At 40.2% G+C, this 144,179-nt stretch overlaps 1 protein-coding gene across 1 annotated transcript; it reads right to left on the minus strand.

The window, feature by feature from the left end:
- Window positions 1-55,655: 55,655 nt before the first annotated feature.
- Window positions 55,656-114,352, minus strand: CEP120 (centrosomal protein 120). Its single transcript, XM_056124525.1, has 20 exons — window positions 114,022-114,352; window positions 109,955-110,111; window positions 108,092-108,206; window positions 106,403-106,544; window positions 103,917-104,065; window positions 101,327-101,524; window positions 96,202-96,436; window positions 93,492-93,701; window positions 92,460-92,622; window positions 90,201-90,350; window positions 89,088-89,270; window positions 87,703-87,799; window positions 87,464-87,616; window positions 86,512-86,601; window positions 82,951-83,043; window positions 82,108-82,269; window positions 79,106-79,228; window positions 70,720-70,818; window positions 61,806-61,951; window positions 55,656-57,457 (listed from the first exon to the last, which is right to left on the minus strand). The coding sequence occupies exons 1-20, from the start codon at window positions 114,263-114,265 to the stop codon at window positions 57,223-57,225; spliced, it is 3,144 nt and encodes a 1,047-aa protein (XP_055980500.1). The 5' UTR covers window positions 114,266-114,352; the 3' UTR covers window positions 55,656-57,222.
- Window positions 114,353-144,179: the final 29,827 nt, after the last annotated feature.

Below are 144,179 nucleotides of genomic sequence, written 5' to 3' on the forward strand. Positions count from 1 at the left end.
GCTCTGCCGTGCGGGCGAGATACTCTCGGTAGCTTGCCGGGCTCTCAGAGAGGGGCAGAGGAATCGAACTCGGGTCGGCCATGTTGGCTGCGTGTAAGGCAAATGCCCTACGGCTGTGCTATCGCTCATATCAGGGGCAGGGAATACCCTGGTGTCAGGATATTTAACTTTGTTCAGCTGATTGCAGTGAGCAATCCATTATGAAAACCATTGTTCTAGAACTTTGCTTCTTAAATTACTGCTGGTGACCCCTTTAAAAAAGTATTCTTAAATACATTAGAGATTGCCAATTTATGTTGGGTTTGTTTATATACCTGCAAACATGGGGTCATATGAAATTTTCTCAGGTGAAAGGTGGTAGAACATCTGGTCTAGAACATCTCACCGTTTGATTTCTGTGATGTTCCTGGTGCACGTGTTTGATCTGACCTAGGCTCACTATTTCAGGCAAGATGCTTTCACTGGGAATTTAAAAATGCTGCAGTGACCATTTCTTTTTGGTCTGGTTTACTCTGAGGAACACACGCAAACTGTGTTGGGAGATTCGTAGAGATGGTGGTTTTGCAGATTAATCGCCAAAGAGGTCTCCATAGAAAGGTCAAGACCATGGTTCTCACTTAAACAACTAGCAGTGGCACATTCTGACATAGGAGTGATTCCTATACACTTTTAAAATCACACAGATTAATTTCCTTATTTTTGTTATTTATTTGAAAACTACATTGGTGTAGTAGATGCACAGCTATACATCAGAAGTATTCAAAGTTGTGAGAAAGGATTGGGGTGGTGGAGCTTGGAGACATCACCCAAAGGGGTGGAAGGGCTTGCTCTGCCTCTGGGAGGCCAGGGTTCCATCTCTGCACCACGGAAGCCACTCATAGCCCAGAGCTGAGAGGAGCCCCTCCCCTTAGGACCACTGATGTGCCCCTCACCCAGAGTAAAAAGTAACAAACAAACAGAAATGAGTAAGCGTGGCTAGCCTGATGTTCTTCACCTTTCCAGGACTTTCTCTTCTCCGAGTTATGGCGGTATGTGAGCTCCGGGTTCACTTAGCTGTGTCCCTTCCAGGAAATAGACTTCATTGTGTCCAGTAGCAAAACCTGTAAATGAGCCCACCCTCATGAATAGGGGACCCACCAACTGTGCTGTGGAATACTAAGCAACCTTTCAAAATATTTCCGTAGACTGACTCTTCAAGCCTGTTTTCTCCCTTGAATGCATATGTATCTCTTTTGCTTGTTTCAGTGTCTCCTTGTGTACTCCCCCCCCCAACTCTGTAGAAGCCCATGTTCTCTCTTGAACGTTTTTTCCTCTCTTTCTCTCCCCTAATGTATTTCTAAGTAAGTTTCATGCAATAAAAACTACCTTGCTTCACTAAAACATAAATAAAAATAAAAGTATTCCATAGATCTATATGTGTTAATAATACCATCTGCCAAACTCACTGTACAGCAAAGAAAGCCTGCTCTGAAAATTCATCCAACAGGGTGTAGCCTATGGGTGGTTATTATGAGGGTTTAATACTGGGGTCAGGACACAAAGTAATAACTGGGGGAACCAAATGTAAAAGACAGCTCTGCTTCTGTCGAGAGACTCATTTATGCTGTTTGAATTGTTAGCTGCATGCATAAATGACTTTTCTGAACAGTGACTAATCCATTCAACTCCCTGGAAATTGGGGTGGACAGGGTTAGGGGTTGTCAGTGACACTAAACCTGAGCCCCAAAGCTTTCAGTTCTGATCCCGTTTCCCAAGCTTGAAAGATAGATGACAGGCAGTAGTAGGGTTTTTGTGAACCCCTTTTCAATTTGCACTTGACTAATTTTGCAGAGGAAGTCAAATAGACTTTTTGGAGTAGTTTTCAAGGATTGTGCATGTTCTGTGTTTCCAAGGATTTTAACTCACAAATAGAACTTTCTCTAGACTGACATTTCCCACTTTGAGAGACTAAAACAACTAGCTTGTCCCCTTCCCCCCTAAAAAAAAAAAGTATGACTTATGATTTCTTCTGATCAAACATGTAATGTCAAGTCTGGAAGAAAATAAAAAGAAACTTCCAAAATAGTCTGTTAGTGTTTCCATTAAGCATGCCTCACACTATACGTTGCAGGCCGCCGAAGAAGAAAATCTATTAATAGAACTGAGAAAACAATAATCGGGACCCTGAAGTCCTGGTAATTTTTAAAAGATATGAGCAGGGGCCCTTGGCTTTATGATTTTAGAGCTGTTAAAACACCTGCCAGCAGGACCTCTTATTTCTGGATTTTTTTTTCCATTACACTATGTGTGGAAAGACATTTTCAAACAAAGTGTAAAAACCATTGAAGAAAACTTAAATAAAGCCCCAGCTCTGAAGCTTGATAAAGTGGTCCAGAAAAACCATGTTTACAAATCTGCAAATGTCCTTGAGTGCTTTTATTAACCCTCAGTCTCCTAGGCTGTGCAGAAACCCAACTACAGAGCTCATTTCTACAAAGAACTGTGTGCAAGGACTGTGTAGGGAAGCAAGCACACACAAAATAGAATTAATATGCCATGGACTGAAGAGAGAGAGAGAGAGTTTGGAGGGGCAGGGATAAAGTTTTCTTTGCATGTGGCTGACTTCAGTTCAATCCCCAGGACCACATAATGTCCCCTGAGCACAGAGCGTGGAGTAAGCCTTGAACACCATTGGATGTGCCTCCTTCACTAAACAAACAAAAAAAAAATAAAAAATTAAAAAATAAAACTGCACCTATTAGACAAGGGCACAAAGGACTAACAGGGATGCCACCTGCTTTGAGGCTTCGGGAAACTGCTTATGGGATTACCTTGGAGAGATTGGCCTTCCTTGGTTTGTCCTTCTCTAACCCATGAGCTTTCCTAGACCCAGATCAGCTACAGGAACATCTGAGTGGTGGAACCTGGTAAACTTTTACAATTTTTTTCTTGACTAGCTGAACAAATTCCTCTTTTAAAAAAAATTTTTTTGAGGTAGCATTGGGTTACAAGAGTATAAATGTTTGTATTAATGGTATAATAGTTTATAAGCTTGAAGGCTATGTTATACCATGCCCACTGCTAGAGTGCCAGGATCCCTCCACCAGCCCATTGTACCCACCCACCCCTATGCCACCCTTTCTTTCTTCTTCCCACCTCTATGAGACCCTCAGTTCTGTGGTCAGAATCTAAGGATTTGTTTTCACTGAACACTGTGTTTTCTTTTGCTTTGTTTTGTTACATCCCATGTCTGAGTGAGAGGATCCAGTATTTTTCTTCCTCCTTCTGACTTTTTTACTTAGCACAATTCACAGTTCTGTCCATGTTGGAGTAAAAGACAAGATTTTATCCTAGTAGCTGAATTGTAGTCCATGGTGTATATTACATACTTTATCATCTCATCTGTCGTTGGATACTTGTACTGTTTCCAGATTCTGGCTGTTGTAAAAGGTGCTGCAGTGAAAATAGGTGTGCATATATATTTTTTGAATTAGTGGTTTTGTGTTCTTTGGATAGATACTTAGCGGTGGAATTTCTGGCTCTGGGAATTCTAATTTGTTTTTGTGACATACTCAGCTGTGCTCAGGGCTTACTCCTGGACTTACTTCTTAGCCCCTCACCTGATGTACTCTCCCACCTGGTACTTCTATTTTTTAACTTTTTGAGAAAACTTTATACTGTTTTCCATAAACACTTAACCCATTTACATTCCTACCAACAGTGATTCCTCATCCAACCTTTGGAATTAAGAGAGTAACACCAGCTATTTACCAAAGGTTCTAGAATGACAAGTGTAGCATGGAGGTTCAGGGTGTCACTGTGGAGTCAGAGGCCTGGGTGTCAATCTCAGTTTCACCCTCCTTTAGCTATAACCCACCTCCAAAGTTGGTGTGAAGGATGCAAAACCTTTCCTGGGCTCCAGAAACAAGCTGGACAGAGGTGTGGATTATTAACTATGGGTATGATCAGAAAGTAAGTGAAAAGGAGACCTCAAGCCCAAAAAGATCGTTGGTCGCTTGCTAGTGCCAGGAAGAAGGGGAGAAGCATCACGGAAGCAAACTGAGGGCTCACAACAGCAAGTGGTGTGTGTGGGTGTAGTTGTGGGTGTGGGTGTGTACGGGGGGAGAGGGACTGCGGGGGGAGGGGGAGGGGAGGAACACTGAACGCCTTGCTTGCTCCATCCCCATGACTCATCCATGCCCTAGCATGAGGCAGCTACTCTGGAGGGGCTTGGGCCCCCATCCCAGGAGAACAGTGCCAGCTACAGTGGTGGTAGCACAGCAGAGACTACTTGGTCTATTTTTTTTTTATCTCAAATCACCCTTTTCACATATATAACATTCCAACTCTATACTCTCGACCAGAAGTTCTGCTTCATGGCATCATTTTCTCATTTTCTCCTATTCTCCTTCCTAAATTAGTTCTTATTGATATTTTCAGTATAATAATATCCCTTGGGTTAAATATAAAATAATAAAAGAAGCAAGGAATAATATAAAAATGCTTATAATATGTATAAGATATATGAGTAGTAAAGTTGCTCGTTCTTAATTTTGATTCACATGAGATTTATGAAGAATTAGTCCTATGCACGGAATTCTCTTCAGAATTCAAGGGCTGGAGCGATAGCACAGCGGGTAGGGCGTTTGCCTTGCACGCAGCCAACATGACCGACCCGAGTTCGATTCCTCCACCCCTCTCGGAGAGCCCAGCAAGCTACCGAGAGTATCTCGCCCACACGGCAGAGCCTGGCAAGCTCCCCGTGACGTATTTGATATGCCAAACACAGTAACAACAAAGTCTCCAATGGAGACGTTACTGGGCCCGCTCGAGCAAATCGATGATCAACGGGAGGGCCTTTACTTTACTTTACTTTACTTTACTTGATATTTTATTGTAAAACGCCTCATTGCGTGTATCTTTAACCTCCCTGTCTGGGTTATAAGTCGTGAAGCATTCAGCTGTCCAGCTCTGCTCCCTCAGATTTCTTTCTGCCCTATAAAGATAAGTCATATAAATACTAATTAGAAAAGCCAAGAGATCAAGTACACTGTTTTATTTGCTTCTGTGTTCTGAAAACAGGATTTTACAGTGTTGGATTAGGTCACTCTATCTTAGACCACTCTATCATCAATAACTGATTTGAGCAGAATAAAATAATTGACTTTGAGAAGAACATCATCCTAATTTATCTGGATGAGAAACATACTCTCAGACACACAGGCAGGCTAGCCTGGGAACATTTAGAGAGCAAGTCCCACAGGGCTGAACCTGGTTTCCTGACCACGTAGCAGGATAATTCCAAAGAGCTATACTGGACAGCAGCAAGACTGAAGAAATGGCACCTCCTTGCAGTTGTGGGGAAGTTGTAGTAGTTACATGGCTCAAATGGAGCTGCCATTTGTGTTAACTAAGCCACATTCAAGTGTGAGCCATGGTAGTATGTGCTAGTATGTGGTAGGATCAACATGTTACCCCTACAAGCTGCAGAAGTTGAAATGATTTTTTTGCCCGATATTACATTACTATATTCTCCTTTTCCTTCTCAAGAGTCAGTTCTCACAACTACTTACAACTACAGCAATGCTGTCTTCCTCTGGATCAGATCTTGGAGTCAATGGATTATTCATATATTAAAATAAATAGCAATAAGATTATTCCTATTTAGGAGGAGGATACTGACCTTCCACCACCGCTGCACCTAACATACACACCCGCATGCACATTCAAAGCAATGAGGGGGTAAAGAGAAAATATTTCACGCCAGTAGTCAAGAGGATATAGTGAACTTCTGATGGAGCTTTTAAGCCCTTGATGCAGGTCAAATTGTGAGCTTATTCAAGTGGCAGTACCATCACTGAAAGAACTTTAGTTTTACCGGGAGTGTATGTGACAACACCACGGTGACCCATAGCTGGTTCAAAAAGCTCAAACTGATCTAGCCACTTCTCTGGAGTGCTAATAGGCAAAAGAACGAACATCCTCATAGAAAGCTGCAGACCAAGGAGTGCATGTCTCACATGCTCAAAGAGTTTGACCTCTGGCATGGTATGGCATACCCCTTCTCACCCGCTCTCACCTCAGAACATCAGCTGTAGCTCCTTCTCTCACCCCTTCCTCTAAGAAAGCTGATCTTCAAGGTTACAGAACAGAACAGTGTTTTTATCAACCCCAGTCCTTCGCCTCTTCCTAGTGAAATCACTCCAGAGGGTTTCTTGAGGTGTTGGAAGGGTTGACACCAGTAAACCCCCATGCTGGGGGTTCAATGCAAGGTCCCAAGGGTGTTACAGGTGCCGTGGTGTGGGGGCCCCCAGGGCTGCTCCCAGTGATCCCAGAGACCCTGTGGTACCAGGAGTCGAAGCTGGATCAGGCATGTGCTAGGCTATCTGCTTTCTAGTCTCCCAGTCCCGGAATCCCATAGAGGTTTTCTTCTTACTGTGTTAGAGACCTGTGAGAAGGGCTGTCCCATGGGAGGGCAGCACACTCTACACACCACTCTCAGTTTCAGCGTTCCCTGTTGAATCTCGGCAAGAAACCTTGGGGGTTTGTGCCTTTCTCAAATTCCTTTTTTATTTTTTTTTCCTTTTCTTTTTTAAATATAGGAGTACTGCTATTTATTCAGCCACGGATTAGCTGAATGAATTGGGCATGAACTCCACCTTACTTTTTAAAAATTTTTTATAATTTTATTTATTGAATCACCATGAGAGCAGTTACAAAGCTTTCAGGTTTAAGTCTCGGTCATACAATGAAATACCCATACCTTCACCAATGCCCATTCTCCACCACCCAAAACTCCAGTATACCCCCATGCCACGCCCTCCCCCTACCTGGGGCAGATGATATACACATTACTCTCTCTCTACTTTGGTTACATGCAATATTTTGACACCAGACCCACCATTATTATTTGGGATTTTACTCCAACACTCAGATCTGCTGAAAAGACAACAGTAGACAATTTGTTTTCTATTGCTGGTTATGAATGACATATGATGTCATGTGGCTGCAGTAGTGGCCGCACGATTTTGAAATTCCAAAATTTTAACACTTAAATCTGGAGGGATTTCTGCCAAAACCTGCAGGGTTCTGAGATTTGTTCCTGAGTCTCTGGGAACATGGCTGTTAAGCAGCTTGATCAGGAGCCAGAAAGGCCATTCATGGACTGCAACTCAGGATCTCGTTGGGACAGAGAGGAAAGGGCCGGCTCCACCCCCATCCCATGAGACCCTGCGTGTCTCGTCACTGCAGTCCCAAACCTGACTTTCCAGTGGCCTCTGCAGGATGGTGGACACTGGACTGCCAAGGGGAACAGACCAAGGCATGAAACCTATTCCCACCTAAGATGGCCCGGAGCCGGTAACCTACTGCAGGGACTGGACACATTTTTTTAAAAATTTTTATTAGTGAAACACCATGAGGTACAGTTGTAGACTTACAAATTTTTGTGCTTGGGTTTCAGTTATACAATGATCTAATACCCATCCCTCCACCAGTGTCCATTCTCCATCACCACTAATCCCAGTATCCTTCCCACCCCTCATCCCCCCATCCCACCCTGCCTCTGTGGCAGGGCACTCCCTTTTGTTCTCTCTCTCCTTTTGGGTGCTGTGGTTTGCAAAAGAGGAATTGAGTGACAATCATGTTCAGTCTATAGTCTACTTTCAGCATGCATCTCTCATCCTGGGCAGATCTTCCCAACACTCTTTATTTGGTGCTCCCTTCTCTATCTGAGCTGCCTTTACCCCTAGAATGTGCGGCTGGCCTCCAAGCCATGGAGTGAACCTACTGGTACTTATCTCAGCTATTCTTGGGTGTTAGTCTCCTATTTTGTTACTTTATGTTCCCCAGATGAATGTAATCTTTTTATGTCTGTCCCTCTCTTTCTGACTCATTTCACTTAGCATGATACTTTGCATGTAGTATCACTTGTATGTAAATTTCATGACTTCATCTTTTCTAAAAGCTGCATAGTACTCCATTGTGTAGATGTACCAAAGTTTCTTTAACCAGTCATCTGTTCTCGGCACTTGGGGGTTTTTTTCCAGATTTTTGGCTATTGTGAACAGTGTAGCAATGAACATAGAAGTGCAGATGTCATTTTGACTACTTTTTTTGCCTTACCGGGATATATTCCCAGGAGTGGTATTTTTGGGTCAAATGGGAGCTCAATTTCTAATTTTTGGAGAATCATCCATACTGTTTTCCAAAAGGGCTGAACCAGTCGGCATTCCCACCAGCAGTGAAGGAAAGTCCCTTTCTCGCCACATCGACGCCAACACTGGTTGCTTTTGTTCTTTTGGATGTGGGCCAGTCTCTGTGGTGTGAGATGATATCTCATTGTGATTTTGATCTGCATCTTCCTGATGATTAGTGATGTAGAGCATTTTCTCATGTGCCTTTTAGCCATTGAATTTCTTCTTTGACAGAGTTTCTGTTCATTTCATCCCCCCATTTTTTGATGGGGTTAGATGTTTTCTTCTTGTAGAGTTCAACCAGTGCTTTGTATGTCCTTGATATCAACCCTTTATCAGATGAGTATTGGGTAAATATCATTTCCCATTCTGTGGATTGTCTTTGCATTCTGGCTATTGTATCTTTTGAGGTGCAGAAGCTTCTTAATTTAAGATAGTCCCATTTGTTTATCTCCATTTCCACTTGGTTGGTCAGTGGAGGGTCCTCTTTGAAGATACCATTAGCCTCAATATCCTGGAGGGTTTTGCCAACTTTGTCTTCAGTATATCTTATGGATTTTGGCCTGATGTTGAGATCTTTAATCCATTTTGATCTGACTTTTGTGCATGGTGTTAGGTCGAGGTCTGAGCCCATTTTTTTGCATGTGGTTTTCCAGTTATGCCAGCACCATTTGTTGAAGAGGGTTCCTTTCTCACCACATCTGCACCAACACTGGTTGCTTTTGTTCTTTTGGATGTGGGCCAGTCTCTGTGGTGAGAAATGATATCTCATTGTTGTTTTGATCTGCATCTCCTTGATGATTAATGATGTAGAGCATTTTCTCATGTGCCTTTTAGCCATTCAGATTTCTTCTTCGAGAAAGTTTCTGTTCATTTATTCACCCCATTTTTTGATGGGGTTGGATGTTTTCTTCTTGTGGAGTTCAACCGGGACCGGATGCATTTCTGCCAAAAGTCATTGGGTTTCGAGATTTGTTTCTTGAGTCTCTGGGATCATGGCTGTTAAGCAGTTCGATCACGAACCAGAGAGGCCATGCCTCCAATTATATAGCTGAGCCGGAGGTGGTTTGTGGGTGTGTCTCCCACATATCTAACTTTTGGCCATTTACTTTCTTGGTAAACTTTGCCTCAAATAGTTGGGGTCTGGCCAAAGACACAGCAGCAATTTTGGGGTATTTGGAAGTCTGAAGGCGCCATCAGGCTGCTGATGCACTCGCCTCACAGGTACAGATTGACCTGCTGGCAGCATCGTACTCCCAACCATCCTGTTTTAGAGAAAAGATGGAAGGAAAGAGAATTCTCACCCAAACCAGAGTCTGAGAGGGACGAGTCAAAATTCAAACCCAGGGAGGTAGCTGGCAGCCCAATCCTGAGTCCCCGAACACAATTGAATCTTCTTCCTTCATAAATACCAACAGAGAAGAAGTGTACCCCAGACTCCTAGCCCTCTCCCCATTCCCAGCCTCACCACACCATTCTAATTTCCTCCTTCATAAACCAGCTAAGGGATAATCTAAACTTGGATGCTTCATTTCAACACAGGGGGAAAAATAGTAAGAAAAATTTCATCCTTTTACTGTCTTTAAACCCATCTGAGATGATATTAGTGTGTTCCAAGAACTTCATAAAAAAAATTGCTTTATTAAAAAAAAACCCACCCGAGCTGTGTGTTCCTGTTGCATTACCCTCTTGGATGCTTTGGGTCTACTTAAAAGCTTATCATTTTCCCCATAAGCCAGTTTGGGGGGTTGGAGGAAACCAGTATGTCTTTTTGGCCATGTACCACAACTCTCCTCCAAACCTCATTACCACAAGTCACTTTCCTGAAGCCAGCCACAGCTCTGGACAAATGATTGTATGAAGTTTTAAATAAACAGACAACATTTACGTTATACTCTTTCTTGAAATGATTTATCATCATTTTCTTCTTTCAATCCCACTCTCTGGACATGAAAGACAAGAGCTTTGGCTGTTTATACAAACCAAATCCTCTGTTTGCTCTCATTAAGCATGCATGGGTCTTTAATACAGCCCAGGCTGGAGATTTGGGATTATTCCCTTGGGGAGTAGTGGAATTAAATCCATTAGCCAACTCAGATAAGCAAGGGTACTGAAGTTTAATTGCCATTAAAATAGATATGGTGGGTAACAGAAATAGAAGGCAGGAAAACAATCTGAGTTTTCCTTTTCTGCCACAGTGGATGAAGTAATAGGATACAACCACTTGCAGCTTTGTGGGCTCTCAAGCTAGCAGCCATGAAGATGGAGAAAAAATGAAAAAAAAAATGGTGTGGGGGGGGTAGTGGGGAAGTCCATTCCTGAGCTTCCTGAAACACTGTCTAGAAATATATTGTCATTGGGGGCAAGATGGGGGGGGGGGGTCAGGGGCACGTGGGATGTTGGAGAAACAATATAGGATGTAAGACACTTCCCTTGCATGCAGCTGACCCTGGTTCAAATCCCTGAGCACTACTGGGAGTTATTCCTGGCTCCGTGCTCAGGATTGAGCACCATGAGGTGGACCCCACCTCTCCACCCCCAGAAAAGATATTGTGAATAGAAGGGACTCAGACACCCCTGGGGAGAAGACTTTTTTTCTGTCTGATGGGACTCATTTGGCAATTGGTGGTATACTAGTCAGTGTCCCAGTGCTCCTCTGTGTCTGTCAGAAGGCATTTTAGAAATGTGAAGAGGGCCATCTTCTCTGGTCCCCACAAGTGACTGAACAGAGAAGGGGGATTGCATAGGTAATTTTAATTGGCAAGTTTTTATTTCTCACTCCCTCTTCATTGGCTGTTGTGTTGACACTTTTGTTTTCTCTTTGTCCTGTTCATGAAGTTTGTAAATTAAAATGCCCACACCCCCCCCACCCCAAAAAGTCGAAGCTTGGAGTTAGCCATGGATAAAAGGATTGGGCAGCTCCTCCAATTAACAAATGTGGAGCAGGTAAGTGGTAGAGTTGAACCTCCCAAGTTGTTCTCACTTTCCTGAGGACATCTCCGACTTTTCTGGCTTCAAGTTTAAAACCAGCCCAGCAGTGCCAAGCAGCAGAGATACTATCACTGGCAAGACCAGGAAGTATGGAGAGGGATAGAATAAACTAGGGGCTTTCCCTTTTCAGCAGTAAGCATGGAAAGAAACACCTCCCCGAGATGGAAGTGTATCAGAATGGGAGAGACGTGGAATGTAGATGTATATGCTTGATTCCATTTATTTAAAATTCTAGGAAGGGCCAAACTAATCAGTAGTGACAGAAAGCAGATCAGAGATGGCCTGAGACCAGGGTTACAGGAGAAGGGGGACTGTGTTCTCAGAAGGAGCAGAGGAACTTCTGGGGGGTGAGTGATGCAAATCCATTATGATTATAGTATTTGTGCAAATTAAACGCATAAAACCAGACCCTTAAAACAGTGCATTTTATTGTATGTAAATTATACCTCGGTAAAGTTGACTTGAAAACGCATACTGGCATAACTTATAGAGTGCAGTGGCAAACCATGGGAAACCATTCTAAATCATCTTTTATTTTAAGAAGAAAGAAAATAGTTGAGCTAATACTCCAGGAGTCATTAGTGGAAGAATGGACATTTTCCCTCAAAAAAAAAAAAAAAACCAGAAATAATATATATCCATCAGCTTTAAGTGCCAGAGCTGACAGGCTGAACTGCTATTGCCAATTGCTCTCTGAGAAGTTGGGGCTTGGCGAGGCAGCGTGGGGCGGCTGCTCCCCTGCGTGGGATTGTTTTCTCGCTGGTTTCATCCCTCAGAGCGAGCAGGGAGGCGGCCGGGCCGGGTGAACTGCAAGATGTGCCTGCATCTCCTGCAGGAACATGGAAATAAAGCATCCATCAGCCTCAGTGCCAGAGTGAGCTCTGGAAAAGTGCGTATATTTCCATCGGCCCAGGCCAGAGAGTCGCGGGAGCAGGACGGTGCGACGTGGTCGGTCCCAGCTCCACCAGCCAAGCACAGGGCAGCTAGCTGCCAGCAGCTGCAGGACCCTGAACCCCAGGGGCTAAACTCGCGGGAGGGGTTGGGGGTGCTGACTGTGGGACACACACACCGCCGCCCCCGGGTCCACCCTTCTCTGCCGCCACAGCATGTTTTCTCCCACTGCAGGGCGGCCAGCCACCCACCTTTGATGGATGCTGAGGGTGTGGGTTTTGCGATTCCAAGCTGATATGAGCGGTCCGCCTAGAAGGGAACGGCCAGAGCCAGGCCATTTTTCTCTCTTTCTCTCTGTGGTCCCCAGGCCCTGCCGAGTGTTTACACTAAACTCCAGGCCCGGGAAGGGAATTTACAGCCTTATCATAGAACTCAAGCCGTGTTGGCCGGGGGTTGGGGGAGTTGGTCTCCCGCGCTCCTTTTCCAGGGAGTGGGGGGAGGAGGGGGAGAATGTATTTCCACCCTGCCCTCCTCCTCTGTCCCAGTACCTCTTTGAAGATTTTCTGTCATGCTTGTTGGGCTAATGAGGATTCCTTTTTAAAACTTCTATGTCATTATCACCGACAGGAAATGATTTCTAAAGGCAAGAATTCTTTAAAACAAAACAAAACAAAACTCACAAAATCAATTGGGTCAATATAAAGAGTGTTTCGGGTCAGGAATTCTTGTCTTAAAATTTTAACACCTATTAACCAAAGAATACTTCAAATCCATAAGGTGGAAATGATCATGATACAATGGATGCATTACTTAAGAATACAGCTGTTTGTTTTTTAAGTCTGTTAACTTCCCTCCTGACTCAGAGTCCCTTCCCATCCTGAATTTTCAAAACAATCTCTTACTAGTTTAACATGCAATTTTCCCATGTGTTTCTGGGAAACTTTAAAATTTCTGCATATTTCTGAACTTTATAGGCATAGAATCCTACTGAGCATATTGTTCGGGCCTGTATTCAAGTAACACTTTGTTCCTGAATCATTCATGATGTGTAGCACACTTTTTCTTCAGGTAGCATGGTAGAATTCAGTACTATTCATATCTATACTCATTTATTCTGTAGTGGTGGATATTTGCTTGACAAGTTCTTCTATTGCAAATACTGGTGTTTTATACATTTTAAATACTCAGAATAGTCTCGAATTCCTCTAAGTCCAGTATATGTGGCAGGAAGGGATATTATTGTGTCATAGAGATATGCATCTTTATTTACTGATAATGCCCAATTTTATGTGTGCTTATGTGTAGTGACTACCTTCACCAATATTTAATATTGTAATTTTTTGCCTATCTAGTGGCAAATAGATGCTCATAGTTTTTCACTTGCCTTTTTCTTAATTATTAATGAGGTCACACATCTTTTCACTGACCATCTGGTTTTCCTCTTCTGTGAAGGGCCTGGCTTCCATTGCCCATTTCCTTTTGTTAGATGTTTGGCAAATATCATCTCTTGATTTGTGGCTTATCCTTTAGTGAAAGGATAATGTTTTAATGTTGAGTTTTGATGAACTAAGTTTTTTGCTTTTAGCATGGCTTGATTTATCACTGTCTTTGTCTATGTGACTGTGTGTATGTCTTTTGAGTCCCTCCCCTAAGCCTCTGTTAGATTCTCTTCTATAGTGTCTTCTAGAAGTTTTATAATTTTATCTGATACAATTTAGTCTTGAATCTACCTGGCATTGATTTTTGTATATAATTTTAGGTTTGGACCCAGGTTCATTTATGATTTTGATATGCAATTTTCCCAGCATCATTTGCTGAAAAGTGCCTGAAATGTAACAACTTCTGTCAAATACTTATGTGCATGCATGTGTATTTGTGTGTGTGTGTGTACACTCATGCATCTGCATGTGTTCCCACACATGCTAACTCTTTTCCTTTGATCAATTTATCTATACCTAAATTAGTTTTATCCTGAATCCATTATTATAGTTTCACTATAAATGATTATATTTATTAAATTTACCTTTAAGATTTTCATTTTCTACATAAATATTAGAGTCAGCTGGTCAGTTTCATAGACCCCTGGCACCACATGTGGTATTTTTATTGGAATCATATCAAATGTCATTATAAGTTGAGGAAGACTGATCCATTAATAATGAACTTTCAATTCCAAGAACATAATTTAATTTTTAGCTTTCTCTAATATATTTCAGTGAACTTTTGTTTTTTGTCATAAAAATCTTCCAATTTTTTCTTAAAGTTTTTTCTAAAATCTTTAATTTGGGGGTGATACAACTTCTTTGGAAAACTTCATAAACTATATGCTGGAATGTAGAAATGCAATCAATTTATGTATCTGACAACTTATAATTCTGCTATTCTCTTAAACAACGTAGACTTGGATGTCAATACAGGTTTGTTACTTTCCAATTCTTATGCTATTTTAATGTAATACTTTACTTGACTCAATTGGAGAACAATTGACTAGAATTAATGGCAGTCAGCTTTGTCTTATTTCTAATTACAAAGGGCCTGTTCTCAATATTTCACTATTGAGTGTATTGTTCATGCCTTTTATCTCAGCATTTAGCCAGTATATTCGTATTTCCTGATAAGAGGTTTTTATTATAAATGTATATACATTGTTTGTGATTGATACCTTTTATCTCAGTCTTTAGCCAGCATATATCTATTTCTTGATAAGAAGTTTTATTATAAATGTATTTACAGTTTTCTAAAACATTTCTTCACTCTTATGATGACAAGGCTTCTCAATTACTGTGAGAACTTTCTGTAACTTATCTTCTCATGTCTAACTAACCTTGCAATGGAGAAAAAACTCAATCTGGAGCTAGAACCTTATTGTGTAGGGTGGAGTCAGTTTACTAGTATTTTTCTTAGGACTTCTCCATTTTATGTTTTAAGTATTTATCTCGTCGGAGTGAAATAAATTTACCTGCTTCTACCTAGCCTTGATGTTGCTAAACCTTCAAAGAGTTCTTGAAGCTGTTTTCCACTTTACTTGCTAGAAACATCTGCTTCCAAGTGAAAACCTCTCTGTGAACTAGATAGGAGATGAGACATTTGCTTTGCATTCCACTATGGCAGCTGCTACTCTGGTTCAGAGCCCTACAATGTGTCACTCATGAGCACAGAGCCAGGAAGAACTCCTGAGTTGCCATTGGGTGTCACCACAATTTCAAAATGAATACATAAATAAATACATAAATACACAAATAAATTATTACCCTAGTGAAGACCGCTCCTGAGTATCCGGAGCATTTCACTTTCCAAGTATATTCTGCATCCCTTGACTTTTAAACCTTGAGTTTATCATTAAATCAGCTTCTCAAATAGCATTTGGAAGACCTGAATTTCTGCATGAAAGTGATATATAAAGAGCATTTTTCAACACGTTGCTCAGTACCTTTTGACAAGAAAAAGAAACTCCCATATGAGAGCATCTGATACTTGGGTGTACAAATATCTATCTATTTTGTGCTTCTAATTTGTTTAGTAAGATGTTGCTATGTCTGCCTGGTTCTTTCTCACAGTAAAGCCATCAGCTTCTAGTGAGTTTCGGCTCTCATCAGTCCTTTGCTGGGTCTCAGATACATTTGCTGGAACACCAGATCTCAGACGTGAGTTCCTGAGGCAGGATGGCATTTGCGAAAGGCATGAATCTGACCTGGCCTCAATTTCTGTCAATGTAGACCTTTCAGCTGACCTGTTGGAGAAGTTTATCCTCTTGCTTTGTTGGAGGTCCCTTTGGGTCTGGGATCTCTTTTATGGCCACAGGATGGATACCCTGCTTTGGATTAGCAGTGGTTGGGGAGTGGGAATGATTGAACGATGCCATTATGGGGAAGAATTTTTGACAAGTGAGGCCATAGCAAAAACAAATGCTGTTTTTAAACCTGGATGTTTGATGGTGGTGGAGGGGAACAAGGACCATAAAAGCATCATTTACCCAGAAGTGTTTCACAGCTTGCCACTGTTCAGCCGAATGTGGGTGGTAAGACACAGCTCTCTGGGGGATCCCTAAATCTGCTTATCTGATGGGGAGGACCCTCTGCTCCCTGTCTCAGACCCAATTAGTCGGGGCTAGGTTTCTTACTGAAGAATACAAGAGAGGGGTGGGGGAAGGGGGGAATTTCTGGAGCTGAAGATCTCTTTCAGAGCTCTATGAGAAGTCCTAGAAATGAACTCACAAGTTGGGGGCTATGGAGCCCTCAAAGGCTAGGGACACATATAAGCACCCTAATTTATGCTGTATATCATCAACCATATGTGGTTATTATAATTTTTGAGCCTCTGTTACTATATTTTCTTCATTATGGAGGGGAATGTCTCCCATGCAGTGCTTCCAAGCAGGGGACTTGGAGGAGACCCATTCTGCATGAGACTTGGGGGCCACCAAGGCCAAACTTGGCAGCCACGCTTGGGTGCTCTGGGGAACCCAGGATTGAGCAAGGGTCTTGGAGATGCAAGGCACACATTCCAGCCCTTTGAGTTCTGAGCTTGCTTTCAAATACTTCCACAGGAGGGAAAATGTAGAGGTGGTGAATCCATGAAGCAAGAATGGCACAAAGTGGATCCATATTGCAGTCAGGCAGGGTGAGCGGAGGGGACTGATTTAATGGGTGTTCATTAGTTGGGTCTTTCTACTTTGATGATGGCTTGAAGTTTTCCATCCCATTTTTTTCCAGTTTGATTGCCAAAGTGGAAGGGAAAGCATCAACAGTATGTGATAGTTTCTTGGTAGGAACTCAACAAAGTACATTAGAGTCCCTACTGTGGTGGGTGCCTATTCCACAGTGGATGGGAGAGGGGATCATAGAAAGACTTGTCATCAGTCTCTTGTTTTTGCTAGAGAGAGACTCCAATTGCTGCATCCATCCCCTGGGCCCATGGGACTCACTGATGTAGGGTAGCACATCCATGGGGACTGTGCTGCAGCCCACCTCCTCTGGCTGGCCTGTCTCACCCACCGGTGATGTTCCCAGCAGCACTTTCTTATTCTCCTCCTCCAGCTTCTCTCTGGCTCATGGTCTCCTTCCTAGGGGAACCCAGCCCTTGACACTACCAAAAACACATATTATCAGTGATGATAGTATCATTGATGAAAGGATCTCATGTGTATTTCTCAATGCAAATCCCTCATTTTTCAGAGAAGAAAATAGCTTGCATGCCAAAGATACTGTGTGACTGACTCAGGACTAATAACTTATTGATGCCCGAACTAATATCAGGGATTTACAGCTTGTGAAACGCACAAAGCAGTCCATTGCCCTGTCCTAAATATCTCACTCATTCACAAGGACCACTTTCAAGGTATGTTTCTCAATTTATACTGTCTGTTTTTGTAGCATGATGCTAAGAGATAGTGATACATTGGTTTTGACTTCTCATGATAGAATATTCAACTAAAGATTATTAATGGATGTGCGTTTATTTTCTCATTCACTAGGAAAGTAAGTGTGGCAGCTAAAGATGTCAGAAGAAACCCAGATTCTTACTGTCTTTCTGCTATCATGTTATGTTAATATTGTGGGATTTAGTCCTCGGATCCCTAAAAGGCTGCGATAGCTCCAGCCATCGCAGTCACCTACAATATGAAAGCAGAGAAAATTGTGGTCATTATTATCTGTAGGAACAAAAATAATAGTAGGACCAGTAGTAGAGAAGGGCATTTTACAAAAGCTTTTCAGCAGATGTTTCATCCTTTCCGGGGTCTATCTTTGTGGTTCAGCTGGAAAAACAGATATCCAGCTGTTTGGTATCTGGGGTCTCTTGCAGAAGAATAAACTCTGACAACAAAGACAATAGTAGAGTGAAAGTTCACTAGTTGAGCAACACAGTTCACCCCATCAGGTTAATTTTCATCTTCTAAAACCACCTGCTTAACCAAGGAAAAGGCATTTATTAGATAAATTGTTCTCTAGCACTTTAAATCTAGTTCTTGGACCAGAGAGCACAATAGATAAGGCAGAGGCACTTGTCTTGCATGCAGCCAACTCAGATTTGGTCCCCAACACTGCATATAGTCACTGAGCTTGGAGTTAGTCTGTGCACAGCCAGATGTGGCCCAGAACCCAAAGATAAATGAAGTTCTTTTTTTAAAAAAAAATGTTGGGAGATTTAACGGCCACTCCAATAAAGTGACCTACATTTAAACCCAACAACATTTTTGTTGTCCCTTCCACGTGCTTTACTGCCCCCAGTCCTTTCTGGAAACCACCATCATTGTGTCCCTAGCTGGACCTTTTCTAGAATATACCTTGATTCATATTTCACTGAAACAAGAGCTCAGGTCATTTAATTTCACTTTTTTGTTTATTTCTTTTTATTGAATCACCGTGAGATACACAGTTACAAAGTTGTTCGTGATTGGGTTTAAGTCATAGAGTGCTCCAATACCTATCCCTTCACCAATTGCCCATTTCCTACCGCCAGTGAACCCAGTTTCCCTCTTGCCATCAACCCCCTTTCTCCCCCGACCCCCCTCCTTGTGCCTCCACTTTTCTTCTTTCTCTCACCCAGGTTGTTTTTAAAACCACATATAAATTTCACACAAGCAGGTTAAAATACAACTTTGACTTTCTTAATGTGAGCTTGTGTTATATTTTACAGTTAGGTAATGAAATTACAATTTTGTTATTTTATGACTAAGAAATTTGGTACTGTGAAAACAAGTTAACTTGCCGCCATCTGTAACACTTTAGAGTAAACCATTGGGGGAAAAGAGCAAATATGGGCTAGAAATGTCACTTCAGAGTCCCTTTGCCAATGAACAAAGTGACGGACTTGGTGGAGAAAGAATCAAACATGTATGACTGTAAGGTTTTTTTTAATTTTCATTGAACTCCCATCCCAGTTGGCCAAGAATTATTGTGAGGGGCCCTTGGGCTTCCTGAGCACTGCTTTAGAGAACACTAGCCTCCCAACCCCCCACCCCCCCAAAAAAAACAAAGTCCAGAGCCAAAATAATTACCCTGTGAGAACTCAAACAGTGTGTCCAGCACAGCAAAGGTCTGGGCCCCTTCACTTTATACCCTGAAGGGGTTACAGAGAAATAGCAAACGTTGCTACGAGAGAGTGACTGAAAAAGACTGACACTGGAGGGGAATCAAAGAATTTTGCACCTCCACCAGGAAATGAGTAAGGTTTCATATCCACTCACAGGAAGAAATATGGAAGAAAGTTCAGGGGTACATATCTTGCATATGTAAGGACCCAAGTTTAATCCCTGATATGGCATTCCCCCACCTCATGAGTGGTTCTAGAGTCCTGCTGGGCCACTGAGCACTGTATCACAGGACCTGAGCATTCAACAGTCCTGCCCAGATGGTAGGGGAGAAACAGAAGTGACCGTCTGGGCATTGCTTGGGATCCCTTCTCCCCTGTACCCCCAAAATTACAAAGCAGGAAACAAACAACTTTGTTTCTCTCCACTTCCAGGTGTAAAAATTTTACACCCACCTCACAAATAATTCTCCTTTTTCTGGTGAGAAAAGATATTCTCTAGCTGAGATCAGTACCAGGAGGATTACTCCATGCCTTAGAGCCAGCCTGGCATTCTAGGGGAAAGGACAGCTCAGATAGAGAAGGGAGCACCAAATGAAGGGGGTTTGGAGGATCCTCCCAGGAGGGGAGATACATGTTGGAAGTAGACTATGGACTAAACATGATTGCCACTCAATGCCTCTCTTGCAGACCACAACACCCAAAAGGAGAGAGAGAACAAAAGACAATGCCCTGCCACAGAGGCAGGGTGGGATGGGGGGATGGGTGTGGGCGGGATACTGGGATCCATGGTGGTGGAAAATGGGCACTGGTGGAGGGATGGGTACTTGATCATTGTATAATCAAAACCCAAGCACAAAAATTTGTAAATCTACAACTGTACCTCATGGTATTTCACTAATAAAAAATTTTAAAAAAGATATTCTCAGAACAATACCTTAAACAACCAAGATGAAACTATTTCTGCTGGGTTCTGGAATCCTACCACCCCTCCCCGCCCCCCCACCCCACCCCCAACACACATACAATGAAAGGGTGTGTCCGACATAGAGGTATAGAGAATAAAGTCAAGGAGGATAGTTGAAGGTAGTCAAACACTTTTACAGTCTCTAAAAAATGTTACTTCATGCTGTCCATCCCAGTAGCTGTCTGCTCAAGCAGAGAAGGTACCTAAACTTCAGAAGTTCATCACAGGAGGCACAGGAGGAATCATCACACTGTATGCTCCTTTCAGAGACTGTGACTCCCCGAAGACAGAGGCCGGTGCTCTCACCACTCGGCATCTAACCCAGTTGTGCCAGCATATCTGAGGCCAGCAAACATTGATTTGCAATGCTTTGCCTTTCCCTCCTGTCCCTTCCACCTTCCATTTAGGTTTCTTTTCCCTAGTGATCTCTCCATTGCTGCACAAATGTCCTCCTCCTCCTTCCTTCTCATCTTTAACAACAGCCCACCTACCCCTGGAGAGTAGAACTCCAGGCACCATTTAACCTTAGGCAATCAGAAATTGTTCAGCACTTTTAGGTTGTCACCTGACATGGGGGGATAAGAATCAAGAAACCTTTGAAGATAGAACATATAGAGCAGTTCGGGGCTCATGATCTATTTTAACATTTTTAGAACATGTACATATACATGCAGACAGACATGATTTCCTTGTAGCCATGATTCAGGTGTGTTCGCTGGACAAGATTTAGTCAGACTTGGAAGTACAAAGCAAAGATGCCTGATTACCCATAAGCACGCTCTAAAGAGAACTGCAGTGACCGTAGCCAAGTATTTCTGGTTTTTTAAATGTATCTGCTTCATAGCAAACCACTCACTCATTCTGTAGATGCCCAATTCAGTGCCAACTGACATTCTAAGGAGAGAAAACAAATGCCCCACTTCATAACAAAAGGAAGCTGGCATCGTTAAATAGGTGTGGAATGCATGGAAATGGTAGTTCTGATTGCATAGAGGGATGCTAGATTTTAGTTAAAATACATAATATTTGGGGGGTATGGTGCTGCCAGCAAGTCAATCTGTACCTGTGAGGTGAGTGCATCAGCAGCCTGATGGCGCCTTCAGACTTCCAGATACCCCAAAAATTGCTGCTGTGCCTTTGGCCAGACCCCAACAACTTGGGGCAAAGTTTACCAAGAAAGTAAATGACCAAAAGTTAGATATGTGGGAGACACACCAACAAACCACCTCTGGCTCAGCTATATAATTGGAGGCATGGCCTCTCTGGTTCCTGATCAAACTGCTTAACAGCCATGATCCCAGAGACTCAGAAACAAATCTCGAAGCCTAATGGCTTTTGGCAGAAATGCATCCGGTCCCTGCAGTTGGTTACCAGCACCAGGTCACCCCAGGTGGAAATAGGTTTCATGCCTTGGCCTGTTCCCTCTGGTGGCCCAATGGCCATCATCCTCCAGAGGCCACTGGACAGTAAGGTCTGGGCCCACAGTGATGAGACATGTGGAGCCTCATGGGATGAGTGTGGAGCTGGACCTTTCCTCCCTGTCCCAACGAGACCCCAGTTACCACCCATAAACGGCCTCTCTGGCGCCTGATCAAGCTGCTTAATGGTCATGATCCCAGAGACTCAGAAACAAATCTCGAAACCCAGTGACGTTTGGCAGAAATGTTTCCAGTCCCCACAGTAGGTTACTGTTGCCAGGCCACCCCAGGGGAGAAAGGGTGCTGTTCCTCTGCCTGCTCCCCCTTGGTGGGTCGGTGGCCACCATCTGCCAGAGACCATTGGATAGTCAGGTTTGGGCCCTCAGTGACAAGACACGAGGGGCCTCACGGGATGGGGGTGAAGCTGGCCCTTTCCTCCCCATCCCAACAAGATCCTGAGTCGCTGCCCATGAATGGCCTCTCTGGCTCCTAATCAAGTTGCTTAACAGCCATGATCCAAGAAACTCAGGAACAAATCTCAGAACCCAGCAGGTTTTGGAAGAAATCCCTCCAGATTTAATTGTTAAAATTTTGGAATTTCCAAATCGTGTGGCCACTACTGCAGCCACGTGACAGTGTATGTTTTTCATAACCAGCAATAGAAAACAAATTGTCTACTGTTGCCTTTTCAGCAGATCTGAGTGTTGGGGTAAAATCCCAAATAATAATGTTGGGTCTGATGTCAAAATATTGAGTGTAATCAAAGGAGAGAGAGTAATGTGGAAATCATCTGCCCCACAGGTAGGGGGAAGGTGTGGGACGAGGGTATACTGGGGTTTTTGGTGGTGGAGAATGGGCACTGGTGAAGGTATGGGTGTTCAATTGTATGACCGAGACTTAAACCCGAAAGCTTTGTAACTATTCTCACAGTGATCTAATAAATAAAATTATAAAAAATGAAACAAAAAAAGTAAGGTGGAGTTCATGCCCAATTCAATCAGCTAATCTAGTGGCTGAATAAATAGCAGTACTCCTACATAAAAAAAATAATAAAATACATATTATTCATTGTTGAAATTCAAGGAAAAACAAAAAATCAAATGAAAATGCAAAATACCCCCAAATCTAGTCATGCTTGTCAGCTCATAGGCCTAATGTTAAGGTCCTATTTAACAGATGGTTGTAACATAATTTCCATTTAATTTTATATGACCATTTTCTATGTTTAGGTATGTACACATTTATCTCTTCTAAGCATACCATTATTGAATTTTTTCATTCTAATGTTATACAAAATTGCATTATCCATTCTGGATCATTCTAAAAACTATTCCCATTTTATAAACTGGGTTGGCTAATCTGTCACTATTGTAAATCTTTGCTCCACAACCCTGATTTTTTTCTTCTGTAATAAAGACATAAATTTATCATATGTTACATCTTTTTTTTTGCTTTTTAGGTCACACCCGGCGATGCACAGGGGTTGCTCCTGGCTCATGCACTCAGGCATTACTCCTGGCAATACTCGGGGGACCATGTGGGATGCTGGGACTCGAACCCGGGTATGCCGCATGCAAGGCAAATGGCCTTACCTGCTGTGCTATCACTCCAGCCAAATATGTTACATCTTTTTACTCGGGTTTCTTGCTTTTGCTTTAGTTTTATTTATGGCGTTTTTGACTTAGAGAAATTAAATCCACCAATTCTTTCTTGTATATTAAAAAACCTTTAGCACCTGAGGGTTTTGTTTCTTGTTGGTTTTTTGGTTTTTTAAAAAATTTTAAAAATTCTTTTCCCTGGTGGGATTTCTTTTGGTCTGTGGTGTGATATTCAGTGAACAGCTTTTATTTCTTTTGGAACCATTGCGGCTTGGGTGCCCTTCAATAGGCCTTTCTTTTCTGTATTTTGTTATTCTGTCAGTGCTGATCAGACTGCTCCTTCAACCAAATGCAGCAGTAAAGGCGGTGCCATGTTAGCATTCCAAGGACTAACACTTGGGCATAGGAAACCAGCAGCTCAGAAAGGGCAAAAAATTGATTCAAGGAGAAAAATATAACTTCAGCAAGTTGGCAAATATCAATGAGATTTTTGGCAGAGATTTAAATGCATAATTCGGGGGGGGGGTTGGAAACGGTGGAAACAGCAACAATTCAACTAAATCCCTCAAATTTCATTTGCATTTTGCATTTTGGTCTCTCCTGAGTGGTGCAAACTAGATTTACAAGCACCAGAATTGGGATCCCCGTGAGAACTTAGCAGTCTCCAGGAGTATTCTCTCACTGCTCTGAGACTGTGAGGAAGGTAATCATAACAAGAGCTGCCACACAGTAGACAGCACATACAAGGCATCACGCCAGGAGTTTGCCATGTGATGTTTGGTTTCATCCTTGTAAGCCACTTAGAAGGGAGATTGGTATCGTGAACTTTCCTTTACAAAGGAGGAAGCAGAGGCTTGAGAGAGTGAAATAGAACTTCCCCCCATAGTTCCACAGCTAGCTGACCAGGTAGAGAGGATTCCTCAACTCTTGGACAACATTTAGTCAGTGGAAGAGCAAACATAATTAGCCATCATTTCAACAGTGAAAATAAGAATCATAGGAAAAGTCCTCCTTAGAGATACCTGCTGGTGTCTTCCACTTGCCTTCTCCAGAGCATACCTGGGGAGCTCCATCTAGCTTCTGTCACACTGGATTAGATGAGCAGCAGCAGGATTGTGGATGAATTGTAATTCACAACACACCTTCATCCAACTGAGTGGATTCTTGTGATTCCTGTTGTAGAGTCCTTCCTGGGGTTGGACTGTGATCCATGTCTGGACTTTGGACAGCAGAGAAAGTAGGGGTATAAAAAGGTTAAGTGTCAGGGCTTGTAGTTGCAGCCAGAACTTCTGATTCTGAACACAGGGCCTCCCCTGAGGGCCAAGAGGCAATTGGGAGTTTGCCCTTTGGGACTTTATTTCATTCTAATGGAAGGTCATCCTTGCTACTGTTGCTACTGCTAATATCTGGCCATCTCTGACCTCTTCAGCAGTTAGTAAGCTGGATTTGAAGTTATCCTTTCTGTCAGTATTCAAGCCTGCAAAATTTGACTACTCATTTTAAATATGAAATCCTAAAGATGTTCTTTCATAGAGCCATTTTTAGTTAAGGAGTTTTGAGATTAGCTCATTTTATTCTTCTTCTTTTCTTTCTTTTTTTGGGGGATTTGTTTAATGTGTCTCTTGAGAACACATAAAACTGTGTGATGTTAATAAATGAGTCATGACAGCTATGATGTCTTAGACTTCAAGAGAACGACTTAATTATTTTGGGAGTATGTGCCTTTCAGCAACAAAAACAAAATAATAGCTGAAGTCATCAAATAATGAATGAGTAGATAGAACTTAAAGACCTTGGATAATATTAATACTTAATACTTAGTATAATAATACTTTTAAATAATACTTATTGTATACCATTTAAAATCCTCTGATCCTGAGGTCTGTAACTATCTCCAAAACTTTAGAGCAGTAGCAATATAGCACATCTTCAGTGTCCTAACAACACACTAGGTAGTCCTAAATACTGATTAAAAGAACAATATATTCATTACAACTTTTCCATAAGGTAATTTAATAAAATGATACAATTAAAATATGTGTGATCTCAAATTTATGTCTTTAGATCTCAAAGCCATTTCTGAAAATTTGCATGATTTTACCATAGCACTTCATAACCTCAAAATCTCAAAACACTTATCTTGAATGTGTTATGTACTGGGTTTGATCCTCAGTACAGGGAAATAAAAAGACAAATTTATGGGACAAGGAGACTGGGAGCATGTGCTTTGCCTGAGGAAGCCCTGCCTGGCTTCAGTACCCAGGACCATGTGGTCTTGCTTGAAAGTCAAAGTAAACAAATTTCATATTATGTAAACTACTCATTTAATTAAATTATTTGTTAAATACCACTGAAAGAAAATATTGGATATTCTTTGAAAACTCTCTATACATAAGTCTATGTTTATTTGATAATTCCACTGAAAGTTAATGTAAAATTCTGATGCTTCAGCAAGGTAGCAAAAAAAAAAAAGTGTTGAAAGCAACAACATAGTGAGAGAACTGATCCACACGATGGAGATAAGGACTTGAGGGGGGCGGGTGTTGAAGGTCTTTGGGAGAAGGGGAGGAGGTACTGATGATGGGTGTGGTGTTAGAATTATGTGCACAAGAAATCATAATTAAAATTTTTTGTAAATCACAGTATCACAATAAATAAAGTAAAATTGTGATGCCTACAGTAAATTTTGGAGGTAATTTAGGGGAGTAAGGGTACCAAGGATTAAACCCAGAAACTCACGCATGCAAGAGAGTTGAGCTAATTCTACCATTGAACTAAGTCCCCAGTGCTAAGCTAACTTTTATTAATATGTAACTATTTCATTGTGGTTGTTAGTTGAGATATTTTCACCAACTGTAACTTATAGCTAAAATATAAGACTTCTCTTAAAGACAACACCTAGATTTAATGGTTTCAATCTTTTACTTTCTTTATATTTTTAAAATCTTTGCCCCCAAGAAAAAAGTAAGTGGGTGGGTGGGGTGTTGTAGGATAGAAAGGTGCCGCGAGAGGGTCTTTGGCATTCTTCTTGTTCCAGCCAGCCCGCTCCTTTCTCTTCAGACCATTCTCCTGAAATGTTTACTTGGCTGTTTACATTCCTGTCCTGCTTTTTCAAAAACCATTTTATTGCAGAAGTATGTTCCATAAGCAATCTAGGACCACTTTATGTGGAGGTTGAATGTCCCATAACAGAATTGTAACTGGTTTATTGAGCCGTCTGCGCAGTTAGATGTAAGCACAATTGTGTTTAGCTTTTCTTCACTCCTACACTCTGTAAAATCTCTTCTCTTTACTTAATTACCTCTTGTGTGGCTGTCAGAACTTTCCAGTCATGTCAAGTTATTAAAATTCCTGTCTAATATTCTAATTTTGTCATTGAATCCTTTATTTTCTGGCTCTTTCAAGATATTTGCCTACTGTAAGATCCCCAAATAGTAAGATTGTTGAGAATGCCCTGAAAACATGGAATATACAATATAATGTATAAATTGGATAAATGAATTTCTACATCTGTGTCCACCCTGTTCCCACAACTTGGATCAGAGCAGAATATTCTGAACAGTCCCAGAAAGTTTCCTTGGGCCCCTTCGTAGTAGTGTTTGCTGCTTCACTCCCACCCGCAATGTAAACACGTTCTGATTTCTATCACCATAGATTAGCTTGGCTTGTTGTATTTAATATAATGAGGATCATGCAGTATCATGCCTGGCTTCTTTCACCCACCTAATGTTTTGAAATTCATCCATTTGGAGTGCTATTCTGTTGCATGAACATTCACAGTTTGTCCATTGTCCTGTTAATGGGCATGTGGTATTTCTGATTTGGGTCTCTTATGAGGAGAGCTGCCACGAACAACTCCAGCAAATCTTTTTGTGGACATCTGTCTTCAATTTTCTTGGGTTGGTCCCCAGCAAGTGAAACTGCTGAGTCACAGGTTAGGACATGTTTAACTTTGGTACAAACTTCAGAACACTTTTGAAAGTAGTTGTCACATTTCACAATACCAGTCTGTGATATATTGAGGAGTCCAGATACCACATTTATGTCAACACTTTGTAGAGTCAAACAACTCCCCATCCCCCACCCCCTACCACCTATTCTAGTGGGTAGTGAGAAATATCTTAACTGTGGTCATTTCCTAGATGTTTGGATGGGAAACCAACAAGGTTGACAGTGGTGCTGGTACAGGCATGAAAGCAACTCCAGGAGTACTCCTGCTCAACAATCGGGACTTGCTGGCTCTCATTTGGTGAGAATTGGGCAGGGGCCCTGGAGTGAGAGGAAGACATTTTGTCTGGACGACAGTTCCTTCTGAACATTGAACCATGTCAATAAATTAGCTATTTAAAAAACAGAAAGTGAAATACTTTTTTTAAAAAAAACAAAAACTTTATTTAAACACTGACATTTATAGCCGCTCTCCATATGCTTGGCCGAGCCTCATGCATGAGTATTCCTGTATCGCCTCACGACATCTCATACCTCACACTACTCATATTCCAAGAGTCATGGTCACGGTCCTCCCGTTGTTCATCAATTAGCTCTAGCGGGCCTAGTAACGTCTCCATTGTGACACTTGTTACTGTGTTTGGCATATCGAATACATCATGGGGAGCTTGCCAGGCTCTGCCGAGCGGGCAAGATACTCTCGGTAGCTTGCCAGGCTCTCCGAGAGGGGCGGAGGAATCGAACTCAGGTCAGCCATATTGGCTGCATGCAAGGCAAACGCCCTCCCGCTGTGCTATCGCTCCAGCCCATTCCAAGAGTAGCGCACCACATTTGATGGGTTTTAAGGTAGACAGCAACCAATCTTAGAGGGAAATATATTTTTACAGATATATAGATATAGGTATATACCTATATCTATATATCTATAGAAGCATACAAGTACACAAGGCTCAACCTTTACCAACATTAGTAAACTCTTATAGAAGTGTTTAATGGTCCCTGGGTGAGACACAATCTTCACACACTTTCCCCTATGGAAAGTTTTTTGGAGCATTTTCAGCAGTTTATTCATAACAAAGAATAAAAAGGTAAAGGTAAAGGCCCTCCCGTTGATCGTCGATTTGCTCGAGCGGGCCCAGTAACGTCTCCAATGGAGACTTTGTTGTTACTGTGTCTGGCATATTGAATACTCTCGGTAGCTTGCCGGGCTCTCCGAGAGAGGCGGAGGAATCGAACTCGGGTCGGCCATGTTGGCCGCTTGTAAGGCGAACGCCCTACCCACTGTGCTATTGCTCCAACAAAGAATACAAAATAAATTATTTTGGTTCTTCTTTGGTGCAGGGGTTGGGGTTTGGGATGGAAATATCCAAAATGTGGTGGTGGCATGCTAGGGGATAAGGGAGCTCAGATAGAGAAGGGAACACCAAATAAAGGGCATTGGGAGGATTCTCTCAGGATGGGAGAAGCATGCTGAAAGTAGACTATAGACCAAACATGATTGTCACCCATTGCCTCTCTTGCAAACCACAACACCCAATAAGAGAGAGAGAACAAAAGGGAATGCCCTGCCACAGAGGCAGGGTGGGATGGGGGGGGATGGGGGTGGGAGGGATACTGGGACCCGTGGTGGTGGGAAATGGGCACTGGTGGAGGGATGGGTATTTGATCATTGTATAATTGAAACCCAAGCAAAAAATTTGTAAGTCTACAACTCTACCTCATGATGTCTCACTAATAAAAATTTTTTAAAAATATGGTAGTGGGAAGGTGTAACGGTGGTTGGATTGGTGTTCTCATATTAAATGTGAGGAAATATTGTGAACTGCTTTATAAAAATTAAATTAAAAAATAAACACTGTCATTTACAAAGTTGTTCATAATACAGTTGTTTGGGGCGGTCAGTGTTTCACCGCCCAATGTGACCTTTCTGCCATTAACTGTTCCAGTTTCCCACCTGCCCATCAAGACTGGCCCTGTGGCAGGCACAAACAAATTTGATATTGCTTATTCCAATGAAATGGTAAGTGGAATTAGCAAAAGGTAGTTCAGTAAAAGAAAGTTTGTGAAAATTGTTATATTTCACGGTTGGGCTATTAAGTCATTATCTATGGAGTTACTGAGCTGTTAGCTGCTAGTTGAATTGCTGTACCTGGGAGTTTAGTTGGCTGGCTTCTCTTTTCAGACATGAGTCGTGAAGCTGTGGAGCTGAGCTGTTTACATGGCTGCAGCTGTGGAACATGGGTCAGAAAGTGAAATCTTAAATCAGTATCCCACTTTATGGTGAACCTTGGTGCTCTCTGCAAATCCAAAGACACTTCTCTCCAGTTTTTCTTGCACATGTGAGTTCGACCATGACAGGAAAACCTGCCTCAGACAAGTGCTACAGCTTCACAATTATTCGGGGCTTCAGAACCGCAGGATAAACAAACCCAAGAAACACTGTATCCTCTGTTCTATCAGCCCGCTCAAGCTCTCTCTGCATTTTCCCTGTTCTATCAAGTTTGCTGATAAGGTAAATGCGTTAGTGCATAAAAATGAATAATTGTTACATCTTCTCTTACTGATCATAACTTATCATAACATGGTTTCTTTGTCTCTTTAATTGTCAGGTTTAAACTGTTTTGTCTGATTATTGCTATATAAGGGTAGGAGCGATAGCACAGTGGGTAGGGTGCTTGCCTTGCACGCAGCCAACTCCGGCTGACCCTGGTTCGATTCCTCCACCCCTCTCAGAGAGCCCGGCAAGCTACCGAGAGTATCGCACCCACACGGCAAAGCCTGGCAACCAGCGTTGGTATATTCGATATGCCAAAAACAGTAACAAATCTCACAATGGAGACATTACTGGTGCCCGCTCGAGAAAATCTATGAACAACGGGAGGACAGTGCTACAGTGCTATTGCTATATAACCATTCCTACCTACCTTTGGTGATTGTTTACAGACAGTCCTTTTCTGCCTTTCACTTTCAATTCATGTGTGTTCTTAGATCCATAAAATCTGTTAAACATAGTAAGATGTTGGTCCAATTTTTCTTTTCAAAACCTTTTCATCTTTGTCTTTTAATTGGAGGATTAATGCATTTGCATATAAAGTAATTTCTATTAAAGACCTAACACAATTTTATTATTTTCTGTTTATCTTAAAATTTTCTTCTATATCACCATTCTTTCTGTATGGTTGGTTTGTTACAGATGTGTAATTTGACTTCTTTTTCATTTTCTTTTGAGATATTTTCTTTGTGGCTGTAGTGGGGATATAATACCCTAAAGTTATAAAAATTTATCGTAAGCTGATAGCAATGTGTCTTCAATTGTGTATTATAACTTTTATTCCTTGGTAAATTATAACTCACTGAAACTGGGGGGAATCCTTTATAGCTCCCTTGGTCTGTATTATTGATGTCACAAATGTTTGTGTATTATTCATAAATATATACAGACATTTATGATTTTGTCTTTTAAAACCTGTGAATAAAAGTGTAGTTACAAAGTAAAATTACAGTACAGGTTTTTATCTTGGTCAAATATTTGGAGAATTTAATCTTTTCATACTGTTTAGCACTCTTTTATTTCAACTTGAATACATTGATTTTTAAGTTTTAGTCAAATTTTATTGATTTACACTTGATACACAATAACAGAAAATTTGGGGATTGTAACTCTGCATGTCTATCAGGGTATCAGTGCCAGCACACCTGACATCAAAGTTCTGTTGACATCACATTATCAGAATGACTCCTTGCTCCCCTAACCCCACTTTCTTTCCCTCTGGTAGCAGTATTTTTTATCTGAGTTATGTGTTATGTTTTTCAGTTTGTTTGCTTTCTTTATACTCCATATGTGCATGAAACCATCTGTAATTTTCTTTTACTTTGTAGCTTATTTCACTTACCAGTGATCACATTAAGTTCCATGTCATTGTAAAAAAGTATGATTTTTTTGTTGTTTTAAATCTCTGCATAGTAGCACACCTTCTTTATTCAGTCATTCATCAACAAACAGATTGATTCCTTCTTTGGCTATTATGATCATTAGTGCAATAAGCATGCATAGCAAATATCCTTTAAAATCCATGTTGATATTGTTTTATTCCAGTAAATGCCTAGGAGTGGTATTATTGGAGCATGTGACCAGTGATCTATGTGTCTATTTCTGTTCCTGTACCACAAATTTTTAGAATTATTTGTTCTAGTTTCTTGAAAAATGCTCCTGGAAATTTGATAGAGATTACCTTAAACCTGTAAGTTGTTTTATGCAATGATACTTTTTTCACCTTCCCCATCCTGAATTACCATATTAATTGTATTATTATAGCAATACTAATTCTTCCATCCAAGGAACAGGGGTGTATTTCTTTCTCCTATTTATTTTCACAATATCCTGTAGCTCTCCAAATAGTTTTTTTAATCACCTTTAAGTGTACTCGGTATTTTACCCTTTTTATATATATATGTCAGTGGGATTTTCTTAATTTCTTTTTCCTGTTGTAGTTCATTGTATATAGAAATGCAATTGATTTTTGTATGTTCATTTTGTATCCTTCCTCTTTACCATATTTATTTATATTTTCTGGCAGTTATTTGTTGGAATCATTAGGGTTTTCCAATACATTATCATGTCATCACAAAATAATGATAGTTTAATTTCTCATATCCAAATTAGGATCCTTTTATACATGCTCCCCTAATTGCTCTGAACAGGAATTCTGCAGTGCAATAGTAGAAATGAGAGTGGATATTCTTAGGAGGAAAGAAAGCTTTTAGTATTTCTCAATCAAGTGTAATGTTAGCTATGTCTTTATGTATGCGATCTTAATTATGTTCCTTCTATTCCCAATTTTCATTTGTTCTGGGGACAGTAATACCCTGTGTACTTGGGAAACCTTGTGGTGCTGGAGATTGAATTAGGAGCTAAAACATGCAGATCATGGACTCAAGCCCTTTGAATGATCTCCCTGGCCCCTATTTTCAATTTTTAAAGAGAATTTTAAAATCATAAGTGAGTATTGAATCCTGTCAAATGCTTTTCAATGTGTATTGATATACCTTAAATTTAGTTTTCACTTTCATTGACATATTGCATAGTTTTCATTGACATATTGGCATATTGCATATATTTTTGACATATAGAATATGTCAAAATCATTATTTATATGTATTGAAACATATTTACCATTGGAATAAATCTCAGTCGTGGTGTATGGTTCTCTTGATATATTGTTGGATTTCATACAGTACATTTGTTGTTATTGTTGTTGTTGTCATCTGATTTGGGGGCCCACACCTGGCTACTATCAAGACTTATACCTGGCTCGGGGTTCAGTGGACCATGCAAGGAGCTGGACTTCAACCTTGATTGACTATGTGTAAGAAAAGTGCCTTAACCACTGTACCTTCTCTCTAGGCTCAAGATTTATTTTTAAAATAATTTTGAATCTATATTTATCAGACATACTGGTCTGTCATTTTCATTTTTGTATGTATCCTGTCTTGCTTTGGGATCATTATAATTTTGGTCTCATAAATTTTGGGTTTGAGGAAATTTACCCCTTTTCATATTTTGGGAAAAGTTTGAGGAGGATAGAAATTATGTCTCATTTGAGATTTGGCAGAGTTAACTAGTGAAACCATCTGGTCCTGAACTTTTGTTTTTGTGGATGTTTGTAATTATGTATTGATTTCCTTGCTTGTGATTGACCTGCTCAGCTATCAATAATTTTAAGTCCCATTAGCATTTCCAATAGGGCAGGTTCAGTGGTAATGACCTCTTTCAACTTTTAGTTTATTGTAATATTTTTCAAGTTTTGATAGGATAGTTTTATTGCATATAAAATTACTGTGTGATGGGCCTGGAGTGATAACTCAGCGCGTAGGGTGTTTGCCTTGCACGCGGCCGACCTAGGTTCGATTCCCAGCATCCCATATGGTCCCCTGAGTACTGCCAGGGGTAATTCCTGAGTGCAGAGCCAGGAGTAACCCCTGTGCATTGCCGGGTGTGACCCAAAAAGAAAAAAAAAATTACTGTGTGCTTTTTTTTACCTTTAACATTTAAATTTCTCATCAAGCTGCCTTCTATCCTGCAAGATTCAGTTGGGTAGTTGTTGATAATCTTATAGGGATCTTTTATTCAGAGCTTATCTCTTTTATCTTGCTGCTTTGAATTTCACGTTTTACTATAACTGTTCTTATTCTAATGTCTTTTATTTTATTTGCATTTCTATGTGCTCATTCAATTTAGGATTTTTTTTGTATTTTGCTTTTTGGGTCACACCCAGCGATGCTCAGGGGTTACTCCTGGCTCATGCACTCAGGAATTACTCCTGGCGGTGCTCCAGGGACCATATGGGATGCTGGAAATCGAACCTGGGTTGGCCATGTTGGCTGTGTGCAAGGCAAACGCCCTACCCGCTGTGCTATCACTCCAGCCCCTCAATTTAGGATGTTTTGGAATATTCTTTTAAAATCAGTATTTTCTCCTCTTCTTCTGCTACTCTTCTCCTTCACCTTCTCCAATAATTTGCATATTTTCAGCTTAATACTATCCCGTAGGTCCCTATAGGCTCTGTTAAATTTTCTTCATTCTTGATTATCCTTGCTCCTCAGACTCAGTAGTCAAAACAACCTGTTTTTAAGTTCTTTTTCTCTCTTTTACTCAGCCAAGCCTGCATTTGAAAACCTTTTAGTGTCTTTTCAATTCATCTATTTAGCTCTTTTTAAACAAATTCTCTCTCTTCATAGTCCCATTATGTTCATTACTGTTTTCCTTTAACTCCCTCTTCATCTTCTCTTTTAGATCTTTAAATATGTTTAATATAGTTGTTTTAAAATCTTTATCAAGTAAATCTTAAGTCCATGTGGGGAAGTATTTGTATCACCAGATTCTTTGAAGTATGAGTGGATTTTTTGGTCATTGTTGAAAATAGTACCCTCAAAAGAAGTAGAGCTGTTTTCCACCCTTTGCACACTGATTCCATGCAAGAGAAGAACTTGACTAATTGATCTGACCTGAGGGCTTAAAGTCTTCTGACACAATTTCTAGGCATGTGTCTTCTCCAAGACTGTGCATGTGCTTTATTCATAGTTTCTCTTTGTACTTGGCTCATTGTTAATATTGGAATAGGAATAATTTGTTAGATTTGACATTCAGATCTTATCATCAGAGGAACAGTTAAAGAGAGGAGATTCACTGGCATGAAAAAATTAAGTGGGGAAGTTAGGCTGGTAAAGCAAGCCGCAAAAAGGGTGTGGGGGTAAGTTTATGTAGAATAGAGTTAGTGAGACATAATACTCTGCAAATATTAAGTAATACTTTCTAAATACTCGCAAAAATTCAGGCACATTTATGAGGGGAATTATGGACATGCACAGTTGGGGGATATATAATAGACATATTGCAATGTGCAGGAAATGACGGAGAAATCACATCAGGGCTGTATATTTTACAGTGATGAGAGAGGTGACTGTGGGCCAAGGAGGGATGTCCTGTGAAGTCTCCACTTATCAGTGTGGAGTTTTCATAAATACAAGCTATATGTAAGGCTCTGGCTTATCCTGATCAAAGCTAATAGCAAGTAGCAAATGCTGTTGCTCCCAGGAAAGTGGTGTCACATTTTACTTGGCTAGTTTTAAAAGTGTCCATTTCCTTGAGTTTTTAAAAATATATGTTCTTTTTATTATTACTAACTTTGCTTGAGCGGGCCCAGTAACATCTCCATTGGAGACTTTGTTGTTACTGTGTCTGGCATACGAATACTCTCGGTAGCTTGCCGGGCTCTCCGAGAGGGGCGGAGGAATCGAACTCGGGTCGGCCATGTTGGCCGCTTGTAAGGCGAACGCCCTACCCGAATAAAGTTAATAATAAATATTAACTTTATTTTTGTGTGGGGGCCTCACTCAACAGTGAGGCTCCACATTCAGGAATCACTCCTGGCAAGACCATCTGAGGTGTTGGGGATAGAACCCAGGTGTGTCTGTGTGTAAGACAAGTCTCTACCCATGATACTATCTTTCTGGCCCCTTTCTATATATTCTGGGGGGCTTAGAAGTTTTATTATGATCTTCTATCTATAATATCTTATTCTTCTACATCTCCCTACAGTTGTTAGAGGTCATAGTACTTACCATGGTTTTCAGTCGCCACCAACCTTTTAACCTGTGCTAACTTTTAAAAGCGCGTGGCCGCCCACCTACCAGATGGTCAGACTTCTTCGTCAAGATCATGAACAATCGGTTTGAGGCTCTTCATGTTCCCAGAGTGAACAGATGCCATTGGGCTACACTAGCACGCGACAGGGACAAATGGAGACGTTACTGGTGCCCGCTCGAGCAAATCGACGACTAACGGGAAGTTAAGTGATTAAGTGACTTTTAAAATTAGATATCCAAGACAGGAGAGGCTCAAGTCTCTGTAATTATACTGTCACTGTCCTCCCATTGTTCATCGATTTGCTCAAGCGGGCCAAGTGACGTCTCCATTGGAGACTTTGTTGTTAATATGTTTGGCATATCGAATACCTCACGGGTAGCTTGCCAGGCTCTGCCATGCGGGCGAGATACTCTCGTAGCTTGCCGGGCTCTCCGAGAGGGGTGGAGGAATCGAACTCAGATAGGCAGCGTGTCAGTCTGTAATTATAGTCACATGTTATTTGCTCATTTTATGTTGAATTTCTTTCATTCTGTACGTATGCTTTGTAGTTATTTGAGGATTCATCCTTGTTGCTTATATCAGTGGCTCATTTTTTAGAGTAATGTTCCATAATATGGATATTGCATGATTTATCCTTTCTTCATTGGTGAACATTTGGGGTGTTTACAGCTTGGTCACGAACAAAGCGATTCATACTAATTTAAGATGTATCTTAAATTTATAACAACTTAATTTCAAACACTTCATAAAGCTCAACATTTTCACTCAACATACACCTTTTGTTGTTGATGTAACATCGGATAGCTTTTTATGTGGTGTACCAACTAATTATTGTAATAATTAATATGTAAAATCATAAAGCTCATAAAAAGACTTATGTAATTGTTTCTTTTGTCTTTTATCTTTGATACTATATTTATGTTACTAATCTGCCACCTCTTCACAATACTAGATTTTTTTTCTTTTTGCTTTTTAACCTACACTCAGTAGTCATCGGCTTACTCCTGAGTCTGCTCAGGGACCATATGGGGTGCCAAGGAATTGAACTCAGTTGGCCTGTGCAAGGCCAGTATCCTTCAAGTTGTTCTATATCTGCAGCCCCTACAATATTATATATTATCATATATTTACCCTGCCTAGTGAGATTTACACACCTAGAGACTATCATGTTGCTAATTAAGGTCCTTTTGTTTCAAATCCAAGTAGTCCCTTGAACTTTCCTCCTGTAGGGTGACATTGCTTTGTCCTTCTTCCACAAGAAGTTTAGGTTTATCTGGTTACACCCATCACAGTGCTCCTGAGGCACTTCCATTCCATTGTGTTTATCTGTAAACAGTCTTCCCTATGCTCTCTTCCCCACCCAGTTAATCAGCTTTCCCCCAATCAGACTCTGTTAATTTGTAAGGTTAGATTTCTCAGAAATCTATGATTTTATATGTATGAGTGAAATATTGCCTTTCTCCTCTCCTTATGCCTTATGAACAGTTTACTTTAAAGCAATAACCTTTTTTGTATAGATACAGGAAGACCGTTAACATTATGCTTTGTAACTTAGGATTTAATTGGCCTTGAATATTATTCACTCCCAGGCATCTGCTTTCTCGACCTAAGTCTCAGTTGCTCTTAGTTCCTAACACCCCAAAAGCAGGGTTCCGACGAGGGACTAAATGGACCCAGGGCAAGCGGTTAGCTACCCTGGCGTCGAAATGGGCCAGGCCAAAGTGTCACGATTCTTAACTATAAGTTAAGAGTTTGATCATAGACAAATGCTGTCATGATCCAAAGGTAACGATGAGACTAGGATCCTGCTAGGGGTGGGAAAGACTATCTGGCCTGAGCACTGTAGTCTGAGATTGAGATGGCCCTAGGAGAGCAATTCTATAAGTTTAAGATATTTCTTACTGTACCCATACAAAATGATTTGGTATTATATATGCTTATATGTTTGCTAGACAAGGAGAGGAGAAACACACCCAGGAGAATCCGCTCTAGGGTGGATTGATCTGATAATGAGAGTCTGTCCTAGGAGCGGCTTTCCCTGAGGCTAAGATTTCTACCACTATTGATTGTGACCACACCTATGTGTAATAATTACCCCAACCCCTCATGCTTTGGGATTTAACTAGACCATAAGAGCAGGCTGGGGTTCAGAGGAGGATCAGAAAGAAGGAAGAAGCAGGAGATCAGGAGGAAGAGAAGGAGGATGAAGGGGGATGGAGAAGGAGAATGAAGTAGCATGGGGGAGGAAGAGAGGCAGCAGAGGCAGAGAAGAGAGACTGGTGTAGATGGAGAGAGGATTGGAATAAACTTCGACTAAGACCAACCAGTCTGGCCCTCATTCCTTCCTTTGCCTGACCATCGCCATCGACCTCCCTGGGGTGGGAGAAGGGTGAGACTACCGAACACAGGCGGCGGGAGAGAGAGCCACCGCTGCTGTGTGCTGCGCACCCTTTTGTGTGAGTTTACACACCTCCTAAGGGTAGTTTGGTAGTGATGAACTCTAGCTTTTACTTGACTGCAAACCTTTCTCCTCTAATTCTGAAGATCCTTTTTGAGGTAGAGTATATATTTGACAATACACCCATAGTCTACTATAGGCATTTACTCTTTTTCTCAGTAAGGAATATGTTTAGATGTTTTACTTTTGTGGAGCGATAATCTGGAGCGATAGCACAGCGGGTAGGGCGTTCGCCTTCCAAGCGGCCAACATGGCCGACCTGAGTTCGATTCCTCCACCCCTCTCGGAGAGTCCGGCAAGCTACCGAGAGTATTCGATATGCCAGACACAGTAACAACAAAGTCTCCAATGGAGACGTTACTGGGCCCGCTCGAGCAAATCGACGATCAACGGGAGGGCCTTTACCTTTACCTTTACCTTTACTTTTGTGAAAAATGAGTAATTGTTCCCTTCTTCCACCCTTATTGACTTGCAAGAGTTGTTCATATACTATGGATAAACATATTACGTTCAAATATTTTCTCCCTATATGACTTTTTTTCCTGTGTGTGTGTGTGTGTGTGTGTGTACACATGTGTGCACACATGCCCTGCTATTGCTGCTGTAGTGTTTGGTACAGGTTAGGAAGAAGTGTTGTACCAAGCAGTGCTCAGATTAGCATTTTCATTTTTTAATCAATGTTTTTGCAGATCAGAGTTTTTATTTTGATTACATTATTTTCATTGATTTTATTCTTTTATAGATTGAGCTTTGTGATAAGTAAGAAATCTGACTCACGTTCAGAAATGTTTCCCCCTGTTTTCTTTTGAATTTTATAGTTTTAGATCTTTAAATCTGAACCATTTTGAGTGAATTTTTGTTTCTCTTGTAAAGTTCAGAACAAATGATTCATCTTTCACAGGTGAACATCTGATCTTTCCAGAAACATGTGTCAAAAATAAAATTCTTCTGTCCTCTTAGTTGCTTTTGCTTCTTTGTTGAAAAATAGCTATTTATTTTTAGTTTTTACTGTAGCCTTATCGGTCTTGAAATTAATTTTCCAAATTCATATTTTAAGTTGTTGCTATTATAGGTCCTTTGCACTTCACCGTAAATTTTAGAAACAGGTTTTCAATTTTGATCCATAAAAACATGATACAATTTTGATAGCTATTGCATTGGCTCTATCCATCAATCTGGAAACAATTGAAACCTTAACAATACTATTTAATATGTGAATGGTGTTTCTCTAAAGTTTTCTCACCGATGTTTTAGAGGTTTTCTCACCAGTGTTTTAGAATCTTATGTGCATAGGTTTTTAATATTTTTTATCACTTAAGTTTTATAAGTCTTGTTGTAAGTTTTGCTTTTTTTTTTTCGCTAGTATTATTGAGGTCTGACAAAATTGTATATATTTAACATGTTGGTGCTGGAATGTACCATAAGTGGCTCACACTTGAATATGGTTTAATTAGCACATTAGCAGCAGCAGTGTTAATGTGTTAAAGTGCACAAGAAGATGATGGGATAGATTAGCATATTGTGAAATGATTCCTGCAGTCAAGGTAATGAGCACAAGTATCCTTTCACATGGTAACTCTATGTGAATGGAGAGAACACTTAGAAGTTTTTTGTAGCAAATTTAAATTTTTAAGAGTTCAGTGGGCTGGAGCAATAGCACAGCGGTAGGGCATTTGCCTTGCATGCAGCCAACATGGCCGACCCAAGTTTGATTCCTCAGCCCCTCTCGGAGAGCCCGGCAAGCGACCGAGAGTATCTCGCCCGTACAGCAAAGCCTGGCAAGCTCCCCGTGTCGTATTTGATATGCCAAATACGGTAACAAGAAGTCTCACGATGGAGGCGTTACTGGGCCCGCTCAAGAGTTCAGTGTCCTTAGCTATAACAACCATGATGTATGTTGGATTTCCATAACTTATATTACTATTAAAAGTTTGCACCCTGAAGCAGGAGAGATAGTACAGTGGGTAGGATTTTTCCCTTACATGTGGCTGACCTGTATTCCATCCTTGGCATCTTATATAGTCCCCTGAGCACCGCCAGAAGTGATTCCTGGCCACAGATACAGGAGTAACCCCTGAACATGAACATCACTGGGTATGACCCCCCAAACAAGGAAGGTTGCAGTTTACTTCTTTGACCAATATCTTTCCCCTCCTAACCATACATACACAGGTATACCCCCAACCACCATTCTACTCTCGTTCTACGAGTTCACACACACACACACACACACACACACCATGTGATGCCATAGAGTGTTAGTCTCTTTTTTTAGGGAAGAATGGTATATATGTGGCTCCAATTTCTTCTGTCAACTTACACCTGGTTCCATATTTAGGCTGTTGTGAATGAGCACTGGTGTGTGGGTATCTCTCCAAGATGCTGATTTCATTTCTTTAAAATATAGAACCAGTAGTAGAATTGCTAGATGAACTAGAATATGTATTTTTTTAATTTGTGAGATAATTATATGATCTTATTCTTCATTCCATTTTTGTTATATGTCAATTAATTGGTTTGCATATGCTGAAATTCCAACTTGAACATGATGTATAATTCTTTATGTGGTGATGGATTTGGTTTATGAGTATTTTGTGAGTCGCGGGGCATCGCATTTATGTTCATCAGGATTATTGACTGTAATTGTTTTTTTCCTGTCTGACTTTAATGCCAGAATAATATTGGCCTTGTAAGATGAGTCTGGAAGTGTTTCTTTCTCTTCTATTTTTTGAAAGAGTAGGAATGAATTCTTTAAATAGAATTCACAAATGAAGCCACCTTGTCCTGATCTTTTCTCTGTTGGAAGATTTTTTTTAAATTCATGATTTAATTTCCTTATTAGTGATTTATATTTTCTTTTGTTCAGTGCCGGTCTTGGTAGGTTGTATGTGTCTAGGAATTCACACATTCCTTCTAGGTTATCCACTTCATTGGGGTATGATTGCTCACAGATGATCTTTGTATTTCTGCCATGTCAGTTACCATGGCTCCCCTTCTATTTTAAATTTGGGGACTCTTTTTTTAAAATTAACTAATAGGTTTGTTTGTTATATATTTTTTTAAAAATTGAAAAATAGCTCTTGTTTTCCTAGATCTTTTTTTTTATTTTGTGTTTTATTGTCACTCTGATCTGTTCTTTACTATGTTTGACTAACTTAGGTATTTTTTTAAGCTCCTTGAAATGTTAGTTGGACAATTAATTCAGTTAATCTCTATTTTTCTTCATATAACTGTTTATTGCTAAATTGTTTTTACTATATTGTAAAATGCTGTTTCCTTTTTCATTTTTTAAAGATTTCTATTGTTTAGATTGCATATTTTTAGATTTCTTTTTTTATTTCATCTTTGATTCATTGGTTGTTCATGAGTGTGATATTCAGCTCCCCATATTTGAGAATTTTCCTGCATTCCTCCTGATACTTATTCTAGTTTCATTCCACTGTGGTCAGAAAAGATCAAACCTGGAGAATGTTCTGTTTGTGTTTGAGAAGAATGTTCCTTCTGTTGTGTTGGTGAAACACTTTTTATAGGTTTGCTAGATTTCTTTAAAGTGTACTTCAAGTTCATTTTTAAAGGTTTTTTTTTTTTTCTGTGTAGATGATCTATCCATTGTGGATAGTGGGTTATTGAAGTTCGTTAATATAGTTTTGGAGTTGCTTTGTATTTTTGTCTTCAAGTCTGTTAATATTGACTTAATATATTTATAAACTATTGCTGGGTGAATGTATACTTACTCTTGTAACATCCGCTTAATTAACTGACCCCGTTATCATGATATAATGGTTTTCATTATCTTTTGTGAGACTATAATTTGAAATCCAACTATTCTTGATTACTTTTTTGGTTAATGCTTTACAAATTATCCATTTCTGTTCCTTCTTATTCAGCCTGTATCACTGTAGCATTGTCCTCTCATTGTTCATCGATTTGCTCGAGCAGGCACCTGTAATATCTCACAACAAATTGTGAGACTTGTTGTTACTGTTTTTGGCATATTGAATACGCCACAAGGAACTTGCCAGGCTTTGCCATGCAGGTGAGATACTCTCGGTAGCTTGCTGGGCTCTCCGAGAGGGGCGAAGGAATTGAACCCGGGTCAGCCTTACCCACTGTACTATAGCTCCAGTGAAAGTCCTTTGAGTAGCACATAATTCGGTTGTTGTTTCTTTAAAAATTCATTCAGTCCCTTTGTTCGTTGATTGACGATTTAAATAAATTTCAATTTACATTTAAAATGATTATTTCCAAGTAGTTCTGTGATTAATACTTTATTTGTCATTTTCTAGCTGCTCTGAAGTTTCTGTTATTTTTTTCATCTTTTACAGTAGTTTGTGACAGGATGATTTTTCATAATGATAATCTTTGATTACTTTCTCTTACTATTACTGAATTACAGAATTTACTGTTAGCACTGTTTTGTGGCTACTGAGACTTACATAAAATCTATTTATAACATTCTGTTTTAAGCTGATAACAACCTGATGTTCATATTTTTAAATCACCCATTATTCCCCCACTGTTATGTTTTTGATGTCATCTCTTCTGTTTTACCATATTGTAAGTTCATTAAGAAATTATAACAATAAGTATGTTTACAGCTTTTGTCTTTTAATCATTACACTAGAATTGTGATTTACATACTACCACTGAAGTAAAAGAATGTCTTGAATTTGATTATAGATGTACCAGTTAGTACCGGTTGTTACCAGTAAGTTTTGTTATTATTTACTTTCATTCAGGCTTGAAGATTCTAAGTATTTCTTGTATGGCAGATCTAGTGATAATGAACTTCATCCACTTTCTTTTGTCTGAGAGTTTTTATTTTTAATCTCTTCTTTGTTTTTAAAAACGACCTTTGCCATATTTAGTATACTTAGTTGGCAAGTGTTTTTATTTATTAATTTTTTTTTTTTGCATTCAGAATGTACCATCCCACTTTTTTCTGGCCTTGAAATTTCTGTTAAGAAATTTGCTCATAGTCTTTGCTCATAGTCTCCACTACCTCCACTACCCAGCTGCTGCCACACTCCAGGATGCTTTTTGGATGCTCAGGCTGAGACTCAAGCACAAGTGAAGCCCCACAGAACCAGATAAGCGGAACTCTGAGACCTTGGAATCCAGGCTCAATGGACCCAGGAACAGAGATCCTCTGCGTGCTCCCACCAACCACAGGTGACCAAGGGATTAAGACCAGAGCCCCACCCTTCCCTGCCCTGTCTGCTTCGACCAACCACCAGCGACCCAGGGATTACACACAGAAGACCCACCCTACTGTACCAGATAAATACCTCACCAGCAGACCTCCACTACCTCCACTACACAGCCACCACCATGCTCCAGGACACTTTCCAGACACACATCATAAGACACTTAATACCCATATTCCAAGTTTGTCACACTGTATTTGATAGGGTTCAAATATGGGTTGAACCATGGGAACACCTACAAGGGCGATTAGAGGCCGCCCTAAAAGCCTCTATTACTCTCAGAGAGCCTGGCAAACTACAGAGAGTGTCCCGCCCGCACGGCAGAGCCTGGCCTATCTGTGGCATATTCAATATGCCTAAACCAGTAAATACAATGGGTCTCATTCCCCTGACCCTGAAAGAGCCACCAATATGCAGTGTTAAGAAGGATGAGGAAGGAGGGGCTGATAAAATCTCAAGGCCAAACTAGGCTGCCAAAATGAAGAAAGACAAAAATGACTGTCTGTACTCTCAATGCACATATGCTGGCATCATATGCATCCATCGAGGACCTAATGGTAAAAGTGCTAAAGATCAAGTACGACATCATTGGTCTGACCGAGATGAGAAGGCATCAGTCACATTATGCTGTTTTTGACACTGGAGAAGAACTGTTCCTCAGAACATGCGAAAAAAGAGGCATCTGAGGTGTCAGTGTCCTTGTCAACACAAACTTGGCCATGAGCATTGATTCATTCAAATGCCTAACAACCCCAATCGGACGATTACACTTGAATAGATGTGGCTCACTACTGGCAGTTTCTATCTTCATTGTCTATGCACCAACATCCAATTATGATGAAGGAGAAATTGAGAAGTTCTACATGGAGCTGGAGAAGTTTTATAAAGACCACACCTTCTACAAGATCACAGTCGGTGATTTTAATGCCAAGATAGGACCGACAAGATCAGCCAAAGAACTCCACATCAGGACCCATGGCCTAGAATGGAATGAACAGGGAGAGACTATCTGAGTTCATTATGTTGACCAAGACCATCCATGGTAATTCATAGTTTCAGAAGGCTGAATCAAAACTTTGGACATGGGAGTCTCCGGGTGGATGGTTCCACAACAAAATTGACCACATCATATTCAATCGACGATTTTGCCTGACTTATGTTGCTGTTGTCCCAAATTCCAAACGGGATCGGACCACCGTCTTCTTTGTGCAAAATTCTACTTTATGGAGTGGGGAGAAAGGACTGCAAAGCTTAAGAAGAGAACTCCCAGAACGATCACCAGCTGGGAGCTCTTTGGCACTATTGCAGCAACATGGGAAGATGCCGTCATTGACAACATTGACAAGGAATACGATCAACTGGTTCAGCACCTCCATCATTGTGTGAAGAATGCCAAGAGAGAGATAGCCACAAAAAAACCTGTCTTTGAAAACTTTTGAGCTTATTTACCAAGGTGGCTTGGTGCAAGCCTCAGGCAAGTAAATGTCTGAGCTTGCAAAGCAGTGGAGAAAAGCGATAAAGGAAGATCTCAAAGAGAGAAGTCCAGCTGTGCTGGTAGATGAAGCAGAAGCTGGGAAAAGCATTCGCAATGCCTGCCTGTCCTTTGCCAACTACAAGACCAAGATAACTGCCCTTTGACATCCTGATGGATCTTTCACATCTTCCAGAAGGGCAATGGAGAAGATTATCCATGAATTCTACTTGGATCTCTTCGATAGCCATGTCCACTTGCCCACATACCAAATTCTGCAGGATGGATGTGTCGTTCCCAACATTCTCCCTTCCAAAATCCTACATGCCATTTCGTCGGTAAAGAAACAAACAGCACCTGGCCCAGACAAGGTCAGGCCCGAACACCTGAAGAACATGCTGTCGTTACTCATCAATACACTGGTTTGGCTCTTCACACGCTACCTGTCTGAATGCAAGGTTCCATCCCAATGGAAAACCAGCAGGACTGTACTACTGTACAAGAATGGAGACATCCATGACATTGGCAACTATTGCCCGATCTGCCTATTGTCTGTCATCTACAAGCTATTCACTCGAGTCATCCTGAATAGGATTGGCAGACCACTTGATGAAGGACCACCGTGCGAGCAAGCCGGGTACCACAAAGGATTTAGCATGATCAACCACATCCACACAATAACCAAGCTCATTGAGGTTTCTCAGGAGTTCAAGATGCCACTCTGTCTAATGTTCATTGATTTAAAGAAGGCCTTTGATTCTGTTGAGACAGAAGCAGTCATTGAAGCCCTAGCCAATCAGGGCGTTCAAACTCAATACATCAGGATCTTCTGTGAGCTATATTATGGATTCACTATGAGGATATCACCATTCTACAAAGAAGTGATCATCCATGTCAAGAGAGGGATTCAGCAGGGTGATACCATTTCACCAAAACTCTTCAGTGCCACCTTCGAGAACATCATGCGACAACTGGAATGGGAGGGAATGGGAGTTAAGCTAGACGGTCGCCAACTACACCACCTCCACTTTGCTGATGACATTGTTCTAAGAACACCAAACATTAGCCAAGCGGCACAAATGCTGGCTGACTTTGACCATGAGTGTGGAAAGGTCGAACTACAGCTGAATCTCAGAAAGACAATGTTTATGAGAAAGTTATGTGTACCTAGGTCAAGAAGTCAACATGACGAATGACCTGGCACCTAAGTTATGCAGGAGGAAGAGAGTGGCTTGGAACGCCTTCAAGAGTGTTGAAGAAATAGCTAAGAGTGATCCCAGAGACTCAGGAGCAAATCTCAGAACACAGTAGGTTTTGGCAGAAATCCCTCCAGATTTAAGTATTAAAATTTCAGAATTTCAAAATCGCACGCCCACTACTGCAGCCACACGACATCATATGTTATTCATAACCAGCAATAGAAAACAAATTGTCTACTGTTGCCTTTTCAGCAGATCTGAGTGTTAAAGTAAAAATCTCAAATAATAATGGTGGGCCTGGTGTTGAAATATTGAATGTGATCAAAGAGAGAGTAATGTGGAAATCATCTGCCCCACAGGTAGGGGGAGGGTGTGGGATGGGGGTATACTGGTGTTGTTGGGGATGGAGAATGGCACTGGTGAAAGTACAGGTGTTTCACTGTATGACCGAGACTTAGAAACAAACAGAAAGCTTTGTAACTGTTCTCAGTCATTCGGTGAATAAAATTATAAAAAATGGGAAAAAAAGTAAGGTGGAGTTCATGCACAATTCAATCAGCTAATCAGTGGCTGAATAAATAGCAGTACTCCTACATTTAAAAAAAAAAAAAGAAATAGCTAAGAGGACAAAGAACCTCCAGCTCTGGGCACATCTCTTCAATTCCACTGTTCTTCCTGCATTAACATATGCCTCAGAGACCTGGGCCCTATGAAAACAGGATGAGAATGCTATTCAGGTCTTCCAAAGAGGAATTGAAAGAGCTATGCTTGGAATATCACGTTTCACTCAAATGAGAGAAAAAATCTGGAGTTCTCATCTCTGTTGACGGTCAAGAATCAGGGACACTGTCTCATTTGCCAAGGTGTCAAAACTCAGATGGAGTGGACACATAATGAGATTTGGAGATGACCACTGGACTAGAGCTGTTACTGATTGGATTCCACGGGATGTCAAAAGATCGCACGGCCACCCACCTACGAGATGGTCAGACTTCTTCATCAATACCCTGAACAATCGGTTTGAGGCTCTTCGTGTTCCTAGAACGAGCAGATGCCATTGGGCTACACTAGCATGCGACAGGGACAAATGGAGATGTTATTGGCGCCTGCTCAAGCAAATTGAAGAGTAACTGGATATCAAGTGATTAAGTGATCAAATCTTAGCAGGGAGAGGACATCCATTGTATTAGTTAAATTTTTCTTTTGCTGCTTTCAAACTCCTAGTCTTTGATTTTTTTTTTGATAGTACTATTATAATGTGTCTTTTTACTATCCTCTTTCAATTGATGCTACTTGGGAATCTCTGATCTTCATGTACCTGATGTCCAAATCTCTCTCTAGATTCCAGAGTTTTTAGTCATTATTTTATAAATATGCTTTCTCTCCTTTTCTCTCTTTTTCTCTATTTACTCTATTTTTCTCTATTTTTTCCATAACCCAAATCTTTTCTTAATTGTCATCATTCACAGAGGCTTTCTTCACTATTCTTCAATCTCCTTTTCCCCCTTTCTATTCACTGGCTAGATAATTTTGAATAACCTATCTTCACTTCATGATTCTTTTGCTTGGTCAACCATGTCATTTATGTACTATCACATTTTTTCATTTCATTATAGTCTTTACCTCCAGATTATTTTGCTCCTTTTATTTTCTTCATAGTTTATGTCTCTTACATGTCCATTTGTGAATATGCCATTTTCCATTTTTCCTTGAGGTATCTTGTGTTGTCATACTTCTCTGGGCTCTTTAAAGCCATTGTCTATCAATTCATAGAAATGGCATTCTCTATCAATTCATAGTTTTAAAGTTTCTTTGAGATCAATTACTGGAAAAGTGTTGGCATCCTTAACTTTTGTCATATTCTCTATGGTTGATGATTCTCTTGAGTTGATGACTGCATTTGATGAAACAATCACCTTTTCCAGATTTTTGTGGTGGGGAAAAACCTTCCTGGTGTGTGTATGTGAGGGTGTATTGGAGTCCCTGCTTCAGAGGTGCTTCTATGGTCTCATAGTCTTCTCTAGTGTGATCTCATAGTCTTCTCCGGAATGTTCTCGGAGTCTTCTCTCCAATTCCATCAGCTGAGGTTACTGTCAGTCACTGTGGCAGTGTCCTCAGCCATTGAGTGGTGGTGGTTTGAAGTAGTAATCAAGTCTGTTGGGCTTCTTTTAGGGATGACTGCTGTTCTCCTCCTTCCTGATCTTTTTCTCCTCGTGTGGATGATGTGGTAGGGAGATCGTTCTTGGCTCCAGTTTAACCTTGGAGGTGGTTCTGATTGTGTACAGACAACATGGACCATTCACGAGGCAGGCCTTGTGGCTTGGGTGTTCCAGGGTATGGAACACTATCTTGTTTGCAGTCATGATTGCTCCAGTGTCCAAAATGTGCTTTCCCCATAATCAACCATGGATCCTGGGACTAGAGAATGAGTGGACTTGTAGGCCAGCAGCTCTGAACTCCGGGGCTCTGCCTGCAGTGCCTGAAATATGGGTGCATGCAGAGCAGCTGTGTAGTCAGGGTGGAAGAGCTGTGGATATGAGGTTTTGGTATATGTAAGTTTTGAAGTAAAAGTTGGATCCATATTCCCAGATGGCTGAATAGAAGTTCCTTCCTGGATGTTGTAGCACCTGCACTCTGAGGAATTCCCAGATAGTGGTTATTAAACTCTGACAAGGTAATTAGAGCTGGTGCTTTTTGCAGAATAGTGAGTACCTGGCATAGCTGAAGCCTGTTGCAGACCTCAGTGACAGAAGCTGCTGGGGTCCTCCATAAAGCAGGCCGCTGTGGACTGTGGCTACTGTCCTTGTCCTTCTCTTCCTGGCCTTCCAGCTAAGCCAATCTATGAAGAGATCTTTTCTGTGGGGTTAGTATTTATTTATTTATTTATTTATTTAATCTTGTGTGTTGCTATAGACGATAAAAAAAAAATTTTTTTTTAAACTTGTTGTTGTTTTTTCAACCACACCTGGTGGTGTTCAGGGCTCACTACTTGCTCTGTGCCCTTGGATCACTCATGGTCGACCTCAGGGGACCATATGTAATGCCAGGGATCAAACTGGGGCCTGCCATGTTCAAGGCCAGTGACTGACCCTCTGGACCACCTCTCCAGCCCTAAGGTGAATTCTTGAATCCCCCCAGGGCTGTTCTCATCAAGAAGCATTTTTCACCAGGGCTTTGTTGTTGGGGGAGGGTGGCTTCTAGCTTCTCCCATTCTTTTCTGCCTTGTTTCACTGTCTAGAAACCACCTGTACAATACTGAATAGAAGTAGGTCAATACTTAAAACACTCTTGCTGGTTAGTATCTAGTTTGTGCGGATTTTGCTGTTTTCTGTAGCCCTTCTTTATCAGTTGAGAAAGTTCCTGTTGTAGACTCTGTTTATCAGGAATGGAGATTGGAGTTCATCAGTGCTTTTTTTCACCTCATCATGACTATCACCTCAAACTTGCCAGCCACATTCTAGAGACTACTTTGAACTCTGGCTGGCGAGGCCACTTAAATTCCAATCAAGTTTGCCTTCAAACACACGCACCCTACCTTTCTTCTAGTCAACTTTGCTGGAGCACAAGCTTGTAACCTGCTTGGTTTCATGTTATTTTCTCAGTGGCCTCATGTGTTTAGCACTAAAGTTTCAGTATGACTAGCAGCTGAAGTGGTGTCGTTTAGGAAATAAATTGTTATTCTGGGTCAAAGAGATTTCCTAATACTTTTAGTATAAAATTCCACTCTGTATGTGATTAAGGTCTCTCTGACATACAATAGTTAACATGCATTGTTAGAGTTCTCAATCTGAAGACTGGGAACTTTTGTTGATTTTACATCATAATTACAGAAAACTAGTGAGTAGAGCTATGAATGTACAAAAAAGATGAGGAAATAATGTAAAAGTACCGTTTTATTTACTCTTTGTTGTGGGTCACACAAAGGATTGGAGGTCCAGTGATACCTGGATTCAATACAACCACGAAGGGTACATTGTCTCTCCAAATCATAGTATTAATCCTTTAAACAGAATCATATTGCATTTTATGTTAAACAAAGCATGATGTGTATGCCTATAAATAAAACATTCCTCACTTTATTTGATCTCAAAGTTTATTCTCCTCCATTTATCCGGAGGGCATGCCATTTGGAATCACCAACTGTGCCGAGCTATGGTAGTAAAAGAGCAGCTGTATCCATATACTTTGAATTCATGCCAGAGCACACGAGGTTGATCATCGCTTCCCCTGACTAAATGTGGGATGACCACAGTATTTGGAGTGGAAATCTGGATACTGACACATTCAGGTGAAAACATAGAAAAGAATAATGAACAACTAGGGAAACCACGTGATAACTTCATAGATCTCAGAGCAAAACCAAAACTGTAGATCAAGAAAAAGCTGGAGTGTAAGACCTTCTCCTCACCCAGTTTCTTGTCCTGTTCCGCTACCACAGAGAGAAAATAAAGGGAAAAATGTATCAGTTTATGATAGGAAACAAGATAAGCCATTTACTGGCAATTTTTAAATTTTTTTCTGATTTTAGGCACCATGACTTAATTCATGCATGGAACATTTCAATCCCAGCCCCTCCATTGGAGTCCACTCCACTTACCCCCAACATTGTCCCAGAATCCTCCACTTAAATCCAACCTCTACCTCATCTCCCTGTCATGGTAATCTCTGTTCTGTAGAGTTCTTAGGTTCTGTTGCCTTCTTTGCCATTTGTTTTCCCTGTATTTCCTTCTCTTTCAGGGTCAGGGAAATGAGACCCATTATTGTGACCCTGAAAGAGCCTCCAATATGGCAGCTTTGGGAAATACGAGTAAGGAGAGGCTGCTAAAATCTCAGGGCTGCGACGAATGGAGACATTACGGACGCCTGCTCAAGTAAATCAGTGAACAATGGGATGACAGTGATACAGTGCGACACTTCCGTCTATCCTACATATGAGAGAGATTCTGTGTCTATTCCTTTCCTTCTAGTTTCACTCAGCATAATACTATCCAGCTCCATCCATGTAGCCAAGTAGTATTCCACTAGATTCAGTCATCTATTCTTGGATACAGGTTGGTTGCAGATTTTGGCTAGGATAAATAGTACTGCAGTGAACATAGGAATGCAAATGTCTTTTCTGAATAGAGGGCCTTTAGGGTAGATGCCAAGTAGATTTCCTAGAAGATTCACCAGTGGACACTCTCATCAGCAGTAAATGAGGGCTTCTTTTACCCCACATCACTGCCAACACTGGTTGTTTCCATTCTTTGTGATGTGTACCAGTCACACTGGTGTTGAGAGCTAATCTTTCAATTGCATTTCCGTGTTAAGTGATGCAGTACACTTTTTCATATACTTATTGATATATCTTCTTTGATGAAATTTCCAGTCCTACCTTCTCCCTATTTTTGGATGTTTTTTTCTAGTTGAGTTTTACCAATGTTTTATATATCTTGAATATTAACCCTCTGTCAGGTGAGTGGTGGGAAAATATTTTCTCCCAGTCTCTGGGGTGTCTCTTTATTCTGGCCATCTTTCTTTTTCTTCAGTGTAGAAGCTTCTTAATTTGCTATAGTCCCACTATCTCTGCTGTCATTTGCTTGGTGAAATTATATTGATGAAAACAGGCAGAAAGCTTCATGACATTGAAACAAACTAGAGGCATCTTCAATGGCAAATAGTTTTTATTGGCAGAAAAATAAAGTGGGTTATAGGACTTTTGAAAACGATTTAAAAATCTACTTTCTATTTAGTATCTTTGCTTTGTGCAATTTTCATACATTTCAGTTAATTACTTACTGAATAGGCTTCTGCCAGAAATGCAGACAAGACCATTAATCTCATCTGCCAACCATGAAGCTAAGTCAGGAATAGAAATTTCCTTTCTCCAAGCAACAATCAGGTGAATAGCTACCAGTCTGCTACATTATCTCATTCAATCGAAACAGGATGACAAAAGATAACATAATGAATAGTAATGCTTGAAATCTTTAATTTGACATACCATCTGCAGCATGTCACACTTCACACCCAATCTGATCTAAGCCCGAGTTGCAAGGCTAGTCTTCAATGTTGAAAGAGCATCATCTCACAAGAAAACAGAAGGAAAATGAGAAACCAATCCTCTTTTTTTTTTCAGATTACAAAAAGAATATGTACAACTAACTTTTTATGTTGAGCACAGCCAAGAGCATTATTATTTACTAGTAAAAAATTGTGCTAAAGAATTGAGTAACATATTACAAACGCTCTCGACTCTCTATTAGGTTGGCACTCACTAAAATTTACAATACTGTCAACGTTGGATTTTTGCAGTAATACTTTGTTTGCTCTAGCCAAGTTTGGATCTAAAATAGGAAAATTTAGCACTTGTCCAGCATATCTGCATGCTTTTGACTAGTTAACATGTTAATCAAGAAAAAGGCTATGCTGTCCAGCTATTAGATAAGTTATTTGGAAAAGGAAAAATATTTGTCTATGAATTGGTAGATGAAATGTTTCCAAGAAAAAATAATAAATGAGCCCTATTTTAGTTCTCTCCTATTATGAATGACAGGTTTAACATTCTTAGAAACCTTAAGAATATAATGACTACATCTTTAAAAGCCCCTAGGGATTATAGTACATTAATGTATCAGAGCCAGTAAATTATTTATCTATAAATTAATCTTCCTAAACAGATTTTTACCCCCCTTCAATTTGAAAGCTAAACTTCTGAGTCTCCACTTCAGCAACTTTATATCTGAAGAGCTTACATCTGTAAAAACACTTCTAATGAAAACACAAAGACAACCCCGAGAGAAGCAAATAAAATGAGATTTAAGTATATAGCAGCAGTTCTACAGTTACATTCCTAACAATAGTGGGTCGTAATTTGATGCCAAATAGGTTACATAACAAAATCAGTGAGAACTTTAGTTCTTTAGGAGTTGAAGATCTTCAATGTTGAAACACATCTCTTTTCCCGCATTCACACCACAGTGGAAGACAATCTTTGTTTCCAATGGGTAGGAAGAATATGGTTGTGCTCTGGAGCAACACCAGGCGGCAGACAAAGTGCCTCTAAAATAGCCTGCTGCCCAAGACCAGTTATGCTGGTCAAAACCCAAATATCAAAGGTGGATTTAAGTTTTCAACTCATACCATTAAAAATTAGCCAGCAGCTCAAAGGGCTGGTGCTGTGTGTTTTGCATGAGAGGCCTGGGTTTGAGCCCTGGCAACACACGGTTCCCCAACACCAACTAAGTGACTCTCAAGGAAGGAGCTTGGAGTAGAGGCTGAACACCATTGGATTAAGTCCCCTAAAAAAAAATGTAACATGATTTTGTTTAGCGTTCCTCCACAAATCACTTTACCAACTAAAATATAACCACCAACCACCAATAAAACTGCCATCAATAAAAGTCTCCTTTTAGGAACAATTTTTCGTGAAAAATTCTCTCTTCGATTTATATCTATGGTAAAGACTATCTGCTATATTACACATCTAATATTTTGTTTTGTTCATGAATCTTTCTGAAAAGATGACTATAATTTAGTAACTATGAACAGCATTACAATGTTCAGTTTTAAGGATCCTCTAATCTTACTTTTTACTCATTATTAAAAAGTATTCATTAATATTCACTAATACCAGACTTTATTAACAAAGGTATCATAAAACATATAGTACAATCTAAAATCCATTTCTGTGCTGAAGGGACGAGAAAATATATTCTTTTTAAGAAGCTCTCCACAGAAAGAGCAAGGGGAGGGGAGAAGAGAGAGAGATGCTTGCTATACAGGTGGGGGTGGGGGATGGGAGGGAAAATGGGGACATCGGTTGTGAGAAATGTGCATTAGTGAAAAGATGGGTGTTGGAATTTTATATGATTGGAATCCAATCATGTACAACTTTGTAACTGTGTATCACAATGTGGCTCAATTAAAAAAAAATTAAAAATAAAAGCAGGGTTGGGGGGTCAGAGAGGAGCTCCACAAACACTTTCCACGTGCAAAAACTGTTTAGGGTGAAAATACTCGGTAAGCAGATTGGAGGAAAGTCGGAAGCAAACTTGAAAAGATTTGGGATAAAATGTCGGTAACAAAACTTACCATTTTAAGAGCTGGAGAGATAGTACAAAGGTAAGGCACTTGCTTTGCGTGTGGCCCAGGCAGGTTCCATCCCTGTCACCCCAGATGTTCCCCTGAGTTCCACCAGGAGTGATCCCTGAGCATCACCTGGTACAGCCCCAAACAAATAAATTTACCATTTTAACCACTTTAAAACAAGCAACTTCATGGCATTAATATATTCACAATGTCATGCAACCACTTCCACTATTCAGAGTTTTTTCATCATCCCAAACAGAAAACTCGACCTATTCAACAGTTCCCCATTCCTGCTCACTACCATACCCCGCAACCCCCATCCCACCCCAGCCCTCAGTAACCTTTATTGTCTCTGTCTTTGAAGCAAAATTTTAAAAAGCAAAAACAACCCAATGCACAAAACCCTGCGACCCTTCGCCTGAGCAGGGAAAATGAGCCCATTTCCTAGCCCCTCCATGGTCATCAATTGTTTAAACTGATTTGGGTGGTCAGACTATACACAATCTTTCATTTTCTTCATGGATCAGCAGCCAGTGTTACGCATGTGCTTACCTGGGGCAAACCTGTATGCACCGCTGATATATGAATAAATACCTGATCTCCCTGGCCCTGGCATTCTGGTTAACACACTTCCCATTGTGGCCAAACATGGGAGCAGGTATGCAGTTAAATGTTGGTGTAGCACTTGTCGTGCGCCAGAACCGCACCATCACAGGACTGCAGATGCTGCAGCAGAACGTTGCCTGCCTGTGAAGAGGTGACTGGCAGCAGACTAGCTGAGCTGTAGTCTTGACTCAATAATGCTGCCCTTTATGTCAACATTCTGAACCTTTGGAACATTTAATATGTGATAAATTGTGGTAAAGCCTACATGCTAGGCATAGAAAAATTACACTTTAGATTTTCAAGATTTCAAAATTTTAGTACCAGATTGGATTTGGGTTTGTTGTTTTGATGGGGCGGGGGGGAAGACTCATGTGGCAATTGTTTGGGGTTTGGTTCTGTTGGAGCCACGGGACAAATCTGAGTCTCGTGCAAGCCAAGCATGCACTCAGGCCATGAAACCATGAAACTAGGCCCTCAAATTGGACATTGATCTAAAATATCCAGAATCAGCAAATGAAAAGAAGAGAGCAGATTAGTGGTTACCTGGGCCTGGGCTTGGGGGAGTACAGAATGAGCGACTGAAAATTGATTTGGGGTGTTTTATTTTGGGAGGGGGGAAGGCAGGGATCGGGTACCCAAAAAAATCCCAGAATTTCATAGTGGATGGTTGTACAAACTTGTGACTATGCTTCAAAGTGCTGGTATTTACCACTTTAAAACAGTTAACTGTGTATGTCAGTCAAGATAGTCACAATGGAAGTAAAAGACTGTGTGTGTGTGAATTATGGTTTAAGTAAAATTGGTTACATCTGTGTCAAAATAAATCGTACTGATATACAAAATTAATATACCCAACCACCAATAAAGCGGCCCAAGGGCCATTCAACACTATACCACCTCTATTCTGAGACACACCAAATTCTACAAATCCATACATGGCTACCAGAGGCCCGTCAGCAGGTCAGTCCCTGAGGAGGTGACTGAGGAAGAGCAGTGTGTCTGGGGCAAGGGGAGAGAGAATTCTGGATCAGCTAAGTGGGGCCTGGGTTTACAGTTCCTATCGACCTGAGATGTGGAAATGATTCCTATCCAGGTAAAAGAACCACATTTTAAAGGTGAACTTTATTTCAATCCAAATGTTTGATGAAAAGCCTGTTCCCTGTTCCATACAAGGGGGCTCGTTCACTCACTCCCACGGACTCTCTCTACTCCAGGCAGCAACTCAGGAATCATGGCTCAGGATTCAGAATAGTCTGTTAAATGCCACTTATAAACAAAATGGCTATTGGTGGAGAACTACGAAACGGTGTTAGCATTTTAGATTTTAGTTGCACCTAATTTTAAGACAGAGAAAAGTGTCTGCAATGTAAGCACTTGAAAACCAAGTGAGCAAAATACCAAGAGTCTTGCTATGGGAAGTGCCCAGCCCTGCCTGGCTCGACGCAGAAACAAGAGTACTCAGAAAGCTCAGGAGTGCGAAGATGCAGACAGTTATGATTTTATTTGTTAATTCACATAGCCAAAAAGTCACTTTACAGAAGCAAAACACATCTCCATTTTAGAAAATCCTTTCCGTTTTTTTAAATCTAAGGCCCCCTCTAGTGTTGAAAAGAGTCCCAGGCACATTCTGCAACAGAAGGCAGTGAGTTTCACCCCAGACCTTCCAAAACAAAAAGAATATTTCTGTTCCGTTCATGTGGCACGAAAATCAATGAGAGAAAATGTCTAACCACAATTAATATTTCAGATTCCTGCTATGATTCACACTCTCATTATTCTCTCATTCAGTAATTTCTTCCTTTGTTACTTACTGCTAGATTGTTTTTAGACAATAAATACCTTTGTCGACCAAGGGGGGTAAAAACATATAATTTGTGTAGGGACTTTAATTTCCCAAATGGGAAATATACCTCCTTGAAAATAACAGAAAATTAATTTAATGTCACTAAAGCCTATTCTGCTTTTATGAAAGTACTGGGTAAGTGGTATGTACTTCCTAAAGTATACAGTTTTAGTACGTATATTTTAAGACCCACCTAATCTGCGAATTTTCTAATAAACCTTTTCAGTACCCTATAAAAAGGAGGTGAAAAGCATAGCTTTGAGGTCTAACGCTGGCTCTGAAGAAAGGAATTCTTAGTTTATTCACACATGGCACTACAGAAATCCAATGACTTAATCTCATGTAATTTTCAAAAAGGTTGATTCAAATTGGGGGCAGTAAAAAACAGAGGTTTTCACTTTTTTGCAGTTAAAGCCTTTGTGTTTGTTTCTATGTTATATTAAAGAGGGTGTGAATGAAGAATTAGTATTACTAGTAACTGAAAAATAAAAAAAATAAATCTTTTCAGTAAAAACAGTATAATCTTGAGCAGGAGACAGAGAAGAACTCTGTAAGCTATTACTTTAAATTTTTTTAGAAGAAAGCATAAAACTTGAACATTTAATAGTACTTAAAATAAGTTTAATTATATCAGTTTTATTTCAATAAACAACTATTTGTCTTTTCATAGATCACTGCTTCTCTGCTTTGATCCTGCTTTCTGTTTTCACACCTGGTGCTTTGCAAATGTTACAGAACTTAAAACACAGATCACTGAAAATGAGCTATCGAACTGGTGACATTTACAACTGGTCTCAGCTTTTAGATAACTATATTCAAATCAAAAGGACATAGCATTTGACAAGTGCAGCATATACTTTTTTGGCTCACCATGAAGAACGATGTAACTGGAAATTATACGAGTCATTTCTCCTAGAACAAACTTAGTGAAAAGCTGCTTTTAAAGTTAGCCATGAAACTGAAAATTATGATAAACACTGAAAAGTCATTTAAAATAAGTTCATAAAATGCAATTACAAATAAAAGCAGAAGGGGAGAGACAGCACTAAGGCAAATAAAAGCAAATAAATACTGTACAATAACATACAAAAATGTCTTTATAAAAATTGAAAATTGCATTTAAAAGATCTCTTTTCCCTGACTTTGGGGGTATTTCACAGAATTTAAATTTTATACCTAGATTCTAAAATGACTCCCCAAGTGTTATTAATTACTGGCATTGTTTTTTGCCAAAACCTCTCTAATCTGTCGGTCGAGTTCACTTATGATTCGATCTTCGTGATTATACACACCCGTCCTCATCAAAGTATCCCTTTCTTCTATTAGGCGAGTCAAGTAATCGTCCAAGCCTTCTTCCAGGGCGCTGCTATGTGGGCCCTCCGTTTTTCCACTCGCAATCTCTCTGGAATCTGGGTACTGTTTTTGTTCTTGTTGCCTTAACCTGGAAGTCGAGAACAAATCCTGCTCTAGCAAGCAACAAAAGCTGTTTTGGTTTTCTTAACACCACTATTTCAAAACAAAATGATTTAATGGTAGAATTCGTTTTGAGTAATATTTTTAGAAAGGAAACAACCACCAGTGTTCCACTCCGTTAGCCAGAATTAGCACACTTTAAAAAGGCAGTGTTAAAAACAATACTTGTTTTTTGAATTACAAATAAAATACGTGAAAACTAGAATGTTTGGGTATGTGTAAAAATGGAAAAAAACCCACCAGAGTAATTTTTGTATTTCTTTTCATATATAATGCCTGTGTTTTAAAAACATGTACTTTTCTAAAATATATGCAATACCCTGTGCTGTTTTCTTCACTTATTAATGTAATGAGTGTTTTCCCACATCATTGTTTTTCCGAATGGTTGCCAACACTGCATCATTTTGTTTTACCATTAATCATCCTTTATTGTTCTTAGGTTGTTATTAAATCTCCAGCCTTGCTCTGTACATATAATTTTCTTCTAAATTCACTCACTAGGTATTAATTTACACCAGAGCTAGGTTTTGAAATAATATTGTGAATCTAGAATAAAAATGTCGCTACTACTATGGAACTCATATCTCTTATTTGTAGAGAGTGAAATTCTATAAATGTGGATATCTATTTAAAAGGACCAGCACGTTTCAGAGTTCTACATTGAACCTTGCAAGCTAAGTTTGTGATCTCAACTAGGACCTGAAAGAAAAAAAACTGGTAGCAATCTGGGACTAGGCTCTTTCTCAGGAATTATTGTCAATCATATTGGTCCTTGAAAACTGAAAGAGTCTGAATGATAAACATGAGGTTCTATTAAACTCATTTTAATTGAATTTATGGCGAACCAATAAGAGGATTTAATATCCCTCTAAGTAACTGGCTACTAAAAAAGGTTCTAATTTGCAACTACTCTTAAATGTTGTCTTCATAAGTAAGGTGAAGCGGTTGAATCTAAGTCCCTGCTTCTAAATGGTCTTCAGCGTAAGAAGTCTGTGAGAACCTAACCAACTGCTGATTGTGCCCGTGGTGGGTTTGAGCCAGTGAAAAGTCCCACCTTGACACATACAGGTGGGGCCAAAAAGAGTGCAAGACTGTTTTGTTTGTTTATATGACCTTGAATTGGTAAATACTTCCCATGAGACACCGAAGTATACAGAGAGGACATTAAAGAACATCTCCAGGGGCTGGAGCAATAGCACAGCGGGTAGGGCATTTGCCTTGCATGCGGCCAACCCGGGTTCGATTCCCAGCATCCCATATGGTCCCCTGAGCACCGCCCAGGGGTGATTCCTGAGTGCAGAGCCAGGAGTAACCCCTGTGCATAGCCAGGTATGACCCAAAAAGCAAAAAAAAAAAAATCTCCAAAGGGACGACTAAGGGACAGCGATCAATGGAAATAACCATTCTGGAAAAGAACTGAGTGATACACCTTTCAGTAACGTATTGCAACCCACAGTGTCTAAAAGAAGGGAGGAAGGGAGAGAGAAAGAGGAAGGGGAGAGAGGGAGAGGGAGGCCACCACAGAGGCAGGCTGGGGCAGGGGAGTGGAAAGGGGGGAACGAGGGAAACTGGGGACATTGGAGGCAGGGAACATTGCATGACTGAAATGCAATCATGATTAACTTTGTAATTGTGTATTTCACAGTGATTCAAAAAAAAGAAAAGAAAAATGAAAACATATTAGCCATGCCAAAAAAGAAAAAAAGAAAAAAATCTCTGCTATTCCAAGAAGAAAGTCTAAAGAGTGGAATTGTGTGCTTTGAAAAAGAGGTGGAGTGAGTGGTTAGTGCGGATACTGGAACTAAGCACTTATGTGGAAGGGTAAGAAGGGTTTCCAGGTAGTTGTCTTTTCTACCCTAATTCTTAAAGCTGTCTCAGAAAGAGGTCTGGAGCAATAGCACAGCGGGTAGGCCGTTTGTCTTGCATGCGGCCAACCCGGGTTCGATTCCTCTGTCCCTCTTGGAGAGCCAGGCAAACTACCAAGAGTATCCAGTCTACACAGCAGAGCCTGGCAAGCTTCCCGTGGCATATTTAATATGTAACAACAAGTCTCACAATGGAGATGTTACTGGTGCCCACTCGAGCAAATCGGGAGGCCAGTGCTACAGTGCTACAGTCTTAGAAATAGATTCCCTCAGTTTGTCATTCAGTGACAAACGATAAACTAGAAAGTTCAAGTAGTTCCCTGTTTCATGTGTGTGTGAGAGAGACAAATGGGAATTTTACACAACTGATAATTACAACAAATCTTTGCTAAAATGTAAAACATCAGTCATAACAGGATTGCAGGACTCTGCAGCTACAGAAGCCCACCAAGCAATCACAGAAAACTTCTCCCTTGACAAATGCTGTTTGGACTCCTTGAAGTACACTTCCTGTCACTAGGAACTTATATTTGTAGAACTCCTGTTAAAAAGTTCTTTCTTATATTCAACTCAGCCTGTGTTCTTATACATTCCAATAACTGGCCATGATTCTGCAGAAAAGGATAACTTCTTAATACAGTAGTCCTTCAGATATTTGAAGACAGCTATTTAATATTTTGCCTCAACTTCTCAAGTTCAATATCCCTCACTTTACTTTTTGCTCACATTCAGTAGAAGCTCCCTAGGCAGCTGATTTCCTTCAAGGTTCTTTATACTTTGGTAAGAATATTCCAGAAGTGATTTTCAGTGCTGAGTACTGAATACTAGTTCACTTAAGCCTCTAACTACACTGACTTTGGGAAGCCAAGTTATACTTTATTGGCGTCTATTTAAATCCTTCTAGATGTCTCATGAACTTTATGTAAGAAATATCACTTAAGATTATTCTTATTATTATTCTTATATTTATAAGAAACATGCTTGTTTTAATCTAGTAGATCTCGCTGGTTTTAAATCTTTCTGAATCCCAATTTATATTGATAAAATAGAATTTTATGACATAAATTTTGATCGTCAAAATTTAAGCCACCAAAATAGTAGTAGCAAACAGCAGAGGTTAAATATATATAAAACTGAAACAAAAAGTGTTATATACACGTAACAGCAAACTTTGCAGGTGCTTGCCTTGCCTGAGGCCAACCTGGGTTTGATCCTCAGCACCCACTATAGCATCCTAAGTTCTCCAGGAGTAGTACCTGAGCACAGAGCCATGAGTAAGGCCTGAGCTCTGCCAAATGTGGTCCAAGAAACAAACAAAATATATTGGCTGAAGCCAATATAAATATTAATCTTCAGTGTTTTCATCTCTAAAGAGAGGATCAAATCTTCCTCAAAAATCTGCTCTGAAGATTTAGAAAATGAGTTGTCACTGTCACTGTTCTCCCGTTGTTCATCGATTTGCTTGAGTGGGTGCAGTAAGGTCTCCATTGTGACACTTGTTACTGTGTTTGGCATATCGAATACATCCCGGGGAGCTTGCCAGGCTTTGCCGTGCGGGCGAGATACTCTCGGTAGCTTGCCAGGCTCTCCGAGAGGGGCGGAGGAATCGAACTTAGGTCGGTCATATTGGCTGCGTGCAAGGCAAATGCCCTACCCACTGTGCTATCACGCCAGCCCAGAAAATGAGTTAGATTCAGAAAAAGACATTACCTATAGTTCACACAAAGTAAGGGCTCAATAGGTTAACAATTATTCCACTGTTAATAGAACATGAAGTAAATTTTTTTATATATTTTTTTTTGCTTTTTGGGTCACACCCGGCGATGCACAGGGGTCACTCCTGGCTCATGCACTCAGGAATTACCCCTGGCGGTGCTCAGGGGACCATATGGGATGCTGGGAATCGAACCCGGGTCGATCGAGTCCAACGCAAACGCCCCACCCGCTGTGCTATCACTCCAGCCCAATTTTTTTGTATTTAATTAAAAATTCTGTATAATCAATTATCTTAAAATAAGCAATTCTGAAAGTCACATATAAATAAAAATTTTAACTTTATTACAATCTTTTTTTTTTCCCTCTCTTTGGGTCACACCCGGCGATGCTCAGGAGTTCCTCCTGGCTCTGCACTCAGGAATCACTCCTGGTGGTGCTCGGGGGACCATATGGTATGCTGGGAATCAAACCAGGATCAGCCATGTGCAAGGCAAATGCTCTATCCACTGTGCTATGATTCCAGTCCCAAATTTATTACATTCTTAGCCTTTTACATAAAAGATACAGTTGGTTCAAGGCAAAAAAAAAAAATAACAATAAGTTTAATGGCCTTTGGCACAAATTCTTTAACATAACCTACTCTATTCTTAAGAAATATGAGGTAGTTTCTCTGCCCCAACTATTTAAAGGTTGTCATATTAGAATTTATTTCGCTGTGAAAAATGTTTTAGTTACCTGTTCAGTTCATTTCTTATATCCAACAACTCTTGTCGCTCGGTTTTCAGAGTATCTTTCTCCTCCGCAGCCAAGTACCGTAGTCTCATCTGTTCTAACTCTTCTTGCTGTTTTTTAAGACGAGCCATTTGACTTTCCTGTTCCCTCTTGAAAAAAATAAAGCAAATGCCTAGTATTAGGAATCAGTATATTTCATGTGACTTTTTCTTTTGATTATAATTCTTTTACAGTACTAATGACATTCACTGCCACTCTATAAGTCACAATCATCTAAATACTCTTGAGTTCTCTTTAAAAATTTCTCTGATTAGTTTTTGTTATGAGCTATAATCACTCATGACCCAATCAGTGATGGAGGTAACTTCTATTGAGGATTGAAATTGAAGACAAGGAAGAGTCTGCTGCCAGGCCAGAGTACAGTGGGTTGGGATAGCCTTGCATGCGGCTGACCAGGGTTCGATCCCTGGCATCAAAAAGGGTTCCTGCCATGTATGACCCCTGAGCACAGAACCAGGAGTAAGTCCTAAGCCCCCTGAGGTGTGCTCCCATCCCTCCCCCATACCCCCAGAAAAAGCCCACTGCCTAATTGGTTGCTACAGCAGCACCAGTAAGAGCAGCCTCCAAGAAAGGTTAATTATAATGATGTACTAAGAAAAACAGTAACCGTCCCTGCCGTGGCACTAATTCCACTCCTAGGAGTGGAAGGAAGTAATAAGTCCTCTACTCTTCTCCAGAACTGCGTAACAATCTATGAACAGATAAAACTATTTCTTTATAAACCACACACTGGTAATTGAGTGATCTTTTCAACCACTGTAACGGGCACTTTGTCACTGTATAACATCGCTGCAATGAGACAAGCTATTATCTAACACAGGCAGCTCCTCAGTCTGCATACATACTTCTTTAAGTATGACTACTTAATTTACAACAGAACACCCCCAAAAGAGGGCTCGATCAACAGGTATGGGTCATTTGGGGGAAAAGAAGTAACAGAAAAATCACACGTACCTTTTGATAAACTTTGACAAACTGAACCACTTATCTAAATAGCAACCAGATCAATAAATATGATTATCAGAACCCTAGAAGTCCTTGTTTCCAATCGGTCACTAACCCTGCATCTTTTCCCAAAGATAACTACAATTCTAAGTTTTAACACCAAAAACAAATTTTCTATTCTTTCCACTTTATGTAAATGGAAGTATACCGTATATATTACTTTAGGTCTGGCTTCTTTCCATTAACAGTTTTTCAGATGCATCCATATTATGTGTGGCTGATGATTCACATTACATGGAACATTCCACTGGATGAATATACAATTTATTCATTCCATTGCCAATGGACTACTTTGCGTTATTAGTTATCCAGTTTTATACAGTTTATGTGGTTATCATTATAACATGCCTTTTGAGGTACTTATTTGTATGCATTTCTATGGCCTATATCTAAGATTCACTGCTGGGTCACAGGGTTATAAAATTTTAACATCAGTAAATATTTTCAGTATTCAAAGTAATAATACTAATTGATAATGCCAAGTAATTATACATTTTAAACCCTCAAGACACTATAATTGTTTTTCAAAACCATATATAATGTAAAATATAAAATGTATCTTATATATAATAAAATTTAAATATAATACACAACATAATCATATAATAATCGTAATTTAATATATAATTGTTATACAATTGTTATATATAATTATATATTATAATTATTTATAATTGTAAATAATAGCACTGTTCTCCCATTGTTCATGGATTTGCTTGAGTGGGCACCAGTAACGTCTCACATCAAACTGTGAGATTTGTTGTTACTGTTTTTGGCATATTGAATATGTCACAGGGAGCTTGCCAGACTTTTGCGGTGCGGGCGAGATACTCTCGATAGCTAGCCAGGCTCTCCGAGAGGAGCCGAGAAATCGAACCCAGGTCAGCTGCCTTCAAGGCAAACACCTATCTGCTGTGTTATCACTTCAGTCCGTAAATAATATATTAATATATTTGTATTGCTATTAACAATTATTTATATTGTTTCTCATTCTCATTTTTTCATTTGTGATCATTTTGTTTTGGCCTGAAAAACATCTTTATTTCAGGTTTTCTATGACAAATTCACAGAATCCTTGAATCTATATATTGATGACCTTCTCACTTTTATAAAATTCTAAGCCAGTATCTTTTCCCAATATCACTTTCTCCTCTGTGACTCCTCCTGAGGGATGACCATAGGCTGATTGTTTATGTCTCAAATGTTGAATAAAACTCTAATGTTGAAACCCAATCCCCAAGGAGTTCAAAGGTGATAGGTCAAGAGGGACAGTCCTGGTGAATGTGAGGACTGCCCTTTGCCCTTTCAAAAGACAGAGCTCCCTAGTTCTTTCTGCCATATAAGGACACAATAAAACATAGCTGCTTATGAAATGGGAAACAGGCCCTCCTAACCATGGATTGCCTTAAACTTGAACTTCCAGCTTCCAAGATTATGAGAAACAAAGTTTCTGTTGATTATTGTAATAGCCATCTGTTCTAACAACTGAATTGAGACAGAGTCTCATAGTATGATGCTCTGACATCTCACTTCTGTCTTTTACTTCTATTTTCTATCTTATTTTGTAGTTTTTAAGTTGACTTTCAGTTCACACATTCATTCTCCTGATGTGTAACCTGCTGTTGGTTCAACTGTCACTTGCAGGGCTTTTCAGTTCCAGAATTTCTACAGTTCAAAAGATTTCACTTCTCTAATACTTTCACCATCATCTATTTTCTAGAGTACAGTGACAACAGTTGTTTCAAATTCTGTGACTGGGTCAAAATATAGAGTATCTGATCTGTTGCTCTGTTTCTACTGAGCAAAAGATATTCCACAGTAGAAACTGCCAGTGGCCAAGAAGCATATGAAAAGATGCTCAACATTGTCTTATTACATAAGAAAATTTGGGGCGGGGGAGATGTTCACTAAAGCAATCAATGGATTTTGGTATATTCAAATGTTTAAGCTTTAAACATTTAAGTTTTAAACAATGAAGACATAGCTGAATCTCAACATCAATAAGATCATAGAAAAGTGATTCCATGTATATAGTTTAAAAATATATAAAAATATATGCTAATAAGTTATCAGTGTTTTAATAGTCCTAAAACTTTTGAAGAAAAACAAGGGAATATTACAGAGCAAATTCAAAGAAAGAGGCTCCTCTGGCAGGAATTCAAGTGAGGAAAAAACACACAGAAGGCTCCTAAAGTACAGAGAGGAAACTGTTTATTAAATTCAAACGTGGGGCTTGGAATATGTTTGAGAATTCTCAGTGGGAGGGAGGAGAAGAATCCAAATCTAGTCATGGAAAAAAAGGGTATCAGTACTTTTTATATTGCTATGTGGTACCACAAAATTTGTATTTTTTTCCCCCAAACATGGAGCAAGTATAATTGCAAGCAGAAAAAGAAAAATCATTATTTAACCTTCAGTTACTTTGTAAAACTGTGTACTTATAAAACTAAAGAAATGCACATTCTAAAGCTCAGTAAAGTCTTAAATTTAAATGTAATAGACAACATTAATAATAATCACATAGGCATGCACGAAAAATAGAGGTTCATGAAAACCATCCTCTCTGCTGCCAGGTGCTCTGGGTTAAAGGCTCCTTAATCAAGTGAGTATAATCTTTATTTTGCCTTGACTGCCTATAAATCCAGAGAGGAGATGTAAACATACATACACTAGACTAAACAACGGCTAAAAAGTGGCCACTACTTACTCTCCCACTCACACATACCATGTAAGTCTGTGGGAAAAAACTTACAACAAAACTAAGGAACTCAAGTAAAGTTTTCTGAAAATAACCCAGAGCTGACAAGTCAGTAGGAGGGCCTGGATGGTTTCAAGACACAGTTTTTAACCAAGACTTGGACCTCCAACTGTTTTCTTAAACAAAGATTTACATCCCATCCTTGGCTAAATTACTTATAAATTAATCAAATTAATTACTCTGAGTGGATAAGCAGGAGGCTGGACAAGATAGTGCTGATGTCAGCCAATGAAGTCTGTGTTGTTTTAACTAAATATATCAGCTTAGTTTTAAACAGATCTACTGTGCACAAATATGGTAAGGGACCCACATCCTACCAAAATCTGAGCTCTGCTTCCTGTCTTGGGACCAAGCATACCTAGTTTTAATATATCTGACATAATAAAAATGTTAGACTTTCCGCAAACACATCAAACCTCTTACCAATGATTCATTTATTTTTTAAAAAATCTAGTAGCTTTTATGCTTCCTACATACCTATAGTCTAATGTGTAAAAAAAATTTTTTTAAATATATTACTTAGAACAACACAACAATCCTAAGTTGGGTATTTGTACATTATGTCAAGTATGTTTTGATTTAAATAGTTCTATGATGTATTCTCATGGACTTGGGTAAAGAAGGAAACAAAAGCTCCCCTGCTGTCCCTAGCAAGTAGAGCTTTGGAGTTAGAGTTGCACATTTTACCAAAGATACTAAATCCAGTATGGGCATCATGTCCATGATTTCTGAATCAGGATCCACTCTGCATCACCAAACCACAAAAAGTTTACAACTTGAAAACAAGAGACTTTTATGGTTGTTAGTCAAAAGAGAAGTTTTCTAAATAATTAGAAGATTATGATTTTTTAATTCAAAAATTGACCAGACTAGGTCACCTTTGAGTAATGGAAATCTCTGTTTAAACATTCTTTTGGCAACAGGCACCAAGCATTAGATCTTATTTCCAAGCTTTACCAGCTGGGTTTTGTCATTAACATTTATTAACAATCTAAGATATGGCTTTTGCCGTCTAATCTGTACTACACAAATGTTTTGTATGGCCCTCCAGAGGATTTTGCTGTGACAAATTACTGGCAGAGATTATAGCCCCGTGGCTATTCACCAGAGGCAATGTAAAATTAACATGGTACTAATCCAATTTAAACAAAAGTTGCACAAACAATCCCTTGAACAAAAGCAGATAGAGGATTACAGTTTTATATTCGAACACAATAATGTGTTTTTCATGAAATTTTAGGGAAAAAATTGAAGTAATTTTCACATATAAGAACTGTACCAATTTGATGGAGTTATTAATTTTGATCTTTCTAAAACAGTGGCAGAAAGCAATTTACTATAATAATCCCAAGGTCTATTACATTTCTTCTTTAAAGTGCTGGATTTCAAATATGTCTGCAAAACATCAGTGATTCCCAGTGATCTAGAAATATGTTTACAATGTTTCTAAAGTGGAAAGTTTGTGGAATAAAGAAATAAAATTGGTCTACAATGAAGTTTAGTCAGAATTACATTTTCTTTCATGTAGAAATGTGAGTTGAGTCACTGATTTAACACTAGGTTTTTTTTCCTTAACAGACAACAATAACAGAAAAAGTCTGAACTTGTGAGATATCCTCTCTGTTATTAGGATCAAAAATGTTCAAAATGCCAAAGCTTTTTGGACAAGAAAATACACTAAAAGGATACATAAATTTAAAAAAATGGATTATGTAAAAAGAACTATAATATAGCACAGCTCTATGAGGATACATAGGAGAGTGGGAGACCACCTCAATGTCACTGTGTAGCACTAACAGTGAGCTGTGAACTTGGGGAATTATACCCAAGACTTTATGTCTTTACTTATATTTAAAACTCACCTCAAACAGTGAAAACATTGTCATCTATCAATGTACACATTTAAACATAAGTTAAATGATTTTTTAAGAGTTCTTGAATGGTTCTTGGTAAGAAACATGACAATTATAATGAAATATGTTTCAATAATTGCTGATTAGGGCATTTCCTTTGGAGAAATAAGTAACAGCTAATACTTTCTATCTTTACTGCCACATAACTAATTACCATTGCATTAGTCCCTAATCATTCACTATGCAATTTCTTCACCATCCCTTAACTTTCAGTGACAAAATACGTCACCATGGTGTCCTTTTTAATAACTGTTTAATAATTGTTAGTGTTTTCGCTAACTATAATTGCATTTCTCACTACTGCCATAGTCTCATTAATGTCAGTTTTTCCAGCTGATTTCTGGGTCCCTGATGGTTGAAACTGTTAGACCCAGTGCATGAACCCCTGCGCACTGTTTGTGGTAGGTTTTCAGCAAGTACTAGAATGAGTGAATCAAATAGCTAGAGATGTTTCTTTAGACTTAAAGAATACACTCTCGAATTTCTTTATTTTTTCACCCAAATGTACGGAGTTTACCTCCCAATACTTTTGCAGATCAACAGCCCTTAAATTATTTTTTCCCTCTATGGAACACCTATAGCTGCTTCAATAGAACACCTATTAAAAACACCATCCAGTTACAAAGTAGTTATCACTCAAACTATATCCTACTCTAAAAGTCCCTACTGCTACCACTATGTAACATCTGCCAATCGTTCGGACATATAACAATGTTTAATTGTTGGTACCTATCGTTCCTCTGAGTAACTAGTCACAAATCCTTGCAATATTTGTTCTGTTTATCAGTATCCAAAGCTACCACCTAATTAGGTCCCTACTGATAGACACCAAGAACCTGACACACAATAGCTTTATGATTCATATTCTTTTAACAGTAGTTACCATACATTGAGCACATAATATATACCAAACACTATTAAATGTTCATAAATCAGTCATTTAAATTCTTGGAACAACCTGTGAGGAATATTCTTTTCGCTATACGAACGAGGAGATTAAATCAGAGAAATTCATTTACCTAAGACATAGTAGTATGGAGGGCAGGGCTGAGATTCAGCCTAGCTCTCTTACTCTGGGAGTCTGTTTCAAAACTGCCATGTATACTACCTGATATCATATGGTACCTTTGTCTTCAAGAGCAACTCTCATGCCATTCATCCATTACTGGCTTCTATGAGCATTATAACCTTTACATTCTGAAGGGAAAGCCTAATCAAACAATACTATACTTAGTATCTAAGGATCTGGTTATGATTATGAAGAGCTAGAACAGACACCTGACACTGATATGTCAGCACCGTTACCATCATCTTTCCCTCTATTGCCCTCTTTCTTCTTAAATGCGTAAATTCTAAGTTCTAGCTGCCATGGATTCATGGAATCCTTCAAGGAATCCACGAAGGATTCCTTTATCGTGTTTAAGCCCAATCATTCTTCAACCACTAGATTCACCTTTAGAACTGCTTGCTCAATTTCTGTAAAAATCAAACCACACAAATTTCTAAGCTCTACCTCTTTCCCATACTCCAATCAGCTTCTAGTCTTAATGACAGTGTTTCTGATGTGGAAACTCTCCTTCCAGATACACAGGCTTGAGCTCCAGGCACCAGTCCACCAAGCCTATGTCCTTTAAAAGAATCTCTTTGTCATACCCACCACACAAAATTCAGACTTTAGTATCTGAAATGACCTCTCAAGTGGGCCTGCTTTTGTTTTCCAAGTACAGGTTAGACTCTCTGGTTTCACAAATCTTTGCTACTATGACTAATCCTTGCTTTTCCTAAATCACACCAAAGGTCTTCCCCACCCAACTGATTCCTCCTCTGGGAAGGCCTCTTCCCTAACTCCTATTATGCAGATAGGCTTGCTTTCCTCTTCAGGCTCTCCAGGGATCGCTATTAGCAGGACACATTAGATTTATAGCTGTGTCTTCCACAAGACTAAACTGTAAGTTCCCTGAGGGAAAGGCCTGTGTTTAACTTGTATCTACAAATCTAGTGCCATTTCTTGAATGGAGGAGGTACTCAGTTCTATGTGTTACTCATTTACTCTCAGTCCTGTGAGCATTTATAAATTCGTTCTATGTAGTATCTTTGTATACTTTCTGTCTCAACTCATTTATAAGTTACATTAAGGCAAATGGGTACCACTTTCAAATTCTCATTACAATCTAGTACATACACCTCTGAGAAAATAGTAAACATTTACTGAAAAATGAAAACAATGCTTAATACCACCTGATGATTATGGAGACATTTTTTAAAATGCAAATTTGAAAGATTATGTGCCAAACTTCAGTCAAGTACATTAGATTAAAGACAACACTCTTGTTCGTATTTTATTTTTCAATCTTAACCAGGAAATTACACCCCAAATTAAGATTAACTTCCTTGTCAGGGAGCTAATAGGATTTGTTATCAAGTACAAGGAAGGAGGAGAAAATGTAACAAAAAGAATCTGGAAAACAATTATCACTTTAAAATTGTGAAAATTCAAAAAATTCCTTGATACTCCCCAAAATCATATATTAGGCTTTTGTTTCTTTGTTGGGGAAGCAAGTGGGGGGAAGGAGGTGTTTGGGCTACTCCCTGCAGTGAGCTCAAGGTTACTGGAGATGAAACCCAGGCCTCCCTTGTGTCCTTTTTTTAAAATTATTTTTTAATTGAGGATATGTTAAATTTAGGTTTCAACATTCATAACGAAAAGAAATTAATATTGCAATACTGAGAGGAAAACTAGTAGTTTTAAAAGTGAAAGTAAAAAAATAATTCCTAAATTTTTCTGGGAAAGAAAGTACTGGCAACTAAAGAAAGGGGCGACAAAAGCCTGGGAATTTGTTTTTGCAATTCATTTTGGTGGGTTTGTTATATTTTTGCTTTGGGGCTAAACCCAGTTGTGCTGAGGTGACTATATGTGGTGCCAGGGACTAAACCCGGGTCAGCTTCCTGCAAAGCAAACTAGCACCTTGCCTACTATACTACCTCCAGCCCTGAAAGGTTATTTTACATAATGAAAAATATACAACACATTAAAGTGAAAAGAAAAAAACCTCTTCGGAAAAGTAGCACTGGTGATTTAAATGCAGACATTTGAATCTAAAAGATATTGCCAAATATGCAAACTTGTAAAGAATCAAGGGAAAAAAGAGGAATAATCCATCATCAGTTATAAACTACATACCTGTTTAAGTCTGGCAAGTTCTTTCAAAGCTCGTCCCCATTGCTGCTTGTAATGTAGTTTAGACTTAGTTGCAGATTCCAACTTTCTTTCAAGTTCAACCTAACAGTGATTAAAATCATATCAAGTGAAACACTATCCCACTGTGTACAATCACTGAAAGATAATATATACAAAGAGTCTGGCTTAAGAAAAGAGTTTATGTAGTGTAACATACGACATCATCTAAAACTGTTATATAATTTACTATAAATATTATGGCACATGAACATTTTCTTGTTTAAAATATAGTTGTATTTCTATTGCCTAACAGCCTTCGCTAAAAAGACTGTATTAGTCTTACACTCCAGACAGTTACTATAAATGTATTTAAAACATGCATATTACATAAAGATCACAGAAAGAAAAATACGTTCATTTTTTACTGAAAACATTTCTAACTGTTAGCATTCCGATTTAGCTGGCACTCTGAAAACTCAAATTATTCTTTTTGGAGGCATATCATTTTGTGGAATTTCGTTTTAAGTGAAAAGCTAGTGGGAATACTTTCATAACTTTATTTTGGAAAAAAAATCATAGAATGCTGGAAATAGGGAAATGCTTTATCAGAAAGCAATTTACTAAGAGTAAAGAGTCGAAAGTATTTTAAGACTGTTAAAAGTAAATCAAGAATAAGAAAAATAATTTTATTTTTTACTTTTTATTTTGTCTCAAATAAATGAAAACACAAAAGTGATTCAATTTTAAAAAATGGTTATTTATACTTGCAGCAGGCAATCTGTTGTGCATGAACTACGGCCAATTTGGCTCTGTTTAGGAATGCACTCTCTCAATGTTTCAAACAAAGCACCAAACAGATCCAAGCAGCCAACAGGCAGTTTTACTATTTAAGTGATAATATAATAATGTGCCTGAATTACAGTAAAATGCTGCTAGTCTAAACTGATCTAATTTTTTTATGTCAAGTCTAGTTTTTTCCAGATACACAACTCAATATTTTTCAGGAAAATTAAACCGAAGACACTATCCAAAGATTCAAACTTCAGAAAATTACTGTGAAAGGAAAAGTGGCTTGCCAAATTTCCTTCACAAAAGACTAGAATATTCTCTGCAGTAATATATGACTTCATAAAATTAAGATCTTTTCTGTTTTACAATTCCCCTGTGCCTGGGTTTCAAATGTGTTGACATTTCACAACTAAGACACAGATCTTAAATAAAATGATACTCATATTCTGAGCTTATCAAAGATTATCTTTTCCACTTTTACCCCTAAAATCTACACATACGGGTAATTCAACAATAACAATATGACAGAGTAATAGAAAAAAATCTTTTTATAGCTGTGAGATAAAGGAAGTGTGCAGTCATGAAGGTGATCATGTTTATGGATCCTGGAGATGGTCTGGGACCTTGGGTAAGCTTCAAAATACTGTTTCTACCCAACAGATTGGCTCTATCAGAAGGTTATACTATCACTATCACTATCCTCCCATTGTCCATCAATTTGCTCAAGCGGGCCCAGTAACGTCTCCATTGTGACTATTGTTACTGTGTTTGGCATATTGAATACGTCAAGAGGAGCTTGCCAGGCTTTGCCATGCAGGCGAGATACTCTCTATAGCTTGACGGGCTCTCCGAGAGGGGCGAAGGAATCGAACTCGGGTCGGCCATGTTGGCTGCATGCAAGGCAAACGCCCTACCCGCTGTGCTATCGCTCATATACTTAAATATATACATATATAAACTATTAGTTTCAACAGGTATTTAAAAAAAAAGGATAGCTAGCAAATGTGAGATACAAATCTAATTTATTCCTATTACCCAATCAATGATTAACTTTTTCAAAGATACAGTTGCCTCTGTAATTCTAAGGAAAGCTATCAACCAGTTCCCAGAGAAATGTAAACAGTTTTTATATCATTCTAGGTACTGAATGACTTTGAGTTAAAGTCTTTAGGTAGATTTGAGACTTCGGAAAGACTTGTCCTTGTATTTGCAATTCAATTTTATTGGTCTTTGGCAATTAAATATCATAGAGCAAGTTATAAACTCCTGAAATGAAAATTAACTTCAGGACATACAGCTAATTCAGAGGCTAGAAAAGCTGAAGAGCAGAGACCAATGAATATTACTCTTTAATTTCCATTTCTTCCCTCCAGATGTCCACAATTATTGTTCTCCATGGAATTACGACTTTGTCAGGACCGGAATAATACAGTACAATGGGTAGGGGGTTTGCCTTGCACGTAGCCAACCCATGTTAGGTCCCCAGCATCCTGTATAGTTCCCTGAGCACTGCAAGGAGTGATTCCTGAATGAAGAGTCAGGAGTTAAGTCCTGAACATCACTGGGTGTAGCCCAAAAACCAAAAGAGAGGGAAAGAGAGAGAAATATGCCATTGTCTTTTCTTGAATCCCTTTTTTCAACAGAACTCACTGGCACAAAGAATTCTGGATTTCCACTTTCAATGTTTTGCTGTTTGATTCTTTTCTATTCCTATTTCACTTCCTTAGCTCTGACTCTTCCTGACTTCTCTTGTCACCTTAGCCTTATCTAATCTATCCACAAACCTATAAAACAGAATTAGGTGAAACCATTCTTGAGTAGGAAGTCTACAGTCCTGAGCCAACTTTTCCCTCCTATATTTCAAGACACCTCCGAACATGATTTCTTTCCTTCCTGCTCAAAGTACAAATGATTGCTATGTCTGAGTCAAAGTTTCTATCCCATTCCCCAATCTAATTATACCTGGTTGCTTAAGGGTAATCATTTTCCAGTTTATTAAATACTTAAAATGAGCCTTGCCCCCCCCTTAAAGGATAATGTAACTCTTCTTATCTCACTTCCCCCCATTGTCAAAGTATATTTTGGGTACAGGGAGCTATCAAATATTCTTAAATATGTGCATTTTAGCTATTCTCTCTAGCCTACTAAGTTATAATCTCATATAAATGTCCTAACTATTTTTAAGACATTTTACAGCTAAAAGAAAATTACAAGCAACCATTCACCACTTTCATAATAAAGGGTATCAGGATGTGTCTTATTTTGAGACTTTTCAGGAAAAATGGAAATTACTAAAATCAGAAAGAAAAAGTTCATACACTTAAACTAGACACTTTTGCTTTTAGGTACTTTGACCTCTTACTGAAGAAAATAGATTCTGCCCTCTCCTGGCTTCAAAAAAAATTTCAGAAATTACTTTTTGTTGTTTTGTTTTTGTGCCACACTTGGCTATACGCAGGGCTTAATCCTGATTCTGTACTTAGGGATCACTTCTGCTTGGGTTCAGGGAACCATAGGGAGGTTGGTAATCGAACCTGGGTTAGTCACGTGCAAGGCAAGTGCCTTAGCCTTACCTGCTATACTATCACTCCAGTCCAATAGAGAATTTTTTAAAAAGCTGAGAAGCCCTGGAGCTTTTAAGAAGGCTCAGGTTATAGCTCAGCAGAAAAGAATTTGCATTAGAGACCAAGCACAGCAAAAGAGAAAATTAAAACCTGGGTTGGAGAGACAGTACAGCAGGTAAGGAGTTAAGTCCTGAACATCACTGGATATGGCCCAAAAATCGAAAGAGAGAGGGAAAGAGAGAAATATGGCAATATGACATTGTCTAGTCTTTTTTAATTTTTTTGCTTTTTTGGGCCACACCCAACAATGCTCAGGACTTACTCGTGGATCTGCACTCAAGAATTACTCCTGACGGTTCTTGGAGCGACCATATGGGATGCTGGGAATCAAACCTGGGTTGGCCCCATGCAGGGTAAATGCCCTACCCGCTGTGCTATCAATCACGCCGGCCCCCATTCTTTTTTCTTTTAAATTATTTAAATCTATTAAAGGCCCTCCCGTTGATCATCGATTTGCTCGAGCAGGCCCAGTAACGTCTCCACTGGAGACTTTGTTGTTACTGTGTTTGGCATATCGAATACGTCACGGGGAGCTTGCCAGGCTCTGCCATGCGGACGAGATACTCTCGGTAGCTTGCCGGGCTCTCTGAGAGGGGCGGAGGAATCGAACTCGGGTCGGCCATGTTGGCTGCGTGCAAGGCAAACGCCCTACCACTGTGCTATCGCTTTAATCCCTTTTTTCAGTAGAGTTCACTGGCACAAAGAATTCTGGATTTCCACTTTAAATGTCTTGCTTTAAATTCTAGATTTCCACTTTAAATGTCTCATACCCAGTTCCAGGTTCAACCGCTGGCATCCCATATGGTCTCCCAAGCAATGCCAATAGTAATTCCTGAGTACAGAGAAAGGAGAAACGCCTGGGCACCGCTGGATGGGACCCAAAATTAACTAAAGAAACAAAACCATTAAAACCCCAAAAGCCTTGTTTGAATACACTTAAACATGCTGGATGAACACATCAGGTCTATTAGAGAGTGCTCATTTACATATCCCCCAGCCAACATCACAGTATTACTTGTAAGATGATTGGTGAGTATTTTTTTGGTGAAAAGTAGTTGGAAGGTATTTTGAAACCTGCTTAAAATTAAATTCTATATATAGTCTCTAATATAATCTGTAGTAGTTTATATAGTTTGTGAGATTCAATGAGCTACTGTCCAAATAAGAGTTTGCGATATCTTTGGTTGGTATAAATTCCTATTTACAAACATCAAGAAGAAAGAGAAACATTTATCTGGATTCAAGTTCACTGCTAAAGAAACAGAGCTGTCCCGGTAAGTGAGAGAAAGTAACAGCAAGCAAGATCTGTCAACAATAACAGGGACTGCTACGGCTCCACAGGCCCATACTGTGACTCTCATCTAGCCCATTATCCCAGATGCCACTTTCTGATTATGCTTCCCTCATCATTTAGCAAAGACAGGAGTTTAAGAAACATCTCCATTCATCTACGTTACTCTTCACTATCATTTTCCAACTCAGAAATCAGACACGTTCAAGGTTTGATTCCCCCCACCCCCACACAATGGTGGCTCTATCAAAATGAAAGTCTCAAGAAAGAACCCCAAAGGAATAGACAGGTGCTCTGACTGAGAGTGCAGGCGACATGCTCCAGAGCACAACCTGCCCCTCTCCTATTCTAGCTTTCCTCCGTAATCTCGGTGCCAGGTCCCCCCTTTCCCCTGCTATCCATTCTCATCTCATGCAACGTGCTACACTTCAGGTGCTGTGACTTTCTCAGTTTATCTCCGTCAGCAACCAACCTGGGGTTGGGCTCCTTCCTCAGAGCCACCATCACAGTTTTCTCTCCAAGACTTTCCACTCACAGCTCACCCCCTTGTTCCTGACCTTTCAAACTTCTGCTTTACCTATTTTCAGTTTCAGTGAACTTTTGTGTTCTCCCAGTCCAATTAATGCCCAAATATTGATTTTTTTTTTTTTAAAGATACTGCCTTCTCAGGGCTGGAGCAATAGCATGGTGGGTAGGGCGTTTGCCTTGCATGTGCCCGACCCAGGTTCGATTCCCAACATCCCATATTGTCTCCCCAAGCACTGCCAGGAGTAACTCCTGAGTGCATGAGCCAGGAGTAACTCCTGTGCATCGCCAGGTGTGACCCAAAAAGCACAAAAAAAAAAAAAAGAACTGCCTTCTCTAGGACCTACATTCCTTTGAACCCAGGGTACTTCTGTCAATGTATCTTCACTGGGGATGCAAAAGGCCTATTCTAATCTTTCCTAAATGGTGTAATAAATCCTAAAAAATGTACAATTTGGTCTCAATTGCAGTCCTCTGGTCCATCAGAGATTTCAAAGAGAGGCCCACTGTAGTTGCTACTTTTCCCTTCCATGTTCAACAGTTCTGCACTCAGCTTTCCCTTTCCTACTTGACTGTCCTGTAGTATCTGATAGGAGCAAAGCTCGCTGCTCCTGACAAAGACCTTGAAAGTTTTTACCTAACTCCTAATCCCTCAAATTTATTTTATTTTTTAGGGGGGAGGTGTATTTTGGTAATACTCAGTGGTGCTCAGGCATTGTTCAGGGGACCATAAGGGGTACCAGGGATCAAACCTGGGTCAGACACATCAAGGCAAGCTGCCTTATTTACTGTACAATCTCTCTGGCCCAAGATTTGTTTTTTAACCCTATCAGGTTTTATTGGTCATTTTGCAGGAATTCTGTTTTCTGAAAAAGAACAGATTATTCAGGGAAATTTTTCTGTCTGATAATTTATCCTCAGCTACATGTAAGACCAGTGCCCTGCCTGCTGTCCTATCTCTCCAGGCCTAATAACTCAATTTAAGATTTTCTTTACTGGTCTTGTTCCCCAAGTTTTCCATATGCTCACTCTTGTTCTCTGTTTCATCTTTCAAACATTAACATTTCTTTCTATGCTTCAATCATCCCCTTCTCAAGCTGCAACTTCTTGCTACTAATTTTTTATCCTCAATCTAGAAGTATTCCTGCATTTTTCCTATCCTAAATAAGCTTTTCTCTGCAGTGTGAGGCCCCTGGACTCTTGTTTCTTTTCAGGAAAATTTTCTACAACCTTCCACAATTTTAATTACTTTGGGGAGCCTCTCCTCATGCTTCTCAGACACCCAGTTTAATACTAGAGCCCAAGGATGCAGTGCCACGGATTACCCAGGGCACCACCCAAGGGGCTCAAAGCATGCCCTCCACGTGGGAGGCCCCGGTTCCATCTCAGGTGCCAGGGAGCAGCTCCTGAGCACCACCAGGAGTTTCCCCCAACACCTCCCCACCCACCAAGACAAGTCTTAGCCTTCAGAGGTCTATGATTATTTTGATACTACTGCACTCATTAAACTCTACATTCTAGTTAAGCTGCTATTTCAAACATGCAATATACTTTTTTTAAGCTCTTCTAGAATGTCTCTTTGGAATAACCTCACATATTTATCTGTTTAAAACTTCACCTATCATTTTGGTTCTGTCTTCAAGTCTCACTTTGTATTCTTCAACCTAAAGTACTCTACCTTTGCATTCTAAATAGCAGAGAGACAGAGGAAAGGGGGGGGGGGGGGAGAAGAGGAGAGAGAGAGAAAGAGGAGAAAGAAGAAAAGTGCCTGCCATAGAGAGGCAAAGGTGGGGTGAGAGGGTAACTCAGAACATTGATGGTGGGAAACGTACACTGGTGAAGGATGAGTGTTGGAACATTATATGACTGAAACCCAATCATGAACAACTTTATAACTGTGTACCTCACTGTAGTTCAATTAATTTGTGTGTGTTGGGGGGGAAGCACTAAAATTATACTTGCTAGCATCTGCCTTTCTGTGTAATTATTGGGGTAACCTTTTGTCAGTAGACTACCAAAGATTTTTCATCTTTTTTTTTGTTTTTCACAAGTTCATTGTCTTATTATCATATTGTCATATTATCACAGTGTCATAATTAGCGCCGATTATGAGAAACCAGTTCTAACCAGTCAGCTCCCCATGAGCAAATCACTCTTGGGCTCTGAAACAGAAGAGCCCAAATACAGGGAACCAGTGTTACAGATGATGGAAGCAGAAGAGCAGAAATGCCAGGGGAGATGGGAGAGAAGCCCTTAGTTCCTGGGAGACGAGGGCCTATGGGAGGTAGGGCCAGAGTGGGCTGCGTGAAGGAAGTGGGGGAGAAGGGCTGTGTGGCAAGATGGAACTAAAATGAGTTATAGAAACTGTCAGAGGAAAAGGGAAACAGAAAAGCACAAACTGCTTTGGCTTCTTCCCAACTCCCATATACCAGTCTTCTGTTAGTGCCCCCTCGTGGTTGAAATGGGCAAGGAACGCCCACAGAGCAGAAAGAAAAGGGAAAGTCTCACACCACTGAATCCTTTAAACTTCTCAAATAATAAGATGCAAGGGCACTTGTAGTCAAACCTAGATTGTCTGTTGGACACTAAGTCATTCTTAAATGCCTAGAAACTAAATATTCTGTTTGTAGCAGATCACAATACAAATGAGAGTAAGTCAGTCTTACGCACACAAACACACACACGCAACAATCGAAAGGGTAGCGATATGCAGAGAGAATATTCAAAATATCACTGCAAAGTTGAGTGTTCACCACTGAAACCATAGTCGGGATACAAAACCCAGTGACACGAAGGGACGGTGCCAACAACAGCACCAAGAGTAGACTATTTGTGACAGAAAATAGTCTGTCAGAAAATTGTGGCAATGCCTTACTTCCTCTGGCTTTTGCCTTTGTTTTGAAACTGGTTCTTCAAACTTCCTGACAGCTGACTGAATTCCTGTATCCCTTAAGTTAGTTCTGTTGTTTGCAACAAAGACTTTACTAAGCATAAAACACAACTGATAAGAGCCAAGAAATTCAAGCACTGAAAATGCCATGTGCGTTCAGTTCCCTAATGCATCCTTACTGAAGACCAGAATGCCAAGGCAAGTAATTATCTTCTGAAGATTTTATAAACTGATCATTGAGATAAAGTTTTTGTAAACTGACACTCGTACCTTTTCCAGGGTGAGAAGATTTATTTCCGACTGCAGGCGGATTTCTGGCTTATTGCTTTGCTGATCCTTGAACTGATGATATTCCTTTTCCAAAATCTTATATTTATTTTCAGCATCATTTAGCTGTATTTAAAAAATTATAGATATTTAAAAACAGTAGTATGCAAAGTTTTAGCACTAGAAAATTCAATATAATCAATTCCCCCTTATCCTAAAGTATAATCATAGTTAAAAACTTATAAAATATGTAGCAAACTAGGATCTACATTTTTATTTATTTATTGAGTGTTGGAGTCACATCATTCTCAAGGCTTACTCCTAGCTCTGTGCTCAGAGGTCACTTCTGGCAAGCTTGGTGGACTATACAGGGTTGTGCCAGGGATCAAACCCAGGTCAGTCACATGCAAGGCAAGGATCCTATCCTTTGAATGTCCACTCTGGTTCCAGATCTCTATTAATCCTAAAAAATTATATAAATATATATATACATTATATAAAAATCTGAGTATGAAATTTCTTATAAAACCAGTATCCTACAACCGATTTTTGTTAGTTGACAAATGAAAAGGTGACCTTATTTATAATACTAATACTGTATACATACCACATTTTGTTACTAAATTCAAATTTCAAATACTGTTATAACAGGCTAATTTAAAGATGACCCAACCCTCTAATGTTTACAGATCATAAAACTGAGGGCTGGGCTGGAGCAATACTACAGCAGTTAGGGGGTTTGCCTTGCACACCTCTGACCTAGGTTCAATACCCAGCATTCTAGATGGTCCTTTCTGCACTGCCAGAAATAATTCTTGAGTGCAGAGCTAAGTGTAACCCCTGAGAATCATTGGTTGTGACCCAAAAAGCCAAAGAAAGGAAAAAAAAAACTGAGGGTCAAAAAGCTAGTCAGTAGCAAAGGGCATGAATACCATTCAATGCAAGTCATCTGCTAGAATAATCCTCTGGTGAAAACAGATGGCAAGTATCCTTAAATTAAGAAGAAACTGACTTGATTTCCTTTGGAGCAATTTCACCACTCATAGCTTTATTTTTCTGGGCAGTTTTGAAGCTCCACTTTAAGGGACATTATAATCAACTACAAACAGGTTCTGCTAAAGACTGCTTTCCCAAATTATAGTATCAATCAATACAGGTACCACCTATGTGCTAAAGCAGTTATATCTTTACTGAAAACTCAGGACAAATGTGAAATAAGAACAATCTGTGGCAGAGGAATTAAATTATAATTAGAATCATTTTTTTCTGAAGTATCTCACTTTCCTGTTGTAAACAAAAGCTAATTAACTTAATTTTTGGCATTTTTCTACCACTCAAGGCCATTATCAGAATCACTGAGATTGTTAGCAGTTTGCTAAACAATAAGCTGTCAGGCATGCAGGGCTTTCTTCGTGGCTTCCACTGATACCTTCCCTTTCTTTGCTGACACTCTACTGTCTGGTACATATACTGTGGTTCAGTGTAAGGACTTAACAACTTTTCTAAACTATGAAATGTTTATAGTGTTGGAATAAGCAATTTGGTCATTCCAGATACTTCCGCTGCCCTCTGCACGTCTCCATACCCCCCAGATTATGTTTTAGAAGCATCCTGAGTAGTTTTTCCAGTTTCCAGAAAGTAGTTGTTAACTATATCCATCCCCCATGACTCAAATATATGACAGCTGGAGCTTCTTAGTGGAAGAAAAGACCCATTACTGGTGAGACTTATCACAACTGTCCTTGGTTAGGATTTAAATGAGCCCCTCTGAGTAACAACCCACCTATATATGAACCACCCATAATATCCTCTGAAGAAAACAGATAGCAAGTGTCCTTAAATTAAGAAGAAACTGACTTGAAATGTTACAGAAACCATTCTTCATGACAGAACTTAATGAACTTTGGACATTCATCATACTTATCTAATCTACACTGAAATTTAAGAAAAATAGATAATCTTAACAGCTTAATCCAAGAACTGAAGGATGCATATAGTTCACTTAGCTCAAAAAGCTGTACACAGAGAGAGTCCCTGGGTCAAGTGAACATGGCATGCCTGATGACCTGAGAAGAGCAGTATTGATGAAGAGTAGAAAGCAAAGCTCAAGGAATGAGATGAGGTGAGACAGCTGGGCTGGGTCCAAGCTAGAGAAGCAGAGGATGCAGGGAATGATTCTGATCCTTATCCTCTGGGCACTAAGTTGATTCTGACAGGCTTTAGAGAAGGACACCATGCTTCCCAAATCTCAAAACTATCACTCTGACGACAAAAGGAAGAAAAGATGAGAGAGGCCATTATGACGTGCTCCGTGAGAATACATAAGAGTAGACAGAGGATCATTCTAACTGAAGATATTCAAGTAGAGGTGTCAAAAAGAAAATCAGGCAGGAGACTTTACTATGAAGGTCTAGGATAAAATACAGAAGTTCCACAGGTACAGGTTGTTTCTGAAACCAGGGCATGAATATGGTTGTTTAGTTCAAAGTACAGAAAAGCCCAGGAGAAGCCCAATATTTAATGACTGATAAAACACACCTAGCCAAGGAGTGGAAATCGAAGACTATGGGAAGAGAGTTAAAGAAGTTAAGAGAACACACAAAATGAAGTATGACCATGGATGTCATCAGTTAATATGACTAAGATAATAAATAAAAATGCTCACTAAACTTGTTGAAGGAGAAAAGGAGAGGATAAAGTGAGGAACACAGCTAATGCTCCATCTTTGCTAAAAGGAGGATTTTCAGAAAAAGATGTTAAAGTGAATGTTATATAAAATACGACATAAATCTCAAGCAAATACTTTTAAAGGAAAGAAAGTTGTTTCAACATAGTCCTTCACTCTCACTTAGGAAAAGAACACCCAACTTAAAGTATATTTGAATCTAAGTATATGTGAACCTTAATGCAATCAGTATGATCAAACATCAACATTATTCTGATTTTTTTCTATTTCTGGAGTACAAATAAACTGAAGTGTAAGGAGCTGACAGGCACTGTCCAACCTGCTTCTGAAGTCGATGTCTGTCCTCTTCTAACTGCTTGATCTTGAGTTTCTCTAGTTCCACTTGGTGGACGCAATCTTCTTTTGCCCTGCGGATAGCATCCTGAAGCTCTTGCAAATTCCGCTCACGTTCTGACTTCACTTCCTTTCGTTCTCTTTGAAGCTTCAATCAGAATACTTACACGTTAACCTCCATTAATGCCCAAGGGCCAGAGACAGTACAGGCACTGCTGAGGTCCTTGCTTTGCTTCTCGCCACCCCCTCCCCGCCCCACACCCCTGTCTGAATTCCAAGCAGAGAAGAGAGAGGGAAAAGTGATGGGGATCTACTCAAAAATTTCTACTTAAATAGAACTCATTTGTTAATATAAACAAATATTTCACAATTTCTTTTCTTTCAGAAACTTCTTTCAGAAACTGCTTAGGCACATGGAAGATAACAAAGCCTTAGTATCAACAAACAGCACTATGCTGAAACAACTGAATCAAAATACAAATTCTAGGTAATATAAAACTAAGGAAAATATTACCTAAGCACAGTACTAGGTCCCAAGTTTTCTTCTATTTCAGGGATCTAATCTTCAGTGAGCAAGAGAGAAGGATATTTTGGTACCCAAATCAGTACTCTAGGTCCAAGTCTATGCTACATTTCTCCCCAATCTAGGCTACATTCCTTCCTGCCACATAAGAGAATAATCAGAAATCGCCACTGAAGCCACACAAAGCTGAGTAACAGTTAACTATCTCAAATAAAAACTTTTCACTACTTAGTCTAAGTATAAAGGAAGAAGGAACACATGGCAGGAACTTAATGCATAGATTCGTGAAAGAGAGGAATACAATACCTCCGCTTCTGCACTGGCAAGCTGCTGCTCCCGTTTCTCTAAGTCAATCAGGGTTTTTTGAAGTTTTCCCTCAAGAACAGTATATTCACCCACCTAAAACACAATAAAAATGACCTTATCTTTTCTTCAAATACAAAACATCAGTTCAGAAATGAATTACTTTTTTAACTCAGAGAATCTGAAAATGGGGTTATGCACGTACAGATGGACGACTCTTAACTGCTGTCTCCTAAAAGGGCCCTTCCTGAGCACCCTGATTTCTACAGGCCTACGGCCAGCTCTTCTCTCTTTAAGGATATGAGTCCTATTCCAGGTGAGAGAACAAACTCTTCAAGAAATATTCACAGTTTTCTTAATCTTTAAATTCAGTTCTGTATAGTTGTACATATTTAACTTTACCCCAGACACCCCAAGCAAGTGTTATAATAGCTACTTCATGGTTAACGATGGCTTCCTTTACTTGAGGAGAAAATCTTAACACAAAAGGATAAATTATCAGACTGAAAAATTTCCGTAAATAATCTGTTCTTTTTCAGAAAACAGAATTCCTGCAAAATGACCAATAAAACCTGATAGGTTAAAAAAACAAATCTGGGGCCAGAAAGATTGTACAGTAAGGCAGCTTGCCTTGATGCATCTGACCCAGGTTGGATCCCAGGCACCACATATGGTCGTCCAAGCACTGCCAGGAGTGATCCCTGAGCATGAAGTAAGCCCTGAGCACTGCCAAGCATGATCAAAAAAAAAAAATCAACTACATGTATATATATGAAATATTCGTTTACTACTATGAAACATTAATATTTAGACTCTAACTTGAATTTACTTATTATCTAGACTAATTCACTATTTCATCTTAAATTTATGACTATCAGCTAATTACTATCTTTAACCATGACAGCTCCTCAAAAAATAGATGAGCTTTATTATTAGCTCATTATTTTGTGCAGAATAGCAAAAATGGAAACAACTGTACAGGGTTTCACCAATGTCACAGATTCCTTCAAATAAATTTTCAAGTACTTAAGCTTTGCAGTTATCTTAAAAACACTTCAGATGGCTACAATAAATCACCATAAAAGCTTCTCATATTGGGGCTGGAGAGAGAGTACCGTGGGTAGGGCATTTGCCTTGCATGCAGTCGACCCAGGTTTGATATCCAATATCTCATATGGTCCCCCAAGCACTGCCAGGAGTAATTCCTGAGTGCATAAGCCAGGAGTAACCCCTGTGCATCACCGGGTGTGACCCAAAAAACAAACAAACAAAAAGCTTCTTATATTTAAGGATATAAAAAAAAAAGTACTAGTTGGACTCTTCAGTTACTTAACTTTAAAATATGTTATCAAGTTGAAAAAGTATCATTTTTTTAAAATCTCCTGGCCGAATCTTAGTGTCTTATAAGATTTTTAAACATAGAGCACACTGAAACAAATAAGTTGTTTACTCTCAAAATATGTGCTCTCAAAATGCACTTTGATAGCAAACTCAAATATACCCTCTAATATGACTAATTCATATAAATTGCCCAGTCATTTTCTTAATAGGCATATTTTCTGAATAAGGTTATTAACTTGTCAGGAGCTTATCAATTTAAGTTGAAATGGTGGGATAAGTTATTTAAATGGCACTAACCATAATACGAAAATGGCAATCAACCTAAAATTACTTGGTGAATCTTTTTTCAACTTTTACAGCAGAAATTTTTTTTGGGGGGCGGGGCAACATAAAGTTCAATTATGGCACCAGGTGGACTTGAATTTTGCAAACCTTAACAATGGGAAACTAATAGTACTTTAAAAAGGGGGATCAAGAATAAACTCATTTCAGAGGGAGAGGGGCAAACAGAATGTTTGCACTTATTTGCAGATAAAAACAAACAAACAAACAAAAAAACAGTACATGCATAATGCCCAAAGACAGCAGAAACAAGGGCCAGGAGGTCTGGTCCATGGTAGGAAGACTGCCACAAAGGTGGAGGAGGAGTGCAGTTAGGACAGAAAAGAGACACTCTATACAAAAACTGAGTGCTAAAAGGAGGTAAAGTGATCTGTATAATACCCTTTCAGTAACAGTATTGAAAACCACAATGCCTGAAAGGAAGAGAGGGGGAAAGAGGGAGGGAGAGAGAGAGAGGGAGACAAGGAAGGAAAGGGAGAGAAAGGGGGAGGGAGAGGAAGGGAGGGAGGGAGAGAAAGAGCGCCATAATGCCCAAAAGAGGAGAAAAAGAGGGGAAGAGAGAGAGAGAGAGAAGAGAGAGAGAGAAAGAGAGAGAGAGAGAGGTGTCTGCCAGAGAGGTAGGCTGAGGGCTGAGGGGGTGGGGTGAGGGTGGTGGGCAGGAGAGAAACCACGGACACTGATGGTGGAAAATGTGCACTGGTGAAGGGATGGGTGCTAGAACATTGCATGACTGAAACTCAATCATAAAGAGCTTTGTAACTGTATCTTGGTTGTTCAATGTTAACATTGGTGGTTCAATGTTAAAAAAGAAAGAAAAGAAACTCATTCTAGAAGCAGACTGAAAATTTTAGAAAACTGAATTATTTTCCAACTCACTCATATTTAGCTAGTGAGTAAAAGAACTGGACTTCTGCTGCCACCACAAAAGACTTAACTGCTCTCCATTACAAACACAGATCGAACAGAGATGAAACAACTCTTTTCAGATACCGGGAAGCAGGCAGTCTGGGACAGCAAATAAATGGGAAAAAGAGTATGCAGGCTGTAGCTCGGGCAGGGGATGCCCAGGCGCCCAGCACTGGCGCAGTGAGGGGGAGGCTGAAGGAACTAGGGAGTTAAAGAGGCAGCAGGAGGGGTGCAGAGAGCGAGCGAGCACTGGAGAGCCGCGTGTCTGAGGCTGGGAACCTACAAGGGGAAACAACTGGCTCAGCCGCCCTCAGAGCTCAGACAGCTCTGTGAACAGTGTACATTTCCCCCAGCAAAACTGAAAAGTAGCAGAGATGCACTCGGCATCCGGTCCTTCACGCCCAGGAGATGATAAAAACAAGCATATAGCACTGATGGGACCCAACAAGGCTTCAGAGGATCACTTCCCCAGTAATGCATTCCAGAACAAAGGACGACAGTCAGTAGTATCAAATTCCTAACTTCTCTCATGTAAGAATAAATTTACCAACCATGCAAAAGAAACATGAAAATGTCAGCTATAAACCAGGAAAGGTGGGGAGGGGCTGGGAATCGGTAGAACAGATCTCAAAATACTACAGATGCTGGAACTAGCAGAGAACCTATTATAAATAATTTCAGAATATATTACTCAAGAATGTAAAGAAAAAGATGAAGTCAGAATTAAAATAAACCCAAATGGAGTCAGTGACAAATCATACCCTTCAGAAGTTAATAGATCAGGAGACCTGAATCTCAGCAAAATGCAAGAAACAAAATATCTTACAGTAAAAAGCTCTCTTTCTGCCCCTGTCCAGCTTTCAATTTATGGGTCAATATAGAATCAGTATAATTAGCTCTTTCTTCTAGAGATTTTCTTAAATGTACATGCAAGATGCTGCCTCTCCTCCAATTTCTGTGCAAGCTATTTATTACCTTTTTCTTTACTATCGACTCTCTTTCCCGGTCCCTTTTCTTCCACTCCTCTGCAAGAGCCTGCATATGAGCCAGTTCTTTCTGCTTTAGCTGTAAAATAAAATTTAAACAAGAATCATGAAAAGCCCTGTATTACTCAATGACCCGTTTTCAGTTCTATAACTATTTTGTTTTTAAAATTCCTTCAGGGGCCAGGGACTAACTCAGTGGGGTCGGGGTACAAGTGCAGAGCCCGAGTGTGAACCTTCTGACCCAGCTGGCAGAGTAGCATGGGGAGAGGCCCCCAGAATCCCTGAGCACTATCAGGGAAGCAACCCCACCACCCAGAAAACAAAGAAAAAAACTTTCTTCCAGGGCTAGGATACGGCTCAGAGTAGAAGAGCCCATGCCCAGGAAGTGTGAGGCCTGAAGGTCCATCCCCAGCTCCACTAGGGATAGCCTGCAGCATGGAGCACTGGCTGCCAGGCCCACCCCACCAGACCGAGTATCTCTAGGAGAGGCGCCTTTGTGCCTGACACCCCACGATTCCCCAACCCCGAGCATGCTAGGTATGCCCTGTGAAAGAAAAAAAAAATTCTCTTATACCAAACTGTTTCCCTTTGGTTTGTTTTCAGGCCACACCCAGCAGCGATTAAGGATCTCTCCGGTGGTGCTGGCTACTGAGGTTGGCCCCGGGTAAGGCAAGCATCACAGCCCCTTAAACTATCACTCTGGCCCCTCATTCCATTTCCACTCAAGAATCAGACATAAAGTTTAGTGAAGTCCTTCTGAGAGGCTCCTGCCAAATTATCACACTATTTTTATTTTCTGTTTTTCTTTGAGCAAGTCATTCTTGCTATTGAGAAGGCCTAGATAGGGCAGCCCTGGAACATAAAGAGATGTCTACCATGGAGAAGGAAAAATATATCAGGCAGACAAAAATAGAGTTGTTAAGTAACATTTTCCAAGTAACCTGATTTTCAAAAATGTCTTCTTGCATCTCTTTCCACATTTCTAGTTCAAGTGCTGCTTTGTATTCTAAGGTATCACGTGGCTCTGTCTGGATCTCTGAAGGACAAGGTGCTGGGGGAAGAGAAAAAGGCTTCTGCTGTACAGGACATAAACCCTAAGAGATGAATTAAAAAAAAATGAAACAAATTCATTCATACACAGAACAGTGTTAAAAAAATAACTTAATAGGATGACAAATACCTGAGATGAATCAGAGACAAAAACCTCACGCATTTTCACTAATCCATAGTCTTCAAGAGTCACTGTGTAAGAAAGATCTACTATCCTGTTATTTGTCCTACAAAAGAAATCAAGTATGTCTTAAAATTCATGAAATTACTAGTTTTCCTCTTATTCCCCAATAATAATGCACTGAGTCAGCAACACTTCATGCTGTAGCAGCCTCTCAGCTTTCAGAGCTAATATACATGATTTTTATTTGATCACAAACACCTTATTAAGTACCTAACTTACACTTCCTACCAAATGACCTTTGGTAGCTGTGGATTATTTGGAAAAATTTAAATGGTAATTTTAAAGCTTTTTCAGTAACAGAAATTGAAACTAAAAAAATTTCAGTTAACCAGACTACTGCTTCTCTAAAATACCAATTTCCAGATCATGCAAGCGGTAATATCTTCAGATGGAGAAGACTAAGTAAATAAATTTCATTTAATTCTTCAATAGTTCAGCTTTTTACTGGGCCTGATTTCTTTCTACATTTTTATTAGCATTTAAAAATACAAGCACATGCAACATTTGAAAGAGGAATACATCTAAAAAGTCCTCATCACAAGAAAAAATAAATTACATAACAATGTTTAAAATACCACAGCTAATAACTAGCCTAGTAGTGATCACCTTGCAATACATACAAATGCCAAAATACTATGTTATATACCTGAAACTAGTATTTATAGGTCAATTTAATTCATGTAACTTGTTTTTAATTAAATCTGTTAAATTTTGTGTTTAATTTTAAAATCACTCAAATTGTGATTTTGTTTTTCTTGTTTTCTGGGTCATATTCAGTGGTGCTCAGGGGACCATGTGGTGCCAGGGAGCAAATCCAGACCCCAGCACCCAAAGCCCGTGAGCTATCTTCCTGGCTCAACAAACTATAATTCTGTTAAACTGCTCATCATTATAATAAATTTTCAGGTAAAAATTCAATTATTTTTTTACAGTGCTAGACACTTGTAACATTCTCTTTAGATTTCTGAGGCAAAAGTTAAAATATTTTTCAAGCAGACGTGTCTAATACACATTAATGAAAGAATACATTATAAATCTGACCTTAACCTTGAAAGTATAGGTATTAGTGTTAACATATTAGCAGAGCTTCTTCCGTGTATGAGGTTATGATCAGAAAGCTAAGAAAAGCAAATGAGATATAACCCTCATGTTCAAGGAAGATTCTGTTGTAGCTAGCTACTCAGAATCACTACAGAGATTTAAAAAAAAGCAAAGACCAAATTTATTAAGTAAATTTAATTATAAATTAATAAACTATTAATTTATAAATTAATTTATGTTATTAATGAGTAAGTTGATAGTTTATTAAATAAATAAATTTATTAAATTACCCTTGTGCCGATATAACTGGCACACTTTCACTGTAAGTTTGACGCCAACACTGTTCACCACTGGAACCTAAAAACCGAGTTTTTTCTGAAGACAGGACGTTGGAAAGCTGGATTCTGGCAATTCCGAGAAGCAAATCTTTACTCATTTTATCCTTGTGCCATAATTCAACCAGCAATGGAATTCTAAGGATGAGAAAAATGTGTTTATAAACTTCAACTCCAAATAAGCTTATATTCTGAAATAATACCTTTTGAGTCCCCTTCCTGTGGTCACAGGTAGCTTTGTTATGGTCTGAAGGGGGTCAATTCCATACGGAACAAATATTTTTTTTTTATACATCTTTTTATGGGCTGGAGCGATAGCACAGTGGGTAGGGCATTTGCCTTCCATGCGGCCAACCCAGGTTCGATCCCTCCGCCCTTCTCGGGAGAGCCCGGCAAGCTACAGAGAGTATCTCGCCCGCATGGCTGAGTCTGGCAAGCTCCCCGTGGCATATTCGATATGCCAAAAACAGTAACAACAAGTTACACAATGGAGACATTCCTGGTACCCGCTCGAGCAAATCTATGAACAACAGGAGGGCAGTACTACAGTGCTACATCTTTTTATGCAATAGTAATCAAACACTAAACACAATAATTCCAACAACTGGTTAATTTTTAATTATCTTTGTTTTCCTTCAAAAATTATATTTAAATCTAAACTGTGGTACTCTGAAAAACTAAAAATATATTTTGCAGATCTCATTTTTCCTCACAAATTTATTTCAGATGTCAATACGATAGATTTCACTATTTACAGATGAAAAACAAAGAATACTATTCATGATTTGAATGACAAACGTTCTTCATTATCTTTGTATAATTTAGAAAAAGGCAAAACTATTTTTCAAAGCTTCTACTTTACTCAGGTTATGTTAACAAAGTTCTGATATTTGAGCTATAAAAATCTTCAGATTCTTCTTAGTGACATAAAATATAGTGACAGCAAAATCTTTCATGGGCGATATTACTGGTATATTTGCTTCTAGATTCTCAACTGCATAAATTGTTATGGATTTAAACTAAGATTAATTTTGGAAAATGACACCATATATACAATGCATACAATACCTTGAAAAGGTATCTTGCAACTGGTAAGGCATAGTTGCAAAATCAAATGCACAGTAAGACTGAGGCAGAAAAACTTCCATGTTTTTCCGGACTTCTACAGGAGGATTAGTCATAATAGGAGCTGCACTTCCAAAGAATGGATATGAATACCTAGAATTTAAAAAAAAAATCCTCATATAATATGGATATGGAATACACCAGAAAAAATCATAATTCTAAGAAATAAGTGAGCAGAGCATACTTGAGAAAGTAAACTAGTGCAATTTTTTATTTAGAAATCAAAATTTTCTGAATAAGAAAATTTATAAATGAATATTATACTATTTGACATCAATTTTTGTGTTATGTTTTTGGACCACACCTGGAAGAGCTCAGGGCTTCCTTTTGGCTCTGTGCTCAGGGGTCACTCCAAAGATGATCAGGGGACCATGTGTGGTGCTGGGAAGTGAACCCAGGTCTGTCACATACAAGTCTTCTATACTATCCAGCCCCATTGACGGAAGTTATTTATTAAACATTGTAAAGTTATATAAAAATAACTGAAATTTCTTAAATCTTATGCTATAGTTTAAAAATGAGATTTCTAGTTTTTGTTTTGTTTTTAAGCTTATGAATATTATAAGCAAATAGAATTTCTAAGGCACTGCTTTGGGCCATACCAGTTGTGTTCCGGGATCACTCTTGGCAGGACTCAGGGGGCCATAGGGTATGCCAGGAAAAAAGTCGGGTCCACTATAAGCAAGACATGCACCTTACCCCCTATACTATCTCTCTGGCTCTGCAAATGGAATTTTAAAAAGTAAAACAGGTGCTTGGATTGCACATGAATGAACCCAGGTTTGATACCTGACACTACAAATGGTCCCCAAGTCCTGCCAGAAGTGATACCTGAGTACTACAATGTATGGCCCTAAAACAAATACATATATTATGACTGAGCATTTTCATAGGGACCACAATTCCTAAACAGCAGGTAGAGTGCTAGCATCAAATAAGTGTTTCATGAGCGAACAAACTGCCTTTATAGCAAGAAGGAAATACAAACCCCATTATTAGAGCTTCCTAAGTGGGCTTTCCCCTCACAGCATCTAATTTTAGATATTCATTCCTATGCTCTATGCTTATGGTCTGAAAGGATCCTGTTGCTACTTTCTGGTAGCAACAGGAGAGATCTCAGACTTCCATTCTGTGAGTTCATAGTTACACTCAGTCCCAGGTTCCTTTGATTCTATCATTCACACCAAAGCTCAGAGAATTTTGGAAACAGTAAGGAATCAGAGAATTGAAACTGAAACTATGAGTGAACTCATGCATCTCATAGATAGGTATGCATCACCTAAGAGCAGTCACCTACATGCTTGGGCACAGAATCCAAGATGACTTTCTTCAATCACATAAAGAATAAGTCAATGTAAATGCTCATATTACTACAAATACATTTAAAAAGAGAAACTAAATATTCTAATAACAAAATACTCTTTAATAAGAAACTAAATACTCTATAACTAAATACTGGGCTGGAGCGATAGCACAGCCGTAGGGCGTTTGCCTTACAAGCGGCCAACATGGCCGACCCGAGTTTGATTCCTCCGCTCCTCTGGGAGAGCCCGGCAAGCTACCGAGAGTATCTCGCCCGCATGGCAGAGCCTGGCAAGCTACCGCTGACGTATTCGATATGCCAAACACAGTAACAACAGGTCTCATGATGGAGACGTTACTGGGCCCGCTCGAGCAAATGTAATAAAGATTTGTAGGAATAGCAGGTACCATGCTTCCATTAGTTTGACCTATAGCGCCTTTTCCAGAAACAACATATTTAGGTTCAAGCATTAATAAATTTTAAATAGCATCATTAATAAATTATTTCAGGACCAATAACTATTACACTGATATCATCCTGCCATCCTGGGTTAGGTTCCAAATTATTGAGACAGTATACTCTTTTAGGCCACTGGTTTTACATTTTAAATTCTTTGGTGACACTTCTGTATTAGCAATTCCTCAGAAAAGAATACCTTGACTTGTCCAATTTTTGGTAATAGCCACTCAGCACTTGGAAAATCTCTGTACCCAAACGGTGCCCAGCAGCCTGCACGCCAGTCTCCCAGGGTCCACTAGAGTTCCCCCTCTCCTTCCCTCCCACTGATGGTGTGAACTGTATGCTTAAATTGTTGCAATATAGACTCTCCTTTCCCCAGTAAATCATACTGTAAATACTGTAGCAAAAAAAGAATTTTTTGAATCAAAATCGAAACACACCTTAATATACAGTTGATGGGAAAGCCAGCTTCCAAGTCATGGATGCTCCTTAGGTCTATTGAAAAGCAGAAATGATGCGATGTTGCTGGAACAGCGATTTTCTGTCCCGATACTGTCTCGGATACGTTGGATGTAGTCACTGGGGCAGGTGCAGAACTGATGGCTAAAACAACAACAACAGGAACTATATATGTAGTTTCTCTTACACAAATAATTTAAAGATACCATATCTCATTTACTTAGAGGCAAGAAATTTAACTATTTGGTTTTACAAGCATGAATTAAGGCATAAAAGTCTTATAATGACTACCCCAAATCACACTGCTTTAATTCCCATTACAGAACTCTGAAAAAAGCTAATTCTCAAAATAATGTATGACGCAAAGCATAACAGCATATAATACTGATACAGTCACGTTTGACAGCGGCCTGGCAGACACTCAAGAGGAGCTATAAACATAAGTCATTATTCAAGGGACCATATTTGAGACGAAGGGCAGACATAATTACATCATGTTTTTAAAAGTCAGTAGCTATTTTAGGCACAAATGGCACAGTCTAACAGAAAGTAAAAACATGAAAAAAGAGATATAACTAGAACAAACCTATTAAGAACAGAGATATTTTCGAATCATATAGCTACTCAGACAGAGTTATAACTTACACCCAATCCATTTAACTCCTCACTCACTACTCCAGGGTAGCAAGTATAGCCGTAGATTCTTTTGCCATAGGTGAGAAATTTTTATAAACCTGCATTAATAGTATCTTCAGTCTCTTTACAATCAAAATTACTGTACCTTTTTAAGGCAATTTCTACTATGAAAATAAAAAAAAATTTCTCTTGCAGCACATTACAACTTCTATTAAGTCAAATAAACTGCTATTCCTTTATATTTATTTCATAGCATCACACACTGTTATAATTAAAAACCCACAAATTTTACTTAAGGCCCATGAAAAGTCTCATTGTGATTTCTGAGATTTCTACAAATACTAATTTCAAAAAAATCTGTACAATCAGAACCTTACCCTTTGGATTAAGTTTTGCTTCTCGATCATACATTAAGCTTTCCACTTCACTTTCTGTTGCATCATCTTTTGTTGGGGGTGACTGGTTTTGAGGGAGAACAGGGGACATGCTTGGAGATTTCGGTACACTTAGTGTCTTTTCCTTGATGGGGGTTAAAACTTTCTTCTTTGAATGCTGAGGCTCATGTTCATTCTGGGTCTTTAATTCACCTAAAGGCTGAAATCAATTTTTTGATAAAGTAAAATTAGAAAAAAAAACTTTCATAATTAAGCAAAAAAAGCTTAATTTAAAAAAAATAGCTTCTCTTCCCTATTTAGACATTCCTAGTCTAGTTTTCTTCATCATTTGCAACTTTTCTTCTAGTATCTATGGCCAGAAAAAGAAAAGTGAATAGGGAGAAAACATGTTATCCAGAGCTGAGTACCAGACTGCATCCTGACAGGATAGTTGATTTTAAAAAAGTCAGGCGTAGATGCCTCTAGGATAGCTTAGTCCTAACAATGTAACAAAATAGAGGCCTTTATCCCTAAAGGCAAAAAAAAAAAAAAAAAAAAAAAAAAAAATCAAAAACCAACACCAGTAACCACCTCTTATTGTTCTTTGCTCTACTACTCTCTAAAAATAAATACATTCATACTTTGAAATCTCTTACTTTAATTTTTCTACCTTTAACTCATAACCTAGATAAAGATCAAGGTTTTTGTTTGTTTGGGGGCCATACCCAGCAATGCTCAGGGATTACTCATGACTCTATACTCAGGGTCACTCTTGGTGGGACCCAGGGGCCATATGAGATTGTGAACATGGGTTGGCCTAGTACAGGGCAAGCGCCCTATCAGCTGTACTACTGTTTTGGCCCCTGAAGACCAGTTCTTTTAACGATTAGGACACAGGCTTACAGGACAATAGTGACAAAAGAAGTTCCCTGCTTTGTTCCCAAAGGACCTACTAATTAACAAGACAGACAGGACCCAGAGTCCCATAGCCAGGGCTGAGACAGAGGATTCCTACACGTTCAAGTTCCACACAGGGCGCGGAGAGTCATTCTTCAGTGGAGGTGGCGGGTGCTGGCCCAGCCAGAGAACTGGAGGGATGGAAAGCAGGAATGGAGTGAGGGACACATCCTTGATCCCCGTGCAGCCACACAAAGGAGCCAGAGTGCTCCACAAAGGCCAGGGCCCCAGCAAGGAGGACGACCACTGACAGGAGACAGAATGGCGAGTCTGTGTGTGAGGCCTTGGAGGGGTGGGCTATCAGTGATGCCACAAAACATAGGATAGGCTTGGCCTCCTGTCCTTTCCCCTACCAGAGTGTGCTCAAGCTCCTACCCTACTCTGAAGCATGCAAGTGACAAGTCTTAGTACCGATGGATGCCAGCAAATAAAACCACATAAAAGAAAATCTAACCAAAGAGAGCATTGCCTGTCTGAAAAGTAAAAGTAGTTCCACTCTTTAGGTAAAATTTTAAAAACAAAACAAAAAAAAGGGAAATTTAAACCATAGCAATCGAACAATGGGTAGTGTGCTTGCCTTGCACACAGTGGACACAGGTTCAATCCACGGCACTTGAGTGCAAAGCCGGGAATAACCAATGAGCACCATCAGGTGTAGCCTCAAAACAAGCAAATAATAGTAACAAAAAGTTGCCAAACTGGCTGGAAATCTGAGATTTTCGGGTTAATGACACCACAAGGAGAACAATTCCCTAGAATCCCAACTTCAGACATGGAAGACCATCTCCCTGGCATGTAGCATTCAAACTGCTGTATGTTTAACTTCACTTGGTGGTAAAAGGATATAGCAAAGGTTTAAAAAACTCTCAATGACAGAATAAAAATAATAACAAACTCAGAAAATAAAATGATCAAAAACAATTAACACACTGAAGCTTTCAATAAGAAAAAAACACTCAGAATATGGCAAGCCCAAAAGACAAGATGGACAGATTCCATAGAGAGCTACAGAAAGCTATGATGGACTCTACAGACTCCTACAGAAAATACAATAAAAAGCTAAATCAAAAGTAGGACCAAGTCTGTGAGTTTTAAGAAAGTAATATACAAATTTTCAGCTCAAAAGACAGAAAAAAAAAAAGACAGAAATAAGATGTACAAAAGGAAACAGTACAGTGGGAACTATCCAGTTCCATATGGAAGAGTCTATGAACTAACAATACCTGGCTGCTATTATTATTATTACTTTGGTCTGGGAACCACATCTAGTGCAACTAAAATTCCAGAGCGATTACTTGGGGGAGAACCCAGTGCAAGAGCCTGGCCCCAGTATCCTGCATGCACAAACTGGCTCTCCTGCCCCGTGAGTTTGACCCTTCAATATATCTGCCACTTATGGATTGGTTAATTTTGCCCATTTAAATCCCCATTAATACAAATGCCCTGGATCTAGGTCTGAAAATGTTTGTTTTTATTGGAATTCTTTTTCTGCCATTAGTCACTGACTATGGGCTAGGGGTGGATGTGGAAGTGACAGTTTTCAGAGAAGAGACAATAGTCCCTAAGGGCCTCGCTAAGGTCATTTATAATCCTAGCCGGGAAAATCACAGTGCTTCTCAGAAAGGTCTTCTCAGAAGGGAACTGTCATATGATGTAGGCCAGTGAGGAGTCATTGCTGCTCCTTACACTAGGTAACTTCTGAAGTTCCACTTTGGTGAATAATCAGAAATGGCACTGGAGGACGGGCAGAGGTCACCACTTGCCTGTGAGTCTATGCCTTCCCTCTGCAGAGCCACAGAGACTCCCACAGTTGGGGCAAGCTCCACTGGAATGGGGGGGAGCTTTTGCTTGGCTCGGTTTGGAGGCTCCAGGGTAAAAGCACCCTCCACTGTGACAGGATGCTGGTTGATTTCTGTACTTCCCTTCTTTAGTAACCCGGTCAGGGGTATTTCTGTACTCCCAAGTGACTGGTCTCCACAGCAGAGATGGATCTAAAATGAAAGGCAAAATTGGGCTTTATATTTTCTTTCTACTAAACACATCCAAAAATTTTTTTTACATAATCTGCATTGTATTTCCTTGCGTGGCTCATTATTCTATTTACTTTCAATAAGTAAGGAATAAATTCTCAATACAACTGTTATAATTGTTGATAAAACAAAATTTATCAAGAATTCAACAATAAAGCTATTTTCCAATTTTTCCTTTTAATACTAGACATACAGAAATGTTTTCACTCATTTTTGTCTCCTTGAGCAGGAATACTCTAATATTATAGTATGTTATTGATCTATTTGAAAACTGTATTTACCTTAAAATGTTTCAATTTCCATATTAACATCAATTAAAAGCAGTTTTGAAAACTAATGTAATTCTAAAAGATTCACAACATATTTGGAAATTAAAGAACCTCAACTTGTTTTATTAATTCATAAGATACTTTGAGAATTTCTTCCTTTTCTAGTTTTTTACACTGTATACAAAGTAACAATGTCTAATAGTAAAAAAACCACCTCTGGGGTGGCAAGTACTATTAGTCACTAATAGCTAACCAAAAATTCAACGTTTGTTTTAGCTTTGAGCTACACCCAGCAGTAGTCAGGGCTTACTCCTGGCTCAGCACTCAGGGACCGCTAGGGGGACCTTAAGTGGTATCAGGGATCAAGCCAAGATCAGGCCATGTGCTGACCCATGTGCAAGGGTCCTAGCCATTGTGCTATTGCTCTAACAACTTTATCAGCTTTTGCAACTACCAAAAAGTAAAGAAAGAAAGAAAGAAAGAAAGAAAGAAAGAAAGAAAGAAAGAAAGGGAAAAGAGTTGTTTCGAGTGTATGTTATATAACAATCCTTTTTCACTGGCAAACATCGGATAGAAATAATAATTAAAAATTTTTTTTAGAGCAAAGGGTTCTAGGGAGGGCCCATTCGGGATGAGAGATGCAGGCTGAAAGTAGACTATAGACCAAACATGATGGCCACTTAATAACTCTATTGCAAACCACAAGACCCAAAAAACACCCAAAAAGAGAGAGAGAGCAAAAGGGAATGCCCTGCCACAGAGGCAGGGTGGGGTAGAGGGGACAGGGTGTGGGTGGTGGGAAGGATGATGGAATCATTGGTGGTGGAAAATGGGCACTGGTGGAGGGACGGGTACTCGATCATTGTATGACTAAAATGCAAGCACGAAAGTTTACAAGTCTGTAACTGTACCACATGGTGATTCACTAATAAATTTTTTTAAAAAAAGAAAAAAAATTTTTTAGTTCTAATCTCATAAATGATCTGAAACAGTCTAAAAGTTACTAGGTATAACTTTCTACTTTTTAAACTATCTAGATTTATTTTACTAATGTGTATATCTGAGTGCAGCAAGAGACACAACAGAGCTGGGTATTCTTAGTTATTAAGTGCTCCTGGCATTTTTTTTAACAGTCCAACTGGGGCAAATTTTTATTTTCAAACAAACTTTTTCTAATTCAGTGATTTTTTAAAATACAAATAAAAAGCAGAATACAAACTTATTAAGTATTTTAAATAAGTTGGAGGGAAAAGATATTTATGATTTTAATGTCATGAAAATCAATTTTAATGCCAAGATAGGACTGAGAAGATCAGTCGAAGAACTCCACATCGGGACCCATGGCTTAGAATGGAACAAACAGGGTAAGAGACTGATCATGTCGACCAAGACCATCCATGGTAACTCACAGTTCCAGAAGGCCGAATCTAAACTTTGGACATGTCCCAGTGGACGGTTCCACAACGAAATTGACCACATCATATTCAATTGACGGTTTTGCCTGACCTATGTCGCTGTTGTCCCAAAATTCCAAACAGGATCAGACCACCATCTCCTTCATGCAAAATTTTACTTCATGGAGTGGGGAAAAAGGTCTGCAAAGTTTAAGAAGAGAACTCCCAGAATGACCACCAACTGGGAGCTCTTTGGCACTATTGCGGCAACATGGGAAGATGCCGTTGTTGACAACACTGACGAAGAATACGATCTACTGGTTCAGCACCTCCATGATTGTGCAAGGAATGCCAAGAGAGATAGCCACAAAAAGACACCTGTCTTCGAAAATTTTCGAACTCATCCACCAGTGTGGCTTGGCGCAAGCCTCAGGCAACCGCAAGCAAACGTTCAAGCTCGCGAAGCAGTGCAGAGAAGTGATAAAGGAAGACCTCAAAGAGAAGAGCAGGAATGCTGGCCAATGTGGCAGAAGCCGGGAAAAGCATTCATGACACCCGCCTGTCCTTCGTCAACTACAAGACCAAGATGACTGCCCTCCAATGTCCTGATGGATCTATCACATCTTCCAGAAGGGCAATGGAGAAGATTAACAATAACTTCTACTGGGCTGGAGCGATAGCACAGCGGGTAGGGCGTTCGCCTTACAAGCGGCCAACATGGCCAACCCGAGTTCGATTCCTCCGCCCCTCTCGGAGAGCCCGGCAAGCTACCGAGAGTATTCAATATGCCAGACACAGTAACAACAAAGTCTCCAATGGAGACATTACTGGGCCCGCTCGAGCAAATCGACGATCAACAGGAGGGCCTTTACCTTTACCTTTACCTTTACCTTAGGATCTCTTCAATAGCCACATCCACCTGCCCACATACCAAATTCTGCAGGATGGATATGTCGTTCCCAACATTTTCCCTTCTGGAATCCGACACACCATTTCGTTGGTAAAGAAGCGAATAGCACCTGGCCCAGACAAGGTCAGGCCCAAACACCTGAAGAACCTGCCATCAGTACTCAATACACTGGCTCGGCTCTTAACACGCTACCTGTCTGAATGCAAGGTTCCGTCCCAGTGGAAAACCAACAGGACTGTACTACTGTACAAGGGAGACATTCACGAAGGGATTCAGCACGATCAACCATATCCACATGGTAACCAAGCTCATTGAAGTTTCTCAGGAGTTCAAGATGCCAATCTGTCTAACGTTCACTGATTTAAAGAAGGCCTTTGATTCTGTTGAGACTGAAGCAGTCATCGAAGCCCTAACCCAAACAATGCATTCAAACTCAATACATCAGGATCCTCCATGAGCTGTACTATGGATTCACTACCAGGATCTCACCATTCTACAAGGAAGTGATCATCCATGTCAAGAGAGGGGTTCGGCAGGGTGATACCATTTCACCGAAACTTTTCAGTGCCACCCTTGAGAACGTCATGCGATGATTGGAATGGGAAGGAATGGGACTGAAGATAGACAGTTGGCAACTATACCACCTCCGCTTCGCTGATAACATCATCCTAATAACACCAAACATTAGCCAAGCGGCATAAATGCTGGCCGACTTCGACTGTGAGTGTGGAAAGGTCGGACTGCAGCTGAATCTCACGAAGACAATGTTTATGAGAAATGGACTCGTTCCTGACGTTCCATTTGCTCTCAACGGAACGAACATCCCCAAATGCAACAGTTATGTGTACCTAGGTCGAGAACTCAACATGACGAATGACCTGACACCTGAGTCGCGCAGGAGGAAGAGAGTGGCTTGGAATACCTTCAAGAGTGTGGAAGAAATAACTAAGAACACAAAGAACCTCCGGCTCCGGGCACTCTCTGATTCCACTGTTCTTCCTACATTAACATACGCCTCAGAGACGTGGGCCCTACAAAAACAGAACGCTATATGGGTCTCCCAAAGAGGAATCGAAAGAGCTATGCTTGGAATATAACACCACTCAAGTAAGAGAAAGAATCCAAAGTTCCGACCTCCATCAATGATGGAGAATCAGGGACACTGTCTCATCTGCCAAGGCGTCGAAAATCAGATGACACGTAATGCGACTTGGAGACAACTGTTGGACTAGAGCCGCTACCAACTGGATTCCACAGGACATCAAAAGATTGCATGGCTGCCCACCTACGAGATGGTCAGACTTCTTCATCAAGATCCTGAACAATCGGTTTGAGGCTCTTCATGTTCCTGGAGTGAGCAGATGACATTGGGCTACACTAGCACGCAACAGGGACGAATGGAAACATTACTGGCGCCCGCTCAAGCAAATCGATGAGTAATAGGATGTCAAGTGATCAAGTGAAAATCAAATGAATAAAGAAACTAATATCATGGGTGAAGATTGATATGTTGATATGTAAGACACAGTAAAACCTAATACACATCCTCTCAGCATTTCATCTTTTGATACAGTCATTAGTTTTCAGTTTGGCTTGGGTTTATCAGAACTAGTTCTAAATTTTGTTCTACTAAAATGTCTTAGTGCCTCTTTTTACCTCTCACTGAAAATTCAGTCTAAATGTAAACGTAAAGGTAAAGGCCCTCCCGTTGATCATCGATTTGCTCGAGCGGGCCCAGTAACGTCTCCATTGGAGACTTTGTTGTTACTGTGTCTGGCATATCGAATACATCACGGAGAGCGTGCCAGGCTCTGCCGTGCGGGCAAGATACTCTCGGTAGCTTGCCGGGCTCTCCGAGAGGGGCGGAGAATGGCGGGTAGGCGCTTGCCTTGCAAGTAGCTGTTCCCATGTTCAGTCCCCGATACCACGTATATCGCCTTGATCTCAGTCACTTTAAAAAAAACAACTAACATGGCATTTTATTACTCCATTTCAGTGTGAAGATAAGAACAGTAGTTGTTAGTAGATCACTTTTAAACAGAAATCAATTTAAAATTAATTTATACCTGTTTCCTCAAAAACTAGGTAAAAAAGTATATTATCTCCAAAAATTCTGAGTTAAACTGTTATTTTTTTTTTTTCACTTTACCAGTCAGAGTAATTCCTAAAAAATTAAGACATGGCAGAGAAATGACCTCCACTACAGAAAAAACGGTAGTTTAGTTACCGCTCAAATGTTTAAAAACACTAATTTACAGTAAACTACTAAGCTACTTACCTGTATTTTAGACTGAACAGCCAGATAAAAACGAAGAATTTCTATGCTGCTACGTATTCGAACAGATGCTCGTTCTGGCTCAAAGTTTGGGTTGATTAAATCATTGAAGGGTTCATTTGTAACATCATTTCCCAGTAAAGAATAGTAAAAGAAAAACTCAGGTTGTCTTTCTGGAAGTTTCATGGTACATGGGATTAACTAAACAATTAAGGAAAAAGAAAAGAGTATTACTTCATAACCCATTACATATGCTTTAATAAATTCACAAGGTATTTACTAAAATTTCCATAATTTATTTCAGGTCCTAAAATCAACCATTTAACAATCCTAAATCTTGACAAAACTACCATAAAACTCCTAGTCTGATTCTTTTTTAAAGATATGGGCCAGAGAAAAGGCAACACAACAGGAAAACTGATCCATGCGACTGAGTTGGGCACGGGGCTGAAAGGAAGGGGCACTTGGGGTCTTTGGGGGAAGAAGGTGGGTACACTGGTGATGGGTGTGATGATGGAATCATATGCATCAGAAACCATCATTAACAGAACTGTAATCACAAAATCTCAATTAAAAAAATAAAACAGACATAATACAGAAGGAAAAAAAAGATAATGAGCCAAAGAGACTATACACAGGTGTTGAGGTAAATGCCTTGCACGTAGCCCACATGGGTTTGATCCCTGGCACAGCATGGCCCCCTGAGCACCTCTAGTTACCACCAGGGAGGCCCCCAAGCATCACAGGGTGTGGCCTTGGGGGCACCCCAGCACCTCTATATCCCTGAGTATGCCTTGCTCTGCACAGCCCAAGCAGCTCCACCTCTTCTGGCCCTTGTGCTGAAGAGCCTGACTGATGCACAGAATCACCAGGAGGGGCCACACTGCTTGGGTGGGGGCCAGAGGGGGTGACTAAGCAATAATTAAATTATTTTAAAATTTTAATATTTTAAAATTTAACAAAATAATAGTATAGCATACAGAAGCATACAAATTATAAAGACATGTTGTTCATGAACCTGTGAACTTTCTTTCAAGGCAAAAAAGGGGGAATTTTATTTTTTGGTAATTCTTTTTTTTTTTGAATCGCTGTTAACTACAGAGTTACAAAGTTTTACTATTAAGTTTAAGTTTCAAGCATACAATGTTCCAACAACAATGCCTTTACCAGTGTATACTTCCTTCCACCGTCATCCCCAGTTTCCCTCCTGCCACTCCCCCAGCCTAGCTCTATGGCAGACGCTTTTCCCTCCACCATTATTCTAAGTGTTCCCTTATTGTCTTCTCCCCCACCCCCAGCCCAGGAGCAAGCTTCTTACTGCTTTTCTTTTCTATTGCCTTTGGGTATATTATTCCCCTACTACTTTTCTTCATATCCCTGCATATGAGAGATTATTCTGTGTCTGTGCTTCTCCCTCTTATTCCACTCAACATGGAACTCTCTAGAGCCATCCCTGTAGCAGCACATTGCATGACTTCATCTTCATCTACTGCTGAGTAGTATTCCATTGTGTATACCATAGCGTCTTTATGCAGTTGTCCGTTCTTGGGCACTTGGGTTGTAGGAAAGGTCTCTTATAAATGAGATTTTCTTATTATCCCAAACCTGATGTCATATTATCCCACTACTCCTTTCATAAATTAGAAAGGGTGCTTAAACACTCTTATTCCAGGTTTCTTAACGTAATAGCTTCGTCCAGGTTTTTGCTTAAAAAGCTACACAGTCACTATCAAATTGTGGACACCTATAACTTAGCAATTGGAAAAGAATGACTAATACTAGGAGGATTTCTTCTCAGTGTTGGTATTTCATGGCAACATGGGGTTCTTATCTCTTTTAAGACATCATAAATTCTCTAAGAATGTATTAATCATAACAGATATTCTAAACCACTGATATCATCAATAGGAGATACTAAAATCTATACAGTGAATAGTTTTATAGCTAATATTAGTTACATATAGATAAATGATATCCTGAGATGAAAGACGCTTAAAACAAATGGTTAGATAAAAAAGATGGCCAACTGAGAATTGGTCTTCAGTAGGAAGCCTACCATGGGGAGGGGATATAAGGATATTAGGATGGGTGGACCTGGGGGCAATGATGAAAGTGAACACTCTGGGACGGGGTGTGGTTCTGGACTGTTATGCATGAAACCCCATTTTAAGCAGTATTATAAAACTAAAACTTTTTAAATAAATTAAAAAGGAAAAAATGGCCCCACAGGGAGAACCTGTGTTTATATCTGCCTACAAACCCAAGAAACCTGAGACCTGGATCAATCTACACTGAAACCAACTTGAAACCTGAAAAAAGCACAGCCTCTGCATGGGGAGAGGAAATAGTGGAAAGATTGACATTCATGTTGCTTGCCAACCTGAGTGTAAAAGTCCTTAGTAGTAAGATATGGCTGACATGGTATTTGTAAACATTGCACAATTCCCCAAAAGTACCTTTGAGAAAGAAACATTCCTTAAGATGCTTAATAGGTTAAAAAAAAAAAAAGCGTACTAGAGAATTTTCTTAAATTCTAAAGGGCAGATTTAAAAATAGCAGCTCTTCATGAATCCTTAACTTCAGGGAGTCTCACCTGCTCCAACTGGGTGGCAAATGCTATGGTCACTGACATAATGAAGAAGTCAGTACAGCGATCCGCTGCTCCGATCTGATGGTAGCCGCCCTCCTCATTCAGCACTGCCACAATGTCCTTGGGGTCAAGTCCAGACAGGCTGGCCGGTACTTGATGGAGAAAGACACAATTAGACCACATTCTAGTTTGCCATGAAACAGTAAAGGATTCTGAAAGCTAATTATGCTGTTTCAATATAATGGCAGAGGACTGGTATTATTCAAGGTCAGAATTTACTATAAAGCTTCAATAATCAAGACTGTAGTACTGGGGAAAGAGAAGATACACAGTCTGATGGAACAGAAAGAAATCCAGAAGCAGACCCATATAAATAGTCTATTGATCACTAACGAAAGAGCAAAGGCAATTCTGTGATGCAAAGACAGCATTTTCAAAAAACAGTGCTGGTAAAACTAAACACCTATACAAAAAAGTTCGAATCTAGACACTGAACTTACACTAGCAAGAAAATGAACTCAAAACAGACTATGTATTTAAGAATAAAGTCAAATCTATGAAACTCCTAGAAGAAAAATGTATGATATGTTAACTTTTTAGATACAATAGTAAGCACATGATCCACAAATGAACTAAGCTGGATTGCATAAAACTAATAAAAAAAGTTGTACCCACTGAAAATAATCTCAAGAGAAAAAGAAGACAAATCACATACTTAAACATTTATTCCTATCCAAAATATACAAAGAACTTTCTGAATTCAACAATAACGAAACAACTGATAAAAAAGTGGACTAAAGGCCTGAGCAGGCACCTCACCAAGTAAGCATGTGAGAGGAAGTGAACACCATATCACTGGGAAACTGTACATTAAAACAACAATGAATAGTAATGCACATCAATTCAAACACTCCAAACCCAACACAGACAGCACCAAATGTTGACAAGGATAAAGAGCAACAGGAACTCTCCTCCACTGCTGGCAGGTATACAAAATGGTACAGCCACTTTGGCAGCATATGAAACAAAATAGCTACCATATAATGCATTAGTCATGCTCTTTAGTATTTATCCAAGTAAAATAAAACTTTATGTTCATACCAAAGATCTATGGGCAGGTGCGATAGCACAGTGATAGGGTGTTTGCCTTGCAAGCAGCCAACATGGCCGACCCGAGTTTTATTCTTCCACCCCTCTCGGAGAGCCTGGCAAGCTACTGAGAGTATTTTGCCCGCACGGCAAAGCCTGGCCTGGCAAGCTACTCGTGACGTGTTCGACATGCCAAGCACAGTAACAACAAGTCTCACAATTTGTTATGAGATGTTACTGGTGCCCGCTTGAGCAAATTGATGAACAATGGGAGGACAGTGCTACAGTGCTACTAAAGATCTATACAGAGATGTCAATGTTTTATTCCTAATTTCAAAAACTTGGAAGCAACCAAGTAGCCCTTCAGTGAGTGAGCAGACAGACTGTGATATACTCCGACAATACAGTATTACTCAGTATTAAAAGGATTCAAGCCATGGCGGGGGGGGTGGGGGGGGGGGAGGGGGCACCTTGAAGGAATCTGAAACACACTAAGTGAAAAGAAGCCAAACTAAAAAGCTCTGCGCTGTAGAATTCCAACTATATCATCTTCCAAGAAAGGCAAAACTATAAAGATACCGAAAAATAAATATCAATTGATGACAAGGATTGGGGGAAGAGGATGGGAATAAACAAGAATAGAGAGAACTTTTAGAGTAGTGGAAACTATCTGGAAGATACAACTACAGATGATATAGTAACAGTCTAGTAGCTGGGAAAAATTTCAGTGGCTAGAGTACTATCTTGCAAGGGTAAGGCCGTGAGTTCAGTCCCCAGCACCACAGCTCTGGTGGCTCTGCTCTGGTATCCCAGCCAAGTAGCTGTGTGCATGCACAAGGAAAAGAGCACAGGCTGAAAGGGTGGGACCCTGGCAGAGTATGTGCGAGCCATCGCAACTGAACGTGTGCAGTTCTCAAGAGAGCATGGGGCCAAGTATGTGACTATAACAACTGGAGGTGTGGCGGCCCCAGTCATCACCACAACCCAAGAGAGGCAAGAGGGGGTCAATTTAAATTTAAAACGAAGTTTATCAACTGAAGAACTATGAAGGGTTTTTAAAACTAAGTTTATAGGAAACGACATTTTAAATTTTCGTACACTTATCCTATGGAGAAAATAACTCTTGAGCAGCAATTTATAAAAGCAATACGTAATCCTTTTTTTCCTTAGATACATATGTATCTTGAACAGAAAATCTGTTTCTAAGTTTCGTGAAGTGGTACACCTGTACCATGTTCAACAATGTCACATATTAGTCTCAGGTGCTACAGCAAAATTTTGCTTAGACTTCTCGTCTAAGAAAAATTCGAGAAACTTCTCCCTTTATTATCTTCCCTCTTAAAAGCCCCAGTCTTGAGGTGAGACTTCTCAGACAGTGTTCTCAGAGAGGATGCACAAACCTTTTCCATCTCGGGGCGGGGCTCCCTTTGCTTTAAAACTGTCCACTGGTGCCTTTGTATCTGTTTCCAAAGCTATGCTAATCTGTATTTCTGACTTAAACTTGGTGTATTTATTACTCAGCAACTGGTACCATTTTGGTGCCTAGAGAATAATAAAATAGTGGTTAGTAGAAAATAAATAGTAGTAGAAAGTGTCCTAAAGGTTCCACATTTTTTTTTCTGTAGTTTTTCAGTACTTTTGTATGATCATGGTCTGGTTCAGGCTATAAAATTAAAGAAAGAAAACTTTTTCTGGACTAAGGGACAGAGACATGATGGGCAAATAAATGTTTATGAACAAATGGATGAACAAAACAAGTCCTCATTTAGGTGAATACTCTATGAGGACTAAAGTTAGTTTGGAGGCTGGAGTGATAGCACAGCGGGTAGGGCGTTTGCCTTGCACGCGGCCGACCCCAGTTCAATTCCCAGCATCCCACATGGTCCCCGGGCACCGCCAGGAGTCATTCCTGAGTGCAGAGCCAGGAGTAACCCCTGAGCATCGCCGGGTGTGACCCAAAAAGAAAAAAAATAATAATAATAATAAAAAAAATAATAAAATTAGTTTTAGTTTCTTTTAAATGATTCCATGAATGATTGGGCAACTGGGAAATGTCTAGTTCATTTTCAAATATATTTGCTTTTTAGCAACAAAAATATTAATGACAAGGGAATTTTTTTTTTCAAAATGCTAATATTAGATTCAAACCAAGGGCAAGAGAAATGGCTCAAAAGCCTGGAATGCATGCTGTGCACAGCTACTACATTGAGTTCAGATCCCCAACATTGCATTTATTTCCCCAAATGCCACCAAAACTAATCCCTGAGCAGAATCTAGAGTAAACCCTAAGCAACCCCAGGTATTGCCCAAACTCCACCTCACTCCATAAGAGGCTGGAGATCTCCATACCAGGAGTAGGCATCGAGCACCATCACATGTGACCAAAAAACAACCACAAAAGAGATTCAAACTGCAGGCTTTGAATGTATAAGGCCCTGAGTTCAATCCCTGGTCCAGCAAAAAAAAAAAAAAAAGTAAACTGATTATACAAAGATTTCAAAAGTCATGACAAAATAATTAAAAAAAAAATCAGCATTTTTAAAGTCAGTAAGGTACAAAAAGTTTGAGATACTTTAAAAGGCCTAAGTAGAAACATTTTCAAAAATAAGAAACACAAGACTACTATGTTGAATCCTCTTGTTGGATGAGGGCATATGTTTTCCTAAGTGTTTCAGTAAGTGCACTTTCTGACTGCCACAGCACGTAGGGCGGAGCAAGGAGCTGGGAACAGAGGAACAACTACAAGGCTCCGATGAGAGTCCAGGTCAGTAATGATAGTGGCAAAAGTGAAATGCAGAACAGTAAGTGGATCAGGAGGAGGAAACCACCAAAAAGAGGTTCCGACAGAGGCAAAAAAAGGGAGGCGCTCAGCACAGTATGTGTATCTCAGCCTGTCACAGTGGTTTCTTTGATCTCAAACACAGACCATGAGAAAGAGCAAAACTAGCACTTTCTCACACGTAACTATAAATGACAACATATAAAACCTATAATCCATCCCACTAGTGTTTCTTGCCCTGTCCATGGTCTAGCAGTCACTGAAACCATCAGTGCTCTGACGGCAGTAAGGAATCATCAAAGAGCAGTACCTGCTTGGTTTCTTGAGCAGTTCTTAAGTCTAGAACAATGTAACCTATCATTTCTTTGGCAGAAGATGAAGAATCCAAGGCAAAACACTGGAGTTTGATAGGAGTACGCTGGAGCCTGTTAATAAAAATTATGTGATACATTAAAAAGCTTCTGATCGATACAGGTTTCTATTCTTGAAGAAAATAGCTTGCCACGATGAAGATAACCATAGCTTTTTTGTTAACTTAAATATGTTCTGAATTTTCTGAAAAAAAAAAAAAAAAAAACTCTTCAGCTGACAGGCTGAGAACGTAGCTTGCTGTGCATATATGATACTCTGGGTTTAATCCAGAATCACATGGCAGGGGGGGAATAACTCTTCAGCAGCTAAAATAAATCATGTTCACTTGCCTATCAATGAAATAGTATACAAAACATGTCAAAAATCTTAGTCTCTCTCTCTCATCTAAGCTGCCATTTACATCAATGTTTCTGTAATACATAAAACTTGAAGTAAAAAAAATGATCATGAGTCCTGAAGAATTTTAAATTGTTGTCCTCTTTGTCTCACACACTGTAAAATGATAAATATATACTTATAATTATTTTTGTACTTTAAAAATTATAAATTAAATATATTAAAATAAAAACTACTAAGAGCCATACCAATGTAATCTATGACAATATTGGGTACACATGACATTGACTCTCCTCATACAATAAGCACATAAGATTCTACCAACACTTCTACTAAGAATGGAGTATAAAATCTGCCCTTGGCATAAAGTCATTTAATTTCAACTTATCTGTATCATGTTTCCCAACCTGCAAGAATCAGAGTGGTACCAATGACATTAACACAAGTATAAACTTGACTACTAAAGCAGGGACTAATATCTCATAGCAGGCTCCACTTAAATAGATTCTAAAAAACACTGAAAGAAAATACAAAATTTTAATGTTCTCTAAAAATGTATTACTGCCTCTCCAAAAAATCCATAGGCTGAGCTAACAGAAGAAAATTAATTACTCCTCTCAGTTTTTCAACTTTGCATGCTGATTTTATTTAGTACTGAAAAAGAGCAAGTTTTGAAGTGATCATGTGTGCTCCAGAAGGAAATTCTTATTTAAACAAAAAGTATCACTCTTCTTGCCTGCTTCTGGTTGTCTGAGCTCATGAAATATAGTCGAGGCCATACCAATGAAGTATATAAATGTCTGACATTAAATGTAAATTATAAGAGTTTGTGTATTCTTTTCATAACCTCTCAGTGAACTGCTCTAAATATACAGTAAATAAAAATAACATTCTAAATCATTTAGTATTGGGTAGGCATTAGCACTGTACTTAGTCTCTCATATATTATGAGGGATGGGAAGCAATTTATCATGATCAAAAGTTAGGACACTGGGGGCTGGAGCAATAGCACAGCAGGTAGGGCGTTTCACTTGCACGCGGCCCACCCGGATTCGATTCCCAGTATCCCATATGGTCCCCCGAGCACTGCCAGGACCTTAATTCCTGAGTGCAGAGCCAGGAGTAACCCCTGTGCATCACTGGGTGTGACCCAAAAAGCAAAAAACAAAAACAAAAACAAAAAAAGCAAAAAACGTTAGGACACTGGAGCTGACTTGACAAATTACTTTGCCTCTTAGGTCTGTTTTCTACACTATGACAGAGGAGGAGTAAACAGTCCCTTCTTCCTAAGGTTGTTCTGATGTATAAATGAATTATTATTGCAAAGAACTCTGAAACTCTCCTGACACATTAAGAAGCTCAACAAATGTTTTTACTACAGTCTAATGAGAAATGTTAAGTTTATTTATTTGATGACTTATAACCAAATGAAGAAAGGATAAAACAAAGTAAAAGTGACAGGCACCGGTGCTGATGAAGAGCTTTCCGGTCAATTTCCCAGGCTAACTCAGTGGCGAATTCAGGCTGGTCTGTGTGATCCACCGGATCAGTAGCCAACTGCTCTCCATCGAACTTCGCTTCTACTACAAGCACATGCTTTGGACGTTTGGGGAAATGGCGTCCTGATAAAAAAACAAAGCAGCATGGGTTCATCAGAAGTATCGAACAATAAGAACACAACTGCTTACAATGCATGTTTTAACAGAGAAGTATTAAATTGACTTATACAACTATAAGCTACTCTAAGGTGGACTAGGGTGGGAGCTAAGAGTCTGCATCTCTAAAAAGATCCCAAAGTCAGGGCAATGCTTTTGTCTTCAGTTCAGTCTGAACAGCAACAATCTCAGTAACATTTACAGAGGAAAGTGTGGGGGTGAAGGATGCAGTTCATCAGTGGAGCACTTACTTTGCATGTGTAAAACTCTAAATTTGATCCCCAATACAACAAAAATAAGCACAAATAAAGATAGAACATGATTACACCAATTTTAGATGTTGCTATTCCAGTAACCTGATACAGAACAAAGTGAATTTTCAAGGTTTGAAACTTGAAGTTAATTTTCCTCTGAACTCAATTGTCTTAAAAAGTTTGCTCCTGGGGCAGGAGCGATGGCACAGCGGGAGGGAGTTTGCCTTGCACAAGGCCAACCTTGGTTCGATTCCCAGCATCCCATGTGGTTCCTGTGATTCTTAGGCGTAATTCCTGAGTGCATGAGCAAGGAGTAACCTCTATACATTGCCGGGTGTGACCCAAAATGGAAAAAAAAAAAGTTTGCTCCTATGTTCACTGCAGCACTAGTCACAATAGCAAAAATTTGGAAACAACTCAAGTGTCCAAAAACAGGTAACTGGATCAAGAAACAATGGTACATATACACAATGGATTACTACTAGGCTGTAAGAAACTAATGAAATCATAAAATTTGCTGTGATATGCATGGATCTGAGTATTACATTAAGTGAAATTAGAAGAGAGACAGAATAATTTCTCATATATGGGATACAAAAAATCATTACAGGGGAATAAGAAATGTCCAAAGGCAACAGAAAATGAGAACTGGTCTTTAGTAGGAAGCTGGGGGGTGAGGAGGTAGGGGGGGCAAGGGGGAGTGGAATGACATGAGAACAGTGGGATAATGGTAGAAAAGCAGCCAGATACCACAGAGCAGTGGACAGGGCATTGCTGCAGTGTTTCATGTATGAAATCTTACTAGGGCTAAAGAATAGCAGAGACATTTGCCCTGCATGCAGACAACCAGGGTTCAGTCCATGGTCTCAGCAAGAGCTCTCCCTGAGCCAGGAGGAAGCCTTGAGCACAGCCAAGAGTGGTCCACAAACTCTACTAAGAACATTTTGTAGAACATGGTGCCTAGGGACTGGAGTGATAGTACAGTGGTAGGGTGTTTGCCTTGCATGTGGCCGACCCGGGTTTAATTCCCAGCATCCCATATGGTCCCCTGAGCACCGCCAGGAGTAATTCCTGAGTGCAGAGCAAGGAGTAAACCTTGTGCATTGCCGAGTGTGACCCAAAAAGCAAAAAATAAAAAGCTTTAAAACATGGTGCTCAAGGACAATGATGTGCATGACTCAGAAATGTCAATATTTCTATCTACACATCACTTTTCATTTGCTTTATCTAGCCCTATTCCTTCACTGTGCATATATATGTATATATCTTCAGAGGTGTTGAGATGAAAAGAAGTCAAAGAGAGTACTTGCCTCAAGGAACTGAGAACCAAATGGAAAAGACAGAGGAAATGAAAGAAACTTAATTACACTGAGTAAGCCCATCTGAAGGTCTGAGGAACAAGGTGGTAAGAGGCATTTTCACAACGATTAAAGACATCCTGCTGCTACTCCCTTGGCACGAACTGCTCAGTTAGAATTTAGTGGCTCACAAGGCCCTTGGCTGGAAAATCGGAATTTCAACCCAATCTTCATTTGGAAATTCCTATCAGACTTAGCACCTGTGCACTGATCCATCATGCCAGTGTTCACCGAGGCCTCTCTCAGGACCACATTTAACAGCTCTAAAGGAGCACGAGATTCCCCAAATGATTTTCATGTATGTCAAAAAAAAAAAAAAGAGAAAGAGAGAAAAATAGGAAGAGAGAAAGAAAAAGAGAGAAAGAAAGAAAGAAAGAAAGAAAGCTCTTTCCAGACACTCTCAGAACTATAGCCTCCAGAAAGTCTGCATACAGAAGACCAGAAGAGAACAAACAGATGGCCTGTCTCTTCCCAAAGACATGCCTGCCTTGGAAAAAATGAATACTGGAAAATATCTGGGGGGAAAATGGAGCCCCGTCATTTTCCTCTGGACAAACTAGTGTGGAGTCCAAATGGAGCGCAAGGTAGAAGGCCCACCACTTTCTTTTGAGGAAAAAGTATTTCTAGTAATACCAAAAGGAAAGCAACATGGGGGGGCCAGAGCAATAGTACAGCAGGCAGGGCCAAATGAGGGTTTGGTCCCCAGGATCCCATAGGGTCCCCTGAGCACTGCTAGGAGTGATTCCTGAATGCAGAGCCAGGAGTAACCTCAGTATCACCGGGTGTGACCAAAAAGCCCAAAAAAAGAAGAAAAAAAAAGAACACAATGTGGTACAGCGTAGTTGGGAACAGGCAGAAGGATGGGTCTAGCTCCTTCAGGACTCAAAGGCGTCTATAAAACATGATGTTTGCATTTCAGCAAGATTACTTGGGGAGAGTAACGTGGACAGTATACTTTTTTCAGAGAACACCTACAAACTGCGAAAATACTAAAATAGATGACATGCATACCAAGGGCTCCAAATCCCTGCCGATGGAAACTCACTCTCTAAATGGTCTGTATGGAGCACCTACAATGACTACAAAATAGAAAATCAACACAGCCCATTCTGAAATTGGGGAGCAAGAGAGAACCTCGCTCTGGCCTCACTCTAGGTCAGGTCAAGGCAAAAGTAGGGTTGGTTCACATGAAAACCCAAACAGCAGCTGCCCCAGCATGGAAGGAGAAGAGATAGCAGCTGTGGACAGGTGATGGGCAGGGCCCCACTACCACCCTGGCCTCCCCCCCCCCCCCCCACTCCCTCCCGCAACCAGCTGGCTACCAAACTGTCCTCTTTAGGAACCTAGGCTGTGAGGGCTGTCAAGATCCTAAGGCTGCACTGCACATCCCAAAGCTTTTTGTGAACCTGATCATAAGGGAGCATCAATCCTATGATTTTAAACACACTTTCTTTGTTTAGGGGCTACACATGGCTAGGGTGAGGGAATCCTCCTGGTGGTGCTCCATGGTCCATATGTTGTGCCTGGAGTAGAACCCAGGTCAGCCACATGCAAGACAGGTGCTTTAATTGCTGTACTATCTCTCCAGGCAGTCTTGAAGCATGCAACAGGTAACCTAATCGTTAAAGGTCCCAAACTATAGTTTTGAGTCAATCTCAAGATTCCCAAAGCCAAAAGTGAGGTGTCTAATGTCTTGTAACTATCTGGTGAGCCCCCACCACCTCAAATGCGAGGTCTCCATAGAACACCATCCAGCAGGGAGTGGAAAAGGGGGTGGGGATGAGGCTTCTCAGTACGACTCCCCTGTAATTCACCCAGTCTTCAATTTACCTATCAGCCTCAAGCCTCTCCACTTTCCCATACTCTGCTCCCCAAGGGCACAGAATTCCAGCAATCAGAGAAGCAATCTGCCTTCTCCAGACCTTAAGTGCTCTCTGTCCCCCGTCCACCACCAACTTTACCGGGTCTGGTTCTGCTTCGGTGGCCTGACAAACTCTCTAATCACCCTGAGCACCAAGGGTAGACATGCCACCTGCTCCAGGAAACCTTCCCGCTTTCCCAGCCTGCTCGTCGCTCTCCACGTTCCTCTCACCCGACACACACCCCAACCTCCCTTGACCTGGAGAACCCGGGCTCTGCTTCTTCGCTCTCCCCAAGTCCCAGCACCGTGCGTCTCTAACAGGCAGCCCCACTTGTCACCGTGACCACTGGCGTCCCCTCGACGCCCCGCACCCCAGCTGCGACCCCAGGCGACCAGCCGCTCACCTTCCAGGATGGACACGACGATGAGCAGCTGGTCGGACTTGGAGACCATGGTGGCGGCCGGTGAGCGGCGGGCGCGGCCTGCAGGGGGGGAGAGGGGCAGGGGTGAGCAGCGGGCAGCTCGCGAGCCCCGGCAGGGCTCCCGGCGGGGTCCCCAGCGCCCGCCCGGGGCTCCGGGCACCAGGCTCCGGCTCCGCGCCCCGGCCCCGCCGGCAGCGCGTCCGACTCCCCTGCCCGAGGCCGCCATCCCAAAGCCCCAAGCCCGGCCCCGATTCGACGCCCACGTCGCTCTGACAACCGGGCTCCCGGCCAGCCCGGGACACGAGCCCGCCGCCCGAGGACCTTTTGCCGCCTGCGTAGCCGCTTTTCAAACGCCCGGGCAAGCCGCGCCACGGCGGACACCGCCGCGCCCAGCTTCCGCCTAGCAACCAGGCCCGCAGGCCCAGCGCCCGGGGGAGGCTGGAGGACAAAGGGACATAGAGAGCAGGGCCGTGGAAGATAGAACGTCCCAGGTCCGCTTCGCTTCCTGCCCTTTAACGCTACGTTCCAATGCCCTAGGAGGGAAAGCCAGGCCACTAAGTCCCACAGCGCCCCCTGCCAGCCGGACGGGGGAAAGCGAGCTCTGCGGGCCCCGCAGTTGAAGTGGACAGTGCGCAGGCGCACTACCGCCCAGCACGCTTCCGGAAGTTCCCCTTTAGGGCGCCTGAGCGTAGTATATGCTCGACTTTATGCCTCTCAGACCGCCTGGGAAATCCATCAGTAGGGATTAAAGAGAAAAACACCGGCCGAGCTCCGTTCAGGTCCCTCAGGGCCAACACCGCTTCAAATTGAGTGAAAGACAATGACAAGTTTGAGCTCTAAAATCCCTAATTTTTTTCTCTGACGGTCCTTCGGGTTTCTACGCATTTTCTACGCTTTGAAAAAGTAGCGTCTATACGGTAATTACTGTAACTGTTGGCGGGGACGCGAGCTCTCAGGGAATTTCCTGTACATTAGAAGTTGCCGTAAAACAAAACATTGTCACGTGGGTAGGGAAACTAAAGGTTCTTTTATTCCCCTACCGCAACGTAATTAGCAAAGTCAAGACCAAAAATTGAACCAGACTTCTAAAACTTCCGTCAAAGGGATGTTTGTACCCCCTCTTAAGTTTCTGTCTTTATTTTAAGGAATATTGCAAATATTACGCCTAGTTTGGAACGGGGCCAAGTTCGGACAAGCCTTGTAGGCTTATGAAAAGGGAGGAGGAGAGAATAATACACCCCCCACACCGTTGCTTTGTACCTAAAAGATGAGGAGAAGGAGGTTGGAAATTGCACTAGAACTGGTTTACTTCTAAGTCCTTTTCAGAAGCCTTTTTGAATTGAGCATTATTATGAGATCACAGCGCTGATCTACTCTAGGCTCATCATAAAACTACAGTCTTTTGTGAAAGATGTCAGACTCAAAAGTGAGCAGAAGAATGCGATGCGTTTGCAGGAGTGCTGTTCACTGATCATCAGCCTATCTCAAACATCTTCAGAGTATTCCAAAATAAATCCCTAACAATGTGTCACTTCATTAATTCCAATACGAACAAGATAAATAGTTTTATTTTGGAGGGGATTGCTCCCAAGCTGTGTTCAGCTGTCTCTGAGCTGCCCCCAGGGTTTACCCCAGCCCACTGGTGGTCCAAGGAGAGAGTCCAAGGATATGGTGCTGCTCAGACCCTGCAATGCTGGATTACCAGATCTAAGTACAGCAATGCTGGCCTGTCTCCAGAGGCACACCAGAGATGGTGGGGTCAGGGGCCTGGGAATTGTGCAGGGCTGGGATACACACAAGCATGAGTCCCTAGCCCCTCGGTTATCTCCTTCCCCGCTCCCCACCTAAGAAAAGAAGTTTTCAGGACAAAGATACTACAGGAGGAAAGGCACTTGTCTTGCCTGTCTCTGATCCAAGTTGATCCCTGGCACCATATATGGTCCCCCAGGACTACCAGAAAAATATTCAAATAAGGGCCAAATGCTGAAGTATTTTTTTAGTTTTAAAAAGAAATCAACAAACAAAACACAAAGTTATCAGAAGGTTAAAAACAAAAACAAATCAAAACAATCAACCTTGACATTAAACTGTAGGAAACAAAGAGGCCTAAAGCTAGGAGACTTATATTTTCATTGAACAGAACCCCTGGAGAGCAGGGTTTGTGACCCACCTCTACATATACATACAGGGTGGCTTTATGCAAATCGCTTTTTCTTTGAGACTTAATTAGACCCACATTTCCCTGCATAATCATGGCTGATTTAGGTAAGATAAAAAGGTAAAGGCCCTCCTTTGTTCCTCGATTTGCTCGAGCAGGCCCAGTAACGTCTCCATTGGAGACTTTGTTGTTACTGCGTCTGGCATATCGAATACGTCACGGGGAGCTTGCCAGGCTCTGCTGTGCGGGCGAGATACTCTCGGTAGCTTGCCAGGCTCTCCGAGAGGGGCGGAGGAATCGAACTCGAGTCGGCCATGTTGGCTGCGTGCAAGGCAAATGCCCTACCACTGTGCTATCGCTCCATGTGGCTGATTTAATCCCAAATAGTTTTTCAAGTGATGTGCAACCATTATTTGAAGCTACCTAGCTTGCTTGCTTTCTCATGATATTATTGGAGAAAAAAAAAACCCACACAGTTCTGACAATTATGTGGTGAAATATCTTCTGCTTCCTTAGTTTGGTACATACAGTAGTATGATTCCTTAGTTGAGAGATTAGTGATAGTAAATGTTATTTTATATCTTTTATATGAACAAAGAACATCAAACCGTTAGGACTTACAGTTACGAGAACTAGGAACTGCCATCTATCAACCAGATTTAATTGATGTAAAAAAGATTTGAACTGAAAAATAAAATAAAACCTTGTGGTTATGCTTACGATCTCCAGGAGGTTTTAACACCTGCATTATAAACCATCAGTGAAAAGTATGGAATATCCTCATACCAGAAAAAAATATGACAAATCATAGAAATTGAGAAACTTTCCACATAGTAACATTTTCATTCAGTCCTCTTTGTCTAGATATACCCCCATTCCTCCCAAACAACAATACTATGACTTCTAAAATCATATTATTACAGCTACTGGATAGTCCTCAGTCTAATTGGCACAGTGGCAGTGGTGTTTTCATAACAAAATAAGTGCCATGAAATTTCACTTTTATCCCCCTAGAAATGAGATTATAATTCTATCAGTCTCTATAACCTCCTTATCTATAATTCTATAATCTAATTTCCTCTTTATGCAATATGAAACAGTCGTGACTTCTGGCATAAATCACCATATTTTAGTTTAAATTCCTGAGAGAATATTTTGTTATAGTTTATGAAATACCAATTATTGTTCAGAATGTGTAAGTAAATGCTGTTAAAATATAAACCTTGCCTATTAAACAATATGAGGTTCATTATACTATAAACATGTAAATTCAAAATGACATGTTTCATTTTGTGCTTGATTTTGGATTTATTAATTTATCACCCCTAGTAGCCTATCATATTAGGTAGCATTCTACTTATGTATTTTTACAGTAACAGAAAGAGACTGAAACAAAGCTATTTTTCACTTCTTAAAATAGGGATAGGGGCTGTCCAAATGATGTTCCTTCCTTGGTGCTGTCACAGAACGTCCCTCACAATGCTTGGGGGACAAGGAGGTGCCTGGGACTTTCTCAGCATCATACGAGCTAATCATATTTTCTACCACATAAGCTGTTGCCCTAGGACCCCAAGTAAAGTTTTTTGACTAATTTTGTTTTGGTTTTGTTTTGCGTGGGTAGGGAGGCACATCTAGCAGTGCTCAGGGCTACTCCTGGCTCTGTTGTGAGGGTAACTCCTGGCAGTGCTCAGGAGACCTCGAAGTGTTGGGGAATCGAACCCATGAGCCCACATTCAAACCTATGAGCTATTCTCCAACCCCATTTTGGCATATTTTCAGACTTTTTTTTTTTTTTGCTTTTTGGGTCACACCCAGTGACGCACAGGGGTTACTCCTGGATCTACACTCAAGAATTACTCCTGGCGGTGCTCAGGAGACCATATGGGATGCTGAGAATTGAACCCAGGTCGGCCGCATGCAAGGCAAACACCCTACCCGCTGTGCTATCACTCTAGCCCCCATTTCAGACTTTCTATTCTGCAGCTACTTCACATTTTTGAAAAACACTTGTAGTCTGTCTCTCTGTGTTTGTTTCTAATCTCTTTAACTTCTGTGACTGACCATAGGAGGAAAGAAAATCTGCATCCCCTTTCCCTTCCTTGGCCTCTTTCCTCTTCCTCCTCCCTCCTGGACACACAACAAACAGACATATGCAGACACATATGCTTTCACACACACACACACACACACACACACACACACACACACACACACACACAGATACTTTCTCTCTGTCCCTGACTCTGTCTCTGTCTGTCTGTCTGTCTGTCTGTCTCTCTCTCTCTCTCTCTCTCTCACACACACACACACACACACTCACATAGGGAGATAAAGACACACTCTCAGGACTTGTAAAACAAACTCATCTATTACATAAATTCTTTCTGCAAAGGCTCGGAACCAGAGAAACCCTGTCCTCAAGAAGTGCCCCAAAAAATGCCTTCTTTTAGATGAAATGAGAGTGGGGTAGTTATTTGTTCCCAGTGCCAGGATGACTCAACTTCCCCTCCAGCATCTGATATAATCAAACTTGGCGATTTGGGTGCCTTTAATCTCACAAAGATGGTCCACAAATGTGGACGGTTGGAAAGGCTGTGCTGCCCAGTTCCATACCACCACAGCTTTTTCACTTGGCCAAGTTATAATTCTCTGAGCCTCAGTTTCTCCCTCTGTAGAATAGGCCCCATCATCCTTTCTTCAACATGATTTAGGAGAATTAAATTAAATAGTTTTGTTTCCCAATGTGGCAAAATTAAATCTCTAACAGGGTTCCTATTTTTATTGATAAAGTGGAGGGATAAAGTATTATGATACTTTCAGACTTGTTCCTTCTGTTTTTTCCAAGATACCAGGTCATCCATGCTTCCTTACCATAGCCCAGGTATATGTTGTAGGGGTAATATTCCTCCAAAATAACCACAAATAGCAAGTTTTGTGACTCCCTTTGACTTTTGTGACATTCTGTATAAAGCATAGCACCCCCAAATCCAACTCTTCTTGGGGTCATGAATCTGCATGAAGCTTTGTGGTGGATCCTAATGGTCTGAAGAGAAGAAGAGCAGAACTGGACAAACTTACATGACCCATGACCTCCTTTTTAGAAAATCAAAGTCAGCAGCACGTTGGAAATCTACCTTCATATTTAAGTTTTGGGGCCACACCCAAAAGCGGTAGTCAGCCTTCCTCTTGGCTCTACGCAGAGGGATCACTCTGGGCAAGACTCAGGGAACCACATATGGTGCTTGGGTTCAAACCAGGTCAACATGTGCAAGGCAACAACCCAACCTGCTGCACCATCTCTCCAGCCTCCAAATAATCTACCTTCTTTAAGGAAACAAGCAGAAAGTGTCCCCCACTGATAGTACCAAGTAGTGTTTTCCACTTGGAAAAAACTAGAAAGAGATCACCCCTCCCTGCCCTGCCAGGTATTGCCAACCAATAGAAGCCAGATGTTGCAAATTTCCTCATAAAGCCCCAGTTGCAGATTTATGTGGGAATGCATCCAATTTTGAAATGCTGGTAAATTCGGTGAAAAAAAAAAAACAATAGTCGGCTTGAGCGGAAACCAAAACTTCTGGCCAGCAATAGCGTTCATCACCTGGGACTGAACTTCATTAAAATGTTATATAACTGGTGTTCCACCAAGCAAGGAAAAGAGAGAAGAGGTTGCCTAGGGTTGGAAGGATACCATAGTGAGTAAGGCTGACCAGGGTTTCATCCCCTTCCCCACATATGGTCCCCAGCACTACCAGGAGTAACCTCTGATCTCAGTCAGGAGTAAGCCCTGAGCACCACAGGGGCGACTCCTTTCCCCCCATCCCTCCCCAAAATAAAAGAGGCCAAATAACCTGGGAGAAAGAGAGGTAATGGGAAATATATGATGGGCACCTACATTCGACTGCCTGGCTGTGGACAAAATGAAAAATTAAGCCCCAGGGGTTCCTAAGGAAACTCAAACCTTAGACCCCAGTTTTTCATCCCCACTCAGGTTCTGATGCCCCTAACTTGACACATCTCCAGAAAGCTCACTAGGACTTCAGGGCACAATGGACAGGTTGGGGTGAGGTGGGGTGCTGGATGATGACTGGTTATGAGCAGCCAGTCAGGAGAAACATTTTGCAGGCCTCTGCAAATGCTTGCCGGTACCAGCACCCTTTTCTACACTGCTATCTGGGGAAGCAAGCTGCCCACCAATGAGGGCTCAGGTTTATTTCCTGGTACACTTCCCCCCCACCACCACCCTGAACTCGTGAGAATGTAAAGAAAAACAGTACTTCTGGCCTTCTCTCCTTTGTGGACTCAGCTTCCCGGGGTGACATATCTGGAACAAGCTTTGAGCCACCCTGTCAGGAACTGGATGGAGATGACTCACCTGAGGTCAACTGGGCAATATTTCTGGACTTGCTGGGAAAACATAGCTCCGTCTCACTTGGGGAATTGCCCCCTCCCCAGCCCATTCCTCCAGGAGAGGAATGTGGACAAGATTTCTTTTCCGGGGTGAAGGACAGAGCTGACCGGAGGTGAGGAAGGCCCTCTACTGTACGGAAAAACTTGCTAGGACATTGCAGGACTTGCAAGTTGCTGGTGCCTGGTACTCTTCGATTTGTTTTCCCTTTCAAAAGCTACTTTTGAAAACTGAAGCCAAGAGTGGAGGAATTTCTGGTGCCAGCCTACTCAGCTGTCTGGTGAAGAAATTCCCCAGGCTTCTGGGTGAGAGTTTTGGCCCATGGAAGACTGAGCCCACTAAAAAGGAACATGGTCAAGATACTCCTGGCACAGGGTTCTATTCCTGAAGGGCAAATATACCTGAAGGGCACAAACCTTTCACTTACCCACGAGATTACTTAGTGTGCTGAGCAACGCTTGGCACATAGGTGGCCCAGGTTGAATCCCTGGCGCCCCTGTTCACCAAGCCAGGAATAGCCCTGAGCACGACAGGGTGTGGGCCCCCAAATAAAATAATTTAAAAATAAAACTAAAATTATGATGGCTAGAAAGAGAGATCAACAAATTGAGCACATGGGTTTGCGTGCAGCAGAAGGGTTCAATCCCTGGTACCATATGATCCCTGAGCATTGCTGGGTGTTCCCCACCCCCCCACCCCACCCCCCAAAAAAATCACTTTTTCCTATCTCTTCATGTTATAATGAACAGCAACAAAATCACAGCAAAGAGCTAAAAACAAAATCCTCCTTTGGGTTCAGAGTAAATTTCTAAGTATATGGCCTCGATCCAGAGATGATAGATTCCTCCCCATACATTCCCGGGTATTTAGAAGAACAATATGAAATAATTGAATTGCGTGGTTACCATCATTGTTAACTGCAGTAGTATTTGCAATAACTGAGAATCAGAAAAAACAAAGTGGCTAACAATAGATGTTTGGATAAGGAAGATCTTGTATATATACACCAGGATATAATCCAGCTATATAAAAAAATTATATTTGAAGTGTAATGGAAGAAACTTGAGAAGATTATATGAAGTAAAACAAGTTAGGAGGGAAAAGTGCTGAATGATTTCACCTATGTGTGCAATATAAGGAAATACAACTGATAAACATTATAAACACTGTCCTCCCATTGTTCACTGATTTGCTCTAGCCGGCCCAGTAACATCTCCATTTTGAGACTTGTTGTTACTGTGTCTGGCATATTGAATACGTCACGGGTAGCTTGCCAGGCTTTGCCAAGCAGGCAAGATACTCTCAGTAGCTTGCTGGGTCTCAGAGAGGGGCAGAGGAATCGAACCCGGCTCGGTCGGGCTGGCTGCATGCAAGGCAAACGTCCTACCGCTGTGCTAAACCAGTGAATACAAACCACAAAATTGAAGTTACCAGAGGGGACAAGAGTAGGGTTGAGAGAAAGAGTGGAGAGGGTCTAAGGGAGGATGATGGATGCTCACTTTAAATTTTTATTGTTTTGAGATATGAAAAAGAAAAGAAGAAGGTCATGAAGATAGCTTAAAGGGCCAGAGTTCAGACTTTGCACATAAAAGCCATGGGATTTAACACCTACAGGACCCAAACACCAAGCCAGGAAATAACCCCCAAACACCACCAGGTGTGGCCCCCAAACAAGGAAACAAAGAAACAAAAAACATAAAACAAAAAGGAAATAAAGGAAAAGAAAATTTTGTGTGTGTGTGTATGAGAGAGAGAGAGAGAGAGAGAGAGACAGAGAGAGAGAGCACAATCACTTGCATCTACATTTTGTTGTGAGAGTCCTGGGTTCCATGGATAAAAAGTAAAAAGATGGTGGTGGCAGGGCCTAGCATGTGACTCTGTAAGTGATAAAGTTTGATCCCTGGCATTGCAAAAACTAAAGATTATGGCAGCCACTTGGATTGAATGTTGAGCTGCCTTGGTATCCAAGAAGAAGGCCAGCAGGTGAGGAGACAGAAGCTGTGAGATGTGGGGTATAGACCTGAGCTGGAAACGGATCTGCCTTCAGAAACAGCTAAACAGGAGATAACGGAAGTGCCGGGTAGGCAATCTCCTAGAATAGGGTGTTGAACCTGGGTCCCCTGGGTCCACGGCAAGGCACTAACCCACTGTGCTCTCAGACCCCAGAATGTACATTTTTTGTTTGTTTTGGATCCACACCTAGAAGTGCTTAGAGCTTACTCCTGATTTTGTGCTCAGGCATCTCTCCTGGGTGTGCTCAGGGGACCATTCGCATTTCTGGGGAAGGAACTGGGGTGGGCTGCAAGTGCCTTACCATCCCCCAACACCCTCCTCTGGCCCTGAACTGATTCTGGTTTGGGGAAGCGAGGAGGCTTCTATTTGGGTCATGACCTGCAATGTTCAGGGGTTACTCCTACCTCTGCACTCAAGAACTACTTTTTGCAGTGCTTGGGGGACCACTGCAAAAGTTGGCAGCAGGCAAGGTAAAAGACTAACACACTGTACGATCCCTCTGCCCTGAACTGATATTTTATTAGCTGAAAGTGATCCAAAAAAGCATGGGATATGACCAACTTTTGGGTAAGGTGGGTAGGAGATGCAAAGGAACACAGCTTAAAGCAGTAATTGGTGGTGATATGGGGGGAAGTGTGGCCACGTTCAGATTATTGAATAAATCAGTAATTTAAGGAGGTGAGAGAGCTTGTATTGACTCCTCATATTCCCAGCCACCCTGTAGAGGCCCACTGGGGCTGAAGATGGTACACTGAAAACAATTTACGCACAGTCAGAACTCAGGTCTTCTGTGTGCTCAGGTCGAGCCGTGAGGCGGCCTGGAAGCAGACGCTGAGCCAGGAATCCTGAGCATAAACTCCTGCGTGTGGCTACGGAGCAGCTCGGTGGGGCCCAGGTAAGAAACCAAACGTTGCTTTTCTGACTGCAAGATGAAGCTGATGGTGCCTTAAAATATTCTGTGCCAAGTTTAAAGATCAGGCATAGAATTTTAAAGATATTACTTAGGGACTACAGCTTCAAACGTCACCCAAACCTTTCCATATGAACCTTCTCTCAGGTTTAAATCTCATTTATATTTATGTGGGGATTGGGAAGGCCAGAGGAGGGGTCCCACTGGAGGATGGTTCAGCATAAGGCAGGTTGCCTTGGGCCCCACAGAGGTGCCAGAGGGAATCAAACCCTGGCCCGAGGCAAGTCTGCGCTTTCAGTCCCTCTTTTTAAGTTCGGGGCTCACTACACAGGCTCTTTGAGAAGACAGCCTTCAGTCCTGAGCCAGATTCACTTTTCCCCGCTGTTCAATGGTGATCACGAGGAGATAGTGTTCTAATTTCAAGGAATATTCAGTGGAGGTAGTACAATATTGACCCTGGCTCAATCCCTGAAACCTCATGGTTCCTGGAGCATGGCAGGGTGCAGCCTTGGAGTAGCATTGATGGTCCCCCACACCACAGAGTATAGGATGCGCTCCATCCTCCAGCCTGGCATCAGAATACCAAAAACACAGATAGGTTGGTGGAGTAGGACCCAGGGACCCAGCATTATTTGGGAAACCCCCCTCCAAAAAAGTAAAATGAAAAAAATCCTTAGAGTATGCAGAGATTATCCTAATAACATGCTAAAGTCTTCGTTACTTCCCATTTACTGCGAGTTTGCTCTGCATATTCCTGTAACTTCAGCTGAAGATGGAGCCACGCGGAATTGAGAGTGTGAGAATGAGGATGAGAGTAGAATGTTAGTTTATTATTTCATTATAATTATTACAAATGTCAATTGCATTTATCCATAAAACGGATGTAGGTCCCAGATAAGAGTTGCATCCCATGTAAAAGCAGTTACTTCGGGTGAAAAATCTGCGATGTCAGCATTGGTTGACTTATCTTAATATTGCCCACATGTGCATACCAGTTTCCAAAAATCAGTAAATGCAAATTCCATTATGTTCACTGTCATATTACTAGAGCCCAAAAGAGTGCCTTGATTAAATTTGTACTACTAGGTCTGTAAATTTTTGTCAAATAAAATGTACAGCAATGTTAAAAGTAGATCTGACCCATTTAATAGTCAATAATTATTCTCCCATGTGGAGAGGGCTAGGGTACACAGCTAGGTACGGATCAGAAAATATGGCTGAATATCTTAGTGAAGTTTAGACCTCACTAGTCATTCTTTGATATACTAAGAAACACTATTTATTTGACTTTAGAAACTTTTATTTTTGGGGGTTTGGGGGTCACAACCCATGTTTCTGGGGAGGCCACTCCTTGTTCTGTGCTCAGGGTGTCAAGCAATGCTGGGTATCAAACTGGGGTCTGCTTCGTGCAAGGCATGTACTTTAACCCCTCTACTCTCTAACCAGAAACTTTTAGGGGCCAGAGCAATAGTACAGCAGGTAAGGCACTTGCCTTGCATGCAGCCAACTTGGGTTCAATCTCCAGCATTCCATATGGTCCCCAGCGCACCACCAGGTATAATTCCTGAGTACAGAGCCAGAAGTAAAACCTGAGTATCACCAGGTGTGTCCCCAAAACCAAAAAAGAAGTTTTTAAATAAGCTTTTCAGAAATTTAAAGAAAAAAAACAAAATAATTTATTCAACTGGGGGAGAAAGAAAAGACATATGATGCTTTATCCCAAAAGTTGAGATGATATAAGCTGATGATTTTGCAGGCTATCAGGGATGAGCATGAGTTGGTTAAACTTGAAAAATACAAATAGGAATGGGGATGGGGGAAAGAATACAGAATATAATATCAGATTTCTGTATTTCATTAGTGTTCTTGTTGGTCATACTATAAGAAGCTTGAGAAGCAAAGATTATTCTTTCATTAGAGATGGTATAGAGTATTTAAAAGAAAAAGAAAAGGGCTAAGAAGAGAGTACACCTGATAAAGTGCTGGCCTTGTATGCAACCAATATGACATATAATGACATGACAAAATGATCCCTGGCCTCACACATGGTCACATATGGTCACCAAACTCTTCTGGGAGTGATCCCTGAACACAGAGCCAGAAGTAAGCACTGAGCACTGCCAATTGTGGCCCCTCCACAAAGTATTTTTTAAGAAAAAATATTTTAGCCTCTGTACAATTTAAATCAATCTTTATAGATGCAATAAGAGGCATTTAAAAATTTTTAAAGTATGTGTTTGCATGCCAGTTCTAGCAATTCTTATTTAAGCAACATTTGGATTGTCCCAAGACATAAGCTGTTGAAATCTTGTTCACCAAGCATACAATGTTACTAAAAAGCCTGTTTCTGTTGTCTCTATCAAGGAATATGAATGAATGCATCAAAACTATGTTTATTCAGCAGATTATGGCTAAAAAGACTTTTTTCACTTCTTTGTTAGTAATTTTATTTTTTAAATTTTATTTACTCTGTATACTTTATTTAAACACCACAGTTTACAAAGTTGTTCATAATATGGCTGTTTTGGGCATTCAGTGTTCCAACACCAATATCACTACCAGCGTGACCTTATCTCCACCATTCTCCCCAGTTTTCCACCTGCCCCCTTAGTAGACACAAAATAATTTATTTTACATTGCATTTTACAACTAAATGGCTAGTGGAATTATTGAAAAATAGTTCAGTTAAAAAAACTTTTTTGTGAAAATTATAACTCTCAATGGGGTCATTAATCATTCTCTGAGGTTTTACTAAGCTGTTGTTAGTTGATCTTTCTGTGTTACTCTTTTTATTTATTGAGCTAAATTGACTTTTATGCTGCTTTTTCATCTGATTTGGTGTGCTCCTACTGGGCTGTCAGTAGGAGGTGTAAGAGGTTTGCCATGGTGGCAGCATATGTGACTGCAAGTTCCAGGAACTTCAAAACCAAACAACGGGGCCAATCAGTTTACATGACGGCAGCTGTGAGATGTGGGGTGTGGTGGCTGAAGCATCTGGAAGTATGGAGGGAGAGAAGGAGGTTGCCCTCTCCACTTCCAGAAGGCATCAGAATTTTCGGCCTGAAAACTGGTGTATCTGGAATTTTCTTCTACTTAGCTTCTCTGCAGATATTAGTCCTGAAGCAGTGAATTTGGGCCATTGCCATGGCGGTGGCTGTGGGATGTGGGTATGGTTGTTGGCACTTTGGTAGGGAGGGGATTGAACTTCCACCCCCTCCCCAGAGCACCCCAGAGTTTTCAACCACAAGATGCAAGACTGTGTACCCTCAAATTTTAGCTGTTTGGCTTACATTTCTTCGAAGATTTATTCTGAATCTGTAAGACAGGGCCAAAGAGTTTACATGACTGGGGATGTGGGATGTGGGAGGGGAATGTTTGTTGGTGGTTTTATTGTTGAGAATTTTAATGCTGTTTTGATACAGTGCATCCCAGAAAGTTGTTTAAATTAGTAAGTCATCAATTATGTCAATATCACAAATGCCAGTGAAGTACAATCTAGTAATTAAAGTTCCCTGATTCAGGGATCTTGTTTTTTCAACTTGATCCCTGAAGTCTAGGATAGTGCTTGCCACTCACCAGATATTTAATAATTACTGTGAAAAAAATCATAGAACTATCCTGGATTTTAATCTGTTGATAAACCAACCCTGATTTAATCAGTTTAATGTCCTCTATAATAAAATCATCAAATTTTTAAACAATTTCTTATTACCGTTTATTTGAAGTAAAAAGTTCTATTATTTTGTCTAATTTGGCTATTAACTTTCTATTGTTTTTAAGGGGTGGGTGCCTTATCCCCTGTATTATTTCTCCAGTCTCTTAACTTTCTCCTCACTCGTCAGTTTTTATACTTATTTTGTATTTTCTCCTGTTTCTATAAACCAAATTAAAACAGAACCATACAGTATCATAAGAATCCTAGGAGTTTCTTTATATTTTAAACACCCAAATTTATACTCATCACCTATCTTGGAAATTTTGCCTCTAAATTTAAAGTAACTGAATAAGTTTATTATATATCTTTGTTCAGTCAAGTTCACTGATGATTTTTTTAATTGCAGTAAGCTCCTGAGTTTTAGGATAATTAAGAATAGATGCCAGAACTTGAGTTTGCTTCCATTTAAAACTCTTAAGTGGTACAGAAAGTGCATTGCAATGCATTCAGTTACTATCCCATCCAAATAGCTCCTGCTCTGCTTCTAAGAGGAGAGCTCAAGGAGAGCTCATCTTACATATGGTCAGGTTTCTTGTCTTTTTTTTTTTCAATTTACTTTTTTGCCACTCAGACTGATGCCATGAGTAAGAGTATCTAATGTTATCATTTTGGTACCAAAAAGGTGGACTTCACAAGTATTCCTTGCCTTCACTAATCTTTTTTTAAAAATTTTTTTCATTTTTAAATGAATCATCGTGAGGTACAGTTACAGACTTACAAACCTTCATGCTTACATTTCAGTCATTCAATGATCAAGTACCCATTCCTCCACCAGTGCCCATTCTCCACCACCAATGATCCCAGTATCCCTCCCACAACCCCCACCTTTTCCCCCACCCTACCCCCCTCTGTGGCAGGACATTCCCTTTTGCTCTCTCTCTCTCTCTCTCTCTCTCTCTCTCTCTCTCTCTCTCTCTCTTTTTGGGTGTTTGCAATATAGGTATTGAGTGGCCATCATGTTCAGTCTATAGGCCTTCACTAATCTTGAATTCACTAAAATCAAAATACACACTTTAATCTGATACCTGGTAATGAGACAACATTATTCCATACATTTTTCTCCCACTTCCTCAGTCAACCATAACTATGTTCAAAAATATGTAAATATGTTCTTTATCATATTCAGTATTCAAAACTTATCCATTGAGACATTTTGTTTGAGTATTCTTACAAAACAAAGGTTTTGGAAATTGAATTTGGGGAATAGAGCCTAAAGATCAACTCATACTAATTTTTAGAACTTTTTAGATACTGCTTTCTGTTCTAAAATCTCAAACATGAACCTCTATATATACATACAAAAAATAGTTATCTTAATACATTTTACCTTAATTTAAGAGCTTTCTATTTTGGCATAACCTTTTCTTTCTTCCTTCTTGTGTCAGCAAAATAAAAATCCATTTAAATCTGGATGATCAACATTCAGCTAGCCTGAATACTTTAATTTCTCCATATCCACATGCTAGTATAATATGTGGGGCTCTATGAATCTAGAAAATTAAGTATAAGTGAATAATGGAGGATAGATGGCAAAGTTCCGGTGAATATGTAGCCTAAAAATATATTGCTGAGTTTTATGGAAAGCAATGAAAATCCCCAAATAAGCATCTTTGAAAAGGCAGAAGAGTTTCAGTTGAAATGTCACACAGGTGTTCCATAATGATTTTAGCACCTAAGCCATTTTCAAAAATGTATTTTCAATGCAACTGTATTTCCCCAAAAAATAATTATGTGACCATCCTCATGTCAGCTTCTTATCCCATATACTTTTCCCCATTCCTTCAAGATATTGATTTTTTTTTTAAGTTTTCCTTGTTGATTTTTGGGTCACACCTAGAAGTTCTTGGAGATTACTCCTGGCTCTGCACTCAGGGATGAGTGCTAAACTCAGGGGACCCTTTGGGATTCTGGGATTGACCCTAAGTTGGCCTATGCAATGCCAGAATCCTACTCACATTACTATCTCTCTAGCTCCAAGATACTGATTTTTTGGCATACAAGTTACAGAACAAAATATGAAATAATTTCACTAAATTGGAAATAAGTGAGTTTACCTATTTTAAAAACTGACCTATTTTTATTTTTTATTATCTGAGTTTTATTTTCAAAGTACTGTAACACTGTCCTCCCATTGTTCATCAATTTGCTCGAGCGGGCACCAGTAACATCTCCATTGTGAGACTTATTGTTACTGTTTTTGGCATACCAAATACATCGTGGGTAGATTGCCAGGCTTTGCCTGTGGTCAGGATACTCTTGGTAGCTTTCCAGGCTCTCCGAGAGGGGCAGAAGAATTAAACCTGGGTCGACCGTGTGCAAGGCAAACGCCCTACCCACTTTGTTATCACTCCAGCCCAGAATTTTCATTTTTTTAAAAGCAGTCCCATCAACATAATGAATGAAGTACTTGAAGAGGTGCCACTTTTAAAAAAAATAGGATTATTTTTGACACTATAGTTATTGAAGTTTCTTTTCAGTGTAATTATTGCTTGATGATGTGATATATAAATTATTCAGAGAAGTGTATTTTAATCACTTCTTATCAGCATTGGTATTTTAAGAATGGATCTCAAGGACATTACAGGTAAAACCTAGTTTAAGCACAGATCCTCTTATTGAGATTTTCTTTAAGATCTTTCTTTGGCATTTTGTGATTGCTAAAAGATCTCATCTCTTATAGTCCTAATGTTTTTCAAAAATGGTACCTTTTCAAGTAATTCACTCATTTTTTATTATGATGCTGTATTTAATGGAAACTTAGAATTAAGATAGTACTTAAGGTGATTAATTTAAATTAATAGTTACAGAGATGAACTAACTTCTCTTTCCTTATTCACTTCAGCCTACAAGTGAAACCCACTAAAATTATGTGATCAGACAAACCTATATTTTGAGCAATTTTTCCTTATTGCCAATGTTGTGTGGGTATTGGTATGTATTTCAGCTACAAGCAAAGGAAGACCTTTACCCCAACTGAATTACAAAATGAGGAACTTGATGCACTTGGATTTTTCTTTTTGCTTTTTGGGTCACACCTGGCGATGCACAGGGATTACTCCTGGCTCTTCACCCAGGAATTACTCCTGGCGGTGCTCAGTGCTCAGGGGACCATATGGAATGCTGGGAATCAAACCCGGGTCACCTGCGTGCAAGGCAAATGCCCTACTCACTGTGCTATTGCTCCAGATCCCATAAATGGGGAGAATTTTAGGGTTGTACAGTCCCTGCAGGTCCCTGAATGCCCCCCCCCCCTTTTTGTTGCTTTCTCAAGTCAGTATCCTTCACTGGGAAGATGCTATAATTTAGTGTCTTCATAGTAGCACACAGTGACTTGAAGAAAAAAAACATGTCTCTTCCAGTGATTTTTCTCCCAGCAGCAAAGATATTTCTTGGTGGGCAGTTTGAGTCTCACTGACTCCCATTGCCTCTCTTGCTCATTTTCAGGCAAGCTTATGACTAGAGGAATGTCAAAGATGACAGTCCAAGGTGGGATTCTTAAGCAGGAGTCCTGCTGATGACCTTCTTTTGAAGCTGGGGATGAAAAATAGTTAGGGTATGTTTGGAAAGGGAGAATGAAAAATGAAGGCTAGTAGTACAAATAATGTTATAGCTTGAAGCAAAGGAGATAGCGACATGTGTGTTTTTTTAATTAGTCAACAAGAGGGAACAAAATATGAAAGAGGAGTAATTATCAAGGTGATAGAATATCTAAAGTATTTAGGAGTTCTTGTTTATTTGTGGTGTCAGGGATCAAACTCATACATGTAAAGAATGTGCTCTACCACTGATCCAAGAAGTATTTTAATTCTAGTAAAATTCTCCTTCCCATTCTCATTTGCACCTATATAAACCTCTCTTTCTTGTTCCATTGAAAATGAGTTGCTCTTAAGATTTAATAATGTGAAATTCTAAACCCTATCCTAGTTTAGGATTTACTGAGGCCAGAGAAATAATACAGCAAGGCAGATACTTGCCTTGGATGCACCCAATCCTGGTTCAAACCCAAGAACCCCAGGCCCACTGGACATGGCCCTGGCGGCCCCTGAGCACCTCTGGATGAAATCTCATATTGCCAGTCTTCAAAAAGTGTTGAAGAGAGCTGAGTTGTGCTAGGAGGACCCATATAAATGAAAAAATATAGAGAAGTATTGCTCTAGAGAGTTTTCTCACTAATTTTAATTTGGGAGGCATTTGAGGGTCATACCTGGCCGGCTTACTCCTGGCTCTGCTCTGTGGCCAGGGATCACTCCTGGCAGTGCTCGGGGGACCATATGTGTGCTGACGATCAAACCTGGGTGTATCACAAGCAAGACAAGTGCCTAACCTCTCTATTTTCTCTCTAGTCCTTAGAGTTTTATAATGTGAGGAGAAAAAAATGACTGTAAAGGAATAGAATAATATGTCTTGTCATTGATATTTTGCTCTAACATCAGTCTCTCTTCACTCTACCTTTTGTTCTCACAAATCCTGTACTAAAGGCTGCCAGTATTTTTTGTTTTGTTTTGATTTTTTACTGTTCTTATTAAGGTAGCAGCATTTACAATATTGTTAATTATAAGAATATCATTGTTTTCAGAGGAAAAAGGAGAAATTGCTTCCTTTTTATCTAAAAATTTTTAATTGAAAACATGATTTACAAAAGTTATTGATAGCTGAGTTTTAGGCATACAAAGTTCTAACACCAATTGCACCACCAGTGTTTCCAGGTTCTCTCTTGCTTCTCTTTCTTCCCCTCCAAGCCTGCTGACTGCCAGGCACATTTTAAAGTTTGGTGGTTGTACTTTGAATCTCATGTTTTCAATATTATTGAGTTGTGGTTTGAATATATAGCTATACCACATTACCAACATACCCAAAGCCCCTGACCCCTGCCTCTCCCCCATTACTTCCCTTTCTCATCTTCTTCTCCCCCCCCACTTTTTTTCCTTCTCTGTTCTCCTCTCTATAATCTGGGATCTAGTTTGATCTAAGTATCGTTCCCACCCCCCTTACTACTTTGCATACTTATTACTTTGCATTCCTTCATTCAGTTATTCTATATACCACAGATATGTGAGGTCATCCGTTGTCTGTCCTTCTTCTGGCTCACTTCACTCAACATGATGTCTTCCAATTCCAATTCCAAATTACGATTTCATCATTCCTTGCAGCTGCATAATGTGTGTGTGCGTATGTGTATGTGTGTCCGTGTGTATATACATCATCATAATCCATGTCATTGGGTACCAAAGCTGATTCAATATCTTAGATATTGTGCTAAGTGCTGCAATGGATGTAAGTGTGCATACTTCCTTTCAAAAAAATGTTTTGGTGTCCTGGGGGTAGGTAACACAAAAGTGTAATTTCTGATTTGTATGGAAGCTCAGTTCTAAGTTTTCTGAGATCTTTCTACACTGTTTTCCACAGGGGTTGACCCAGACAACATTCAAACAAGCAGTGGATGAGAGTACAAAAAAGGGGACAAAGATTTCACCTTGCCTGGTTCTGGGGAAATCAGCCTAGCCTGGCATGTTCCCATCTGTAGCTCATCTGAAACTCTGTTTCTTGGTGAAGAATGACTTAGGACTGATTTCAGCATCACTAACCACATCTTAGCAGAGAACTAACTATTTATCAAAGAACCCCAACTAGCGGCATTCACTGTATTAGGTGATGTAGATATCATCTTAGGAACTTTAAAAAAAATTTTTTTTATTGAATCACTGTGAGTACAGTCACAAACCTTTCAGTTTAAGTCTCAATCAATGATCAAACAGTGATCAAACACCCATACCTTCACCAGTGCATATTTTCCACCACCTAGAACCCCAGTATACCCCCCTCCCACCCTTCCCCTTGCCTGTGTGGCAGCTTTCCACTTTGAACTCTCTCTCTACGTTGACCATATTCAACATTACAACAGAAGACCCACCATTATTATTTGGAATTTTCCCCAACATTCAGACCTGCCAAAGAGACATCATTAGATAATTTGTTTTCTATTGCTGATTATGAAGAACATATGATGTTGCACAGCCGCTACTGCTGCCACATGATTTTGGAATTCTGATATTTTAGTAACAAGTCTAGAGGGATTGATTACTGCCAAAAGCCGCTGGGTTCTGAGATTGGTTTGTGTGCTCTGGGGATCATGGTCATTTAGGAGCCAGAGGAGGCATTCATGGGTGGTAACTCGGGGCCTTGTCAGGGTGGGGAGCAGGGCCGGTTCCACCCCCGCATTCCATGAGGCCCCACGTGCCTCATCAATTCAGTCTCATACTTGGCTGTCCATTAGGCTCTAACAGATGGTGGCCACTATGCTGCCACTGCCAGGAGGGAAAGACGAAGGGAAAAACAACCTCTCCCCTCCCGGGGCAGCATAGTGCCGTCGTTTAATGCACAGTCCAGATGCATATTGGTTGGGCATTATATTTTGCTCAAATTTTCCCACCACCATTCAAACCTGCCTTCCAGGGACAGACGCTAGATCATTTACTTTCCATTGCTCACTTTGCATATCAGGAAAGGTCGTGCAGTCGCATAAGCGGCCACGTGGTTCGGAAGAATAGTCCTGGTGTCCACATACCAGAGCAATGCTTGTAGAAGCTCATGGTCGCCAGGATTCCATCTGGAGAAGGCGGGGAGACTGCACGTACCACATCTGGGACCTCCCAGTGATGGTTTCGGTATGGGGCCTGAAGAGTTCTCTGGGTGTTGTGGTGCCCACCAGCCAGGTTTCTTCACTGCTGTGTGATCATCTTGGGAACATTTGAGTAGGATAATACTTTTAAACTTGGGCTCCATTTTTCATTTAATAGTTTCCTAAAACTTTTAATAAAGTAATAATTAAATGTAAAAATATTAAGCATTGTAGAAAAGTAGAAAGCATAAAATGAACAACTCTCAATCTCTCCAGTTAACTCTAGATAATATGGAATAGTATTGCAGTTATATATGACTCAATTATTATATAGCATGCAATGTATATGATACTGTCACTGTCCTCCCGTTGTTCATTGATTTGCTCAAGCGGGCCCAGTAACATCTCCATTGTGACAATTGTTACTGTGTTTGGCATATCGAATACATTACGGGGAGCTTGCCAGGCTTTGCCGTGAGGGCGAGATACTCTCGGTAGCTTGCCGGGCTCTCTGAGAGGGGCAGAGGAATTGAACTCAGGTCGGCCATGTTGACTGTGTGCAAGGAAAACGCCTACCCCTGTGCTATCGCTCCAGTCCACAATATGTAATATTGTCAGAGCAATAGTGTAACAATGTACCATTTACCTTGCAATCAACCCACTGTGTTTTATCCCCAACACCCCATATGGTCCCCTGAGCCTGCAGGAATGATCCCTGAGTACAAGCCCTGAGAACCACCAGGTGTGGCCCCCAAACAAACAAAAAATATAGAATGTTTTTATTAACTGGGGTTGCACCATGTTTTAGCTTTCCTTGTATAATATATTATGAGCTTTCCTTCGTGTATTAAAACAAAACTTTTGAACCATCACATATATAGCTATAGGTAGGTTTGTAGCACTGTAGCACCGTCCTCCCATTGTTCATCAGTTTGCTCGAGCGGGCACCAGTAACGTCTCCATTGTGAGATTTGTTGTTACTGTTTTTGTCATATCGAATATGTCACGGGAAGCTTGCCAGGCTCTGCCATGCGGGGGAAATACACTCGGTAGCTTGCCAGGCTCTTCAAGAGGGGCAGAGGAATCGAACTTAGGTCGGCCGTGTGCAAGGCAAACTCCCTTTTAGCTATGGTATCGCTCCGGCCCAGAGGTTGATCTAATATGAGTATTTTTAGAGGGGAATCTCCCAAGTGGTGCTCAGGAAGCTCCAGGGCCCCTCCCAGTGAATCTTGATTAACTTGGCAGGCAGACCAACATGACATCCCAAAGGTTTAGGTGCTGCTCAGCCCTGTGGTATTGTGGAAATCCAGACCAGTCCATCGATGCTCAGGATCACACTCAATCATGTTTGAGGACCCTGTGGTGCTAGGAATTAAATCAGGATCCAAGACTTGCAAAGCAAGCACATTAACCCCTGCACTATTTTGCCAGGAGCTAATTTACTCTTGCAGATGAAATCCTCTCTAGAGTGCCCCACACAAATATCTAGCCTGCTATTCAAGCTAGCAGAGTCTAAGTGAACCTACAAAAATGCAATAGGAAGCACAGCATCCTACTATAAAGCACACCTTCCCTACTATAAAGCAAAAGTGTGACAAAGAGAGAGACCACAAATGAGAAATAGGAATGAGACAATGTACAAGGATCTGATACAGGTCAAAAACACTTGTCTTTTTATGTCTGCATCAGACTGCCAGTGAGAGCAGTTCCTGTTAGAAACAGGCCTTGCTGCTGTCAGGGTTAGCCCTGGAGGAAGAGGAAAGGAGCTGGGCAAGGAGCTCTCGCCCTGAGGGTGGAGATTTGTTTTGAGTCTGACTTTTGACTGTTTTGGGGAGACCAACGGAAACAGCTCCACCCTGTGCTGTCTCCTAATAGCCTCTTGGGATTAGGCAAATAAGTTCCTTTGGAAACAGGGGTGGCCATAGATTTGCCCAGAGGGCAGCTGCAAGAGCCATCGCACTTAGGAACGATGCTCAGTGTACCGTTCACCAAGACCAGTAACTCATACATCCAGACAACTTTTCTAAGACCTTAGTCCCCTGTCCACCTTCTTCGTGATTTTTGTCCTAACTGCCACCTGTGCCGTTACTAATATTTCTTTAACCAATTCACTTAAAAAAATCTAATACTAAATTAATTTAAACACTAAATATCATCTATATTAGCTTTTTAAAAAATCTAATATTAAACTTTTAAAAATCAATATTTGGGTTGGAAAACAATTTCCCTTACCCCAAGTGGAAAGGGCTAGGTGATCTCATGAGGTTAGAGAAAATAAACAGGCCATAGAAATGGTGTGGAGTGATGGTTAGTTGCTGATGCTTGCCAAAGGCTGGTGTGCCTGAAGGCGATTTCCGCTCGTTGAGAAGGAAAAAGAGAGGTGGAATGGAAGTTGGGAAGGATGGGTCAGGAGAAATTAGCAAGTATTAAATGTATTCCCAACTCCTTTCTCTATTATTTGATGAAGTTGGTTGTTTATTTCTTGTAAAGTTCTACCAGTGCCCATAGACATCTTTGATGCTAAACCTTTGATATTAGATGAGTGTTGGGTAAACAATTTCTTCTGTTCTGTGAGCTGTCTTTATATCCAGATTATCATTTCTTTTGAGGTGCAGAAACTTCTTTATCTAATGTAGTCCCATTTGTTTATCTTTGTTTCCACTTGCTTGGTCAGAGTATTTCATTCTTGAAGATGACTTAGTGAAAAAAACACAAATGGCCAACAGGCATGTAAAAAAATGCTCTCTATCACTAGTCATTGGGGAGACACAAATCAAAACAAAAATGAATACCTTCTAATTCCACAGAGACTGGTACTCTTGTTAAAAAACAAGAACTGGGGCTGTAGCTATAGCATAGTGGGTAGGGTGTTTGTCATGCATGCGGCCGACCCCGGTTCTATTCCCAGCATCCCATATGGTCCCCTGAGCACCGCCAGGAGTAATTCCTGAATGCAGAGCCAGGAGTAACACCTGTGCATTGCCAGGTGTGACCCAAAAAGCAAAAAAAAAAAAAAAAAAAAAAAAAAAGAATAACCAGTGGTGGTGCGGATATGGGGAGAAAGGGACTCTCATTCACTGCTGGTGGAAATGTCAACTGGTGAAGCCTTTCTGGAAAACAATATGGACATTCCTAAAAAAAAAAAAAAAAACTAGGAATTGAGCTTCTATTTGACCCAGAAACTCCATTTCTTGGACTATTCCCCAAGGTTCTAAAACAAAATGGAGAAAGGACATTTGCACCCCAATGTTCCTTGTAGCACTATCCACAATAGCCCAAATCTGTAAACAACACAAGTGTCCAAGAATAGATGACTGGATAAATAAACTATGGTACATATACATAATGGAGTATTATCAGCCACCGTGTAAGAATGGCTAACAAAAGATAAAGTTATGAAATTTGCTGCAATATGGAGGAATCTGGAAAATATCATATTGAGTGAAGTTAGAGGGAAACAGAATGATCTCTCTCACATGTGTTATATACAAATACATAATGGTGAAATGAGACCTGGGTCCTACGAAAACAAGGTGAGAACGCTATTTGGGTCTCCCAAAGAGGAATCAAAAGAGCTATGCTTGGAGTATCGCATTTCACTCAAATGAGAGAAAGAATCCGGAGTTCCGACCTCTTTCGACAATCAAGAATCAGGGACGCTGTCTTGTTTGCTGAGGCGTCGAAAATCAGATGGGCTGGACACATAATAAGATTTGGAGATGACCGCTGGACTAGAGCCATTACCGACTGGATTCCACGGGACTTCAAAAGACTGTGTGGCCGCCCGCCCACCTACCAGATGATCAGACTTATTCATCAAGATCCTGAATGATTGGCTTGAGGATCTTCGTGTTCCTAGAACAACCAGATGCCATTGGGATACACTAGCACACGACAGGGACAAATGGAGACATTACTGGTGCCTGCTCAAGCAAATCAATGATTAACGGGAAGTCAAGTGATCAAGTGATCAATGATGAAATAATAAATACCTAGACAATGGAAACAAAGAGCATGAGAACTCCTGTTCAGTAGGAAACATGCCACTTCAGAGGATGGGGGGATAGAACAGGGTGGGGTGGGGGAAGGACGCAACATCCATGGAGGAGGAAAGATCAATTGGAAGGAGGTGGTGCTGAAAATTGGTCAAGTGCTATGTATGAAAACCTAACAGAAACAGTTTACAGTACTGTAAACCAGTGCAAAATAACTTATTTGAAAAATAAAAACCTCATAAAATCAGAACTGTAGGTAGGAGGCAAATGAGGTTAGGGGAGCTGGGCATTGGTGGAGAGAAGTGGAGACTGGTGAACAGATCAGTACTGAAACATTGTATGCCTGAAACCCAGTCATGAGGAACTTTGTAATTTCATGATGACTAAATTTCTTTTTTTAAAGCATTGACAACATACCCCAAGGATTTCCTCATAACTTCCAGGGAATTGAGTCATATTCAGTGTGATGCTGTATTATTTATATCACCTCAATTCCTGTCCAGGGGTACATACTCCTCTCCAGCCAATATTTCTCTTGGGGAGACTTTTCTCTGAGGGGGGTGGGAGAAGAACAAGTGTTTGCCCATCAGGCAATTTTAGGAGCTATTGAAAGTTTAGAGGTTAGCATGAACCTTAACTAACGAACAGGAGTTACTCTCTATTAAGGTACTCTCTATTATCAAACACAAACACAAACACACCCACACAAAAACCTTCACTCACTCCCACCAATTCATGTTATAGCTTAATCCCCTAGCACCTCAGAATGTGGCTGTTTGGAGAGAGGGCCTTCCCTGCTACACACACACACCTTTTTGGGTGGGGCTGGAGCGATAGAACAGCAGGTAAGGCATTTGCCTTGCATGTGGCTGACCCAGGTTTGATTCCTCCGCCCCTCTCTGAGAGCCTGGCAAGCTACTAAGAGTATCTCACCTGCACGGCAAAGCCTGGCAAGCTACCCATGATGTATTCAATATGCCAAAAACAGTAGCAACTGTTGCACAATTTGTTGTGAGAAGTTACTGGTGCCACTCAAGCAAATTGATGAACAACGAGAGGACAGTCTATAGTGCAGTGCTTTTTGGGTCACTCCTGGCGATGCATAGGAGTTACTCCTGGTTCTTCACTTAGGAATTACTCCTGGCGGTGCTCAGGGAACCATATGGGATGCTGGGAATCAAACCCGGGTCGGCCACGTGCAAAGCAAATGCCCTACCCACTGTGCTGTCTCTCCAGCCCCTGGAGAGATGGCCTTTACACAGGTGATTAAATTAAAATGTGCCCATTAGTCTGGTGCCCCCTCCAACCTGACTAGTATTCTTACAAAAGGAGAAAATGTGAACACCTGTAAATTCACACAAACATGCACTCACTGACATGTAGACAAAGAGAGATGACAGAGAAGACAGACAGGTCTCAGATGATAGCCACCATGCTAACATCTTGGACACCCCCATATGGAATTATGAAACTGAAGGTGGGAGTAGGGGGCATGAAACCTTTGGCAATAGTAAAGATTTCTGAGTGTACAATGATAAAAAAGTAATGCAAGATCCAACATGTAATGAATCAAGGTGCTTCTGATGCATTATATTCTTGGAAGACAAGGGGGATTGTAAGTGGAAAAAGTTTAAGAAGCTGATTTTCAGTTTGTCTGTTTGGGTAAGGCTCCTTAGCACTAATGTTTGCCTGGTGACCTTGGCAAACATTCCTGACCATTCTGAGCCAGTCGGGCTGGTGGCTCAATATTCAGGCCCAAGGATGAAATGCTATTTTGATCCTGTAGTGCCAGGGATTACCAAGGCTACCCAACTGTGCTCAGGGCCCTCAAGGGTCACACACCCAGAAGTGTTTCAAGGTCTCCCATGCCTTACCTGGTAATGATCTGGGGGACAGGTGGTGCCATGTGATTAATCTGGGATTGGACACATGCTAGGCATGTGCCTTATCTCGGTATTAGTTCTCAGGCCCAAAGAATTCTCAGGTCATTCCTGCCCTTTAAGTATATACCTCTGGGCATAAGTGAGACCCTAACCTAACCAAAATCCATTACCAATCTTACTCTAGTCTAGACCCAAACCTGCCTCTCAGCCTACTGTAACAATTGCCCTATATCTGTTACCTTCAACTTTCAACATAGCCAAAAATATACCCACACTCTGAAACTAACACTAATCCTTACTCTAGCCCTAATCTTACCTGAACCCTTATACCAAGCCTTAGTAAGAATAAGCAAAAAGCCGAAAAATTAGATGAAATAGAAATTTCCCCATACCTAACTTTCACTTTCAATTTTAAACATAGCCAGACCTAAACACTAATTCTAATACCATCTGTAACTCTATCCCTAACCCTTGCATTTATGCTAACCCTTAACCCTATTCTAACCTTACCCTAGCTGAGGCATAAACCAACCACTTAGCTTAAATTAACAATCACCCTATATTTAACATCAATTTTTAAATTTGAATATAGTCAAACGTAAACACTCATCCTATTGCAAAACTTAACCCTAACCCTAATGCTAATCCTATATTAACATTACCCTCGTCTAGTTTTAAACCTATCAATTAGTTTAAATTGAACAATTTCCCTATACATAATTTTTAATTTTAGCTTTGGACATAGCCAAATTTAAGCCCTAATCTTATTGCAAAACCTAACCCCAATGCTAAACCTATCCAAAATATTATATTAAACTTAACTAGGTCTAAGCCAGGTAAGTCCAGGTCTTATATTAAAAAGTTACTTTATTTTAAACTTACATAGATCTAACCTACCAATTAGCCTATGTTAAATATACATAACATTGATTTTTAACTTTTAACATCACAACCTAAATCCTAATCCTATCAAAAAAATCTAACTCTAACCCTAAACCTGGTGCTAATTCTGATTAAACATAATCTTATATAACCTAACCTTAATCCAAGCTAAACCTACAGCTGTCCTGGGACCAGAGAATAGTACAATGGGTAGGTATTTGCCTTGCATGTGGCTGACCTGGGTTTGACCCCCGGCATCCCATATGTTTCCCTGAACACCACCAAAAGTAATTCCTGAGTGCAGAGCCAGGAGTAACTCCTGAGTATCACTAGGTGTGACTACTCCTACCCCCCCAAAAGCCAAAAATAAATAAATAAACACACAGTTATCCTAAATGTTAGACTCACTTTATACTTTCATTTTAAAGAATAAACGTAATGAAATTTAATCACTAAATCTGGTGCTAACTGTAACCATAAGCTTAAACATAACTTTAACCCTAACCCTATACCAATCTTACCTTAGCTTAGGCCTAAACCTAGGAATCAGCCTAAAGTTAATAGTTGCCCTTATCTAACTTCAATGTTCTACTTCAGATATAGCTAAACCTAATTCTGAATCCTAACATGAACCCTAACCCCAACTCTATCCCTTAACCTAATTCTAACTTTAACCTTAATCCTAACCTCGTACCAACCTCACCCTAACCTAGCTTAAACCTACCAAACAGCCTAAATTTCACATTTGCCCTATAAATAACTTTAAATTTCAATTTTAAAAATAGTAAAAGCTAAATATTAACTCTAAAACAAACCCTAATTCTAGTCAAACTCTTATACTAACCCTTGCCTAAGAAAAGGCATAACTTAGCAATTATCTGAAATTGAACAATCCCCCTATATCTAACTTTAACTTTCAAATTTAAGCAAATGAAATGTAAAACTTAACTCTACCACCACTATCCCTAATCCTTTTCCTAAATCTTACAATAATGCTAACCCTGTATCACTGTATCACTGTCATCCCATTGTTCGTCAATTTGTGCCAGTAACATCTCCATTCGTCCTAGCCCTGAGATTTTAGCAGCCTCTCTTTACTTATCCTTCCCAACAGTGCCATATTGGAGGCTCTTTCAGGGTCAGGAGAATGAGACCCATTATTATTACTCTTTTTGGCATATTTAATACACCACGGGGAGCTTGCCAGGCTCTGCCGTGTAGGCAGGATACTCTCGGTAGCTTTCCAGGTTCTCCGTGAGGGAGAACTAGACTATAAGAAGTCCAGGAGCTTTGTTTTATAGTCTCTGGATCTTGGCTGTTGATGGGATTGCATGGCGCCAGGGGCAATTTGTGGGTGTAACTGCCTAGCTACTGGAAAATGGGAAATCTGGGTGGAGGAGGCCCAGTCCCGTTCCAAGCAGGCTTGAAGATCTCAGCCCCGGGTCCCACACACCTGAGTTCCCCCGCCTGGTTCCTTCATGTGTGAGGCTCGTCTGAGCATGTGGAAAGTGGCCTTGAGCATGGCTGTGGCTGGATTCCGGAGGTCTTCGGCTACTGGGTCTCTTCTTGGGGTGGGGAGAAAAACTCAACCCGCCCCCTCTGAGGGGCCCTAGTGAAGACAATCAGGCATGGGGGCAGAAGACTCTGCTAATCCTAACCCTATATTAACTTTACCCTACCCTGGGCATAAACCAACCAGTTAGTCTAACTTTAACAATCTCACTATACATAACATTGATTTTTAACTTTGAACTTAGCCAACACTAAACTGTAATCCTATCATAAAACCAATCCCTACCCCTAATGATAATAACCCTATACTAACCTTATTCTAACCTAAACCTACCACTTAGCCCAATTTTAACAATAGCCCTATACCTGACTTTCATTTTCAAGATTGGACATACCCAAACCTAATCCCTAATTTTTATATATATTTCATTATTTACAATCTATTGTGTTTCTTTTCTTAATTTCAATTTAATTTATTCATCTTTTGTATAAGTTTAATTCTAGATTCTTCTGTTTGTGGGAAAGCTATTTATTTCTTGTCATATTTCTCCTTTGTTGGGTTAAATATTTTGATAGGGGCTGCACCCTTTTTAAAGTTCTTCCTTTCAATTTTTTGGTTATATCCAGTGGTAGCCAAAAGTAGCCAAGTAGTAGAATTTACTCTTGGTTCCGTGCTCAAGGGTCACTCCTAGAGTGCCTTGGGGACCAGGACCATATGGTGTGCCAGGGATTGATTTCAGGCCATCAATATGGAAGTCAAGTGCTCTACCCACTGTACCATCTCTCTGGCTCCTACACCCATTTAAAAATGTTATTATTATTATTATTATCTTCTTTGTCATTTTCTTCTTGTCTTCTTCTTCTTTGTCACCTGCTCTGCACTCAGGAATCATTCCAGAAGAGTGAACCCAGGTCAGTCACTTGCAAGATAAGCAACTTAACCACTATACTACCTCTCCAGCCCTGAAAGTATTATTTCTTAATAGGGCATTTCACCTCTTTATCCTATAGGCCAATGATATTAATGCAAATAATTATAAAACTTAAAATTTTGACTGATTTGTTAAGGCATCTTACATGAAACCTTTATGTTTAAATGTACACGAAATAGCTAGAGATTTGGTTTACATGGTTGAATGCAAGCCTTGCATTCATTTCAATATCTGAAGTGAATTCCCCCCACCCCAGCACCACTGGGCATATGCCTGAGAGGCCACTGAGCACCACAAGGCCTTAACATTGCCAAGGATAGCCCCCACAATAAGTAAAATAAATGAATAAAATTTACATACACTAAATGGCTTTTAACCACCTGTTGTCTAGAAGCAAGCATGGGTGTGTATTTCAAGAATATAGATGCTTTCGGGTCACCTAAATATAGTTATATTTAGATAAATATATAGCCAAATATAGCTATAGTTCAAAAGGGAAGCTAGCAAAACTTGAAGTTCCAGTTTCATTTTAGAGGTACACCTAATGACAACTTTTTATGGTAGAATGAATAGCTCATGGTCAGTTTTCCATTTTTATTCTTAATTTTTACAGGAAAAATTTAAAATTTTATGGTATAGTCTTAGCTAAAACACCAGCTTATAAAATGGAGTTTTTGATCTTATTTCTTTAGTATTATGCCTGGGACTGAAATTTTTTCAGTCAACATAGGGAATGCACTCACCCACCCACTCACACTCCTACTCACACACACTCATGCATGTGCTCATGTGCGGACACAGACACAGACACACACACACACACACACACACACACACACACAGAGTTAGTGCACAATATACAATAGTCTGATTTCAGTGAAGATTCACTAGACTATGAAAAACTACAAAGTTTGTTTCTATTATTTTCAGAGAAAATAATTGTAGAAATCCTTAGTAAAATTTATGAATCATCTTTACCTTTACCTTTACCTTAGGAATAAATTATATCATAAAATTGTAAATATTTGGTTTCAGGAGATAGAACTGGGGTGTGGGGTGCATGACAGGACCCTGATTCATTCTCCAGCATTGCATGGTTTTCCAGTGGATGTGACT

The sequence above is a fragment of the Sorex fumeus genome, unplaced genomic scaffold (assembly GCF_029834395.1).
Source record: "Sorex fumeus unplaced genomic scaffold, SorFum_2.1 ptg000051l, whole genome shotgun sequence".
In the NCBI taxonomy this organism is placed as follows: domain Eukaryota; kingdom Metazoa; phylum Chordata; class Mammalia; order Eulipotyphla; family Soricidae; genus Sorex; species Sorex fumeus.

Coding starts and splice junctions, on each gene's coding strand:
- CEP120 (XM_056124525.1), bottom strand. CDS start 114,265: ATGGCGGCCTCGGGCAGGGGAGTCGGACGCGCTGCCGGCGGGGCCGGG. Junction 90,351..92,459: donor CCCATCAACTGTATATTAAG/GTGTGTTTCGAT, acceptor TTTAAATTCTAG/GTATTCATATCCATTCTTTG. Junction 61,952..70,719: donor AACTTGCCAGACTTAAACAG/GTATGTAGTTTA, acceptor ATTTTTTTCAAG/AGGGAACAGGAAAGTCAAAT.